The 144,179-nt window shown below is 41.7% G+C and overlaps 3 protein-coding genes and 1 pseudogene across 13 annotated transcripts; 2 read left to right on the top strand and 2 right to left on the bottom strand.

Moving 5' to 3' along the window:
- The first annotated feature begins 25,783 nt into the window (after window positions 1–25,783).
- FAM89A (family with sequence similarity 89 member A) lies at window positions 25,784–34,202 on the top strand. Its single transcript, XM_034765150.1, has 2 exons — window positions 25,784–26,107; window positions 33,044–34,202. The coding sequence occupies exons 1-2, from the start codon at window positions 25,868–25,870 to the stop codon at window positions 33,200–33,202; spliced, it is 399 nt and encodes a 132-aa protein (XP_034621041.1). The 5' UTR covers window positions 25,784–25,867; the 3' UTR covers window positions 33,203–34,202.
- A 16,919-nt stretch (window positions 34,203–51,121) lies between these two features.
- On the bottom strand, window positions 51,122–76,812 carry ARV1 (ARV1 homolog, fatty acid homeostasis modulator). Its single transcript, XM_034765149.1, has 5 exons — window positions 76,611–76,812; window positions 58,794–58,913; window positions 54,801–54,954; window positions 52,697–52,921; window positions 51,122–51,805 (listed from the first exon to the last, which is right to left on the bottom strand). Exons 1-5 carry the CDS (start codon window positions 76,707–76,709, stop codon window positions 51,699–51,701), a joined length of 705 nt encoding a protein of 234 aa, XP_034621040.1. The 5' UTR covers window positions 76,710–76,812; the 3' UTR covers window positions 51,122–51,698.
- Window positions 75,765–75,890, bottom strand: LOC117875672 (annotated as a pseudogene).
- Window positions 76,813–76,949: 137 nt separating the features above from the next.
- Window positions 76,950–141,336, top strand: TTC13 (tetratricopeptide repeat domain 13). Of its 11 annotated transcripts, none has more exons than XM_034765142.1 (23): window positions 76,956–77,216; window positions 81,846–81,940; window positions 84,086–84,161; window positions 88,407–88,477; window positions 90,739–90,804; window positions 93,763–93,855; window positions 100,234–100,350; window positions 102,239–102,349; window positions 107,669–107,766; window positions 109,163–109,304; window positions 110,766–110,940; window positions 111,358–111,514; window positions 112,647–112,777; window positions 113,378–113,510; window positions 119,254–119,346; window positions 124,253–124,336; window positions 126,333–126,417; window positions 127,557–127,666; window positions 130,995–131,130; window positions 132,192–132,271; window positions 132,746–132,824; window positions 137,758–137,837; window positions 140,630–141,335. In XM_034765142.1, the coding sequence occupies exons 1-23, from the start codon at window positions 76,976–76,978 to the stop codon at window positions 140,751–140,753; spliced, it is 2,577 nt and encodes an 858-aa protein (XP_034621033.1). In that variant the 5' UTR covers window positions 76,956–76,975; the 3' UTR covers window positions 140,754–141,335. The 11 variants fall into 11 exon arrangements, 6 of the variants coding, with proteins under 6 accessions (XP_034621037.1, XP_034621033.1, XP_034621034.1 ...); XM_034765143.1 differs by having other exon boundaries at window positions 76,957–77,216; window positions 127,560–127,666; window positions 140,630–141,334; XM_034765145.1 differs by lacking the exon at window positions 107,669–107,766 and adding an exon at window positions 104,441–104,523 and having other exon boundaries at window positions 76,958–77,216; window positions 127,560–127,666; window positions 140,630–141,334.
- Window positions 141,337–144,179: the final 2,843 nt, after the last annotated feature.

The raw sequence follows: 144,179 nt of genomic DNA, 5'->3' as shown, positions 1-144,179 counted from the left end.
TTAATGTAAATGTTTTGCAAATTTATCCTCCATCTCTGATGGGCCACTGTTGGTAAATGTGGGAGGTTCCCTTTGCAGAAATGCCTTTGGTGCTACATCTCCCAAATATCCTGTGAAGAGATGAAAATTTGCACCAGAGTCTATTGTACTCCTAGGTGAACTAGGATTATTCTGCAAAGAAGAATCACACTGAACGGCTGACAAACTTCCAGATGACCAGGGCTGGCTTTAACTTTCTCTGTCTAGCCCAACATTACATCAGCAGTCTGTCCATCTGTGAGCTGCAAGCCCTGTAGAGAAGGGAATTATTATTGCTTAATGGATTCTGCCTCTAAACTTTGAATACCACTCCCTGACAGGATCTGAAGTCCTGTCACAAAGAAATCCCTGAGGAATGTATCTTCATCTGTTTCTTTGGCAAGTGCTTTCTTCCATTTGCATAGTATTTTATGAAAATCAAGTGGAGACTCCAGTGCATGTCAGCTGCACTTTCCGTCTCTCTGAAGAGTTGAGCTCTCGTTACATACACTGGGGTTGTACAGTGTCATTACATGTACTTGTTTATTTTTAGAATTATAAAATGCACCCTATCCAAGTTGCCTCAGAAAGCATGTGCATAATGTAGTAAGAATACATGTACAAATGTATCTCTTATGAAAGACAAAAAGAAAGAAGGACAAGCTCTCAGACCAAATACTTCCCCTTCCCAACCAGTTTACCCAACTTCCCTGAGGCAAATGCCTGAAAAAAGAGATGGGCCTGGAGCTGTGTCCTAACTGTCAAAACCATGGCCGCTGCCTGATCAGCTAAAGTAACAAATTCCAGAGTTCCAGGCTGTCTATTAAGAATACCCTTCCTCTGTCCCTGATATTTAAATGTGGGGGTGGGCTGGAAGGGACCTCAGGATGTCATCTAGTCCAACCCCCTTCTCAAAGCAGGACCAATCCACAACTAATCATCCCAGCCAGGGCTTTGTCAAACCTGACCTGAAAAACCTCTAAGGAAGAAGATTCCACCACCTCCCTAGGTAACCCATTCCAGTGCTTCACCACCCTCCCAGTGAAAAGGTTTTTCCTAATATCCAACCTAAACCTCCCCCACTACAACTTGAGACCATTACTCCTTGTTCTGTCATCTGCTACCACTGAGAACAGTCTAGATCCATCCTCTTTGGAACCCCCTTTCAGGTAGTTGAAAGCAGCTATCAAATCCCCCCTCATTCTTCTCTTCTGCAGACTAAATAATCCCAGTTCCCTCAGCCTTTCCCCATAAATCATGTGCTCCAGCCCCCTAATCAATTTTGTTGCCCTCCGCTGGACTCTTTCCAATTTTTCCACATCCTTCTTGAAGTGTGGGGCCCAAAACTGGACATAGTACTCCAGATGAGGCCTCACCAGTGCTGAATAGAGGGGAATGATTTTATCCCTCGATCTGCTGGCAATGCTCCTACTTATACAACCCAAAATGCCATTAGCCTTCTTGGCAACAAGGGCACACCGTTGACTCATATCCAGCTTCTCATCCACTGTAACCCCTAGGTCCTTTTCTGCAGAACTGCTGCCTAGCCACTCGGTCCCTAGTCTGTAGCAGTGCATGGGATTCTTCCGTCCTAAGTGCAGGACTCTGCACTTGTCCTTGTTGAACCTCATCAGATTTCTTTTGGCCCAATCCTCTAATTTATCTACTTCCCTCTGTATCCTATCCCTACCCTCCAGCATATCTACCACTCCTCCCAGTTTAGTGTCATCTGCAAACTTGCTCAGGGTGCAATCCACGCCATCCTCCAGATCATTAATGAAGATATAGAACAAAACCGGCCCCAGGACCGACCCTTGGGACACTCTGTTTAATACTGACTGCCAACTAGACATTGAGCCATTGATCACTACCCGTTGAGCCCGATGATCTAGCTAGCTTTCTGTCCACCTTATAGTCCATTCATTCAGCCCATACTTCTTTAACTTGCTGGCAAGAATTCTGCGGGAGACAATATCAAAAGCTTTGCTAAAGTCAAGGAATAACATGTCCACTGCTTTCCCCTCATCCACAGAGCCAGTTATCTCATCATAGAAGGCAATTATGTTAGTCAGGCATGACTTGCCTTTGGTGAATCCATGCTTACTGTTCCTGAACACTTTCCTCTCCTCTAAGTGCTTCAAAATTGATTCCTTGAGAACCTGCTCCATGATTTTTCCAGGGACTGAGGTGAGGCTGATTGGCCTGTAGTTTCCTGGATCCTCCTTCTTCCCTTTTTTAAAGATGGACACTACATTAGCCTTTTTCCTGTCATCCAGGACCTCCCTTGATCGCCATGAGTTTTCAAAGATAATGGCCAATGGCTCTGCAATCACATCTGCCAACTCCTTTAGCACCCTTGGATGCAGTGCATCCGGCCCCATGAACTTGTGCTCATCCAGCTTTTCCAAATAGTCCTGAACCACTTCTTTCTCCACAGAGGGAGAATTCATCTCCACTGCCAAGGTGGTTCACAAGGAGAGAGGTGATCTCTGAGTTAGCCAAAAATTAATACTTGAAATACACCCAGAATTAATAGGAAATTACTGCAACTGTTGAAAAGACTGATATAATATACGCCCGTCAACTACCATAACCTAAGAGGCTGGTGTGACATAGCAGGATACAATCCAGACTAATGAGCAGCTGTGTCACCCCTGCAACCTTGGCTGCCTTACAATGCCTTGCTGAAGTAGCTCCCACCAGGCACACTCACAAACAGCCTTCCACCATGCAAGACTCAGGGTGTGACTTGCAACTGCAACCTGCCAGCCACAAATGGGTTATACCGGGGTAGGCAACCCATGGCACGCGTGCCAAAGGCGGCACGCGAGCTGATTTTCAGTGGCACTCACACTGCCTGGGTCCTGGCCACTGGTCCAGGGGCTCTGCATTTTAATTTAATTTTAAATGAAGCTTCTTAAACATTTTCAAAACCTTATTTACTTTACATACAACAAAAGTTTAGTTATATATTATAGACTTATAGAAAGAGACCTTCTAAAAACATTAAAATGTATGACTGGCATGCGAAACCTTAAATCAGAGTGAATAAATGAAGACTCGGCACACCACTTCTGAAAGGTTGCCGACCCCTAGGTTGTACTCTGTCTCTCACCATGCTTGGTTATACTGCAGGGTGACCCCAACACCACTCCCATCCCAGATTTTCACCCAGAAATGGATCTCCTGTATTGCCCAGCCCTCTCCTGGACAGTACAGATTATATTAAGTCTGTTATTTGTTTAAAAAAATAATATGCACACAGTTTGTCACAGAGTTACCCAAACACTTCAACTTATACACACTGGATTAGATAAAACAATAAAACAAGTTTATTGACTAAAAAGAGATAGATTTTAACTGAGTACAGGTAATGAGGCATAAAAGTCAGAAATGGTTACAAGAAAAATATAGACAAAACATTTATTATTACCTAACTTAAACTATATCAGATTCAAGCAAAGTTTCTCACCACTTGCTTTCAGCAGTCTTATTGACCAAACCCTATAGATCAGGACCCATTCTCCCAGAGTCCAACAAATGCTTCCTTTGTTGCTTCAGCTGCCATGAATGTGATGGGCAGGAAGGGGGGAGGGGTACCTTTGGGGTGTTTGTCCCTCCTTTTAATAGTTTCAGTCCCCCTCTTGAAAAACATTTCCAGCTGGGCACCAGGAGACAGAGTCTATGTGGAAGGATGTTCCCTGCTGCTTTTTTCCGACCACCACAGTAAGGTATCGGGGGTGAAATTTAGGAAGACTACAGAGACTGCTGGGAGCAGGTAGGCTCCGGGCAGGGAAAGCGTGGGAGAACCCCAATGGGAAAGGCTAGGAATCCTGAATCAGGAAAAATGGCTCCAGTGAGGGAGGGCTTAGGAAACCCTCCAGTGGAAAGACTGAGGGCATGGACATGAGAGAGATTTGAGAACTTTGTGTGGGGAATGATTTTGTTATTGTAATAAAGTCAGTCCCAAAGACGGGTGTTGCTGAACTAGAGAAGAGTTTGTGTGTAGAGTTATTCTGGAGTCCCAGAAGGGAAACTGAGGAAGGGTGCCAGAGAGCCACCTGTGGCCACAAGGGGGTGCTTGGGAAGTGGCTGGCCCTCTTCTATATTCCCATTCTTCTGTTCCTCTCTTTGTCCCCATAGTCCCCCACCCAGACCCTTTAATCCCCTTAGGCTATTTCCACATCTCTCTCCCAGTCAAAGCCCTGGACCTTTCCTGCTCACCTTTCTTTCTTTCTCCCCACCATAGCACAACACTTGCCGCTCCCCACCAAAGTCCTACTTCTCATTTCTGATCTCTCAAAAGAGGCTCCTCTTGGGGTCTTGTTCTCCTCCCTCCTTTCTCCTATCCCCTCAAAGCTGCCATTATGTTTCTGGTTCCCCCGGAATCCCATAGTTGCAAGTCCCACAAGAATCCTGCAGAGCTCACAAGTCCCATGGAGACCCCTGTAGAGACAATGAAATATGTATGCATAGACTCCAACCACATTTATAATCTCTCAATGGCCTCCTGTGTCAATTAGGAACATCACAGTTCACATGGAATCCTGCAGAGCTTATAAACTTTTCATAGACCCCTGTAGAGAAAATAAGGCCCACAAGGTCTCCCAAAATGGTTTAAATTACATTAAAACTTCACAAGTGTAAAGAGAAATACATTCCATCTTTCAAAGTGTCATGGAGCAATTTGTTTAAAAGGGGTTGAAAGAACCAAAGGAAATTCACAAACACCTTCTTAAGAGGGAAGGGTTGTGAATACATATTAAATGGAGTAAAAGTGACTGTTAAAACCCTTAAAAAGGAATACTATAGTTAAAAAATAATTAGAAAGCTTGGAAATTCTAAGTTAAGTTTACACTTAAAAAAACAAAATGAAAACCCCACACTGGAAAGTATGGGCATTTACAGTGAAGATAGCCCATGCAGTCTTAAATTTGCCCTGTTACCTTGCCATCCCATGTACCCTATTAGATATATGTTTGTCTATAGATATTGTAACACTGTCTTATAGAATCACAGAGATTTATTGGGACACTTCAAGGCACTTCCTGCTAACCCCCCAGGTCAGAGCAGCAACATAGTAACATACAAGAAAACAATTTAACAGTATGATAAAATTATAGCACCATGGAGCTGTCTACACTAATCATTGCAACTTTCCCCCACTCTAGTTAAATAAGAATTTAAACAGTAACTTCTGGGAATATAGGAAGTCTGCCATACACACAGGTGTCCATGTTTGTCTGCCCCCTCGAGTATTATATTCACTCATGGACACATAACTCATAGTTGGATCTAGATTATCAGCGAATGCAGGATTCATGTCCTCTAGGTGAGGCCTATTTGTTGTAGATAGACTGTCTGTTGAAGATGGCACTGTGTTGAGGTCCCAAGAGAACCGTGGCAATTCCTCTTCCATGACTGGTCTCCTACTACGAGCCACAGGAACCTGCTGAGGTACCTCCAAATCCTCTTCAGCATCTCTCTGGGATAGTTGTTGAGCATCATCAATGTTTGCCCTCCCCTTTCATTCAATGAATCTGTGCAGCAGCTCTTGATGCACTACAAAGGGATGAGCTCTTGCTTTCTGTATCGGCCAGAATAAGTTGTTTAGTTTCTTAACCACTGTGTAAGGTCCCCTTCAAAAAGAAGTAAATCTGGATTTTTTTTTCCAGGCTGCTTTTTCCAGTTGTGTAGCTACACCATCTCTCCTTCCTGGATGGGCATACTATTGTCCCTTTTCCTGACATCTTTTCCTGACATGGCTGCTTCCAACTCATCTGTTCCTTTATCTTCTGGAATGCTGTCCTCAGGGCACTGATATTAGATTCCTTCATGTTGCCCATCTTTTTAGGTGCAGGGGGCTTTGCCAATTCTTGCTGCCTGACCATCAAGTCACAGGAAGCATGGGTTTGCAGAGTCTAAAAATAATTTTCATTAGGAGAGTAATGGAGATTTGAGTGTCCGCTGGTGTTATATGCAAAGACGACAAAAGGTGACTCTGTATCTCAATCCAGTTGGTCTTAACTGAGTAAGATTCTAAGCACAGAACCAAAGGTGCGGTTTAGTCTCTCCACTCCCCCATTACTTGCAGGATGGGCAACATTGGTCCTCAGCTTGGTTATCTGGAGCTGTTGACAAACCTTGTGTAATGACAGTCATTCATATTCCTTCCCCTGATCGCTGCAGGTGCAGCTTGGTGGATTGAACTGCAGCTCTACATGTTTCAGTAATGCATCCATAACTGTCTCAGTCCTTCTAACCTTCAGTGGTTGCACCACCACATACAAATATCAATTTCCACCTGGTGTTTGTGATAGTGGGTCTTTCAAGTCAATCTGTATGAACTCCCAGGGCTTACTAGGTTGGGGCATTTCCGTTAAAGGAGTTTTGCTTCTTCTTGCTAGCACTTTCCTTTCTTGACAGGAAAGAACCCAATCTTTAACATCTGCAGCCATGCCCAGCCAAAAAATATGTCAGATACCTGGGTCAGTTTCTTTTCATACCCCCAGGTGGCCTGCTGATTTGTTATCATGAAGACACTCTAGTACTGTTCTTTGTAAGGTTTCTGGAAACTCAGTGTTGTTACCTTCATACCCCAACAAGATGGCATAATAATAAGAATGGGTAATAATTGCTGTACTGTGTCCAGGGGTACTGGAACAATTTGTTATAGCAGGGGTGCTGATGATGAAAACCACGTATTTGGTGTTTGTTATTACCACTTCAAGCCAGAGGGTCTGGCAGCATCCCTAGTACCTCTAGTTCCAGCACCACTGAGTGTTGAACACCCTGTCTGGATCTCCTTCAGTAGATCTGTTGGCACACCAAACACAACTCAAATCATGACACCAGGACCCACCACATGGGCACTACGCAACACCCCAACATCATCAATTTATCAAGACTACCCCTAACCAGAGCTGAATTATCTGTACTCCCCAAGGAACTGAACAATGAACTTCTACCTCACCATAGAACCTGATACCATACTAACGTGTGAAGAACTAAAAGAATTTGTTTGCCAACTCCACTTCAAAGAATTCTTCCATAATAAAGATGACACCACCCACAACTACCATGTTCCCACTAACAGTCATAAGAGAAAAAGAATCATCTGACTGGACACCGCTCCCCCGCCCCCAGCAGACAAAACCACACACTTGACAATTACATCGATTGCTTCCGGGGGACAAAAAATGACTGAAATCCTTAAACTTCACATCCACCCCAATTGCTCCACTGCCAAGAGGATAGCTATACAGTTCCTGAAATCCACACTCATATCACATTAATGAACCCTTTTAAGAGTTCGCTTGTCTGTTAAAAGGTATAAAAAGTGATGTCATTGCCAATTACTGATTTCCTCTAAAAACCAATCTGAGACAATTCACCCTTATTTCCAGGCTTAATCCAAAAAAGATTTACAGCTTCTTCCCAAGGCCTTTCCTTTCTTATCTTCTCCATGGACTCCTTGCTTACCAGCAGAACCATGGGAAGGTTTGAGCTTGTTTCTTTTAAGACAGTTTGTCTTTTTACTGCCACTCTTAACTTTAGTTATTTTGGAACCATACATCCTTCCTACACTACAAGTAATACTACTTATTATTCTCATGGCCTACTTTTACTTGCTGATTGGGGCCTTCTCCCTACTACCCACAAACTATAAAGCAAATATGTTATTTTCTTAACAAAACATAAGCTAACTCTAATTCTTTAATTTTATATTTATCCTACAAATGGGTTAAGGTACTGAGGAAGCCATAATAGAGACATTGCATGAAGCAGTTTGTTCATTCAGTTGCCTTTGCACTGGTCTACTGCAGTGTTTCTCAGTAGGTCGGTCACCATCCCCAAGGTCATGAAAGGCAATCAGGCTGTCATGAGGCATTGAAAATGTTACTACAATATAAAGCAAAGAAAATCTTGCTCCTCCACTCCCTGCACACCCTTACCATTCAAGGTCAAGTATTCTCTGTCAACCTCTCAACATATACACACACACAGAGATAATGTATATAGGCTTATCAGTTACCACTGGTACATATTTTACTCTTACTTTTATAGTAAATGTAAGGGAGATACACAATTTTTCTGGCTTCAAATAAGGGATCGCCAGCCAGGAAACACTGGTCTGGTGCCTCCAACCAGCTGTGCTGAGTCTTACAGCTTTTTTGGTACGTCAATGCACAGAACAACTGGGCTGTACCAGTACCAGAGCATTAAGGGATTCCTGAAGCACCTGTCCCAACGTGTTGCTTGGAGCATGGGCTTTTGAGAGACTGATGTATGTGTAACATTGCATTGTGGGATGAAGTTAGGAAGACTTGCCCAACTAATGCAGTTACTGTGCGTGTGGCTTTTCATTCACCCTGGGGAGAAGCCATGGTAGACCGAACTGTTTTAGCTGGATCTGAGCTAAGGACCTCTTCTAAAAAACTGCAACCAGACAGTACTATCAGTACTTGTAAAGCAGCTGGGACAGCTATTGTGTGAGGATGTAAGGTGCTGTACAGGTATCCCAACCAATAATTTGTTTGCAACACACTTTCAACTAAGGTAAACACTCCCTAACAGCAGGTTACTGAGTTACCAAACTGAGTTAAAGTGAGGGTTACAGCTTTAGTATTTCCATAAGTAAGGGTTAAGAAAGATTGTTTTAATTTGTAACACCAGTCTATTAAAAGAACATTATAAGGTAGTTTTAAGGCAGAAAATATAGGGCACGTGGGTGGGGGTTCACTAAACCAAATAATAATAGAAATGTTTGTATTAAATTATATAAATGTTTAATAAGAAACATTTTGGGAACTAGCCATATCACCATAATTGTAGGGATGGTGAGAGAATAGAGAGGTGGGCAGGGCAATTGACAGGGGTATCGTTTGTGAACCTTACATGCGGTATGCCAAGGCCAGGTCTACACTATCGCTTAAGTAGATGTAAGTTCCGTCGCTCAAGGGTATGAAAAAGTCACCTCCCTGAGTGACACAACTTACGATGACTTAACGTGGTGTCTACACTGTGCTATGTCGGCGGGAGACACTCTCCCGCCAACTTAACTTCCATCTGTTATTGAGGTGGATTAATTACAGCGACGGAAGGGTGTGCTCCCATTGAAATAGCCCATCTTCACCAGATGTGCTAAATCGATGCAGTGGTGCTGATTTAGCAGGCTAGTGAAGACAAGCCCCAAGGGACATGAGTGGATACAAGGGACTGCAGATATAGTTAACAGGGTCATCTTTGTCTGATATACTACGTGACAGCATTACTTATTAAACTCAAGACCCTCAAGAGTTCAGATTTCTTTACTGTAGACCTGCACGATTTTCAGAACACTAACTCTTGCCTACCCAATTGTGCTGCAACTTACCCTCCCTCCATTTTGTGTAAACATTCATTTTTTTTGATTGCGCCAAAGACACATCTTTACCTTTGGAAACCGAACACCTACTTTGGGGCTGATTGTCCCCTTACCTTGAGATGTACCCTTGTAGGCAAGAAGGAGTGCATTTACAGATCCACTGACATTGGCTGTAGCAGAAATGTAGGTCAGCTGGTTTGTAGTCCATTCTAACAGAAGGAAAAGGTTGATAAGTGTTAAGTTTGCCTGCCTCTGGAGGAGTTAGTTCTCCCATCCCTATTGCCCTCAGGCAGCTGCTTTTTATGAGGGAAGACAGCTTGGGCCAACAAAGCCTTGGTTCCCTCAGGCCGCTCTTTTCAGATGGCACTGGAAGTGCAGACTGGCAAAGCCCCACTTGCTTTAGTTGGTCCTCTCAGATGGCAGAGGTAGCATGGCCTAGTAAAGCATTATTCCCCTCAGGCAGTCCCTCTCCTAGTTTGCAGCAGTGTATTAACAGGGTGCTTTAAATATGTGGTAATTTTTCCCAGCAACAATGAAGTGTTTTAGTTCTACTGATTTTGGTGCAAAAATTAAAAATTAAAAATAGAGGGATAAATAAATAATAGAATGCCAAATTAATCCAACAAATCAAACATAAACAAATACAATCTATGTATAAAATAAAAGATAGCGAAAAATAGTGGTATTCTAGCTTTTTCATCTTTTGTTCTTGTCTGACAGGTAGATAATCCTTGATGCAAAGAAAGAATCAGACCTTATTTATTCCTCTTTAGATGTTAGTCTATTAGAAAATGCATGATTATTATAACTGATTAATAAAACTTTAGCAAAAATAGAAGCCTAGAAATCAGAATGAAAATGCTAATGGCCCAAAAACATCACTAATATAACACCACCAAAATCATCACACCAGGGATAAATTTATCTCATTAGATTATGTTGTCCATTCCCCACACAGAAGTGAGTAGGTCTGCAAACAGTGAAAAAATTAAGACTGACTGCTGTAAAGGACCATAAGAGATAATCGGGTATATTTTAAGATGTCTGAGATCTCCTTATTTGCAGGCACAATTCTCACCTGCAAAATTTGCATTTGCAAAATGATTGAAAGCCCGAATTGAGTATTTGTGCTTTAAGTCCCTGATTTAGCAAGGCACTTAAGCACATGTCTAACTTCAAGCATGTGAGCAGTTACATCCCTATTCAGCAAAGCACTTGCTTAACTTTAAGCATGTGCTTAAGTCCAATTGATTTAAATGGGATTACTCACATGGTTAAAATTAAGCACATACTTAAGTATATTACTGCGTCAGGATCTTCACTACTTGATTTGCACCTATATTAGGCAGTTAGAAGCACAAGTACTCAGAGTTATGGCTGCAGTAGGGTGACCAGATGTCCTGATTTTATAGGGACAGTCCCGATTTTGGGGGCTTTTTCTTATATAGGCTCCTATTACCCTCCACTCCCTGTCCCAATTTTTCACACTTGCTGTCTGGTCACTCTAGGCTGCAAAAGTGCAAACTTTGCAGAGACAAGTAGCAGCCTCAAAAAAGATGCCATGCTTTGGTAAAGTAACACAAATAATGTTACTTTGACCATGCAACCTCACTGCCCTCCACCAAAAGTATGAAACAACCATACTCCCACGTCATACACTTTTAACACTGTTGATGAGCCACTATACCCCTCACTACTGGTGGTATAGACTAGGGTTGCCAACTTTTTACTTGCACAAAACCAAACGCCCTTGCCTCCTGCCCCACCCCTTCTCTGAGGCCCCGCCCCGCTCACTCCATCCCCTCTCCCTTTGTCACTCACTCTCCCCACCCTCACTCACTTGTTCATTTTCACTGGGCTGGCTCAAGGGGTTGGGGTGCGGAAGGGGGTGAGGGCACCAGCTCGGGGTGCAGGCTCTGGGGTGAGTCTGGGGATTAGGGGGTTGGGTTGTAGGAGGGTGCTCCAGACTGGGACCAAGGGGTTTGGAGGGTGGGAGGGGGATAAGGGCTGGGGCAGGGGATTGGGGCATGGGAGGGGGTCGGGGTGCAGGCTCCGGGTGGTGCTAACCTCAAGCAGCTTCCGGAAGCAGTGGCATGTCCCCCCTCCAGCTCTTATACAGAGGCGAGGCCAGGCGGCTCTGTGCACTGCCCTGTCTGCAGGGACCACCCCTGCAGCTCCCATGGCTGTGGTTCCCGGCCAATGGGAGCTGCAGAGCCGGTGCTGGGGCAGCATGTGGAGCCCCTTGGGTGCCCCTATGCGTAGGAGCTGGAGGGGGGGACATGCCACTGCTTCCGGGGGCTTCGTGGAGCCACGGCAGGCAGGGAGCCTGCCTTAGCTCTACTGGGCTGCCAAGTCTACTGGACTTTTAATGGCCTAGTCAGCAGTGCTGACCAGAGCCGCCAGAGTTCCTTTTCAACCCGGTGTTCCGGTTGAAAACGAGACACATGGCAACCCTATCCAAGACCCCTAGAGAATTTGCCCGTGCAAAGCCCATTCACTCAGGGCTTGCACAGGTGCAGAGGATTCAGCCTTAGAACAGGCTTTTTGTCACAATTGATGTCAAACTCTGACTTTTAGAGGATTTATAATAAAAAGTTGCATTGTTTTTGTCATCTTTGGCCACCTGCTTCAATCAGTCTGTTTCCTAGTTTCCCCCTTTGGAGGAGTAGAGAAGAGAATGCTGCCTGGCTTGGCAGTTCAACCATGTTTAAAGATGCCACACTGTGGCTGGAGCATGCTGGGGACCACACCCCTCTTCCATTAAATTCAGAACACTGGCCATGCTTCATCTGGGACTTTTTCCCTTTTCAGAGTGGACTGTGACAAATGATAGTGGAACTCATACTAAGAAACACTTCTCTGTATACTTTTACAGCCAGCAGGTAAACAGCCACAAAAGAACATAAAAGACACAAGAGATAAATAAGGATATTAGGTGGGGGAAACAGGACGGTTCCTCCAGCAACCTTGGTAAGTCAACTAAAATGCTCAGCTCAGTGAAAGAGAGAAATTCAGTCTAGTTGAATGTCAGAGGGGTTATTTTCACCTGGGCAGAACTGACTTAAAGTTCTTCTTTTGGGAGGAAAAGGTGGGGAGAGAATTCCAGGGAAAGCAGTTGCAGAAAACAGAAGGGCAATGGCTTAGCCTACAAGGACCTGGAGGCTCAGGTCATGTGTACACGACAAACGTGGGTGGAGGCGAGTTATGTCAGCATAAAGTCACCACAGTTAATATATTGCTTGTGCACGTGCATACTTGGCTCCTTGCATTGACACTGCGCGTATTCACCAGGAGTGCTTGTGTCGATGCACAGTGCACTGCACCATGGATAGGTATACCAGTGTGCAACCCACACAGCTGTTCACACCAGCGCTTGTCGTTGGCAAAACATTTGTCTTTCGGGGGTTAACACCTCTGAATGACAAAAGTTTTGTCATTCAGTTGCCAGTAGACAAAGCCTAAGTGACCATTTTTTTGGGATTGGGAGTAACCTGAATATTGTTGTGAGTTTTGGTGTAAGGGAGCATCTATCACAAAGGCAAGCTTGCCTAGGTGACAAAATAGACCAGAGAACCCCAGGGGACTGTCTGTGACTCCATGATAAGGCTGTTATAAGGCCTGAGGAGTTTACACTTGACACTTGGTTGATGAAATCTAAGTATAGAACTCAGAACCAGTTTGGGGTTTGTGCCTTGCTTCCTAACAGTCTGCCCTGAGTTTGGTACACATACTCTTGAGCCACTGCAAGACAGCTTGACAAGCACCTTTCCAGAAAGTACATCAACAGAAAGGGCTACTTTTTTATGGTTATACAAGCACTGGTGGATCACTGGGGATACTTCACCAACAACAATGTGGGCTGGTCAGTGAAGGTGCTTCAGGAAGACAGGATTGTTCAGAAAGCTACAGTCATGGACTTTCCCGACCAGCAGATTCATTGGCAATGTTGAAATGCCAATAGTGATCCTGGGGTACCCAGCCTACCCCTTCTCCTGGATCATGAAGCTGCACACTGACCATCTTGACAACACCAAGGAAAGATTCAACTACCAGCTCAGCAGGTGCAGAATGACAACTGAACAGGAGTACTTGTGGCACCTTAGAGACTAACAAATTTATTTGAACATAAGCTACAGCCCACTTCATCGGATGCATAGAATGGAACATACAGCAAGAAGATATTTATACATACAGAGAACATGAAAAGGTGGAATTTTGTGCATGCTGGACATTTGTGATTATTATACTGTTTGTCACTGATCCTATGAATTGTGTCACTGTACAGCAGTGGTTCTCAACCCATTTACCATTGTGGGACGCATATGCTGCTCTCTGTGTGTTATTTGGGCTGCATCCACACAATATATATACTACTTGTATGGCCCTGAGGATGTCATATAGGCCACAGCTGTGTGCTCATTGGACCGCAAATGGGCCATGGGTTGAGGACCATTGCTGTACAGTAACAAGTGGGTGCTTTCAGAACTGCTAGGCACTCTGCAGCATATGTTGTGAACCAATAAAGATTAATTATTTTCTAATAATAGAATTGTATTCAGTAACAAAACCAGGGCAAAGAAAAATCTGTGCAATTTAAAAGCAAATACAATAAATTAATAAATTTATAAATAAATTCCATAAATAACGGAACAGAACTTAATGAGGGGAAAGAACATTCACGTCCATGTACAGCAACCGTGGCTCTCACAGGTCAGTGTATGTGAAGCTGTGGTTCTTAATGTCCCCCAGGGTGGCGTAGTAGGGGTGGGGATGCAGACCCTGATACCACATGGAATGTTGGGGGGACATTTAGAGGGAATGTGTAATAGAGTTCTCCACGGACTGCAAAGGTAGGCGAGCCTGTGCTTGTTGAACTTGTAGGTCCACAAGTGTCTGCAGCTGCTGTGTTTGCTGCTGGAGAAGCCCCATGATGTCCTGGTGCATCTGCCTCTCCTTTTCCTGCTGGGACTCCTGACCCTTTCTCTAGTGTTCACCCTCCAGGCCCTTTGCTCATGGTCGGATGCAGCACTGGCATGCAGGATCTTGCTAAACATGTCATCCCGAGACCTCTTCTTTCTCCTCCTTATCTGGCTCAGGTGTCCTGCGGGTGTGGATGGGGAGCCCCTCTAGGACAGCAGCTGCAGATAAAACACACAGAGGTACTATGACAGGTGCTGCTCTGCTCACTGCTCTGCAATGCCTCCTTGTGGCTCATATGGGGAATTAGCTCTGCCAGCTGGTCTGACACCCTTCCTCCAGTTATCCAGTCCATCGTTCGACTCCCTTTACTGTGTGGCCTCTCATGCACCAGAATCTGCACCACTTTCTTCTTCATGGCTTAGCCCTCCAGCTAAATCACATTAAAGTTCTCCCCCCTTCTGGGGTATTATCAAAGTCTGCTTCTAGCAGTCCCCAAATGGGCTATCCTTAGTGTGTCACTCCAGCAGTGACTTATACGTGAACCCAGGCCCACCCTCTACACTTGGTTCCAGTCCAGGGACCCTCAACCCAGCAGCTCTGGGCTTTTACTCTCCCAGCCCTTACTGCTCCTTCCCACTCTGTCCTTACAGCTTCCTGCTCTTCCCCCTTGTATCAGGAAGTATGACTGTAAGTTTTCCCCCTTGCAGCCTACCAACTTCCTCTCTTTATAGACCCCACCCAGCTCCTCCCCCAGCTGAACTTCATCAGCAAGTAGGCCCTAGCACTCTCTAGGTTTCCTCCAGGTGCAGCCTAAGGTTAATTAGCCAAATTTACCCCTTCAGGCCTTGTGTGGGGTGGACACCCCACCACAGATATCATTGCCAACTATAGTTACAATGGAAAGTGAAAGTTAAGATTCAGGAAAGTGCCCTACCACGAAGGAAGAAATAAGGCTTCCATCCCTAGAAACCTTCAGAAACAGATTGCAGAGTACTTCCATGAACATTTCATTGAGATCCCCCAGGAGGATTCAAGGGACTTCCCTGTGTACATAAACAAACTGCTCTGCATGGCCCACTCTGCTTAACTCTTCAGGGGAATGAAAAGCAGATAACAACACTACCTCTCTTTCTTGTACCACTTCCTCTTCTAGTAAGGATAAATTAATAAAAAGTTGATAGCTGTGTCCTGTTAAGTTGGGGTTGCCCCTTAGGACATCATGGTAATGGAAAATACAGTAACACGCGTACTTGAGGTTCCTTCCCCTGCAGCGGGCTCGATTGCTGGGACCGACTGGACTATGGTCGAATCTCAAACAGGTTCTGGCTCGCGGCATAGCTAGATTTCCCAGTCTCATGTCCCCCATACTCCTCTTCTTTTCTACTCCACCTCCTTCTTGTCCTCACTGTTCACACTAAGGGCTTGTGACTCAGGCTTCTTGGACATATTCAATAGCCTGCAGGGTGAGGGTAGGGTCTCCGATAAGTATGGCATGCAGCTCTTTGTAAAAGCGACAAGTCTGCAGATCAGCACCAGATTGACTGCTTGCCTCTCTGGCCTTATGGTGTGCCTGACAGTTCCCTTGCTTTCATGTGGCACATACCCATTCTCCCGCATTCCCCTGTGCAGTCTGGTCATAAATGTCCACATTTCTATGGCTGGTTCGTAGCTGTGCTTGCACAGCCCTTCTCTCCACAGGCCCAGGAGATGCAATATCTCTTGTCTACTTCAAGCCAGAGTGTGTCTGGAACGTGTAGCCGGCATGGTCAGCTGGGCACTTGTGCACAACAATGGAGAACTGCTAGGTGTGCTTGCCAAGCTAGACAATCAGGAAAAGGCGTTTCAAAAATGTGCAGGGCAATAAAGGGGAGGGGGTCACTTCCGGTCTCTATGGCCCTTGGGCACTGGAGTTCACAATTGTGACCAGAGCGGTCATTGTTGGGCATTGTGGGATAGTTGCTGGAGAACAGTCGACATAGGTAACACAGATTTCAGAGTGGTAGCCATGTTAGGTAACACAGTGTCTATTCTCACACTGCATTGACCTCAGTACATTGACCATAGCTCAACGCTGCTTGGGGAGGTGGTGTTATTGTGTTGCTCTAATGGGGTACTCACATCAGTGGGAGACAAATTTAAGTGTACAACTATGTCAACGAAAGGTGGCTTCCATTGACCTAACTTTGTAGCATAGACTAGGCTTAAGAAGGATCTTGTCATGTCTTCCTGACAGAGGAAGAAGACAAAGGAATTTGCATTTTCTTCTCTGACTGAGAGACTATAATTTAAACGGCCTTGGTTATATTTCTGTCTTAGGTTCATTTCAGGTAAGAATCTGATGTTATATGCGCTCATGCCAACACAGTATTTTCAACAATTATGCTTGCTGTATGACACATGTTGAAACTTTAAATATTTGTAATCCTACTATTTTAAAGCTTTGCCTGGTATGTAGACTTGCTTTTGTAAAATAAAAAAAATATGCATAACTTATTTTGAGGGTTGGAGGAGGAAGAGAGAAAAATGATCCCTGTTTTAATAAATTGAATATAATGCTCTGTAGAAGCTGCTGTATATGCTTAAAATATGCTTTATACACATTTCACATAAAATAAATAGAGAATTAATTTTGTTTTAATAAAATCATTTGCTCCCCCTCTGAAATGAATCAAGGCAGAGATCAGATGACTGGAGAATCTGAAACATTGCACATATTGTGAGCACCAATCATCCTCACTTCTCCTGTCTGTTACATTTCGGTAGCACTTCATTTCTGCCATTTAATTTATCTGCAGAGTAAGAACTTTCATAAATTCCACCTCAAATGACCTCAGCACAACCAGGAGAGTATCCCGGTAAGAGCTGACCCCAGCACAGATCTCTCTGAAGAGAAAGGTCTGTTCAGTGTCACAGGGATAATAGGACAAATACCTTTGAAGCCTACAGCTCTGATTTCCCTGGTTATCTGCTTTCAGTAATCAGATTCTGCAAGGCTGCTACTGTAAGTTGAGCCTGCACTGCTAAGAGTCAGAAAATTTGAATTGCAGAGCAGCAGTGCTAACTGCCCCCTTCCTCTGTCATTTTGAAGAGGCAAATGGTTCTCACCCAAGGCTTTATCAGAAACTTATTAGGTGGAAAAAAATTCCATTAGCACTTTGAAGTGCTATTTTCTTTATTTGTGAGGCAGCAAAAAAAGACTAAGTGAAGACTGACAAAGCTACTAAGAACTGGGTGTGTGTGATGACACTTTATTTTAAATCCTCTCACAAAATTATGTCTATTTCTTTCAGGCCCATTAATTTTTGTGTATTACTGAAATTATTCATTCCTACACTGCACACTTTCTCTTAATTGCGTGATTTATTTTTACCAGCTGGCATGCAAGACTGATACAGTTGGGCCTGGTTCATCACTGGTGTAACTGACTACAGTACTGCACCAGTTATGAATTTGGTCTGTTCTGCATGACAGACTCTTTCCCAGAGCTCATGAAATGAGGGAGAATCTGTGGGAAGGGAAGGTGGGGAAACGGGAAGGGCATTATTATATCCTTTTAAATAAGATAAAAAGACAGAGTAGGTGAATTTCAACCTAATATTGCATTGGGCAGTGAGATGCACTACAGGGGAGGTTTATGCTTTTCTCTGAGGTGAACTGCACCTGTCTTTGGTTAATCCAGACATGGGCAAACTAGAGTTTGGCACCAATAACAAAATAAGCAATTGGTCATTGTGATGGGGTGTGGTCTTCAGGGGCTGAGCAAGAATTTTCTTGGATCTACTTCTCCAGGCTGCCCCGAGCTGCTGTGGCACCAGGTTCCAGAAGTGAAAGGACCTTAATCTTTCTGTGTCCTAGGCCATGTCTACACTACAGTGGCACAGCTATGATGCTGCAACTGTGCAGCTGTAGTACAGATGCTTGCTGCATCAGAGGAAGGGGTTTTTCCGTCAATGTAGGTAATCCATCTCTCCAATAGGCGGTAGCTAGGTCAACAGAAGAATTCTAGCTGTACCTACAGCGGGGCTTAGGTCGAGCTATCATAGCTCAGAGCACTAAGTGATGGAGCTAGGTCAACTTAAGTTTTAGGTGTTCCCCAGGTCCTAGTTCCACTGTGTAAAATAGGGCTAATAATGCCATCTTACATCACAGGGGTGTTGTAAAGAGAAATTCAAAAATGTTGTGAACCAGTCAGATACTACAGTGTAGAACATCATACAAAAGCCTGTTAGGAAATCCATACATTAATTCAGTAAAGGGTTCAAATGATATGTAGTAATTAAGGCATCGTGCTACATACTGACTGATGACGATAAAAAGAAATACTGAATGACTACCTGTCAGTGACCACTGTCCATCCCATGCACTGAATAGGGCAGTGTCCTGTGGAAAGAAACAGTATGTGATCATGTAATTAAAGACTGTATCAGAATGCATATGCACAAGGAAGCCAAATTAAGGTTATACAGGCAGCCTCAATTCTGTCATTTCCCAGCTTTTGAAAACTTAATATTTTAATGTATTTTTTCTGTGTATTTTCTATCTAGTATCATTAATTAAAGAAAAGTTAGCAGCAGAAACACCTTTCTCTAGTCTAGTTCTAAAAAACAACAAAGGCTGAGGGCTAGATCCACAAAGGGACGTAAGCGTGGCATACACTACACATGCTTTGCCAGTCTAGCTCTCCTAGGATAGCTGTACTGACAGAGCCCTCTAGTGTAGATGCAGCATATGCTGTCAAGTTTTTCTGCTGGCATAGTACCACCTTCTATAACAGCATTACAGCTATGCTGACAGAAGCACTCTTCTGTCAGCATAGCTGCAGCTACACTGGGTGTTTTGCTGGCACAGCTATGTCAGCTGGAGGCAGGGGTTCACATCCCTGACTAGCATAGCTATGCAGACAAACCTTTTTCAGTGGAGAACCAGCCTTTGGTGTTGCAATGCCTACCTCCTAGCCACTTAGTGGAATCCACAGCCCTGAGTTAGGTCCCCTAAACAATGCATGGGGAGATCTAGGCACCTAAGAATGTGATCCACAGAAGCCAACAGGCTGAGTGGGGAATTGCCCAAACTAGCCAATAGAAAATGCCAATGGGAGGGGTGTGGCCTAAGCTCTGCGCTTCTCAGGCAGTTAGGCACCCAAAATCTGGCCCAGAGGAAGACACCCTATCTTTGCTTGGGATTCTCAGCTTTGAACCCTCTCCTACAGTTGGGTGCTTAACCTGTTTTTTGCAAGAAATGTGGGAGGGAAAAGAGGTTTCCCTTATAACCTTTAGCCCAGTGGTTAGAGCACTCACCCAAGATGTGAGAATCAGTTCCCCCCACTGCCTGATGTGGAGCTGAACATGGCTTCCCTTCCCTACCTTTCAGATGTGTGTTCTAACCACTGGACTATAGACCCACTCACATGTTCTGTGTGGCCCAATGCATATTTAATCACTTATACACAGTAGAACAGCGTTAACACAAGAGACGGAGAGAGCCTCACACCAGACTACATTATAATCTACTCACCTCTCCTGAGATGTAAGTATCCAGATCCTGCTCCACATCAGACAAAGAGGGCAATGGAACCTGGCTCAGTGTAAAGGTTAAAACCCCAACTGTTTTGTGTGGGTTTAGGCATGCTCTGAGAATGCCCAATGGATCGGGTCCCACTGGCAAGGTAGGTGGGGAAACGTCTCGTCTGAGGATCCCACTGGGGCTTGGGCATGAGATGTGCCTGGATGCCTAGACTCAGAGGCGCCGATTTACGGGTTTACCCAGGGGTGCTCAACCCCCACTCTGCCCCCGCCCCGCTTCTTCCCGCCCCCTTCCCAAGCGTGCCCTGCCCTCCCTCTGCCTCTTTCTGCCACCACTCCTCCCCCACCCCCCAGGGTCTCCTGCATGCCACTGAACAGCTGATCGCCAGCAGGCAGGAGATGCTGGTGGGGAGGGGGAGGAGCTGATCGGCTATTTTTTTCCAGTGGTTGCTCCAGTCCAGGAGCGCCCACGGAGTTGGTGACTATGCCTAGACTGAAGCAGCAGTGTACATGCTGACTGGCAGAAATGTAGATGCTTAGGGTAACTTTTACAGTGGAAACTTAGGTGCACGGGCATTTTAGGCACCTTCAGGATTAGGTGGCAGGTGAGTGGAAATTTGAGGACCTCAATAGCACCTAAATGTTGGACTTAAGTGCCTTAAATGGCAGTTGGGCACCTAAGTCCGTTTGTGGATCTAGCCCTGAGTGTGTTATATAATGAAAGGAAGTACATCCATAACAGAGAGGCATAATTGCAGAAGACTCCAGCTTCCATTATTCCCATGTTACAACTGCGTCAGAGTAGATAAACAGCTAATTTAGACTTAAAATAATAGGTTAGAGAAATTAACTTTGCATGAGCAGAGCCATTTAGAGCCTGAAAAGTCAACAGACAAACTTCACAATTGATATGAACCTGTACTGTAAGTCAGTGTAAATATTTTTTGTTAAATAAATAGAAGTAATGATATAAGTGCAGGATGTTGAAGAAGAAGTTGAGCCTCTACATCTCAATAAATTGCAATTGAGATATGATGTATGATCAGACATGTTGAAAAAAATAATTATGCTAAGCTAACTTTGATAAAATGAGACTATTCAGAAGAGGTTCCAAAGTAGTTGATTGAAGTTAGGAGAAGTGATGACCCAGTAGGGGTCCCTATGAGTTATGTGTTTTGTAAAAAATAGTTATAAAAGACTAGATAATAGAGTTTACTTTGGAGCAGTTCTCTAATGCTATCCTGACAGACTGTTTCCTGACACCATACTACCTGGCGGGGAAGCAATCAGCCATCGCTGACCTGCTGCTAATTATTCAATACCATCTCAGATTCTAGGTAACTGTTTGGGATGTTCTAAACCTATAGAGCTTATGCCTGTCTGTGCTCAAATCTAATAAACTGTAGTTTTAGATAAGAGCATGCTTACTTGCATCAATCTGTCATCAGCCATAAGTACTGTGTTCCCATTGGTTTATACCTGACACCGCCTGGAATGAAACAGTTAAGTTATGACTGCTTTGGGTTCTGAAAATCGTGGGTAACATTGTAATCATTGTTTCTATCAATGATTCTCTCTTGCTTCTAGTGGACCCACTATTCTTTCTTAAACATTCTTTTGTTTTATTATAAGTGCTCATAAGTGCTGTGGCGTGGAGTCTTAAAGTAAAAACTGGTAAACTGGGATACACACAGCTCCTTTGGGTGCAGAGGATCTGAGGTTTCTGTGAGTTGCCAGTGGGAGGGACTGGATATCACGGGAACACTTCAAGGGACTTAGGGAATTGGGTGTACCTTCTGTTAACCTCCAAGGCAAAGACAGGGCTGGCATAGCCCAAAGGAGAGTGTTTGAGTGGCTGAAAGGCTGGTGGTGTTAGGGAGCTAACACTCAGTTACCACAGGCAAGACATTCTCTCATTAGAGGCAGGGAGTAACAAGGTGACTCTTGGGTACCCCAAGAATCATCACACACTATTTTATCTTTCACAATTAGTTAGGATTGAAGTTGCATCATGACAGATGGAAAGGATAATTCTTCTTCGCTATGATCTGCATTATAATCCCTTATAACTGATCTCCGAAGAAGCACATAGATACAAAACAGAGGTTGGTAAAAAATTCCATATTAAATTGGTTTAATGAAACTATTGTCAAAGACAGCAATGATATTTAAACCATGTAAAAGCCATATGAGTCAGAAAGAAAGCTGGGTGAAGTTCATGCCACCTTTCATCCGAGGAAAATGGGAAGTCACTTAGAGGCTTAACTCACACACTAAGAAGGATATGATTTGGTCAGTTCTTGAACAGGAAACACTGAAAGACAATTCACGATTGCTACTGTGAGTGATGTTGGTGATTCAGCAGATGGCAACCTTCCTGCTGAACCAATGTCATAGCATGGTATGCAGGGGGGGCCTACTGTAATACTGAAAGTTTGCAAATGAGACATAGGAGCAAGGTCCTAACCATCTGTGTCATTCTAGATCATAAAGTAACTTTTGCAGGTGTAGTAATAATAGCACTGATGTCCTGGACAGATGCCAATTTTGTAAAGTACATTCTGTCTCCTTAAATTTCTCTGCATGTTTACAATGAGCTACCGTGTTATAGAGAATCCACCATACCAGAATCTGGAGTAGGTCCATCAAGTCCAGTATTCTGTCTCTGGCTATAGCCTACCAGACTTGATGCCACAGAAGGTGCAGAGCCCCTTAGTAAAGTACCCAGCCAATTACACAATGCATATTCGGGGAGGAAAGAAATTCCTTGACTCCCTAGCTAATTAGCTTACACCCTGATGCATAAGATATGAAGTGCCCTTAGGATGCAGAACTCAAATGTTATTGGTAACATATTACCCTGCCTGTTCTACACTGTTGTGCAGTGGTATTGTGTGCTCTTAAACAGCTGCAGAGTTCTATAGTATAGGTGGCTGCACTTTAGTGAATGGTGAAGTGGTTCATCCATATGTTTCTTATGTGTCCATCTACATATGTAGTGATTTCATTTCTGTCAATTGGCGGAAAGACATTGAGAGCTGGTGGTGCAATAATCTATTATATAACCTTGCACCAAATGAACAGGTACAAAATAGTACACATGCAGTCCCAATGTCTTCTAAGTGGTTCTGAGGATTGTACCACTAAACTGTACGCTCCCAAGAGTCTGGATCTGCAGTGGCAATATGTTCTGACAACTCCAGTTTTGTACCCTTCCTTGATTTTTATTTTTCAGTCTCTCAGCTCTGTTGCTTAGCTGAACGAGTATCAAAAGAAGAACTTCAAAGTTCTGGCTTTTCTAGGGAGTGACAGTGACCATGGAGATCCAAGATATATAGGGAGTGAGTGAATATGTGTGTGTGCGTGTACAGACTTAAAGAATGAGGAAAAATTATAGTTAGTTCATGTTTTTATTTTGTTGCTGTTTGGAGAAAATAAGAGCCTGTGGTCCTGGTAATAAATCTGATAGATGTCATTAACTTGTCACAATTTGCTACCATCACTAGTTCTCATTCCTGGCATAACAACAGGCAGCAAATTCTGATGAGTAACTCTCACTCCTAAAATTTTGCTACCCAGGATAGAAGTATACAGGTTTAACAGGCTTTTTGTGGTAGCACTTTTTTATGGAGTACCTAAATGATGGATTAAAATCAGTGATGTCTGTGAGAGAGGAATCCACACAAAAACCTCCAAGCTGAAGACTGAGGTAAATAGTGGTCACAATATATGCAACAAATGGGCAAGGATATCCCAGGAAGATATACAGAACAGAGCAGATATACATTCTTTGGCTAGGAAGGTATTAAGTGTTTTGGGTTTTCTCTAGTTTCAATCCCTACAAATAAAACATTGGATAAGAATATCAAATTTTGCCATTGGATATGTTGATATATTTTGTGACATTCCAACTGGAAAAGGGAATTTTCTTTTAAGTGAGATGCATGGCAGCTATACAGACTTACAGATCAGATAAACAAGATAATGCTACGCATTTTCAAAGAGGCAGAACTTGGCCATTCTCTTTCTCAGTTCTTGAGACTTGTATAGCTTTTAATAGTCTCTTGTGTTTGTTGTCACTTCACTTGACCAAGGATGTAAAATATTTGATGATACTAGCCATGCCTGTCCATAATCTATTTTGTTCTTAAGAACAACCCCCAGGCTAGAAAAAAATCCTATTCTCAGGCTGCCTGAGACAACCAAAACCTCATCCAAACCTAAGACCGAAAATATATTGCCTCTATATAAATCCATGGTATGCCTACATATTGAATACTGCATGCAGATGTGGTTGCCCCATCTCAAAAAAGATATATTGGAATTGGTAAAGGTACAGAAAAGGGCAACAAAAATGATTAGGGGTGTGGAACAACTTCTATATGAGGAGAGAGATTAATAAGACTAGGACTTTTCAGCTTGGAAAAGAGATGACTAAGGGGGGAGGTATAATAGAGGTCTATAAAATTTACTGGTGAAAGTAAATAAGGAAGTGTTATTTACTTTCTCTCATAACACAAGAACTAGGGGGTCACCAAATGAAATTAATAGGCAGCAGATCTGAAACAAACAAAAGAAGTATTTCTTCACACAACACAGTCAACCTGTGGAACTCATTTCCAGGGGATGTTATTAAGGCCAAGACTATAACAGCGTTCAAAAAAAGAACTAGAGAAATTCATGGAGGATAGGTCCACCAATGGTTATTAGCCAGGATGGGCAGGGATGGTGTCCCTAGCTTCTGTTTGCCAGAAGCTAGGAATAGGTGACGGGATGGATCGCTTGATGATTACCTATTCTGTTCATTCCCTCTGAAGCACCTGGCATTGGCCACGGCCAGAAGATAGAATACTGGGCTAGATGGTCCTTTGGTCTGACCCAATATGGCTGTTCTTATACAAGCAAAACAGGCAGCTGATTTTCATTTCTACATCCCTTTTGCTGTCTTCACTCTATGCCCCATCTCCCTTATACACACTCAGACTCCCTTCTTCTATCTCACACACTCCGTTCTGCTCTTGTACCCTACACTTCTTCTCACTTACACATACCAAGATCACTTTCTCCCCATTCAAACACACAAATACCCCCAACTATGTATATCTAGATCTTTACAAAGGCTCCATTGCCTTTTTAGCTGAGGTCTCACAAGGATTTAAAAAAAAAAATCACAAAAGCAGTCTTACTATTCTCCCACCTATAGGGGAAACCGTTTGATTAATTTATAGACTTGTGCATGTCTTGTGTGTCAGTATGGGTGTGAATGAAAGAAGAGCCTATTGTAGAAAAGCTAAGTTAAAGAGATGAGTTTTGCATTCAGTCCTAAATACAGTGAGGTGCCAGGTCATTCTTATCATTGCTGGAATAAGGCCCAGAGTAGGGTGACTCAGATAACAAGTGTGAAAAATTAGGACACGTTGTTTTTTCAGGGGGAATGGAGAGGGATAGTTGCACATGTAAGACAATGTCCCTATTGGCTTTGTCCGAATATTATTGGGATGTCTGGTCACTCTAAGCCCAGCTCTCCTGGGGTCTGTCCCTTACCGGTGCACTCTGGGGCCTCCTCATCGCTGGGAAGCTGCACAGTCCCAGTGGAGTAGAGCTGGGTGGGAAGGAATCGCTGTCCAGGGAGAACTGAGCTCTCAGGTAGCCGAGGCTAGGCCCACGGAGGCCTTTCAATGGCAGTGCAGCAAACGCGCGCATTGTGCTGGCATCCTGTGCAGGAAAAGGGAGGGGTGCCCGGCGCTGCTAACTGCCCGGCTGCTGAACTTGCTACCGGGCGGAGCTTCCTCCCATCCCTACTGTCCCCAGCCCCCTTCTCCCTCGGTTCCCCTGATTATCCCCGCCCCCTTTTCCCTCTGGTCACAGGGACCCCGCCCCCTACAACCCCGCCTCTGTCCATCTGACTCTCCGCTCCAGCGCGGAGGCGGAGCCGGGCCGCAGGGGCGGGCTCCAGCGCTGGGACTGGGAGCCGCTCGGAACCGAAGGGGGAGGCGGCTCATTCTCAGCGGCTGGCGCTCTCGACGACTGCAGCAGCAGCATGAGCGGGCCGGAGAGTGGCGGGGGGCCGGGGCTGCCGCCGCTGCCCAAGAGCCTGAGCGGGCTGCTAAACTCCTCCTCGGGCGGCGGCGGCGGGCGCTGGCGGGACCTGGAGCGGCTCTATGCGCAGAAATCACGCATCCAGGACGAGTTGAGCCGGGGGCGGTCGAGCAGCGTCGGCCGAGGCTCTCCCCGGCCGCCCAACCTGGACGCGGCGCTGGCCCTGCTCCGCAAAGAGATGGTGAGTGAGGGGGGCGAGTAAGGGCTGCGGGGGCTTGTCCCCCACCGCAGAGCCGCGGGCGCCCCCGGGGGAGTTGGCAGCGCGGCGCTGCCCCGACACCCAGCGCCCCACGCAGCTGCCGCCCCGGCTGGAGCCGGCCCGCTGGCGAGGAACCCAAGCCCCGCCGGGCTAGAAAGCGCCACACACGGAACTGGGAGTGAGGCGCCCCGCTGGTGTAGCCGCGGCCGTGCTGGGGTGGGGCTGGAGTTTGTTTGCATGAAGGAGGCAGTGGATCGGGCCCCACCGGCGAGGGATGGGGGGCGCCTGGTCAGAGGATCGCACTGGGGGGAAGGTTTGGGCATGAGATTTTGGAGCTGGGACTGTTGCCCTACTCCCGGCTTGAAGTGGTTTCCATCATAGCCGGGGTTTACAGTTTGGTTGGATGGCTCTGAGCACCCCTTCTCCCCCAATACAAGTTCCAGCACCCCTGGCAAGAACAACTGTAGTTGGATCAGACCCTGTGCGTGCTGAGTGGCGGCCACGTCCAGAGTCATCCTCGCGCCCCCCACCCAGATTGTTTTTAAAAAGCCATTGCATGAAAACAGGAATTACAGGGGGGCTGTTCAACAGGCTCCAGGCAGCTTAAGCTTTTAAGGCTTGTGGTGGCTAAAGTACCCGAATCAGTTTTGAAAATGAGAGGTCAGCTCCTAAATCACGGATAGTCTTTTGAAAATATTACCCTGGGTGCTCTCTAACTAGCGTAAATACAGTGTAAATCAAGCAACTTAAGTAGTTTTTACAGAGTCATAATAATACTAAAAAAAGTTATGAACTCCTATAATAGTTACTTTGTGGGATAAATTAAGGCTGTAAATATTTAACATCTCCATCCGTAGGACAGACCAAGGGATTGTGAGGAAAGTATGCTTTTTGTGGTGCATCACAATAAGGATTAATATACTTTTGTCTTAACGAAAATGACCCACCACGCCAGAGAAATTATCAGGCTTTCTTTAGCCACAGCTAAAATACACTTTCAAAATGTACCCTTAGTTTAGTCTTTTTTTTCCAGTTTAGGTCCCTTTCCGTGCCCCTCTCCTTCTTCCTTCTGCTCTATTGAAAATATTTGTTTTTAAAATACCTTTTTTTTTTCCCCTGTGCTTAAAGTTGATTTAGGAAACACTTTTGCTGGAATTTTTTTCTCCTCCAGTCAAGTATTTTTGAAAATGCTTAATAATGATCAAGGCTGCCAAAAAAAAAAAAAAGAGTGTCTGAGTATTCGAATGATAAAAGTTTCTTGTGCTGTTTCAGTAAGAGGAAATCTGTTTATGTAGCAGATAGAGGTGTATTAACTCTGCTCAAGCTGCCTTGCTAACAGTAGCAGCATTGCTGGGGGTGGTATGGGTGACGGCGTAGGCTAGCTGCCTGAGTATGTTCCCTGGAGAGTCTGGGTGGATTTGTACTCAGGTGGCTAGGCTGAGCCCCATTCATGCTACCCTGGCTATGCTGCTATTTTTAGTGTAGTTAGCACACATCTGTCTACTGGAGCTGGGAAGCATGCTCCCAATGCTGAGTAGACATATTCTTAATATGACTTTCTTCTCTGAGAATGGAGTGTTATGGGCTCTTGCTGCTTTGCAAAGGGCTGTAGATAGGGCAAAAATCCATGACTGATCATTGGTTTAAACAGTTGCATCAGTGTTAGAATTATTAATATTTATTGATGGGGGAAATCACCAAACATAAACTTAACCATAAATTCCTTTTATTAAATCCAAAGGCCAAATAGTATTTATATAATTGCTCTAAACATGCCTAAAAAGCCTAACTAATAAGCAATTTACTACATCCAAACAGTAACAAACCACTTATAAGCATTTGATCAAGATACAAATGGGCTAAACCCAGGGGTGCTTAGACCCATATTGGTCAGCTCTAATGTGGTCAGGCAAGAATTGGCAATGAATCCTTTAAGAGTTTATACCTTTTGACAAACAAGTGATGTCATTGCTAAATTACTGACTTCAGCTAAAAACTAATTTGAGACAATTCACCCTTATTTCCTGTCTTAATCCAAAAAAGGTTTACAGCTTCCTTTCTTCCCAAGGCCTTTCCTTTCTTATCGTCTCCCCCCCCCCCCATTCCTTGTTTACCAGCAGAATAGTGGGAGGATTTGAGCTTGTTTCTTTTAAAACAGTTTTTCTTTTAGACTCTTAGGGTTGGAAGGAGGTCATCTAGTCCAACCCCCTGATCAAAGCAGGACCAATCCCCAGACAGATTTTTGCCCCAGGTCCCTAAATGGGCCCCCCCTCAAGGATTGAACTCACAACCCTGGGTTTAGCAGGCCAATTTGTTACTGCAGCTCTTTAGTTATTTTGGAATCATACATCCTTTCTACACTACAAGTAATACTACTTATTATTCTCATGGCCTTCTTTTACTTGCTGATTTGGGCCTTCTCCCTACTAGCCACAGACTATAAAGCAAATATGTTATTTTCTTAACCAAACTTAAGCTAACTCGAATTCTTTAATTTTATACTTATCCTACAATCAGTGATGTTCGTTTTGTCTGATAAGGTGTTGCTGCCAGCCTGTAGAATGCTCCTCCCTCAGTATACTAAGAAGACATTTTAAATGCTAAAATCTTATTCTGTCACAACAAAAGTGTTTCAACAACTAGACAGTTTTATTAGTGTCTTGAATTTCATGTTGGAGATATCAATTTGTATTGACATAGAGCAATCATTTTTAGGTGGTTGTCAGATTCATTGTATCTCCATGGACTGCAAACACTGTTTCAGCAATATTCTAAAGGGCAGCAGGAAAAAATTCGCAGTTTTCATAGTATTTATAATCCCTGATTTCAGAAAGTGTTAGAAATTTGAATGTCTTTGGATGGAAAATCAAGTGAGACATGCACATCAAATGGCTTAAATTAGAATATCTCTTTGTTGCTATAGCTAGAATATCCTTAGTGATAATCTGGTTAATTAAATCTTTTGAGGAGTAAATATTTTACCCACTGGAACATATCTCCAGTTGAGGTGCAGTTGTTGACAAATTCAGGAGTCTCTTTTCAGAGTAGCAGCCGTGATAGTCTGTATCCGTAAAAAGAACAGGAGTACTCGTGGCACGTTAGAGACTAACAAATTTATTAGAGCATAAGCTTTCGTGGACTACAGCCCACTTCTTCGGATGCATACAGAGTGGAATAAATATTGAGGAGATATATATACACACATACAGAGAGCATAAACAGGTGGGAGTTGTCTTACCAACTCTGAGAGGCCAATTAAGTAAGAGAAAAAAAACTTTTGAAGTGATAATCAAGCTAGCCCAGTACAGACAGTTTGATAAGAAGTGTGAGAATACTTACAAGGGGAGATAGATTCAATGTTTGTAATGGCTCAGCCATTCCCAGTCCTTATTCAATCCTGAGTTGATTGTGTTTAGTTTGCGTATCAATTCTAGCTCAGCAGTCTCTCGTTGGAGTCTGTTTTTGAAGTTTTTCTGTTGTAATATAGCCACCCGCAGGTCTGTCATTGAATGACCAGACAGGTTAACATTTTAGTAATAGTCACCTATTTTCTGTGGGATAGGTAATACTATAATATAACTAATAAACTACAAACTTAATTTTTTTACATTATACTAAATTAAAATAATATTGAGCATGTTTTTGATGCTTAGGCAGTAGAAAAGGGCTTGTGGTAAGATTCTAATGTCAACATGGGGAAAAAATATGTACCAGCAATCTTCCCTCCATACTCAAATGAAGTTCTCTGCATGGATTTTGAAGGGGACAATGGTAGATTTAGAAAGGAGTACGTTTTTTTTTTTTTTTTGGGGGGGGGGGGGGACGGGACAGGACCCTCTCTGAAATGTCATTTGAGTAAAGAGTAGGTACAGTGATGACTTGTTCAGTATACACCACAAAAGGCATAGTACACTTTGAGTGAGCAAACTTTTTCACCATACAGGATCAGCATGTGTTAGCAAAAGTCTGAAGAAATGCAGAATCAGTGGTCTCATTAGCAACATGCCAAGAGCCAGAGACTGTGTTTTTATCTTTCTTGATAGATCTGTTTACTTTGTCTGAGATATGGAACAAATACAGAAAAACAAGATATTAACAATTGTTAGTACATATTAGTAAAGACATATTAGCCCTTTGTGTTTAAGAAGTTCTCTCTGTCTATAGTGGTTCTAGAAAATATAGCACAAAATCATGGACTACATCCTGGCCTTGTCTCTGTGCACAGGTTTGACTGAACATGAAAGGTGCTGAGTGTCTAGGTTTGAGCCATAACTTGAAAATAAAATAGTGATTATATCAGATTGTACTACATTAAAATTAAATCTGCCTTTATCTTGTTGAACAAAGGCAGTGAAAAATAATTATTAGAATGTCTATTCTAGTCCATTTCCCAGCTAGTGCAGAATTTGTCTTCACAGAATGTTCCCAAGCCTGTTTAGCTGAAACTCTCATTCCATTGGTAAGAACTCCATTACTTCCAATAAGACATAGACCTGATTGTCTAGAATCTTTTTCTGTTCTCCAGCCTAAAGGTTTTGTTGTTCAACTTCAACTCACTACTTCTAATTATTCTTCCCTGAACAATTCTTAACCTTAATGTTGATGCCCTTCAAATACTTGTAGATACTATTCACCTCTGATGTAAGATTGCCTAACCTTTCCTCTGTGTATGTACATGTAGTAGCCTCAGAACATTCTGCTTGCATTCTTGCTTGGGGTGAGTTATTTGTTTTGATTGCTAGTTGCCATCTTAAGGATGTAGACTTTGCCTGGTCTTCTAAATATACATTAGCCTTGCAAGGTTGAATAAGATCTTATACTGTGATTTGAGCAGAGTAGGGGTTTAATTCAGCCACAGGTATCCCACTCTTCTTTTCTCAGTCATGTTCATTCCCTGGAGGGGAGTTGCATTAGTGCTGCTGCTTTTGCAATATCGTGCTGCTTTGCCAGGGCTGAGAGAAAATGATGTGCTCCTGATCCTGCTTCACTTTTTGATGGGAGAAAAGTTAGGTATATCTCCATTTATTATTATCTCATAGAGCTGGAAGGGACCCTGAAAGGTCATCAAGTCCAGCCCCCTGCCTTCACTAGCAGGACCAAGTACTGATTTTGTCCCAGCTGTCTAGGTAGCCTCCTCAAGGATTGAATTCACAACCCTGGGTTTAGCAGGCCAATGCTCAAACCACTGAGCTATCCCTCCCCTCCGTTTGGTGCTGGGGTAGCAGCACATGGACAACACTGGGGAAAGGAGGGGGGGGGGGGGCAGCAGCCAGAGGAAATAATGAAGATAGGGAAGAAAAACAACAGATGTGAAGGTTATGAGGGAGTTGTGGCAGTGGTCTAGTGACATCTAACTTGAGAACCAATGTCCAGCTTTATTTAATTAGAGGGAAGCTGTTTGTGGGACATTATTTTATCCCTTCCTTCACCTCAGAAATGGAGGACCCCAAACAAAGAGCTAATCGTGTCTTGCTTTTATCTTGTTTACCCATGTGTTGTATCTACCCGTCCTCTCTTCAGGTATTTAAATCGTAAGATCTCTGGGGCAGGCACTGTCTTTTTGTTTAGTGTACAGTACTTAGCATAGTGGGGTCTTGATTTCTGATTTAGGCCTCTATGTACTACCACAATACAAATAATAAAAATAATAAATATCTTTTCCCTTTCTCCAATTATTAGTTATGGTAAATTTCTTCCCTGGGACTAACCCTCATTAGGCACTATGTGTCAACCTAATTTTTGTTTTCAGAAATTGGTAGGTATGGCAGTTCACTTACATTTTAGCTGTGTGGCATTTTTAACATATCGCAAATAAAGGAGATGTTTGGTTTGAGCATTTCCTTTGGTCAGCTGAATACTCTTAAAGGTATATTGGCACTTCAGTGCCAGAGTGAGGAAATTCTTTCATATTAAATGGCAAGCTCTGTTTTTTTTTCCCCTCTGGTCTCTGCCTGGTTTGTACCTGACGGGCATGTGTATGCTTGCCCACACACCGATACATGGTAACTTTAATTCATGTAATTCTGGTGCCCTAGCTACATGGGGAAAGGTCAGCTCCTCCCACTGTTCAAATCTAATCTGTCCAGGTTGTCTAGGGTAAAATTTTCAAAAGTACATAAATCACTTGTTTAAAATGGGACTTCAACTCCTAAACCGCTTAAATGCTTTTGAAAATTTTACCCTTAGTCCTGGACTCTTTCTGAGAAGTTGGCACGTGAGGCAGCTGAATTATGCTGTAGCCCTCTGTCAGGGCAAACAAATCAATGTAACACAGTCCAGCAGGCTACTTGAAGGCAGTTAATAACTACAGTCTCCTGAGCAGGGGGATAAAGGTATACACCATGGCTTCCAGTCCTGCAAATTTCTAGAATGTTTTGATGCGGGCACTCAGTAGCTTGATTTTTATACTCCCTGGGTTATACAGATTTGATAACGGTTTAGTTACACTCTAACCTCATTGGTCCTGAATTTCTGAAACAGAATAGCATCACAGTCTTTGTAAGGAAGATGAGTAAATGGGACAGATGTGGTCACACCTGTAAATCTATCTTGAGCATCACAGGGCGTACAAAGTGTTTGAGTTCTCTTACATTGCAGCACACCTGTCTAGGGTTGCACAGCTTTTTGCCCAGTTAACAGGGCATGGTAACATGACTGAATCACAAGGAATGCTTTGTCACATTTTATACCATGGAACACAGCTTTCTCCACAGCTCTTTCATCTGGCTTGTTCGGTGGGGTGGATATGGCCTTCCTTAGTAAATTCATTAAGCTGCCATATTGCATAATTGTTCAAGGTGACACACAACTCATCCTCTGAACCTGAGTAGTTGTGGGGAAAAGTGTGCAAATGCCACCATATTGCAATCAAATCACATTTGAAATTTCAACATGTCTTTATTTTTTTCCCCCCATCAGGTTGGCCTTCGGCAGCTGGATATGTCATTGCTATGTCAACTGTACTCTCTTTATGAATCAATACAAGAATACAAAGGAGCATGCCAAGCTGTATCTAGTGCAGACTGCACATATGCTTTGGAAAATGGCTTTTTTGATGAAGAGGAGGACTATTTCTAGGAACAACACAGCAGGGACAAAAGTGCATGGATCAGTCTTTCACTCTGTGTAACTCCCATTTCCAAGAAAGATTGGAGGTTGGAATCTATCTAGACATCTCTTCTTGGGGGGTACACCCCCGCTACCTTACCTGTTGTTAAACTCATTTATTTCTGGCAGACTGTCAATACAAGTTACACATGCATAAGCTACTTCTGGAAAGTGATGTGCTACGTGTTTTGAGGAGTCCTCCAACATGTTTGACAGGTGGTATCATTTTTAATTTGCAGGCTGGGTGTTTCCAACCTACTGATTTTTGGCAAGTAACTTACAGCTATAATTTTGATCAAACAAGAGGGTGATAACATCCTGAGTATTCTAATAACTCTTTCATAATTGTGGTGTGAGTAACTATGGATGGTATGCGTTTGTCAACAGTACAGATAAATACTGTTTGAAGAAATGATTTGATACACACATTCCAAGCTGTACTAAGCTAGTCTGCTCTTATCAGCCATGTCACTTAACTCCAGTTCTGCACTGGGTGGATTGTTTACACAATTTCTCAGATATTTATCTTTCACCCTCTCTACATAAAACCATATTTTGCCATGTTCTTTTCTTCCTAGCCCAAAAGCTACATGTATGCTAGTGAATGTTATCAGTACCCTTTTTTTCCTGCTGATCTAATTTACTTTCTTAGTGCTACCAAGGGGCAATAACTTTTACATTTACTTCTAGAGCTGTCTTGCATAAACATAGTTCTGTGACTGCTAACATCTGTTTCAAAATGGTTTACTCAGCTTTTACTGTATTGAATAGTAAAAGCATAGGTTCAGTCAGTCTGTCAGCCACTGTGTGGCTTGTAATAAGCCAAACTCTTACGCAAGTGTTTTCAATCACATGAAGATGAAGTATCAGGAAACCTTTAATACAAGATACTGGGACAAACTGCAATATTTTGTACTGGGTGAACTTTGTTTCTGGAAGGTAACCTTCAACTTAAAAAAAAAAAAAAAAACCACAAATAAGTATATTGGGAGTATAGTTTGCATGTGTTAACACTTTTGATACTACCATATTTGCTTAGAACTAAGCTTGAAGTATATATTTTTTGTTTTGTTTTCAGAGCTTTTTAAAGCATTAAACTAAGTTTATTATGATTTAAAAGTGCAAGTGTGTGTGTGCGCATGTGTGTAATATTGAATGTGTTCAACATGTATCTGGGAGTAACCAGCTCTTTGCACCATTTTTAAGTAAAACGGCAGTTTTCAACATGGCTAATTCCCTTTAAATTTAGAAATTTAAAAACTGCTGTAAAATTCTGACATCAGACTTTGATACAGTCTAATAATTTGGACTGCCTTGAGAAGAAAGGTAGAGAACAACTAATACATCTTGGACAATTTAAGTAGCTTATATATTATAAACTTTCTAGTTTCCATCAGTGAAAGGACTAAGCTGCAGAAATCAGTGGTTTATTAAGGTGTTTACTTGGCTATCTCAAATTACACTTTTAGAGAAGCTGTCCTGAATTTAGGATTTGTAAAATGCTTACCTTGTAATACCACACTTCACTAGCTATGCTGAAGGCTGGTTGTAAAGGAAAATGACATTGTACACTTAGGGCAGTATACAGTGTCTTACAACATCTACAATAATTGCTTTATCTGTGAGCCTTCATAAGACAAATACCCACATTGTAGCTACATTTTTGACCTCTGAACTAAGTCTTGTGTTGCGTCAGTATAGAGATGCCTTAACTCGCTGCAGTTTCTGTTTTAAAAACAGAGTGACCTTAAGGGCTTATTCTTCAAAGGGTGTTTGGTTCATGTGTCTGGCACACATTCAACTTACACCCAGAATCACAGATCCAATTCTGCAGGTAGTTCCCTACTTAACTGTCAGCAAAAGCTAGTATTATATAATGTGTTGCATTGACATAAGTGAAGATAGTTTAGGTTGCTATTTGTGTGTATTCTCCTTTTAAACTGTGATAGTAATGGAATCTAAACTCAACAAAAGTAGAGCTGCTGTATAGGAAAAAGCTATTTCATGTGCAGTAATTTGTATTTTTCTCTTTAAATGTGTACTACAGCGTGCTTACATTTAAAAAGAAAATCATTTCTGACCTAATTCACTCAGTAAGGCATAAGTGAAAAATGAAAGAATGGAGTTCTATAAGTTTCATATAGCAAACTTAGTAATCAAAAAGACAACTTCTGTATTTAGACAATTTTCATGTTTGTGTGTATATTCAGCAATTGTACCCTTTTCACCATGGTTAGTCTTCCAAATGTATTAAATGTAATAATTTGGATACAACTTGCTATATTATTGGCATTAAAAAAGCTTGTCCTATTCTATTTACATCCCCCTCTTCTCCTGACCCATTCCAAAAAATAAAAATGTGTGTGGCATAAAATGTAAAGTTGCATGAATGTTAGTTCATTGTACTAAATTTCAAAAATTCTCAGTTCTAGGAACAATGTTTTCCTCCTATATATTGAAGCATAAGCCATGTTCTGGTCATAATGGAAAGCACATTATATGAAAATAGAATATGTATATTTATTTTAAATAGGAATGCTCCAGTATTCTGGTTCAGTTATTTTCAAATTAAAACAGACAAATTTTTTTTTTTACTTGTCATTTAAGGGTCCAATCCTGCAAACACGTGTAAATCAGTTTACTGATGGATGAAGTCCTAATGACTTCATTGGGACTGTGCGTGTGAGCAAGATCCCTCTGGCGTGTTTTTGCGTTACTTGCCCTAATAGAGCAACTTCCTCCACAGAAGCAATTTGGCTTATGAGCCAATGATGGCTTGATGATGGTTTTTAAATCCCAGATGGTCTCTATACCTTTCAAAGCATAAAAAGTTTTCAGTAGAGCCCTGCAGCGGGACTGGGATCCTGCGGGTACTAGATGGACCCACTGCCATAATAGTGGGAGTGGGATAAAAATTCAAGAAACAGTGTGGGAGCGGGTGCGAATGGGTATTGCGGGGCGAGACAGGAGCAGGATTTTTAAAAATTGTTCCACGTAGGGCTATAGTTTTGAGCACAAACGAATTTTTGGACAGTATTCTTGTCTCTCAATGTTCACTTTAGCAAAAATTTGAAACTATTAGGTCTTATAGCACCTTTAATTCTAAAGGATCCAAAAGCGTTTTACAAATTGGAGTAGTATATAGCTAAACACAACTGAAACACAGTCACAGCTGGAGCAGAAGTCAGTAGCCAGCTAGTCCACTGCACCATAACAGGAAGAGAGGAATTTGGCCATACCTTTTGAAAAGTGCCATGCAATCTCTGATGTCTACCCAGAGCAGCCGGGACCTTGTTTTTAAGGTTCCCCTGGAATGGCACCCACTTTATGATATATTATCTACATTGGAAGGATATTGGACTTTTGAACTTGGAAAGCATGGTCATTTATAGAGATTTCAGAACAGTTGTGGTCCCTGCTCCTAAGGCTTTCTATCTCAAATGCAGAACTGTAAGCTAGACAAGGGAGGGTAGGGAGAAGCAGGTTGAGGGTTAAAACCAAATACTTGTATTTATATAGTGAGCATACAGTGTTCCAGGGATTTCTACACCTGATATATTTAGATCACTAAGCCATACCTCCCTCCCAAGTTATCTGACTAGATAAACTGAACTGGTGCAGTAACTTTGTGTGAGAGATGCTGCCAGCTCAAACCACACAACAAAGCTTTTCCCATTCATCTCTCTATTTCCAACTTTAATTATATATTCCCTTTTAAGGACATTCTTGAGGAAACTCAAATTGTCTGTCTGTCATACCCTCACATATTTGTCAGGCTTTTAGCAGATGGATTTGTTGTAGCCCTCAATTTTTTCTCCCTACATACCAAAAAATAAAGCTGAAATGAACATAGCGGACTTGCAGCTACTTGTAGAATGTCTTCTTATGGCAAAATACTTTAAGGTCACTAGGAGTAGGACTGAGCCCCTGACTTGCAGGGCCAGCAAAACTTAAGCTAGTGGTTAAAAAGAAAAACAGCAGTGACTAGTTGCAGTGAAACAAATATTTACTAGGTCAGTATAGAAATGACCAACTTGTACAGTATCTTTGTGAAATAATAGAGCTTATTACACTCAATCTATTTTACTCTAAAGTAAGGAAATTAAAAGTTAAGACACCTACTACATACTCTCTTCCCCTCCACAAATAATGTAAATCCCTACTAGGTGATAAAACAGAGTGTGGTAGAAAGTCAGCATCCCTGTGGAGCAAACTTAAGACTGGCATATGATATTTGGAATACTTAAGACACAAAGGAGAATTTTTCAGAAACTCATGAATGATGGGGAAAAAAAGGGATTATAGTTGAAACACTTTACAACCTTTCTAACAGTGTTTCCTGCTGAGTGAACACTAAAGTTATAACTATTTGTCCTGCAAGTTCTTTTTACTAATTTATTCTGGCATATGCCTTCTGATGGTACAAGCAGTGAGTTGGATGTTGAGTAAATGATGTAGTCCCTATCATGGCAGTCATCCAGAGCTGTCAAGCACATCCATTCACCATCAAGAGGATAAAAAGGGCAGTCCATAAGCATAACTTGAGCTCCACAGGGGCAGGGTGGGGAGCTCAAGAAGCCTCAGCAATAGTTAACCCCACCCCCGGTGACCACAATAGAGCCTGTTGTAACAAAGAAGGATCTTTTGGTTCATATAGTTGTTCTTCGGGGGCATGTGAGAGCTGAGCCAGTGAGACGAGGGGACTCAGACCTGAGTTGTCTATCTGCCAAGAAATGCACCGCTGATCCAAAATATAACCCTGCACCATCTGTTGCTGCTGTTCTGATGTACTGTCGGAGAGGCTCAACTTTTTCAGAAAAGGAGTGTCTTGACTTTAACTGGGATTTTGATGTGGCTTTGGGATGAAATTATGAAGTAAGCTGTCTTGATAGTTTACCACATATAATAATGTGGCCAGGGCCCTGCCTTCACACCTAGCTGCCAAGGGAGCATGGTAGTCAGGACCAGAAGGTTGGAAATGAGTTGTCCGGGTTGCACCGATGATGATATGAAGGGCAGTGTTGATCACTGAGTCCAGCTTTCCACAATGATGTCTGAATCCCTATGTGGCTGCACGGTATTTGGCAGGTGCAATAATTAGGGCATTGGAAGATGTTTATAAGGTTGCAGCACTTCCGCACCATGAGTTGCCAGAAAGAGGAGTGTGACTCTCGACTGGATTTTAGGGAGTGTCTTCTTTGAAAAGTACTTAGCCAAGATGTCAAGATCAGGTAACAGACGAGACTCCAGTGCCTCAAGCTTCTTCTGGCTCTTGCCAGGTAGATGCTATTAGTGTACACGAACTTAGCTGCCTAGGTGGGCGGCAGGTCAGCTATATATATATTAAAGAGCATCAGCACTAGTCCAGATCCCTCGGGAAGTCTGTTGTTCATACAATATGGGAACCTTGAACTGTCTCCACACTTGATGATCACTGTTCTGTTATAAATGAGCTGCATAATAAAATCTACATTTTTCTTGTCCAGGATGATAAAATATAATTTTAACTTATTAGCAGCTTGTTTTACTAACTGAATAAGGTAAAAGCAATTTATATTTCCAAGACCAAGAAAGGGAAAAAGATAAATGTTTAACCTTACTATCCCAAGGTGGACAGTTTTTCCTGCAATAGTAAAATATCTTGAGGGTAAGATTCCATTGCCAAATCACCACCTTTAAAAGAAAAAAGATCCCCTCCACTAAGCAGTTTTACAGACTCATCAGCTATGAGTTTACACTGGTTAAAAATGAAAAGAGAGTAAGTAAGGCTTCTGTTACTAAGGCCATGTCTGCATTTACAAGCTTACAGCAGCACAGCTGTACCAATAGAGCTGTTCTGCTGTATGGGTGCTCATGTAGTCTTGTTATGCCAACGGGAGAGAGCTCTCCCATCTCCATAAACCCAGCTCAATGAGCGGCGGTAGCTGTGTTGGTGGGAAAGCGTCTCTTGCCTACATAACACTGTGCACACAAGTGTTTATGCCAGCAAGACTTATGTCGTTCACATCCCTGTGCGACAAAAGTTTTGCTGACATAAGTGCTAATATAGACATGGCCTAAGTTACTTTTTGATTTTATGAAGTGTACAAAAATAGCAGTAGAAGCCAGAAATGTCACGTTGGTAAATTACTATTTAGTTGCTTTGAAATGTTCTCCATCTCCAAAAGGAGAAAAAATCTCTTATGGGCATTCTGCTGCTATATCCCCTCCCTCATGAATCAAAGTCAAAGTTCCCAGGAGCCAATGGCTCAACAGGCTGAGGTGGGTAAGGCACAAGGTGTCATACCTAATGGAACAGAAAGGGAGCAATGTAGCCAACATCACATCCAACTGCCTTTGACTGCCCTAACCTGCTGGATCAGGTAGCCAGGTTGGCCTTTCAGTGGGAGATCAAGCAAGACTCAAACCCACACCTTTCAGGATTGTGGTCAAGCACTGTAACAACCCATCTATCTATAAAGAGCCCCTATAAAGAGATGGATGGCTGCAGGGCTTACAGCTATGGTGAATGGGTTTTTAGGACCAGATCCAACTTCTGTTGAAGTCAATGGAAGTTTTACCATGGTTTTTAATGGAGCTGGATCAAACCCTTAGTAAAGGAGTTCAAAACTAAAGCTAAGTCGAGTTAGATTATTTCCAGGACTATGGATGATTAACATGAAATGACATTTCAACACTACCACATAGGAGGTGCTTAGTTAAAACCTTCAGATCCTCACTGTACATACTATTTACTGTGTAACAATGAAATCTGTCTTAAACCATTAAAATGACTCATGAAACATGGTTGCTTAAAAGAAGTAGCTTTCTAACAAAGGTGGAGCAGAATTGTACTCTGTATGTTTGGGATACTTTGGGCCAGTCTCTTAAGACAAGAAGCTGCCTAATAAGGGTGGTGTCTCTTACAAGTTTCATTGTAGACACTGTAAAGTGGAAAGACCAGGTGTCCTAGGACTGTGTCCTTGGATATCTACTGGGAAACAGATGTACAAGGGATCAACACTTGAGCAACAGTGACAGGCACGTCCTTGTCAAGAGTCTAGCCATGCCTTATAGCTGCAGATTACTTTGAACTGCACTTGGTATAGATTACACATCCTACCCCATGCTTAATTTCAAATTAATCAAGATTCAGAATAATGGACACTCAGATTCTTCCACACTTTGGAGGGGAAAAGTCATGTTACGCTGAACAGCAGTGCACGTTTTTGTCTGTCGAGTAAAACAGAACAGATTCAGTCTTTCCTCTATGAAATGGAGAGTCATCTGTTTTCAGTTCACTAGAGCTAATATATTTGTCATTTCATACTTGACAAATTGTTCACGGCCCTGACCTGCTTTCAGTGAACACCTTGGGAGTCTCTTCAGGGACTGTAGTGGGCATTAGATTGGGCTTTTATCAGTATAACAAATAAAAGATAATGCAACTCTGAATTGTAATAGAGAATTACTTAAGATATAATGTTAATTCTGAGGCCATAGAAAAAAGATTAATGCTGATATCTGAATTTAAAGCCATTGAGATTAAAGCTTTCTTTCCAGCCAAACTGTGAGATTTGTTGATGAGAAGAAATTCATACTGAGATTTTGACGTTGCCAAAGCTTTTTGAACAGGTTAATTAGGTGACAGGAATGTTTCAATGCAGAAGAACTGGATAACTTTGATCATGGCCCTGATCCTGCAACTTGTTCCATGTGAGTGCCCCTTGAGCCTGCACAACTCTATATCGACAGGAGTCTGTCCATATGGAAAAAGTTGCAGGATTGAGGACTAGATGGGTAAAATTATTGGTTACTGAATAGTCTTTTAATATGTTGTGTGGCATTGCTTTTTATAAACAACAAAATGTATCTATAAGCAGATGGGTTTTTAATTCCTATTTGCTTTATTCCTGGCTCTGGTTTTTGGTGAATGGATGTTTGTTTGAATTGCTCAAGTTGTTTTTCAGGACTTTTTGTATCATGTTTTTATTTTTATTAAGATAGCCTCCAATGAATTAAGTCTGCAAAATTATAAATAAAATGGAGAAGGAGAGTGAAAGTTCCAAAATCCTTATATAGTAATAGCTCTACCACTTACTGTCCACTTCTTAAATGGGGATCCCTACCCCTTTTCTTTTTGTGTTATTTTTCACTGTGGTTTAAAGACTAGATAACTATACTGGTTGTTATATTAATGAGAAGGTGAGTTACATCCAGTTGTTGCAAGGATGCCAGTTTGCCTAATTGGAACATACCTGCTGTAATTAGGTTGCTACATAGCAAAACCAAAACAATTTAATTTAAAAAATTAGGTAATACTAATGTAGCATCCTCAGCTAACTAATTCCCTCCCCCTGGGGAATTCAGCTAATTGTAAGGTGAGAAACTTGAAACAGGTGGACTAATAGGTACGTGTTATAGTCTCAACTATTTGTCAAAACATAATAATTTTTCATTTAGTGTTGTCTGCAAGCTGTTACCAAATCATTTACATCTAGTTTTTTGGTACCTGCCATTTGAGGTCACATTGAGAAACCTGTTTAAGGCTCATATTCCTTGTCATACCCTGCATGCATTTTCTTAAAGGACAATTAATTTAATTTGAATGCTAGATAATGCAAGACTAAAGAGACTCATTTAGAAGGATTTCATTTGTCAGTTGGCTCTTACAGTAACTTACATAGAAGTAATTTACGAGCCAAACCATTGCCTTACTCACCAGATACTTGGTTTTTTGGCGTGCTTAAATCCCACAAGGCTCCACATAGGGTGGACCCACAAGGACCAACTATTCTGGGACCAGATCGCCTCAAAAAACAGCCATAGCCTACAGTTTGTGGAGGTGCTCAAGCATAGATATAGTAGATTAAACTATGTAGCTAGGCTTGATTTGTGCTCTGTTGGGGTCTATAGCTACCAAGCAAATAAAATTGATCTCAGAGTACTAGGTGTTCTGTGATCTTATTGATTCACGCTGCAAAGGTACAGATTCAATAAGAGCACACTGGACTGAGGTACACAGAAAATACCTTTTGTGAATAAGCTAATAATTTTGGACCAAGTTCTCTGCTGGCGTAGCTCAGTTGACCAGCAGAGAATTTTGCGCTCTGTTTTTTTTAAATGACAAAATTCAATATTTTTGGATGACACTGTCATATCCACAGCAGGAGCCCGTTTCCCCTGCTTCCTTGGCTTCCTGTTGTCCCTGCTAATCAGGAAACTGCACCAGAGAATGTGGAAATAGCAAGCACTGCACAATCTGAAACTGATCTAATTTCAGAGGAATGTGGTTTTAGCAAGAGAATTTGTATTTTATAGATAAAGGTGGTAAGTAATTTAAAGAGATTAATTCATTTATTTCTGAAACATAGCACTATTTCAGTAGTCAACTAAACTTCATTATTACTGTACTATTGTTGAAAATTAATGACTATTGTGTTTAGACTTTAAAAAAACAAAACAAAAAACAACCCTTTTCCTGGACCCCTCCATTTAAAATCAGCACAGGAAGTTTCCCAAAATCCTGGATTACACACACTCTGGAAACATGGCAGCCATTGACTATAGTCTGCTGTTCATTATTGTATTGTGACATAGTGTGGTGATGTTTAGCTGTCAAATTATTGTCTTAAATTCATAATGGCAAAGACTTTTCTTCTTTCTTGCAGCACTCTGTGTGCTCCCCTTTCAGAAACCAGAAACATTTCTCACATGGGTCATAAATCTCTGTTTGTGATTATCTGGGTAGACACATGAGTAATAGTTCTAGAGCCCTGTCACAAATGATAATTATGCCTGTCTGAGTCCTATCAGTTATCGCTTAAACTGTTCTGACTGTCAAACCGCAGAGCCATTTGAATCATTTAAAAAAAAAAAAAAGCCAGTGTGTTAAGGTCATTATTTCTTCTGTAAACGTAGCAGTACAATACATGGTTCTTTTTACAAGATTCCAGGGGGAGGTTGGTATTTTGTTAATTTTCATCTAATCTTGACCCTTTATAGTGCTTTCAACTTAAATGAATCAATATGTCATTTTAACCAAAGCCTCTATCACTAATCATTTAGATTAAAAAAATAACATTCAGATTTTTATTATGAGCAGTTTTGGTATTGGCATGTTTAGAGAGTAAAAATAAAAATGATCCAAAGATTTGAATGAGAAGAAAAAGCTCAGATAAGACCCATTTTAGTAAAAGATGCCAATTATAAGTTGTTCAGCTTTTAACAAGACCACTGTATGTTGTCCATGCGATGGAATGAACCCCATTTTATATACACTACATTATACTGAATATAAACCATTTCTCTGAATCAAAGTGATAACATACTTGTTTGAGCTAAGATGAAGTACTATTCTTATCAGAATCAGCTTGTGATGAAAAATTTACTTCAAATGTGGCAGACAATTATATTTTCTCTCACACAGTTTGAATTTCAAAAACCTCTTTTGTCCTTCAGCTACAGCCATTTTGTCTTTTAACCACAGCACCTCTATATTTCCTTTAAAGGTATGATTTTAAAAGTCCTGGAGTGCTTTCTTTCTTCTGTGTGATATTCACCACAGAGTCTCAGATCTCGTCATATCATAAGGGGTCTTTACCAGTATCTGCAGATTGTCTTTGTTCTTTTCATACATTTAATCACATCTTTCATCTTGGAACAGATTATTTCTTCCTCTTGCAAAGCCATTATAGCATATCATTTACTTGCAGAGAGAAAGAAAATATAATATCGATTCAGCATATTATTATTATTATCATCTCTATATACTTATTAAGGAGAAGAGACATTTATGGGCAAAGGTCTAATGTATTTTGGGAACTGTAATTGGACCAATAAAGGATTAAATTTTAATGATTAACAATTTGGGGTAGAATAGGATAGAGCACAGCTGAGAGGAAAGGTCATCTTCCCCATTTGTTTCCTATATTGCTTCTCTCATACCCTCTTTCATGTCCAATGGGGTTTTCTTTAGATCTATGCTTATCACATATAGATCTAAGATAATAGCAAAATATTGACTCTTGCCTGGCACAAATGCTATTTTATGATTATGCAATTAGACTTTTTCCTCTCATGTCTTGTCGCTAGCCATTCATGCAAAAAGTCCTTTTTATTTATGTTTTACATGCATAGCTTTTCCACAACTTTAAATATTATACATTCCCATGGCTGTACAGCCCTCCTCTGTATCATTCAATTCTTGTGTATATATACATCAACCAATCCTACAGAGGTCAAGGGTATATCACCATTCCTATAGACACACTAATTTGGTAGTGCATTACTCAAAGTAGGCTAAGTGCAACAATATAGGCTGCAAAATATTTCTGTTATAAGCAAAAAAGTGAGATTATGCACAGCTGTGTTTATTATCCTAGAACAGGGATTACAACTAATGTGTCATCCCCATCCACCTTTTCTTCCATTTTAAAATCATTTAAAAAAAAATGTCACTAGCTCTTAGGGTTGCAGTGATCACTTTTTTTTTTTGGTTTGCCATGTATATTCTAGTGCAGGGGTGCCTTCCTGCATCTAAAGACAGCCTGGAATAATGGCTCTAAGAGGTGTGAGCTGCCCTAGTCAAGTGCATATGGACTCTGAAATTCTGCAGGCATGGAATTTGACATTTTTTCCAACATGCCACAGATTGCAGCAGTAGCTGGCAAAGGATTATGGGGTATGAATATGCTCACTAAAAGGAAGGGGCACTGACCAATTTGTAGACCACACCTCTATCTTTACACCAAACACTTCACATTAAAGCTTATACATTTATAAACTCAGCAGACTGTTTAATTAAATGGCAATACTGTAAACATGAGCCCCTCTGACTGTCATATTAAGTGTCACTACACCTAGCCAAAGCTGCCATGCCTCAGAACAGGGGAAACTCTGATTGGGAGCCCATATCTTGGATCATGGGAGTTGCTGCTGCCATCAAGTCAAAACAAAACAATTTGCAGCTGACAAATTCATGATCTAGGTCCAGGTGTTCAGGAACAGCTGTTTAGAAGAGTCCAAGAGAGCCAGTATTTATTAATACAGTACAACTGAATGAAATTACAGCTGTGTCATCATCCACCCACCTTTTATTATTTTCCATGCTGAGTGGGACGGCTCCATACATAAAGACTTCCTTTTTTGCTGTGCTCTGACAGGATGTATTAGAGAAGGGAGAAAAAGAAGTCTTTGAAGCGCTCTACAAATCAGCTCCTGCAGCTGAGTTGGATTGGTATCACTGTGTTGGTATTTGCAATGACGGAGACCAAGCAATGAGAGGAAAGCCTGGTCTACACCCATTTTTGTAAAGTTTATATTAGTACAGTCCCCATGTGGATGCACTTATACCTATGTAAAGATACCTTATACCCGTATAGCTTATTTGCCTTTCTGTGCAGGCCCAGCTATACCGGAATGGGCATCTTTCTATTAATACAGGGGTAGGCAACCTATGGCACACATGCCGAAGGCGGCACGCGAGCTGATTTTCAGTGGCACGCACACTGCCCTGGTCCTGGCCACTGGTCCGGGCGGCTCTGCATTTTAATTTAATTTTAAATGAAGCTTCTTAAACATTTTAAAAACCTTATTTACATTACATACAACAATAGTTTAGTTATTATAGACTTATAGAAAGAGACCTTCTAAAAACATTAAAATGTATTACTGGCACGCGAAACTTTAAATTAGAGTGAATAAATGAAGACTCGGCCCACCACTTCTGAAAGGTTGCTGACCCCCGTATTAATGTAACTATGTCCACACTGCGCGGAAGGGGTTATACAATTTTTGTTGTAGACGAGCCTGAAAATACAGAGGCTACTCGACTAGGATTATATCCCAAGCTATTTGGGCACATTGTTCAATTCACCAGGAAGCTTTCGCAGAAAAGAGGATGCCACTGGAAACGAGAGGTACTTGACAAGGATGTTAAAAATGTGAACTTTAATAGAGCCAAGCCTCTTCCCTATTTTATATGAAGAACTGGGCACCCAACATTGGCAGCTCCTCAGCCACCATGAAGTTTGTTAGTTTTCATACGGTGAAAATTTGAAGCTCTTGCTTGAGTGCAGAGACATACCAAGGGTTTTCTTTACTGAATGTGGCTCTGCCCCTGCTGAATACTTCACTGATCTGCAATGGCTTACGTTGAATGCTTCTCCTGAGGGGCAGAAAGTGAAAGGGGTTTTCAACCTGGGGATTATAAGTCGCCTGCCCTTCCCATATTGTTAAGTGGAAGGGAGGCCCCAGCAGGGAAAAGGTTGAGACCCATTGTCCTAGAAATGATTATATTCATTCTCACACTCTCTAGCCTGAACATCCCCAGACATTTTTCCTAATATAGGTATAGTGTTGGTACTGGGTCCTTGTTATTTTCAATCTCTTCTGTATCTCATTCAACAGTAGTATAAATTTCCACTCTAGTTAGTTGTGATCATTTTATTTTAGCTTAGAATTTTATAATGCTATTTGTATTATTTGAGTACATTCCTGATTTAAAAAATTAGCAAAGGCCATAGTGGGCTTCATGGAGTCTGTTTCCCCTCCAATCCCTCTTTTTAACGAGATAGAAAGCTCTGCCTAGGATAGGATTTTTTTTGTTAGTTTTTTTGGGGAAAGGGGGCCATGGGGAGCCAGGGTTGATTTGACAGGGGAATGGCTGATATTGTGAATGTTTTTCTGGTTATGTAAAAAAGCTTTAGCAAAGCAAGAATGTTGTGCAGAGTTTCCTAAAGATTGGTCAGATTCTGGATTACTCTGCTCTGCGGCAGTTCATTCCACCTGTGATCACCTCAGTTGAGAATGTTTTGCTGTCAGTTTAAATGTGCATGATTCTGGACTTTGTGAATGGTATTGTGCCAGCAGAGCAGGTAATTTGTAGAGAAAAATGCTCTCGCTAACTTAGCTGGGACTTGATCCATTATTTGCTTTGAAGATTAGGACCAATGCCTTAAAGAACAGAGGCTTGATGCATTTATGGCAGCCTAATCTGAGGAGGCAGCAGGTAACTAATAGGCAGGAATAGCACAGGTAGAAATAGCAATATGAAAGTAATAACCATAGTGGCCTATGTGAAATACTTACTCTGGGAAAAGTGCTGAAGGTGATTAGAAGCACTGCTGAGGTGTTTTTCTTTTCTTTTTTTTTTTTTTTTAAATGCAGACTACAGTTTAGATCAGATATTGGATTAATTTGTTATCAGAAGATTGTTTGTTCTCCTTAAGATCTGTTAACTTTCACCCACCATTTCCCAAACTAATTTCACGCTTATTTGGTATAGGGCAACTAGGATAACATCTAAAACTTCACATTAAGGAAAGCAGAGCTTTCTGTATGCATTGTGAAGAGTAAGCAGCTTCCTCTGCTATGGAACAGTATGTTAGGAAGAGTCAAAATCAATGCTTCACTTAACATAACTAAGAAGGATTCTTTAAACGTGCCATCTTGAATAATTTCATATTCTCAGGTTCTTGGCTTGTCCGTTTTAATATCAGAGTTCAGAGTACTTACTGACTTCCAACCTGCAGCTAGGAGAAAAAAACCTCTTATCCTTTTCATCTGCAGACAGACATTAGCCATTTAATCCTCTTATTACTCCTGTAAGGCAGGTATTGTTACCCTCATTTTACAGACAGGGGGACAGCAGTAAACGACTTGGCCAAGGTCACAGAAGACATCAGTCTCAGATCTGGAAGAGAATTCAGAATATCTTGTTTTCAATTCCTTTGCTCAATTAACCAGGCCTCTTGCTCTAGTTTATGCACAACAATCCTATTGCTTAACAATGGTTTCAGAGTTCTATATAAGTTTGATAAGTTTAGACTTAAGAATTTCCGCTAAATCTTACCCCAAAACACAAAACAAACGTCATCCTTTCATGAATAAGGATGAAACCCTTATTGATTCTATCCCTATCATAGCACCCTTTCCCCAAATTTGCTGCTTTTTTATATAGTACCTAAACATGTGCTAGGGCTTTGGAAATGTAAGCCAACAAGTCACGTTTTTGAACTTTTTAGAAAAATGCTACCCTTCTCCGTTCCTCCTCCTAGCCACCCCCAAAAATGAAATATCACTAGAAAAGCAGTACTTTAAAAGCATGAGAGAAAAACACAAGTCACATTAGTGACCTTCTTGCAAAATCCTCATTACCATATCTGGGGCACGATCCTATTCCCAATTAACTCAATGACAAAACTCCCATTGATCTCCCTTGCAAAGGAGCAGCCTCATACAGCTAGCATGTGTAGTCTCATTGAACATAATGAGAAGAACAGGAGTACTTGTGGCACCTTAGAGACTAACAAATTTATTAGAGCATAAGCTTTCGTGGACTACAGCCCACTTCTTCGGATGCATCTAATAAATAATAAATAAATTATTATGCTCTAATAAATTTGTTAGTCTCTAAGGTGCCACAAGTACTCCTGTTCTTCTTTTTGTGGATACAGACTAACACGGCTGTTACTCTGAAACCTGTCATTGAACATAATGGTACTACTTGTGATAATCAGAGTTTGCACTATTTTGTAATCTTAAACAGATGTCCACTGCAAAGTAACTTTCATTAAACAGGTTTCATTGGTGACTGTGTAATATTATGTGCCTTTACTTTTCAAGTAATCACAAAACCAGTTATTTTATGTACTCTATCATGAGCATTATCATCACTTATTTTTAACACTTCTACAAAAGTAGAATAAAACTTTTAATTTAGAAAAAAAATTGAATTTGTAAAGGTTTACATAAAAAATTTAAAGTGTTAAGCCAAAATATTTAGTTTTAACAGAACCGGAATGAAATTTAAAAGGAAAAAAGCATACATCAGCTTCCAAATACACTTTCCTATTGAACAGTTTTGAAAGCAAAACTAAGCCCCTTTCATTTTGGACTCCAGGTGGCACTGTGGGCACTAGTATTGCTTGGTTGGGAGAGCAGAGATGAAGTACTCAAAAAACATACGGCTTTCTCGACAGACAATTGCTTTCTTTTTTGAAAAGAAGCTGGGAAATAACTTTTCAATTGAGATTAGTTATTTTATTCCCTGTTCCAGCCACAGTCTATTAAGACTAGGCTAACAAATTTTAGTATATATGTCTCTAGCTTGGCTAATGGGTTGACAGAATACTAATCCATGAGAAAGGAAAGGAAGGCCTAGCTGATTTCCTTGTGTTTAGTCTGCTAATCAGGACGTCTTCATTACAATACATTCTCAAGGGATGGGACTATCATAGTCCCTAGGGCTATCACTATCACATTCTCAAGGGATGGGCTATCAGTATCACATTCCACAGTTTAGGAGACCTTACCCTCAATGGTATGAAATGTTTCTTGGGCCTGGTCCACACTAACCCCCCACTTCGGACTAAGGTATGCAAATTCAGCTACGATTCGAAGTACCTTAGTCCGAACTTACCATGGATCCAGACTCGGCAGGCAGGCTCCCCCGTCGATGCTGCGTACTCTTCTCGCTGAGCTGGAGTACCGGCGTCGACGGCAAGCACTTCCAGGATCGATCCGGGATCGATTTATTGCGTCTAGACAAGACGTGATAAATCGATCCCAGAAGATTGATCACTTACATCCGGACCAGGAAGTAAGTATAGATGTACCCTTGGAATCTCTTTATACCACGTTGGCCCACTCAAATAATACCGGTTTCTTTAATGTTTGTCCTTTTAATATTTAGAGACACATATGATATCCATATACACAATCATATAATCATTCCTCATAAGGTAACCCCTTCAGACTCCCTCATCCCTCTCTCTTGCTACTGGGCTCGCCGGGCAAGGAGGGGGTAGGCCTTTTTATTATGTATGAGGAAGGCTCTGGCCCAGAAATGTAGCAGCCTGCACGCCTAGTAACATGTCTATAAATCAAAAAAAAAAAAAAAAAAAAAAAAAACAATTAAGTATTAGTACCATGTTACTGAAAATTGTTTGTTTTTAAAGAAAATAGCTTTTGAAAAAAAAAAAAAAAAAAAAAAAGACCCCACATTTTGTTAATGTTGCTGTTGATGGCTAAGTGATCTCATTCCAAGGCAGAAATGTAGCAGCCTGCCTCAGTCAACTCCCCCAGGAGCATAAAACGTGTAAAAGTTTTAAGGCTCCTACCTTGCCAGAGTGATGTAAAGCCCTATAAATGGGAATCAGCTAGGAAAATCTATGTGCTTTTTCACTTTTTTCCTGTGCCAAAGTGGCACAATGGGGTTAGATTACAGCTCAGGATTTATTTTACTTCCCCATTAAAAAACAAAACAAAACGACTTAGAGGGAAAATAAAACATTTACCAAGCAGTCAATAAAACGTAAGGACAATCAGAACCAAGCAATTCCGAAAGTACCCAGCCAGGTACAATGATTAGCAAAACTGTATGACTTTCATGTGTGAAAGTCTGAGCAATTTAAAATGACATTCTACTTTTTTTTTTTTTTTTTTTTGGGCTGTTTAGTGTTCTGTAATGTAATTTAAATGAAAATCCAGGATTATAACTGGAATGCAGGGTATTAGTTACCAAGTGTTTGTAACTTAACTTTCATATTTTTAAGAAATGCTGAATAGTTAGTGAATTTTTTCTGTATTGTAGTTTAAATAACTTACCAAAACAATTGAAAATGTGATTATATTGTATTATTTTGACAAAATTTTCAAAATTTTTTAGATTTTTTGGCGCAGAATCCCCCCTGAAGTAGTTTCTGAAGCACTGTAAAGTATCTTTTCTTAAAGGCATAGGCCAGATATTCAGCATAAACTGGCAGATTTACAACAAGTCAGGATCTCACCTATATTATGTGTTAGACCACTTCAAATCCATTTTACCACAGTTTGGTTTGTTGTTGCTGTCCCTTTGAACACGTCCTTTAAAACACTGTCACAAATATTACATTTTGTAGATTAAAATACAAATAACTCCTTTATTGTTTAGACTTGTTTCGCAAACATCCGAGAATGAAGCTTAGTCTGTCCATTGTAAGTGTACTGTACTACGGAACAGTCGATTCTGGCCCTACTTAGTTCTTTATCTGTTCATGACTCTGAGAAAGTACTGGTTTTGTTTTCCTATTTCAATTTTCTCAATAACTCCTTTTCCCTCCTAAGGAAAATATCTCATCCAACTCCTTCTGAAAAAACATCTGAAGTAGTGATTGGTGGTAGTACTGAAATTTTTAGTCTCCATTTTTCTGTTACAGCTGGATCTATGAAAGCTATTAGGATAGTGGCACACTCATATTTTTGGTGGGAAAGTAAGCAAGTTTAGACTGAAGTTTTCTGGTATAACACACACAATAGCCAGACTACTGAAGTTTCTCATTTTAAATCATAATGGTTTACAGTCAATTATCATGGAAAGTTTTTGTTCAGAAAACTATTTGAGGCTTGCTGTAGGAGGATAATTCTTTGAGAATGTACCATGTTGGTTTTTCTTTAGATTTTCAATGTAATCCAAGATTTAGAAAATGGACACTGGGCTGCCTTTTCAAACATTCCATCCCATTCTCTGGAACAAGTAGACTATACCATTTTCCAACATTAATCCACTCAAGATGGCCAACAAAGTGAGCTTTTGGCTTAAATTCAAGGTAACTGCAAAAGAAAACAGAACAAAATGCTCAGTATGTTCAATAATTGTATTACTGTGGGAGAGATTTAAACAGTTTGGTCAAAACCTGTCTGAAGTCAATGGAAAGTTTGTGTGAGACTTTATATCAATATGTATATTTAAGCAGGTCACACAGAAAAGATTCTATGCACACCTGGGAAAAAAATGCCTCCTTAAAAGCTAACATACAATTTTCAACTTCAGTAAAAATGATGACAATCAAACTAAATATATGTTACATAAATCATGAATTCTATTTTCCTTCTATGTCTGAGTGACCCACATTGAGTTGCCTCAATTTGTAACTGATTTGCACCTACAGAGATAATTATTGTGAGATAAATTTAAGTTTTCCACACACATTTTCTGCTTCATTCACTTTTGATGAAAGGTCTGGTGTTAAAATTTTAGGCTAAAAAACCAACCAACCACCCCTATTTCAACAATACTTCAGATATGAAACAGATTGTTTTTTTAAATCACTGAAAATGTAAGTAGAACAATGTGTAGTGGTAACTTACGTAATAGCAACAGTATCTCTTAGGGTACATCTATACTTACCTCCGGGTCCAGCGGTAAGCAATCGATCTTCTGGGATCGATTTATCGCGTCTTGTCTAGACGCGATAAATTGATCCCGGAAGTGCTCGCTGTCGACGCCGGTACTCCTGCTCCGCGAGAGGAGTACGTGGAGTCGACGGGGGAGCCTGCCTGCCGCGTGTGGACCCGCGGTAAGTTCGAACTAAGATACTTCAACTTCAGCTACGTTATTCGCGTAGCTGAAGTTGAGTATCTTAGTTCGAAGTGGGGGGTTAGTGTGGACCAGGCCCTTCATTTAACAGATATTATACTAATAAAACAGAAGCAGAAAAGTACCTCTAATCGCTTGAGAGTTTGATGTCAGGACAAAGACTTTTATGAGTTTGAGGCACAAAGGCGTATAGTCGTGTTCCCAAATAACAGCTGGAATCAGCAGAAGTTTTCCATAGCTAGACAACAGCAGGGCTTTCAGAAGAAAGATGAAGTCTGACTTTGTTTTCAGGCTCTCAGGTCTTGCTAGCCAAAGGGCAGTAAAGATGCCAACCAAAAATGCAGTTTGTTCTGAGTGGAAAATGGGAGGAAAAACAGCATGACACACCAAATCGAAACCTTTCTTGATTAATCTTAGTGAAACGACAAGTGCCAAATACAATTGAGCTTCTGACTATTTAAAGAAAATTTTATAATCAGTTATGAACAAAACAGCCTCTCATTGTCTCCACACCCACCATATATCTTTATTAACCTAGCCAAGCATGACTCATTCTACCAATAACCCAAATCAGTCCAATCTCCATCAAAAGGATTCAGTCACTTCCATCTATATGACTGCACACATCACAGGAAAATTAATGTGCAAACTTTCCTCTATTTCTACTTTTCCTTCCTAAATACAGTCTGTCTTTTCAGCTAGTCTTTACCCAGTTAGCCAATGTCAACATTACGTATATTCCCTGAAAGGTTAGCAACAAAGAATCTTTTGGCTCAGGGAAGAACACAAAAGCTCAAAGTGTTACTGAATTACTAGGCCTTCCTTACACTAGTAGCATTTGGATTAATTCACCATCAGTGCTGCTCCAGCAATGGTAGCACTGGAGGAAGTGCTAGCAAAGACTGAGCTCAGAGGCACTTTTACCACCCTTTAATAAAAACCTGCTCAGAGCAAGGTTAGATACAGCAATATAAACACCAATCCTCATCTACAGTAGCACTTTTGCTGAGGATGTACACAGGTGATGAATTACAGTTAGTAACTTCAGTCTAGGGGTGTAGCTATGCTACCAAAAACTAAGGATTCTCTCAACTCTGAAGTTTATGGTTCTATTAGATGTGTCTGAATTAGACAGCAGTACCACAAGGATTTAAATATACTTAAAAAAAAAAAAAAAAGTTAAATTTTTATTTTTTCCCCTTCTGTTGTTTCAAATGCACTTTTAGAAGCTTGGAAACAACATCTCTTCCCTACTTACCAGGTTTGTCATTGTTCATTCTGGCAAATGTTTTTAAAAAATTATTTGTTTAAGGTTCAGAAGTCAACATGTTTTTTCCTGGTTACTGTTTATTTTCAAAAGCATCATCGTCAATATCACTTCGACTCTAGGAATAAGCTTTGCAGTGAATCAATATGTAAGGAATTTATGTTTCCAGTTGCTAATTGCCTCTACAGTAAAAGAATTAAAATAACATTTGGCCAGTCAGGAGACGTGGTTTTAGTTCTCTTTTCTTTCTCAATGGCAGGTAAAACAAACTAGCTATAGAGAATCCATACAACATTTCCCAAAGTTTCCTAACATTTTTAGAATAGGACAAACGAGAATCTTCAACTACTAATAGGATGCATTAAACAGGCTATATTTAGAAGCAGTATATTTTGGACTGATCTGGCTTCCACATGTGGAAAGGCAACTGGCATTAAAATGTTATGGTGGGCAACCTAAAGTAAGACACAAAGCATGTGGCAGAACATGTTCGTTAACTGATATTTGAATCAATTAAATCTTACATAAAATGCAGCATGCTGCTAATATCCTAGAATAAGGCATAGCTGTCCATTACCCCTTATAAACAACACCGTGTAAATGGATGCCTATTCAGACCTAGTATTCTGAAATACTGTCATCGTCTGGCACTGATATTTAATGCTGATCACCCCAGACTGCACTGCAATCAGGTGATTGCCATGTACAGTGGCATTAAAGGAAGGCAGGAAACAGAATATGAATATATGAAGTAATTTATGTTGTGCTATTTTTCCCTGAAGGACCACAGAAATGTTTTCGACTGTCTATATATAAATCTAATCTATCAGAGAGATCACTCAGCCACCTCTGGGGTGGAATATGACATGCATTCTGTACTAGCAAATTCTTCAATGTATTCATCTTTAAGATTTAATATAAAAGATCATTTGATAATGATATGAAATAATCATAGTTCTCACCTAAAGAAGCAATTCCAAACATTCTATAAAAATCCCATTCTTTGGCATATCTGATTAAGTCATCAGGGTCTGTGTTTTGGCTTGAATCCTGTAGCTGCAGCCACCTGAGATAAGCTTCACAAAGCAAACAAAATATGCAAAGCTTCCCGTGAATCTGATATGAAAGAATGTTGAAAGCATCAGTATTAAGTATTTTTAATTCAAGGTAATCTCTTAGCATCTCTAGGCACACAAGTGAGGTAGCTTTATTACTTTTGCTCAGGAATAGAAACAAATGACCGTTGTTCAGTTCTACTTGATTAGCACACTTTTTAATAACAATTAGCTGCTTTAACACATTAGCCCAATCAGAGAGTTTGGGCTTGACAAGTCATATGAGCAGCTTAGGGCAGAAGAAAAAATTGTAGTATGTGAGTGTGTTTGGATGTGGAGGGGAAGAAAAGGGGCTCAATGCAAGCATAATTCAGTGTCTCAAACAGAGCTTAAAGTATCACCAGAAAAATGTGACTGTAAAAAAAATGGCACAGGGTGTGTGTGTCCAAAATAAATGTGTATACATATCTAATGTGCCTGGTTTATAAATAAAGTGATCTTCCATCACTAGCAATAGGAAAACTCAATCAGGGATGTGACTATCAGCCTAGTTCAGGGATAATCTATGTTTTGTCAAGTTCCAAATCTCTTGGTCAAAGCATAGTCAAGATCCAGACCTCCATCCAATTCCCCTCCCCTAACCAGCCCGAGATCCCCAATTGCCTGCCAGCTCCCTGCCCACAGTTAGGTGATCTTATTTCCCTAAACTGAAAACAGGATGCACGGGGCTGGCCTGAGCCACCTGGCATTGCTGCTCAGCACCCCAAAAAACATTTCTCCGTGCCCCCAGTTGAGCAAAGTAGCAGAAATGGAGTGGAAGGGAGGGAGAGAAATGGGTATGGGCTGGGATCTGGGCAACCAAGCAGGGTGTGAATGTGTACTTTTTGAGCTTGGAGCCAGGAGGTGAAGCTATTGGACTATGATCCTACTAGTGGTGTGAAGCTCCTTTGGGGATTGGGTAACAGAGGGGCAGGAAGGAGGCTCTGGGTCATGAAAGGGACCAAGGAGACTCCAGATAGTAGCCCTGGGGAGATAGGGGGAGGCCGGGATGTGGCAGAAGCGGGTAACGAGGTGGACTGGGGAGGGAAAGAAGCCAGTTGGGGCAGGGGTTAGAAAGGGCTCCAGGGACTGGCACCGAAGGACAGGGGGTAGGGAAGACATGAGGCCAGGGTGAGGGGCTCCGGGAACTGCTCAGGGGCAGGGGGCATGAGACCGGGGTGAGTGGGCTCCAGTGACTTCTGAGGGCTGCGGGGCACAAGGTCTGGGTGGGCTCCAGGGAGGGAGTACATGAGGCCAGCGGGTGGGCTCCAGAGACTGCTTGGGGGCAGGGAGCACAAGGCCTGTGTGGGGCGGTGGGCACAGTGGTGGAGCATTGGGCTCTGGGGACCGCTGGGAGCACAAAGCATAGCTCTGCATGGCTCCAGCCCCAGCTCCAGCCCACGTGCAGAGGCGACACTTAGCTGTGGCTAGCAGGGGAGAGACAGGGGGAACAGATGAAAGGTTCGTGGGGGTCACATCCCCCCCAATTTCTCAGGATGCCCAGAAACAAGGAAAGCACCCCTATGGCTGCAGCACAGGGAAGGAGGAAGCAGCAGGGCAGCTGGCTGAGCTCCTCCTCCTCCCTACATTGGGCTGATTTGCCTTTCCTGCTGCTGGAATCCCATGCATTGCCTCTGCTTCCACATCTCCCCCCGTCCCCACTCACCTTGGTGGATGGTCTGCAAAGCAGGCAGCAGCGCTGGGATTCCAGCAGCAGGAAAGGCAAAGCAGCCCCATGGGGGGCAGGGAGAAGAGCTCAGTCGGACACCCTGCTACCTCCCCATGCTGCATGGACCATTTGCTGAGCAGTATCGGAATTTGGGGCCTTAGAAGTCTGTTTCCCATTCAGAGCCGAAATCAGTGAGCTAAGAGTCAGATATTTTCTTAGTGTGGTTAGTTTATTTACAAGATATATGTGAATCCTGCTTTCTTGGGCAGAGGTATTCACAGACAAATCCCTCTTAGGCCTAGTCTGCACACAAAGCTGTGCCAGAGTAACTAAAGGTGTGATAAACTGGTGCAACTTTTGTGTGTATTCTCTTATATCAGTTTAAAACTGGTTATATAATTTTACAGGTGCAAGCAAAACTGCTACAAGTCAGGTTTAAGCCATATAAGAGTCCACACAAGAGGTCTATAAAATCATGACTGGTGTAGAGGAAGTAGATACAGAATTGTTGTTTACTACTTTTCATAACAGAAGAACTAGGGGTCACCAAATGAAAATTAATAGGCAGCAGGTTTAAAACAAAAGTATTTCTTCACACAATGCACAGTCAACCTGTGGAACTCTGTGCCAGAGGATGTTGTGAAGGCCAAGACCATAACAGGATTAAAAAAAGAACTAGATAAATTCATGAAGGATAGGTCCATCAATGGCTATTAGCCAGGATGGGCTGGAATGGTATCTCTAGCTTCTGTTTGCCAGAAGTTGGGAGTGAGCGCCATGGGATGGATCACTTGATGATTACCTGTTCTGTTCATTCCCTCTGGGGCACCTGGCATGGGCCACTGTTGGCAGACAGGATACTGGACTGAATGGACCTTTGGTCTGACCCAGTAGGGCCATTCTTATGTTAACTAAACCAATTTCAGTTACATTGGTGCAATTTCTGAATATAGATAAGCCCTTTCAGAAGCCTCAAGTAAGACGTCTCTATCCTGTCTCCAGAAGCAGGTATTTTGCCCCCTCAAGTCTTATTGCTTAAACTCTATGCTCCTTTTCACCCTTCAGCTCCTGCACGTCTCACCTGGGAAATCACTAGTCCACAATTGCTCACCAAGATCACATGGCCTAGAAAGATGACCCTGAGTGACTAACTTTCCTTTTGTGCAGCTGCTCTGCAGCACAAAGGGCTTGTCTACATGGTGTGATAATGCGCACTAGAAAGATATGAATTCTGAAGTGCACCAAAGTGTTGTGCATTAACTGGCTTATGTAAACCCTGCTGGTGTGCATTAAGAGTTTTAGCGGGAACTTTTTGTGTGCACCAGCAGGGTTTACATTGGCCAGTTAGCGTGCAACACTTGAGTGCACTTTAGAATTCACACCCCTCCTGTATGCGTTGTTGCACTGTGTAGACATGCACATAGGAACTTCAGAATTTCAACTGAGACACATGGAAGTGCTTTAACCCACACAATACTCTCAACAGCTCTCTGGATCCTGTCATTGCATGGCAGCTTTAGCTCTTTCTACGGCATTTCACAGTGGGTACTTATGCATCAGCGATTCCTAACATGCAACCATCATCATCTTTTGCCATAATAATTTTTCTAACTGGTTTTACTACAGTAGAGGAAGCCTGTAAAAGGGTAATACTAGTCTTTTCTAGTATACTAATATGTTAGTATTGTACCTTATATTACTGCTGAATTTAAAGAGACGCATTTCTAGTGGTGATTGTAATAAGCAATTTGCAGCAGAAGCAGACCTCTTCCAATGGCTCTGGTCAGAAAATGACTACTGAAATATGGCCTCTTCTTGTTCAACAGCTCTGCTCCTTGTGTGTATTCCAAATCACGTGTGCTCACTCTTCTGACAAAAATAAGTTTTTAACTCTTGTAAGCAATATCTTTAATATGACAGCTGTGTTTGCTAACTCTACCTAGATGGTAGCTCTCCCAGCAGCAGCTACAGAGTTTGGTATTCCACATGCTTTGTTTATAGCATTTGACCCTTAATTTGGGCAGAGAACAAAATAGTAGTTAAACTTCTTAGGACTTGTGGAGGGGCAGGAGAAAGAAAAAACTCTTAGGACAGCTACTAAAGCTTGTTTTCACTGTGATTCTTATTCACTTGTCATCAGAGTCTCATACATCTTGTACAAAGCCAAAGGGAGAAAAAACGCAACAACTTACATTTATCTGTGTATTGAAAAGAATATGCCTGTAAGCCTGTGTTTTGCATAAGATGGCATTAATCAAGATGATAACAGGATCATACTCAATGTACTTGTCCACCGGTTTCTGGCAGGATTTCTGAAATTAACAAAGTAACAAGAAGTAAGAACAAGCATGAGTTTATTGAAAAACCTGCTGTTCTTATTTGTTTACAGCAACACTATAGAGGCATCAAAGTATTTCTTTAAGTTATGTCAGGATTTCTGTGGTGAAGCCCCTATTTGCAATGGATTTTAATTCAGGCAAAAAAGTTCATTTTTTTATCCTGGCATTCAAGCTTTCAATTGGTTTTCCCACCCCAACAAAATAAAAGATATCAGCTATTTTTATATGTTCTAAAATTAAGTTCTGATTTATATAGAACAATAAATTACACCTGGGTATGCTACATGGTATTTTGTGACATCTCAGGCCTTGTCTACACTACGAGAGTAGTTCGATTTTACTTAAATCGAATTTTTGGAATCGATATTGCAAAGTCGAACGTGTGTGTCCACACTAAGGACAGTAATTCGACTTTGTGAGTCCACACTAACGGGGAAAGCGTCGACATTGGAAGCGGTGCACTGAGGGCAGCTATCCCACAGTTCCTGGAGTCCCCGCCGCCCATTGGAATTCTGGGTGGAGCCGCAAATGCCTTCTGGGTAAAAAAAAAAGGGGCCAGGGTGCTTTTGGGTAACTGTCGTCATCCGTCCATCACTCCCGCCCTCCCTCCCTCCCTGAAAGCGCCGGCGGGAAATCATTTCGCGCACTTTTCCAGTCATTGACAGCGCGGACACCACAGCACTGTGAGCATGGAGCCCGCTGCAACCATCGCTGCAGTTGTGGCCGCTCTCAACGCCTCGCAGCTTATCATACAGGTTGCCCTGAGGCAGATGCAGAAAAGTCAGGCGAGGAGGCTACGTCAACGCGGTGATGACCTGAAGTCTGAGAGTAGCACAGACCTCTCAGAAAGCAGGGGACCCAGCGCCGAGGACATCACGGTGGCAATGGGTCATGTTGATGCTGTGAAACGGCGATTCTGGGCACGGGAAACAAGCACTGAGTGGTGGGACCGCATAGTGCTGCAGGTCTGGGATGAATCACAGTGGCTGCGAAACTTCCGCATGCGGAAGGGAACTTTCCTTGAACTTTGTGAGTTGCTGTCCCCTGCCCTGAAGCGCAATGACACCCGGATGCGACCAGCCCTGACTGTCCAGAAGCGAGTGGCCATAGCCCTCTGGAAGCTTGCAACGCCTGACAGCTACCGGTCAGTCGCGAGCCAGTTTGGGGTGGGCAAATCTACCGTGGGGGTTGTTGTGATGCAAGTAGCCAAGGCAATCGTTGATGTACTGCTGCCAAAGGTAGTGACCCTGGGAAACTTGGAGGCGATCATAGATGGCTTCGCAGCGATGGGATTCCCAAACTGCGGTGGGGCCATAGATGGAACTCACATCCCTATCCAGGCACCGGACCACCAGGCCAGCCAGTACATTAACAGAAAGGGCTACTTTTCCATGGTGCTGCAAGCACTGGTGGACCACAGGGGACGTTTTACCAACATCAATGTCGGATGGCCGGGCAAGGTTCATGACGCTCGTGTTTTCAGGAACGCTGGTCTGTTTAGACGGCTGCAGCAAGGTATTTACTTCCCGGACCACAAAATAACTGTTGGGGATGTGGAGATGCCTATAGTCATCCTCGGGGACCCAGCCTACCCGCTAATGCCCTGGCTCATGAAGCCCTATACAGGTGCCCTGGACACTGAAAAAGAACTCTTCAACTACCGGCTGAGCAAGTGCAGAATGGTGGTGGAGTGTGCTTTTGGACGTCTCAAGGGGAGATGGAGAAGCTTGCTGACTCGCTGTGATCTCAGCGAAACCAATATCCCCATTGTTATAGCAGCTTGCTGTGTGCTCCACAATCTCTGTGAGAGCAAGGGGGAGACCTTTATGGCGGGGTGGGAGGTTGAGGAAAATAGCCTGGCTGCTGATTACTCACAGCCAGACAGCCGGGCGATTAGAAGAGACCAGCGGGAAGCGCTGTGCATCCGGGAGGCTTTGAAAGCAAAGTTCCTGAGTGAGCAGGGTAACCTGTGACTTTCTAATTTTGTGTACAGAGAAGCCTTCACCCCACTTCCAACACACGTTTCAAAATAAAAATAGTTCTACTTTGTTAAAGCACACCGTTTTCTTTAATACTGTTTTCGCGGGAATTTTTTAAAACTGGGACGCAGACTGTGGTGCGGAGCGGGTGTAGTGTAGTCGCGCGAATGCAGCTTCTAAACTCAAGGACTGACAGGCTCCGCTGCGGTGGGATGGTTCTTTCAACGGAGCCTGTCACCCCTCCTGATACGGACTGTGTGTATGGGGGGTCTATGTGAGTTTGTGGCAGGGGTGGGACGGTTACAGATCCCCTGCTGTGTGGCTCTGTGATCCTGCCTAAGGACCGCCGCTTAAGATCTCTAACTGCCCTCCCCTGACACAAAGTCACAGAGCAACCCACCCCCCACCACATAACATGAAAAGAACCTCCCAGACTAACCAGGGTAAGTAGTCACTGCATCACTGCACTATGTATGTGCCCTGCTGCTGTGCCTGCCCCCTACTATGTACCCTGCCAAAGGTGACTGTCCTGTCCAATTACCAACCCCCTTTCCCCCCCCTCCTCCAAAAGAACATGATGGAAACAGTAGTTAACAGAAACATATTTTTTATTATCAACTACACATGGGACTGGGAAGTGAAACTTGGACGGGGGCTTGTGTCAGGCGGGAAGGAAAGAACTTGTCAAACTTTGGGGAATGAGAGCCTTCTGCTGCTCGAGCTCTCTGCAGGGGTGGAGTGAGAGTTAGCAGGGACTCTGCCGCCTCTCCTTCTGTGCACTTTGGGTGAGGGGAGTATGGGACTTGGTGGCGGGGGAGGGCGGTTAGAGATGGACTGCAGCGGGGCTCTGTCCTCCTGCCTCCGTTCCTGCAGAACATCCACAAGGCGCCGGAGCGTGTCCGTTTGCTCCCTCAGTAGTCCAAGCAGGGTTTGAGTCGCCTGCTAGTCTTCCTGACGCCACCTCTCCTCCCGATCCATGTTGGCTTGGTGCATTCGGGTCAAGTTCTCCCGCCACTGGGTCTGCTGTGCTGCCTGGGCTCTGGAGCAGGCTATAAGCTCTGAGAACATGTCCTCCTGTGTCCTCTTCTTCTTATGCCTAATCCTCCCTAGCCTCTGGGAGTGTGATGACAGGCTAGGTTGTGAGACAGTCGCAGATGGGGCTGTGGGAATGGGAAAAAGGGAGTGAATTCCTCAGAAAGATAAATGTAGTTGTGAACAAAGAACATAGTCTTTCTCTGTGAACAGGACCATGCACAGCACCTATCACATGCGCACTCAGCACAAGGTCGAATTCTCGGCCTTCGCATTCAGTGTCTGGGGTTTTGCAGAGCACATTTGAGAACCGTGTCAGGACAACGGAATTGCTCTTGCACGCAGACATGGTAAGCCGTAGATTCGTGGCAGCTTAAAACTTTAATATTAGCAATGGCCTCATTTCACATTGAAATCAATGTCGGTCCCTGCTGCCAGCAATCCGGCAAGCAGGAAGTCTGCTCCTGTCCCACACCCTCGCGGCTGTCCCCGGGAACGATCCCTTTCGGCTGACCCTCTCCCGCCTCCACCGCGTGGCTGCAAACCAGCGGTTACAGTTCTGTAAAGGAACGGTAAAGCAGTCCCAACACTAACATTCCCCTACCTCATTCAAAGCAGGTCATCATGAGCGACATCACCCTCATGAGGATCTCTGAGAGCGACAGACAGAGAATGCTCCGGGAAAGCCTTCAAAGACCAGGGCCGTATGCCGCCATGCTGTGCCAGCAATGATTCCGGAGTACTTGCTAGTCTCGTGGCGCGGCAACGTGTCCTACTACGGAGGACCCAATAAGGCCGCTCTCCCCAAGAACCTAATGCAGCGGATTTCAAATTACCTGCAGGAGAGCTTCCTTGAGATGTCCCAGGAGGATTTCTGCTCCATCCCCGGACATATAGACCGCATCTTACTGTAGCTGCAGTAGCAGGGACTAAACAGTAGAGCGGCTTGGGCAGGACAATCATGCAAAACCGGACATTGCTAGATTTTTTTCAAATAGTTGCACTGCCCATGACTGAACCGTTAAGTTAATCAAACTAATCATGAGAAACCCATTTTTTAAATTGTTAATAATCATGTTCTGTTACAAATAAATGTTTAGATGTTTACAACACTTACTGGATGATCCTTCACCAGATTCTGTGTCTGGGGTAACGGCTGGGGAGGGTTGGTAGGGGATCTCTGTAAGGGTGATGAAGAGATCCTGGCTGTCGGGGAAATCAGCGTTGTGAGCGCTGTCGACTGCCTCGTCCTCCTCATCTCCTTCCTCATCTTCCCCGTCCGCTAACATGTCCGAGGATCCGGCCGTGGACACTATCCCATCCTCAGAGTCCACAGTCAGTGGTGGGGTAGTGGTGGCGGCCGCACCGAGGATGGAATGCAGTGCCTCGTAGAAACGGGATGTCTGGGGATGGGATCCGGAGCGTCCGTTTGCCTCTTTGGTCTTCTGGTAGCCTTGCCTCAGCTCCTTGATTTTCACGCGGCACTGCGTTACATCCCGGCTGTATCCTCTCTCTGCCATGTCTTTAGAGATCTTCTCATAGATCTTTGCATTCCGTCTTTTGGATCGCAGCTCGGAAAGCACGGACTCATCGCCCCACACAGCGATGAGATCCAAGACTTCCCGATCAGTCCATGCTGGGGCCCTCTTTCTATTCTGAGATTGCACTGCCATCAGTGCTGGAGAGCTCTGCATCGTTGCCAGTGCTGCTGAGCTCGCCACGATGTCCAGACAGGAAATGAGATTCAAACTGGCCAGACAGGAAAAGGAATTCAAATTCAAATTTTCCCGGGGCTTTTCCTGTGTGGCAGTTCAGAACATCCGAGCTCTTACTGCTGTCCAGAGCGTCAACAGAGTGGTGCACTGTGGGATAGCTCCTGGAGCTATTAGCGTCGATTTCCATCCACACCTAGCCTAATTCGACATGGCCATGTCGAATTTAGCGCTACTCCCCTCGTCGGGGAGGAGTACAGAAGTCGAATTAAAGAGACCTCTATGTCGAACTAAATACCTTCGCGGTGTGGACGGGTGCAGGGTTAATTCGATGTAACGGCGCTAACTTCGACATAAACGCCTAGTGTAGACCAGGCCTCAGTCAGACACAACTGAGTGCCTTTAAACATCTAAGGAATTCACCAGCAGCCTGCTAAGGCTTGTTATTTGAGCATGGCTGATTTATATTTTCATTTTTAAAAAAACCTAACCTTATATTGCAATAATTTCTGTAACGTAAAGAAAGATAGTTCAGAGTAGAAAGCTAAGAGACAATGTTGGGGGAAAAGAACCCTTTTCCTTGCTGTGCAGCCCTTTCACAATACAGTAAATGCTGTGTTATCTGGCCCTGTACCAACCAGAAAGCTCTATAAACCAGCATTTCTAATCTTCATAGAAAGTCTGGTTTATCGTCCAGTTGGCGTGGGACCAGTAGGCTCCCCGAAGCGGCGACATGTCCATGCTTCTCCTAGGCGGAGGAACGGCCACGAGGGGTTCGGAGTGTGTGGGGGGAGGAGGGATGCGGGGCTAGGGTGCGGGGCATGGGCTCTGTGAGGAGTTTGGGTGCAGGGCAAGGAATTGGGGCATGGGAGGGGGTGCAGGATGCTGTATCCCAGGGGCGCTCACCTCAGGCGGCTCCCTGCAAGCGGCAGCCAGTCCCTGCAGCCCCTAGGCAGAGGCGTGGCAGGCAACTCTGCACGCTGCCTCCACCTCTGCCCCGCCCTGAGCGCTGGCTCCGCAGCTCCCATTGGCCGGGAACCTCCATTTTTGATCCTGTTATTGTTGGAGAGTTTAAGAATCCAAAAACAGTTAATGAAATTTACCAAAAATTTGACATCATCAGTAGTGAAGCCACCATCAGGAGCATTGAGTCACAAGGCTTTGTGATAGAGCAGGAGCGGGCAAACTTTTTGGCCTGAGGGCCGCATCGGGTTTCAGAAATTGTATGGAGGGCTGGTTATGGAGGGCTCTGCCTCCCCAAACAGGCAGGCATGGCCTGACCCCTACTCCCTATTCCCCCCCACACTCCCTGTCCCCTGACCGCCCCCGGAACCCCCACCCCTGACTGCCCCCTGCCGCCCCAACCAATCCCTCCTCTCATTCCTGACTGCCCCCCTGGAACTCCTGCCCCATCCATCCACCCACCCCTTCTCCCTAACTGCCCCCGGAACCCCTGCCCAACTGCCCCCTGCTGCCCCATCCAGCCCCCACTCCTTCCTGACTGCCCCCTGGGATCCCTGCACCCATTCAACTCCCCCGTTCCCCGCCCTCTGACCGCCCGACCCCTATCCACACCCCCACCCCTGACCACCACCCCAAACTCTCCTGCCCTCTATCCAACACCATCTCATAGACTCATAGACTTTAAGGTCAGAAGGGACCACTATGATCATCTGGTCTGACCCCCTGCATGCCGCAGGCCACAAAACCCTTCCCTGGACTCTGCCGTTGAAGTCCCCAATCCTGTGTTTTAGTGACCTCAATCGGCAGAGACCCTCCTGCTAGAGATCCCTGCCCCATGCTGCGGAGGAAGGCGAAAAACCTCCAGAGGCTCAGCCAATCTACCCTGGAGGAAAATTCCTTCCCGACCCCAAATACGGCGATCAGTAAGACCCCGAGCATGTAGGCAAGAGTCTCTAGCCTGACCCCTGTTGGCCATTATACTATTTACGTACCATTGCTTGGTTTTCCTTGGCTACTATGTTTTACCATTAAACCATTCCCTCCATAAACTTATCTAACTTAATCTTAAAACCAGACAGGTCCGTCGCCCCCACCGTTTCCCTCGGAAGGCCGTTCCAATATTTCACCCCTCTGACGGTCAGAAACCTTCGTCTAATTTCAAGCCTGAACTTCCCCACGGCCCTGCTCCCTGCCTCCTTACCGCGCTGGCTGGAGCATCAGTGGCTGGTGGCGCTACAGGCTGCAGCTCTGCAGCTATGCTGCCTGGCCACCGAGAGCATTGCACCAGCGGTGCGGCGCGCTGAGGCTGCAGGGGAGGGGGAACAGCAGGGGAGGGGCCGGGGGGGGCTGGATGTTGCCCACCTCTGTGCTAGAGGTATGGTGTCCCCCCCAAACCAGTATAGTTTGGCCAGGTTCTAAGGGAACCACATTTTGGATCAGAGAAGAAAATGTTACATAGGATTATGTAGCAGGACAGAGTTAGAGGTACTGGATTCAAAAATTGACTTAATTAACCAGCAGTTTGATAGGCTTGAAATTAAAGTCAGAGAGATGGAAGAAAGGATACAATTAATTGACGAATGTAACGACCATTTAATAGTGTGTGAAATCTACCATGGAACAGATTACAGCTCTAATTAAAGGCAATGTCTCACTTCATTTTTTTTCCCCTAAAGAAGAATCATGAAAGAACATTCTGAAAAGGCAGTAATTTACACAGGCTTCAGGCTGGTGTAGCACAAGAAACTTTTAAGGAACTGTTTGGGGTTGTGTTCACAGAAATTCTGAACAGTCAGAAGCAAAACGAACTCACCTTTGAGCACAAGGGAATAGCGTAGGTGCTTGATGGAGACAGATGCAAGGTGCCCCCATGTTCACATTAAAAGCACAAAACTTTAAAGCATGGATGCATAAGTGCAACTCTAGGAGACACTTCCCTATTTGGAGCCAACAAAGAAGAAAAGGATGACAGAGCCAAAGTAAGGGAACATGCAGAAAGACTACACTGAAGGTCAACTAAGCAAATGCCTGTGTCAAGGATACAGGCAGCATACTATTAGTGAATGATTTGCATGCAGTTTAGAAATACCAGACCATCCCACTCTACCCAGACTATGAACAAAAATCCCTACAGGGATTCCTGTGAGGAGGCTGCTGTGAACACGCACATATAAATAGCAATTTTGATGACAACTGTGGGTTTTCTACTTTGCAGCTTCTGGAAACCATATACACACAAAACATATGAAACAGACAATGTAGCATCATGAATAGGAGTTCTAGTCTGTCACCACCAACACATGCTATACATAGAACACAACAGAAAGAGGATTAGTAGGAATGAAAGCTTGTCACATCACAAATGGCTGGGCGTTTTGACAAATTAAATAGTCTGCAATAACTGCTGAAGTATGTAAATTGATAATCCTTCTTCAGCCATCTTGCAGAGATAAGATGCATTGAGAAAAAGGTAATTGCATATTATTATTAAATTAGACCATTTAAGTCTTAGATTGTATTGAAGTTAAATCCTCTGTCTTTATTCTGCCAGTGGCCTGATTTGCATGAACTCCCTCAGACTAATAGTAGGGAAACACTTCTACTACCACATAATTCTGCTGAATTATATATATATACATATATATATATATGTATATATAAGAATGATAACACGTATTTTATTTTCAGTGTTGCTTTTGGACTCCTGACAGCTTCTTTGCCCCAGCTCCACCACATGAATACTTAGCCCTCATCCCTGCTTTTTCTCTCTCCTCCTTGCTGCTAAAAAAAAAAAAAAGGGGGCTTTTCAATTAAATTTTAACTGCATAAACGCTAACTGCAGATCGTGTGCATATTGCTCAATTAATCCAGCTGTTTTATTGTAAAGTTTGAGGGAGAGACTGGTTGAATTACATAAAAGTGCCTTGAATTGCTTATGGGGTGTCACCTAGGATTATGAATTTTACCTCACTGAAGCCTTCCTTTTAAATGCTAGATGTTTCCCTACCTTCTCTTTCCTTCCTTCTATCAATGAGGTTTGTTTACAAAAACTGAAATTTTCTCTCAATTTTTGGGCATTGTCAAACCTTGATAACTTCCCTTCACTTTCTTTGCAGCGTGTCTCCAGGATGGGACGCTGGATCACCCTTTAACTATGGCCACCCAAGATAAAGGAAATCATATATCCTCTATCTTCCCAGGGGCACTGAGGCATGGAGAAGACTTCTACTGAAAAATGGCAATTGATAACCAATATGTAGAATTTGGTGAATTTATGTATGGATGTCCACATGGCCATCTAGTAGATCTCATTAGTGGAGACATGACTTTTGTCCTCAGACTGTGCTCTTACCGCGTGAACTATGATGCTTGACAGAAGGAATACTATTTCTTGAATTTACTTTGTGACTCAATGTTATGACAGTTGTGAGGACTACCTATCTGAACAACAATAGAATAGTGGGTCTCATCCAAGAAGGCTCCCAACTTCAAAAGCTCATTTGATTAGAGATAATAATTACACTGCTCTACCGCCAAAATGCTTCTGAAATAAATGTAGTCAAACTTTACTAATTCTGGGTCACTGAGAACGAAAATGATGCTTAAAATTGTTGATTGGCTCTAGTTTTCAAGATATGCTATTGGGCAGGATATACGACCCTTGACTTGGGAATGGCGGAGGATAAGTGAGTTATAAAGGGAAGGGATCTCAATTTAAACCAGAAATGACTAAAATACATCTTTTATTTCATGGATTCTATGAATAAATCTATGACTGGGTTTGGACAGTACTTGCTTTTTAGGCAAAACAATGAATGATGCAATCTGAAGCTGGTATTGCATCATACATGATCTGAATTGCATCATGTTATTCCTAGAAGTCATGGATGATGCAATCATAATGAAGCTTACAACACTCTGCTGAACAAATTGCCCTATATCAGCTCTAGAAATCATACAGTGGCGTGCTCTCTTATTTGTCAGTGTTTGATTTTGCAAAGTGACATTTCTGTTTAGCCAAAGTGAGCAGAGATGCCTCGTATTTGTGTGAACAGTGCAGATAACTTCTGCTATGTTTGTGGTGAAGTGACTTTTGCATCACAATAGCGCAGTATAACCACTATGGTTAAGAAAGCCTATCACCTTTATTTTGGCTGAAAAATTGGAGATCAGGACAAGAGGTGGGTCCCACACATATGCTGCAACATTTGTGAAACAAATCTTTGCCAGTGGTTGAACAGGAAAAGGAAAGCTATGCCTGTATCCCGATCTGTGTTTGTTTCAGCTTTTTCTCTGCACACAGCCCTGATCAGAATTTTCCAGGAAGAGATAGGCATGAATTTCCTTCTTCCTTAACCAATATTAATACTACCATGATCCTGAAAGAGACCCTGGAACCACTCATCACACTGTAATGATCGGAGTTGAAGAAAAAAATACCATTCATATGCAAAGTGGAGAATTGTCCATCAAATGATAAAATGGGAATGTGAAGATAAATATCTAAAGAAATTCCTTAATGAAGCTTCTTATGGAGCCTTGGGCTATTTATTCCTGATAACCTGAGGCTAGAAATAGTATAGGGAACAGCTCTTGAGGGGACGTAGGTTATATTATTCTGAAGTTGATGATGTAGGTTTCATTAATGTACTGACATTTCCCTGGGTGCTGGAGCTGCATGGACATCACTAATAAGGCAAAACTGTTCCTGTGATTCTTGCACAGCCCTACAGAGTACCTCCTTCTGAGAATATCTAGTGACCTCATTTTGAGTAAAGGTAATAGGTACCCCTTCCCTCCACCCCCCAATATGAAAGAAAATCTGGCACTATGTCGGGGGTCAAAGTCCAGACAGGGCTGCTTGAGAGTTATGCAGATTACTCGAAGGCACTTCACCTCACATCAGCACCCGAGACTTGTTCCAGCTACCATTTGCAAAGTGGTATTCTCTCTTGTACTTCAGGGATTGCTTCAACTTGCAATGTGACCTGCATTCCATTCTATAGTGTTGGTAGGAACCAAGATTTTCCAATGACTTTGTAAATAGCCTCAGCTTTCTAACGATCTCCCTAAGAGAACGGTGGGAACTGATATGCCTGGGCACTGGACCTCAATGATCAAGGCCCCATATATTTGCAAAAACCAGTGTTTCTCTACTCCCCCCCCCCCCCCCCCCGGGAGAGGATATTGGTCTATTTAACTTTTAGGTTGAAAGGGAGTATACTTGCAATACTGACCACCCATTGTAGCATTGGTTGTGAAATCAGGTGGAGGGAGTCAAAAGACATTTCATACTTTATTTTTGTTATTGGTCTGCTGCAGCTAGTTTTCATGCCCAGGGGAGAGAAAGGAAGAGATGTCTTCCTGGACTTGGCTGTCTCTAAAAGACCAGTATAGCAAGACCACCATTTTTTCCAGGTAAAAAAAAAATCTCCCCCACACAATAAACACTGGATACCCTTGACCATCAGGGAAGATAGCCACATTTACCTTTGGTGGTGACACCAGGTTGAATTTGGATTGATATCCATTGAAGAACCTTGTGTCCTTATAAAATAGAGGTCATAAGGAGTAGAAAGAAGGAAGCCAAGAAGTCCCTTAGAGCCTGTTTGTTCTTTTGTATGTGGGTTGGGAGAGGAGGCAGAGGCGGTACACTATGGCAACCTGTAGCAGCAACTGGGAACAATAATCTGGACATTAAGGTGTGGTGAACCCCCCAGTGGCAGAAGCATGATAGTTCAGAATAAACGAAGAATATCATATACAATTAAAATCACATGGGGAATTTTAAGTAGACAAACTGTAAATGGGACTTGACACTAGCATTAACACCCCCAACTTGTGCAAAAAGCAACTTTGATTTTTTAATAACCACAAGTGGCCCAGACTTCTATTTTGCATCTAATCTGGACCATGCCCCTCCAGAATCACAGAACCCCTTAATACCAGTTTGTTAAATACTGAACCAGAGGAAAGAGTGCCACTTACTGGACATCAACAAGGCTCCTGAGTTTTCTCTGGAAGTTACCTCCTCCAAATACTCACCATGACTGATCCACATTAGTTTATGAGATGTGATAAATCTGATGTGCTATGGCTTGAGGTGTAAATATTGCACTTGTTTTACGGCATAGTATTTGAAGTGCCTTTGATTTCCATATTTGCACTGTTGTAGTTGTGCAGGTCCCAAGATATTAGAGAGACAAGGTAGGTGAGAATATTTTTTATTGAACAACTTCTGTTGGTGGAAGAGACAAGCTTTCAACGTCTGTTAGTGTAAGCTCAAAATCTTGTCTCTTTCACTAATGGAAATTGGTCCAAGAAAAGATATTACCTCGCCCATCTTGTTTCTCTTGATTTCCCTTTAACAGATTTAAAATTTTTATTAAACCTCATATTAAGAAGTTATAATACTCTTTCTTAATGTGTGTATCTGTTCGTCTGGGTATAGTACTTAGATTATCCACAACTACAAAGTTTGTTTTTAAAAGTCATAAGATACATATAGTGCATAATTAGCAATAACCCAAATTTAGGTGAATAAATTTAACAATACAGTTTAGATATTAGCATCCAAGTATTCAGGTACATCACTCATGAAAAGTTATACAATTAGTTGTGGAAAGCAAATATAGCAATGAGTGAGGATTGTCCCTCAGTAATTGAGAATTTAGGGTAGGTTGTCCATTTAGACGATACTTTCCCAACTGTGCTTATCATCAGCACTGCAGCTCATCCCTCCTGGTATTGCCGATGCCCCTCGAGCACCTGATGGCGTCCGCCACCATGAGTTGCCGCTACCATTAAACAGTTCCAGAATAGTGTTTATATTCCTACTGTACACTAGAATGATACACCATTGCAAAGATCTTTTAATTTGCATCTTATCAATGATTTACATAGTTTGTAGCATAGATCCATTACTAACATGATACATTACACTAAAACCAGGGGGGGGGGGGGTAGGAGGGAAGGGAAAAGTCAATCTTTCATTGCAATGTGCATTTAAGACCTGCAGAAATCTCCATTATAATGCCTTGTCTTTGCCCTGAGAGATCTACTGAACTGTGCACATTTCTAATGAGTCTGCAGAGATTTTGAGCATGCTTGCAGCTGTTTGATCATTAATTGATTGCTCTAGTGGGAGAGGAAGAGGATGAGAATGTCAACTTTCTCCATCATAATAAATAATTTATCTCTGCCTCGTATTCAGCCTCTTCTGGGTCAAGGAAGACACTCTCTCTGTTCTATCTCAACTTATGCTAACCACTACTTTTTAAAAACCAAAATTAATCAAAGACCTTCACAAACCAGGTGTTTACTGTATATGCTGTTTACTATTAATATCAGAAATGTTCAAGCATAAAACTGAAGTGACAGAACACTTAAAGTTATTGTACATTTTGTCCAAATTCCCTGCTCAACTATTTCGTGTTGTGTGCCCATCATCTGGAGTTTAGTTACAAATTTAGGGCTTGGCAGGTGGCAAGATATTGCATTATTTCTTCTCAAGCTAAGAGCCCAAATATCATGCAAAAAATATATGAAGTATACACTGGATAATAACAATGACATTCCAAATGATACAAGGGTAATTTTTTAGCATAAACATTTTTCTACGAATTGTGCCACAAGCAAATTTTTCTGATTTGCAAGGAATAAACAAGTTCAGGGGTTGTACTGGGACATAACATGAACATGAATGGAAACCAACGGGTAATTGAGGCACACTTCCAGGTACTTTCATTTCAATACCAAAAATCAAAATCAAAGTCTTTCATACAATTCTGTAAGTGACCCTATTTTTCACCCACTACTAGAAATAAACAAGCCATTGGCAACAAAAACACAGGTAAGTACTACCAAAAATTGAAAGCTATAAATAAGGAAAGGTCTAAAACAGAAAGGAGATTTCAACCTTAACTATGAAGTCAGTAAGAACATTTGGGAGAGGAAAACAGAAGTAAGCCTTTTCAAGCAGAATCGAAACGCACTGGACAAAGTGAAGTGTTTTGGAGGCAAATTGTCAAGAAAAAAGATTAAATATCCATAATAAAAAAGGAAATGCTCCTCAAATAGGTACTGCTTGGTATGTACAGCCTCTAATGGAGGCATTAAAGACTGGGATATGAAGGAGTAATTATAATAGTTCTCAGATGCACATAAAAGTGACCACCATTCTAACCCTGGTGTTGAGGCAGGCTGCCTCCCAATCTCATTCAAGGCATTACAGAGTAACCTTCAGGTTTGGGTTTTGAAACACATGAAACCCAGAAGTGAGGGATGGGCCCTCTTCGCAAGATAGTACTGACTTTAGTATGAGACTGTGAGGTCTGGTGGCATGAGAATACCCTGAACTAGGCACAGCTAGCCAGCAATTAGGATACAATCTACCAGAACCTGCTCATTGAAAATATTTGTTACTAAGACTGACTGACCACCAAATTGAAGGAAAGAGGAAATATCCATTCCAAACATATGGCCTGACTAGTGGCGGTGGGAGGGGGAAGGAGGGAGGTTTGCAGGAGGATGAGTAAGTAGACAGAAAACAAAACAAAATTTAGACTGAAGGGATTTGGTGAGTTCAGTGTTTTCCCCAGGAATTGAAATGGGGGTAATGGTGGTCTAATTTACGAGGGGGGTGTCAGGGCCAATGAGGGGTGAGACTGAGGGTTAAGGTGGGCTGTATAGCACCATATTAAAAACTGAAAAAATGTTTCATGACCATTTTATTAGATTTAACTCATGTTTTTAAAATCATCACACAAATTAAAGTTGGCTACTCAAGTCTTCTATGAAGCACTATATCTACATCCTTCTTGGTTTCTTGTTATAATTTTGCACAACTTGGTTAATGAACTTCTTGAATGCAATAAGTTCATCTTTGGTGGCTTCTCGTGTGTCCGGTACTTCCATTCCTTCAATTGATATGCTCATTAGTTCATTCACATGATCAGGCAGAAAGCGACTTCTTTCAGAACACAAAATTCTATTCAATAAGAACGCTCAACTGTAGCTGTTGTGACTGGGAGTACAAGAGGTTAATTCCTATTTCTTTCATCCCAAGAAACAGCATAAAGATCGGGTTAAGCCACTAGTGATGATAAAAAAAAGTTGAAATCAAATCTTCATTCATTGTATGATATTCCACTCTACGTTCAAATTCTCTTTTCTGTCCTGAGTACATGGCAGCCCCATTGCTGGTAGTGTCTCACTCCACTCAACTGTTGGTGTTTTATAGGACACGTTGTAGATTTTTAAGAATAAAGTCTGTGTACTTTTTCAGTTGTCTTAAACACTTTTTGTCCTCTTCACTTAAGGATTCAATATAAATGCCTTCATTAATCAACTTCTGAAGTCTTTGCTTCTCCCAGTACTTTTTCAATGGATAGCTCACTGATTGATCCAAATGTAGCTTCTATTGCTGGACAAAGATCTACTACTGTTGTAGAAGATGCCTGATGGCATTGTTTAATGATCCAAGTGGTTTCAACAGTAGACTTACAAGAAAGAGAATGGCAATAGTCTTCTCTGAACATAGTAGCAAAAGTAATCCATGAGCCTCACTACTTAGATCCATCCCATCTTGGTAGATACTTTTCAAAGCCAGAAATAACGTCTGGAGTAATTTTAAGACAACACCCAAAGATCGCTCATGAAAAAGCCAGAGGGTTTTCCCAGGTTGGACTAATTTGAACTTCAGTCCCAGTGTATCTTCTATATTTTCCAAGATATTCGGTCTTGTTGGACTCTTGCTGAAAAATAATATAATGAAGACATTAAATGTATAGCTTTTTAAATGTATTTTGAAAAGTCTGCAGCTCGTACTAGCACTAGTTGGAGTAGATGGCCTCTGCAGTATGTATAGGAGAGATTAGATTTGCACTTTTATCTGAGCAAAGCTTATACTGAACCACATCTTCCAGAGAAATTTGCAGCTCCACCAAATGCACAAGCGGCCATCTGTTTGGGGTCCACTTGACAAGAATAACTCTTCTAAGCTGTGGGTTGTCACAGATGCAGCCGATGTGTCTTCTATAACTTGAAGATCTAGAAATGCATCAACTGGCCTATCACTGACATCAAGATAATGTACACAATGACTTAATAACTTGATGCCCATTTGCACTGGTGCATTCATCAGCCATATATGCAATTTTTTTGAATGTGGTGAGAAAGTTCTTCACTTTTTCACCACATGTTTCTAGCCAGTCAATTGAGTTTCTTGCAGAAAGATAGTTAGCATTTGCTGGTCTTGTTCGGAACCAGTGTTCAACTTCAGGATGAACAAGTGACAATGCACTTAACATTGGCCTCCAGTTTGTAGTGTGCGGTATAGCTTACTTAAATAGAAAGTTTGATGCCACAGCCATGTTTGTTCGCATGAACTGTCTTGTGTCTCCAGCATTCTTAACAGCCTCATTAACACTCACCAGTGTTGTCCTTGGTCGGCGGAGACTCAGAGGTGTTTTCACATGAGTTCACCTCCCAGGTGGGGGGCAAGAAGGCACCTTGCTCGTTCCCCCAGCTGCTCACTGTTTGCTCTGGCCACTGTTGTTCGTTGTGCCACCGTTCATGCCATTGTTCTGCTGCCAATGGCCCTGTGCCATCACCTTCTGCTCCCACCTGCCACTGTGGCCTCTGGGAGTTGCTCTCTTGAGGTTCCACCCAGCTCTATGATTTCAGCTGAGCTCTCAGTGGGGGAACCTCACTGCTAGTGCAGACTGGGCCATCTCTTCCACAGAAACACTGTCCCACAGCAGGTCTAAGCACTTAGACCTGATTACTATAGCTGAAATCACTGATAGTCACTTAACAAAACAAAAGACTATCTATGGAGCCTAATCAGCTGTGTCTTTAAAAACAGTGGCGGGGGCAAGTCAAATAGTACTTGTGACTCAGGCAGACCATCAAGCAAAACACCTGTCCCCACCCCCTCTTGATAGCCTGTGCTAATTGAGGGTAAGTTCATTTCATTACCCCCTCTTCTCTCCCTCCCTCCACATTCAAGTGATTTGTAACCCAACCCCAGCCAAAATCTAATCACTCCGGCAACACAGCTCTGTTTGCTGGATACCTAGGTAGATTAGGTGTGAATGTAAATACAGTCTGGTCCTGAAGCCTTTCCCCCCCCGGCTCATCACTAGCTGTCAGGGAAAACTCATTTAGACTTTGCTTACAAATCATCATTTGAAATTTTCAATTAGCAATAATCGTGCCTCGGATTAACCTCATTGGCTACCATACTGCCTCTGCGCAAAGCTAATATTAGGTTGGCCAACATCACCAAAATGAATGCACTTACATTGTCATAAAAAACAACAGCTGTATAAGGGAGCTAGTCTATGTTCATACTTTTCAAATCTATTATACTTTTTCAGATATGTGCATTTTATCATACACTTTATATGCTTTAAAAGTGTGTATTAATGTTTCAATTTCAATTAAAGTTTCCAAACAATCACTAAATTGGCAACACTGCATGTAACTAGTTCACAAAATTGGGGGGGGGGGGCAAGAGAGGGTGTTGGGAAATCCCTGGGTGGGTTTGTGGGAATGAGAGATTAAAGAGATGCGGGACCAAAAATAATCACACCGCACAACGTCCTGGAGCAACCTGTAGGATTGAGCCGTTGCGGGGGGAGGGAACGGGACAGACCCCAGGTTTTTGATTCCCGGTCTCGGGTTAGCCAGCCCGGGGTAATCCCTGCCGCAGCGCCGCTCGCACGGGGGCTGCCACCCGGGGAGCTGCACCCGGGACGGCTTGAAGGTTGCTCGGGCTGCGGACACGACGTAAGTGCGCGTGTGTATGTACAATGCCGAAAGCAAAGGGGCCGGTGTGACTAAAACACCCGCCCACAGGAGCGCTCAGGAGACCGGGCACCTGCCCCCAAACCAGGACGGACAGGGCCTGAGCTCGGGGACCCCACCCGCTTCAGACACCCTCACTCCAGAGCCCCCACCCCACGGCCCGGCCCACTCACGCAGATGGCGATGCGCAGCACCCCGCGCTGATAGTCCCTGTAAAGCTCAGGAGCTTCCCGGTTGCACTCGACACACCTGTAGCCGCCGGGCTCCCCCATCCTTGGCGAGTGGCCGTTACCAGAGGAACCCCCCCTCCCGGCCGCTTTAAATTGCCTCGCTTCCCGGTTCAGGGCAATGAGGAGGCGAGACGCCGCGCGGTGCATCATGGGAGTTGTAGTTTCCAGACTATGCTCGTTCAGGGGATGCAACGGCCGGAAACTACAAGTCCCATGAGGGAGCGAGGCCGCAGCTTCCCCCGACCTGTCGCTGTGGGGGGCGCGGCAGAAAGGAACCACCTTGAACATGCAAAGGGGGAGGCGCACGCATGCGCGCTGAGAAGATGGCATCTGCCACCGGGACCTGCTGCCGCTGTTGCTGGGGCGCCGTTGCGCTGGGACTGCTCGAGCTGCTGCTGCTGGGGGCGGCCCGGGCGGCGCTGGCCCTGACCGAGCAGTACCCGGCCCTGTCGTTGCTCAAGCAGGAGCTGCACCGGCAGCCGCGGCAGGGCCAGGCTGGGGGCTGCCCCCAGGCGCCGGACTGGGGGGAACAATACTCGGCCGAGTGCGGTAAGTCGGGTCGGGCAGCGCCACGTCCTGCCCCGCTGCCTGCTGGGGGAGCCGCCGGGCAAGGGCCAGTGGAGGCGGCGGCAAGAAGTGGTGCATAGAAGAGGTTCCCCCTTGTCCTGGGACCCCTCTATGTAGGGGCGGCGTGTCACCGGGCGTGAGTGCGCGTGGGAGGCGCGCGGCGTGTTACCGGGCGTGGCGGTGGGAGGCGCGCGCGCGGCGTGTCCTGGGGCATGAGTGCGCGTAGGGTGCGCGCGGAGTGTTCTTCCTTGTCCGTGGCTCTCGGGAGGTGGTGGCCACCAATCATTCCTTGCTGCCCTCCGCCGCGGGGTCCTTTCTCCCAGCCCCGTGATGGGTCCCATAGCTACTTACCCTACGAGCAGTGGGCTTGCCCTGTTTTGCTTGGCCAGCCTTGGTCTCTCTGTCATCCCCCTGTCTCCGCGGTGCCATGAGCCTGGCAAGCCTCTGAGGTGAGGTGAATGGTCAATACCTTCGTTAGGTACCTGTCACCTGAAGGCAGTGGGATGATGTGGACTTCTTCCCTCCTTTGACTGTATCTTGGAGAAGGAAGGGGTGTGAGTGATAGAGGCATTTCTAGTGAAATTCACTTCTTTTCTGTGCTTTGTGGGGCTGGGATGACCCTGGAGGTGACTGAAAGTAAAACAGGAAAAACAAAGCACAGAGTGATCTCGTCATAGGGACACTGATCAATTTCAGATAGACGAGAGAATTTTGGCTCAGGTCCTCTCGGCTGCTTTGCATGGGCAAACATCGCAGGGCTTAATTTGGGCACAAGTCCATGAACATGAAGCAATTTGTAGGCTCTGGTCCTTTAATTATAAGAAATGCTGGTGATATAGCCCTGTTTTTTGGATAACTTAGCTTCAGATAATCAAGATTTAAATGTTCAACGTAACTTATTGTTACAGCATCTTTTGTATAAACCGTATTCCCGACAAACACTTTAGAGTTGTAGAGTACATTAAAAATTATCAATGATGGTACCAAATCATGACTTTGGCTGTTGCAATAAGCTAACATGAAGAAAAAAGTTTTCAGTTTTCAAAAGGCCAACAGAAAGTGTGAGTCCTCTTGACTGATGTCGTTGGTTCTAATCCAAAATGAATGAAAAGAGAACTGGCAGGTTTGCAAAGTGCAAATACAGAGCCTGTGCAAGCCTGAATTGTGTATTTGGTGGTATGGAGACTTGCCAGCTCCTTATTTGTTAGTGTGTTGAATAGGGTTCAGTTTAAAAAAAAAAAAAAAAGTTGTCTTGCTGGTAAAGTTAATGTTTCACTAGTACTGTTTGTTTTGTTTGTTAATAAAGAATCTGCCTAATCTTGCAAAGGTTTAAGCATGTGCATAACTTTACTCACATGAGAAGCCATCAGTGGGACTAAAGTTCTGCATACACTTAAGTCTTTGTAGGACATTCAGTATAACATTTGATCATAAGCATGTATTTGTTCATCCTTTGTGACTTAGATATAATGCACATCACTTACAGGCAATACATGTGAACAAAACCAAATGAATATAGAAATATGAAAAATAGAAAAAAAAATCCAATGTAATAAAGAAACTGCCAGAGTTATTTATGTAACTCTAGCTTGTGACTTCCATAGTTTCCAGTGTTGTTGTTGTTTTGTGCTGTGTGTATTGGCATATCCTACTAAGGTTATTTAGAGAAGTTTAAAACAAGTTTAGCAAAGACTTGTGAAAAAATATTTTTGTCTTTATGTGCAAATATATATATTTGGATATGGAAATATATTTGGCTCTGCTCTTAAGACTGCTGCCCTTTAAATTGTTTATGTAAAGCATCCACCTTATAGCAAATGGAAATGATTAGTTCAGGGGTCAGCAACCTTTCAGAAGTGGTGGGCCAAGTCTTCATTTATTCACTCTAATTTATGGTTTCGTGTGCCAGTAATACATTTTAACTTTTTTAGAAGGTCTCTTTCTATAAGTCTATAATATATAACTAAACTATTGTTGTATGTAAAGTTAATAAGGTTTCAAAATGTTTAAGAAGCTTCATTTAAAATTAAATTAAAATGCAGAGCCCCCCAGACCGGTGGCCAGGACCCGGGCAATGTGAGAGCCACTGAAAATCAGCTTGCATGCTGCCTTTGGCACAGGTGCCATAGGTTGCCTACCCCTGGGTTAGTTGTTTGTATTACTGTAGCACCTAGGAGCCTTAGTCAGGGACCACGTCCCCATTTTGCTAGGTGCTGTAAAAACACAATACAAAATTGGTCCCCACTTCAAGGAGTATAAAACACAAAATTCTTAGCACTGTTTGTTTGTTCCATGTAGCTTGCAGGCAAAGCAAGTCTGGTACTTTTATATGTTTACAGGTTGCATCCTAATAAATATAACATAGCTTATCCATTCCAGTGACCTGCTGTTTCTTATGTTCATAATGAAATAGGTACTTGTATGACAGGCTGAGTTAGGATTCTCCAATGGAGAGATGGTTGAAAGATGTAAATTTCGATGTACTGGTTGGGCTACAGCTTGTATGAAAGATGCTATGCAAAATAAAACATGTAAAATGGTAGTTCATGATTAGTTGAACTAATAATAGCAGGTACATTAACATTAAGTTGAAAGTTTTCCTTCCTTATGACTGCATTGATCATACAGCGACTCCTTATTGATTTAACTATGAACAATATCTGTGCTAGTTTTAAAACCAGTGGCACACCAATCCATTCTCAGCTGTTTACAAATCTTTCAGTTCTGGTTAAATGAATCAATAATTGGAAAAACTCTCCTTTTGGCTAAGAGGATTTGGTTTTCTCAAACTTCCCTACTGCTGTCATGCTCAGTCAGTTCCTGTCTATATTGTAGATCCAGTATGGCTTCTCCTTTGGTTGGATTCTCTACTTTGTGGTTCATAAAGTTGTCTTCTGCGTAACCTAGGAAACAATTTGATGCAAGTTTGACAGTATTTATTAACCTAAAGATTTATGGGTAGTGAAATCCCTCCATAAATAGATTTAATCTTAAGAGTTTTGAGAATCTTGTAAATTGGTCCAGGATATCTTTTTAAATGTCCTCTCTATCCTGTGATTTGTAACAGATAGTCCACTCTAATTTTTTCCTTGTATCCTTACGCAAAGAACTTAATCATTAAACACCTAGTAGTTGAATTGTAGCTCACTGGCATAGTAAATACTTCTAATGTAATGGCACGGCACTCCACCCCTTCACCTTGATTCTTTATGCAGATTAGGCACATTGCAGGAATTACTGGATGAAAATTTATATCCTGCATTAGGCAGAAGGTCACACTAGGTGATCATTGTAGTCCCTTCTGGTCTTAAAATCTGTGAATCTTGGGCTCCTCAAACAGTATAATTCCTGTTATGAGAATCCTCCCCCCAAGTTTCGTTTATGGTTCATTTAGAACTATAACTTCATTTTCTACTTGCAGTGACTAATTTTTAGTTGCTGTTCCAACTTGTATTTTATAAATAGACTGTGTTGCTTTTTGTTCTGTTGATCTCTCTCTCTCTCTGAATTACCTGGTTATACCATTTTTGTTTGGGTTTTATAATCAGGACACACAAGTAAGATGTTTCCTACAATAGTAAAGAGGAGGAGCAACAGCTTAACAAAATTGAAACAAGAAGGCTCTTACAGAGTTTTTTGCCTTTCCACTGATAAATGTTTGTTGAAACTTTGCTATTTGCAGTAGATAAGCAAAGGGTTAATATTGTTTCTTGCACATGTGGTAGAAGTCTTTTGCCTTCTTCAATATTTCAAACTGGTGAAGATTATTTTTATTTTAGTTTCTTGTATCTGTCAGTCCAGTTAACTGTAGTCATTAAACTCTGTAATGCCTCAGATTCTATTTTGATTTCTACAATTACGCAATGTATTATTTTTTTTCTTCCCTTTGCTCTTCCCCACTTCCCCACCCCATTTACATACTCTTTCTGGGTGGATTCCATATTTGGATTTTTATTCATGTTAAACTTTCTATAGTGCCTTTCACTGTAATATCTTAACTGCTACTTTTTCATGTGTTTGTGTCCCATCCCTTATTTTTACCATTCTTTCTACTCTTGTTTCCTTAATCTTTCTCATCTATCCCTTTCCAGTCTTTACCCCACTGTTTGCTGGCCAGCATACCAGACACCTTTCCTCCATCTGAAGGCTGGACATAGACCCATCCAGTGATTCTCCCTAGGACCTGAATGTGCTGGCTCAAAGAATGAGGGACCAAATAGTCTCAAACTGACATGCACTGCTTTTCCCAATCACTTTCACACTTCTTCCTCCTCACATTCCCCCCCCCTCCTCATCTCCTGGTTTTCTCCCCATCCAGCTTCTCTGTGCTACTACTCTTGCACACAAATTTTGGTCTGCTCCATAGGCAGAAATAGTATAACAAGGTTCATGTCAGCTACTGCACTTCTTGCCATCACTCCTGGAACAAACATGATGTATGGAACATATGAACAATCCTACTCTATGGGACTGCTCTGTAGTGGAATTTTTAAAAGGTGGGGTTGGCATGAGGAAACATGTCATTTGCATGATCTGATACATTTATACCCTGTTTAAGTATAACAGTTCAAGTAGACTATCCAGAGATAATTCAAATTTTTGTTTTTGCAGATTCACCACTTTTGCACTTCCATGAATCAGACTGTGAACTAAGAGGGTCTTCATCCTGTGAATCTCTGCTTTCTCTCAATACTGAAAAAATTCTGGTATGCTGTATACTGTTTTATTATGTACAATAAGAATGCTAATTGGTTGTAGATGTGAGAGAAATGGGTTTGTGTATCAATTTACTAGATGTCGGAATTATTATTAATATTAGAAATTATTAATATTATGGGAGAGACCATAAGACACTAATTTTACCAAAAATTCATGTTTTTAAGTCCAAAGGCCAAATGGCATTTTCTAGCATTGCTCTGAACATGCCTAGCAGTTTAAAAATAAGCAGTCAGTTCACCCAATACAGTAACAAAGTATTCATAAGCATATGATCAGTATACTTACTAAATAGACTTGACCAAGGGAAAACCATCTCATTGTGGTGTGCTCCAACATGATCAAATAGGGTCTAGCAAAGAAACCTTAGATTCATAATGTGATGTCATTCCATATTCTTTATGAAAATATGCTTATCATATGAAAATGACATAACTGAGATATACTTTATGCCAGATGGCTCATGTGAGATATCATTGGAAAGGTTATGATTTACTGAATGCGATTATCCAATTTGTATGCCTGTATCATTTCTGTATCTGAAGTTAGGAATATTGACTATGTATCTGTATTCCTACTATCCTACTTTGGGTGACGCCCACTGCTAATACTTCAGGTGTAACAATGGAAAAGACAAACGGGGCGGATGGCCCATCAGCAAGGACAATGAGCTGTGAAAAGCCTGGCCTTCCTGTGGATGCTCCATACTGCCACTGACTCATGGAGGCTGTGATACTACAGAGTCAGGTGGTCTTGTCACTTGATACTAAACATTACCTGGGATTTATGGTAACTTTCCACTGTAAGGGAAGAAGGCAGGGGTCAAGTTTGGGAAACAAAGGATTCCTGCCTTATGTAAATCCTATGTAAGGGTGGGGAGTAAGGCAGACAGGACTCCTCTCCCTGGCCTGTCTGCCCAAGAAGAAAGACTGCAAAAGGGAAAGCAAGATGGGGAGTCCAGACTGAGACTGGGGTCCAGTCTAAAAAGGAATATAACTGGAACTCTGAACCACAGAAACTTTGCAAACTGCCTGCAACAATATCTAGGCTGAGAAATACTATCTGTAACCAATTCCTTTACTGAAATTAGCTTAGTTTGCATGTTTGATTTTATTTACTTAGTAATTTGCTTTGTTCTGTTTGTTTCTCCTTTTACCACTTAAAATCCTGCCTTTTAAATAGTTAATACAATTTATTTTGTTTATTATTAAACCTAGTTTCTGTAATTTCTAACTGGGGTGGGGAGAAGTGTGCGTACTTCTCTCCACATTGCGGGTGTGGGGGCAGCAATTTCATAATATCTCTTTGGGTCCGCACTCCAAGGAAGGTGGACATCTGAGTGCTGGAGCAAGTCTCTTAAGCTGAATCTTCCCAGAGCCGATCTGCAGCTGGGTGTAGCCCTGCCTGTGTGTGTGTTAGAGGAGGTTTTGAGAGCCTGGCTCAGCAAGACAGGTTAAAGGGGACCCATGCTGGCAGAACAGGTAGACTCAGTGGTATCTCAGCACATCAGGTGGCTTCCCAAGGGGTCCAACCCGTCACACATAACTCTTTTTATACCCCTTAACAAACAAATGATGTCATTGTTTTTTAGAGGAAGTCAATAATTGGCAATTTGAGACAATTCACCCTTCATTCCAGTCTTACTCCAAATAAGATTTTCTTCCCAAGGCCTTTCCTCTCCTCCTCCTTGCTGACCAACATTTTTTCCATTGCAGCTGGGTCCACATATGCTTTACTTTTAAGAAAAAAGAACAAGGAGTACTTGTGGCACCTTAGACACTAACAAGAAAGCTTATGCTCAAATAAATTTGTTAGTCTCTAAGGTGCCACAAGTACTCCTCGTTCTTTTTGCGGATACAGACTAACACGACGGCTACTCTGAAACCTTTACTTTTAACAGGTTTCAGAGTAGCAGCCGTGTTAGTCTGTATCCGTAAAAAGAACAGGAGTACTTGTGGCACCTTACAGACTAACAAATTTATTAGAGCATAAGCTTTCGTGGACTACAGCCCACTTCTTCGGATGTTCTTTTAAGGATTTAAGCCTTAAATTGTCCAATGCTAAATTCTGATTTTGTAGGAATTTTTTTTTTTTTGCTATTGTCAGCTAAACGTTAAAACCATAATGTTTTACAGAGCCAAGCAAAGTCACTTGCAGAACAAAAGCGATTCCCATTTGCCACTGATAATGACAACACAAATGAAGATTTGGGTAAGATAATTATATAAGGTTTATGGGGGTGGTTCTAGATGCCACTCAGAGGCACAATGTTTTGATACTGTAAAATTATAGTTGGTAATTCTGATGGATGCTTTAGGATCACTTTTATCACTCCTGCGCAATAAAATTTCAGCCTTTTGTTTTTAATTATGTGGAAAGAACATCATGTACCTTTTTTCCTCATAGTACTTCTTTCTACTCTGCACAGTAGGAAATTTCACCATTCATTTGGTCATGCAAATGTGAAGAAAATATTTTCCCAAACCCTGTTAAACACTCATGAACTCTTTCTACTTCTCTTTCCTGTCATGGTTGATAACTGAAGATTTTCTGGATGTTTGAGAGAAGCTTTCTCTCAAGCGAACTTGCTGCTCCATGGAGCTTGGAACTGCTGTTTTTCCTACCTTTTCTAAGTCTGATAAGCTGGTGGGAGGTTCTTGTGGATTTCTTTCTCTATGCAGTCTACTTGTTGGCACCCTCTAGAAGTGCACCTGGTGAACTGCTGTGACGTTGCTCTACAGCCTTCTGCTTCTGTGCTGAGAGGCAGATGTCTTGTAAACAGGTATCTGAGGGAAACCTGTGCTGCTGAGGGTTTTTTTATGTTTTTGTTTTTTTGAATTGTTTGCCATTTTCTCTGTCTCTTGCTTCAGCTTGGTCTCTGTCTGGTAGGGGGAAAGTTCTCGGGAGAATTTTGAGGAAGGTTGGAGACTTCCTTAGTCTAGCAGTACATTTTCAGCCCCTCCAGTGGTTCAGCATTTGCCACATGGGAGCCCAGGCAGCAATGTCAAAGGAACCCCATTCCCATGTTTGGCTCCATGGCCTGTCATCCGACCTGCCCTACTCCTCCTTTAGGTAGATCTTTTCGGGAGTGTCTTCTTAGGAGTTTCCTAGCTGTCTGGCATTTTTCTGAGCCTAGGTCCTCCTATTTGTGCTTCTCCTGCTCTAGTAAACCTTAGGGGAAGAAATGTGAATTGTGTGGGGACTCCTCAAAGCGTGCACTGCTCATATCGCCTACAACATTCTAGGCAGTGTCTTTTCACTGTTTTGCTCCTTTCCCCAATCCTTCTCTTTCCCACAAAACTAGTGTATTCAGTTATCAGTCTGCCTTTATGTGACAATAGTTTATTATCTTGGGAATGATTGTGATACCATATGAATGATGGCTAATGAAGTAGATTTAAGAATTTGGCAGAGAAGAAGGACAAATGAAGAAAATCCAAGGAGCCTTTCTAGTTGCCATTGGGTCCCTTTCACTCCTCATACTGCAGCAATACTGTGTGCAGCCTCACCTCCTAACTGATTCTCATGTGGTGTATGCATAGTGACGATTTTTGTATATATACAAAGGCATATCCCTATACAGGATAAACAAACACTTCACCCTGCCCAGTGCACACATGTTAATAATGGTGCAGGTTGGGCTGGCCCTCTCCTAAACCAATTCCCAGGACAAAATTAAGAAATGTCTCCGCACAATGACAGCACTGTCCACCTGTATCTGTATTTTTTTCTTTCCTTTACATCAGCAATGGCGTGCAACAATGCCACCTGAATGTGTTTGCTTTGCAAAAGCCAGGTTCTTCATGACAGAAAAACATCGAGATTGCTGTTAATTAGCACCTTTGTTGGCAATCTCAGCTGAGATGCCAAGGGTTGAATAGGCTGAAGAATGGTTCTCTTGTCCCTAGAAATTATCCCTCCAAGTCGGTTGGGAACTTTTGGCATGGGAAAATCTGTACTCAATCTCTACCTGTTTTGTGGATAAATGGGTCATTGTTCCCTAGGGATATATATCCAGCACCTTTCACAAACACTAAACTCACTGAAAAATATACTACATATTCTAGGTATTTATGTCATGGTGATAGATGAACATGTTAGAAAAATGAGTTTAACAAAACTGTTGCTTTCATCTTGCTTAATAAAGGGTTGTTTAGAAATTGAGAAGTAGCCTGAATTCCTACTGCCTTTTTCTGACTCCTCCTCTGACAAACTTAGCTGGGCTGTCACCAAAAACAAATATTTTACTGAAAGCCTATGTCTGCCATACCTCTCCACCAAGTACTGCATCCTAAAATAAACTTAATATGTTGAGTTTCTACTAATAACTTTTCTGATGCTTGAAAAATAAAGCCTTGGTAACTCCTTTTAGCAATACAGCTGTCAAGGTAAACTAACACATACACAAAAAAGTTTCTGATAACTTTAGCTGTCTCAATCTCTGCAGTTATAAGATGTTCTGAACAAACAAACAAACTTGTATCTTAAGTTACTACAGCCAAATTTTGCAATTTGATGGGCACATGCAGTTCCCATTATCTTCAGTAGAAGTTGCATCTGTGTATCCAAGAGCAGGTTTTGGCTCTTAAACTTTATTGAAGAGCTTGCTGCCAGACCTATTTAGAAGACCTACAAAAAGTGTTTTATCATAAATGTGTAAAATTTCATCCCTGACACTTGCAACATAAATACTGCCATAAGTTCAGACTTTTTCTCCAATATAACTATAAAAAGTAAGTTATCTAAACCATTCTAAGAAGTTTTGCAATCTTCTCCAAGAAACATGACATACCACTGTTGAGTAAACAAGTGGAAAAAACACAGTAGCCTCTCATGTGAAGTATTTTTTTAGTTAAGTATTTGCAGTTGAAATGGTGTGGACTATTCTTTATACCAGACCGTAAGCTGTGGAGGGCAGGTATTGATCTTCAAAAAGAAAAATAACATTGTCCAAATGGCCCAACATTATATAAGTGCAGAAGACAGGATTAGGAAAAGCCACAACAAAAGCCCTCTACTTTCTAACCTATCATCATCATTTATGTCTCCCAATGTGGACCTATCTTGTGTATCTTCTAGACTCCAAGCTCCGTAGCACAGGGTCTGTCTTTGTGTCTTATTCTATACTGACCATATCATCACTTAATAATAAGCAAAAATTCAACTAATCCATGTGTAATAATGTCTACCATCTGAGGATTTCAAACTGTTCTATGATCACTAATAAATTTAGCCTCACAATATCTTTTATGATATGGAGAAAATTTTACACATAAGGAAACTGAAATAGGAAGGCTAGGTGCCTGATTTTCAGATGTTCTGAGTACCCACGTCTAAATTTGTGGAGCAGACACCCTGAACCTTTCAAAAATAATCCCTAAGTGACTTCCTATTATACATAATAAACCTGTGTCAGAGGCGGAATAGAACCCAAGGCTACTGACTCCCTATACTGTGCTTTAATCACAATACCATCCTCTTATTTATATTACTCACTCACTTGCTGGAATGTTAAGGTTTCAAAGTCAAGCTCTCTAAAGTTAGGAAATGACAGAATTAAGGTTATATCAGTCCTAGTCTCCTAGCTCCTTGTCCCAGACTTTCCCTAACCCCAGGGCAATCAATTATTTTTTGTCAAGGTATAGTCAAGGTCCAGACTCCAGAGAAAATACAAAAATAATAACAAAGATAATAAGAAGTAAAAACAAAAACAAACAAACAAACAAAAAAATTTCACAGTCTATTCAAAAGCATCTGGCGGTCCTGATTTGGCCCCCATTCTGCCTAGTGCATACCCTTGCCCTAACCAGTCCCAGTTCTCCTTCTGCACCCCAGTTCACTGTCAGCTCATCTCCCATTCCCCTGATGCTGGTTCCTAGTCCCAGTCTTTGTCCAGCCAGTCCCAGTCTCTTCTGGCTCCTCATCTGATCTGTATTTCGCCCTCCCTGTTTCCCTCAACGGCTCCCATCCTCCTTGTCCAGTCAGTACCAGCCTCCCCTCCGTCTTACACTCCAGCTATCATTGCTCAGCCAGTCCTAGTTTCTCTTCTCTGCCCCCAACCTAGGGTTGCCAACCATCCCGGATTGGCCAGGAGTCTACCAGAATCTGCATTGATCTCCCGGTGGCTGTTGAAAGCAATCCGGGAGATTTTAATAGACTGCTAGAAGTCCAGTGGCAGCGGAGCGGGGCTAAGGCAGGCTCCCTACATGCCCTGGCTCCGTGTAGCTCCCGGAAGCAACCGGCATGTCCCTCTGGCTTCTAGGCAACTAGCCCTGCCTATAACTATGATAGCATCTAGTGGCTATATTTGGGATTGGGATCCCCTTGTGCTAAGTGATTTACAGTAAGATACTTAGTTTACATTTTGTTAAATGTGACCAAATTTTTGAATATTTGAAAATTTGACATGTTATCTATGTTGCTTTTATTTTAATGTTTGTAATCTTGCTTTGCCAGCAATTGCCTACGTGTTGATTGGCAGCGGCCTATATGATGAAGCAATAAGACATTTTTCAACAATGCTACAGGTAACTGTTTGCTTGTTCTAGTTTTGTAATTTTAAACTTAAAGATGATGAACCTTGAAATTAATCACTGAGGAAATTGGTTTGTATAAAATACAGATTGTTATAAAATTCTATCTTAGAACCATTATAACATTTGTGGCTGACAAAGCAGATAAAATACTTAACTCTTAATAAATCCCAGGACTTAAATTGGAGAGATTCTGTTATCAGATGTGAAAATGAATACAATGGATAAATGTGGTTTTAAAAAAATCTCATTACCTCAGTCTCCTAATAAACTAGTAAAAAGTAAGCCAATTTACTTAACTGTTTTAGAAGGAATAGCTACAAAAGAACAAAAAACATACTTTATTTTGCACAGTTCAGTTTCCTAAAAGTTCACTTGATTAGGACTTCTTAGTGTATTAGATTGAGATTTTTTTTTTTTTTTTTTTTTACTACATTCTTGGTTATAATTAACATATTGCCAGTAACTTACTGGCAGAATAACCTCATATGTGGCACTGGCATTATGGGAGCTCCATGTTGTTATAAACCAGACTCCATCCCAGGTTAATACTGGGTTCTCAGTTAAAAACTTGGCTGCTGTAATATTTAAGCAAAATGTTATTTATTCTCTAGCATAAATTCTTTTTCTGATTGGATGGAGTGGAGTCCATATTATTTTATCAGATTGTTTAATGGCAGGCTGACAATTTTTTAAAAAGGGTATCATAGCTTAGTCATACTTGATTTATAAATATGTATACTTATAGATAAGATGGTCTAATTGACTGAAGCATAGGCCTGCTTTTTAAGCCAATACATCTATAAAATACATCCGGGGTAGGCTATAAAATGCCATTAAAAAGTTTGGCATTGTAATGTAATAGCATCCTGCTATGTGGTGTGGTTTTTTTTTTTTTTTTTTTTAACTCTTTCTAATGGCATATGTGTTTATACGTACACTGGGGGTATGTTTGCACTACAGCTGCTACAGTGACACAGCTGTGGCACTGCAGCTATGCCTCTGTCGTGTAGACAGTTTCCACATCAGCAGAAGGGTTTTCATCTATGTAGGTAATGCGCCTCTCTGAGAGATGGTGGCTGAAGTCCTTTTGTCAGCTGGGAGTTAGGTTGACCTAGCTATGGTGCTCGGGGTGCAAAATTTTTCACACCCCTGAGTGACGTAGCTAGATCAACCTAAGTTTTAAGTGTGGATCAGGCCACCCGGGGGAGGGGGCAGCTCCCACCCAGGGCAGTAGCAGGACCTGGCTGGCTCCTTTCCTGGAGGAACCCATGGCATGGATCAGCCCAGGGCTCCTTGCCTGCCTCCCTCTCCCTGCCCAGAGCCTCTTGCTCCTGCAGGCTCTAGAACAGAGGTTCTCAAACTGGGTATTGGGACCCCTGAGGGGGTCATGAGGTTATTACGTGGGGGGTCGTGAGCTGTCAGCCTCCATCCCAAATCCCGCTTTGCCTCCAGCATTTATAATGGTGTTAAATATATACAAAAGTGTTTTTAATTTATATGGGGGGTCACACTCAGAGGCTTGCTATATGAAAGGTGTCATCAGTATAAAAGTTTGAGAATCACTGCTCTAGAAGATCTAAAATATAGAAGGCTGCAGCTGGCTAGGTATCCAGGGCAGTAGCAGGGAGAGCATGCAGGGAGTCCCCAGCGATCAGGGAGAGGAGGAGGGGAAGAGCATCAGGGTGGGGCTGTGCTTCTTCCCCGCCCCTGCAACCACTGGGGACTCCGTGCACACTCTCCTCTCTGTTGCCCTGCCTTGGCCTAGGCACCTGGCTGGCCACAGCCCCGTACGTCCTATGGTGTGGGACTCTCTGAAAATGAGCACAAAAGTTACCTATGTGTTGATTTGCTGATGACTGCCCATGCCGCATTTTAATATCGGGTATTTTTGCTATAGCTTTCATGTAAAAAAAACTGTGTGGTTAGAATTATTTTTACCATGGGAAAAGGGATTTCTCCTCACTAACTCTACTCAGATTTGGTGAAGACATTTTGCTCATTTTCCAAGTAATTCCCCTGCAGGCAGACATGAAACATGGACATTTTCAGCTTATAAATTGTAAGTTATGAGCTTGTGATGATGATGGATTATAATAATCTCTTTTGTGTTTTTACCTGGAGACCATGACTAAGGCCTGCTAATTTTAAACACTGAGCATTAAGTAAAAGTAGGCAGCTGAAGAAAGACACCTTCGATTCACTTAGTCTAATTTTTTTTAAAGATTGTTTTACTTGTGTTCTGCTCTGAATAGGAAGATCCAGAGCTGGTTAGTGCTATTTATGGACGAGGGATAGCATATGGGAAAAAAGGACTACATGTGAGTATTTAATAATTTAAATGATTGTCAGAAGTACTTGCCTACAAACTGTAAGAGATTACAGGAGCTAGATCAACTAGAATTTATTAAACATATATACAGTTCCAAAGGCTTTCAGTATGTATAGTCATGCTATTAATGTTTTCTCTGAAACATCCTCTTCCTCTTATCTGAAGATGCTATATGACTGGGGACCATACTTGTCAGGCATCAAAATCTTGTGTGTGTGCATAACCTCATGGAGATCCCTGAAGAATGGTAAGAAGTGGTAGAGGGGGACCAGCTACTTTGTTTAGCAAACATAGAGTGAGATGCTCCTGATGGCATTACTGTTTGGGCTGTTTCAAGCAGCTTCTATTTTGTATTCTTTGAATTGTCTTATTTATGTTCTGTAGTGTCTGTTGCTCCCCTTCCTCCTGGGGGTCATCCCTAAATACATATCCCATTCTTGGATTCAAGTCCTCAGTGGCACTAACATGAATAATTTGTTTTTTTTTATTTTATTTTTTTTGTTAAATAATAAGTATCTGAAATGTACAGAGCTTTTCTTGTTTAACACAATAGCACCTAATTGAGCCATTTTCAAAGCAGTTTGTAATATAAAGATCAATAGGTAAAGACCAACACAATGATCCAGAGTTTGAAGAGTTGGCTATTAATGATTGAAAAAAATTAGTAAGGAAAAATAGATTTTAAAAAATAGCCCTTTGTCAGAGGGGTGAAATATTGGAACGGCCTTCCGAGGGAAACGGTGGGGGCGACGGACCTGTCTGGTTTTAAGATTAAGTTAGATAAATTTATGGAGGGAATGGTTTAATGGTATAACATAGTAGTCAAGGAAAACCAAGAAATGGTAGGTAAATTGTATAATGGCTGACGGGGTCAGGCTGGAGACTCTTGCCTATATGCTCGGGGTCTTACTGATCGCCATATTTGGGGTCGGGAAGGAATTTTCCTCCAGGGCAGATTGGCTGAGCCTCTGGAGGTTTTTCGCCTTCCTCCGCAGCATAGGGCAGGGATCTCTAGCAGGAGGGTTTCTGCCGATTGAAGTCACCTAAAACAGGATTGGGATTCAACAGCAGAGTCCAGGGAAGGGGTAGGGACGGTTTTATGGCCTGCAGCATGCAGGGGGTCAGACCAGATGATCATAATGGTCCCTTCTGACCTTAAAGTCTATGAGTCTATGAGTCTATGAGTTTTATGTAGTATAATTAACGTATCCAGATCCTGTCAGGAAGCTGAAATTGGCTTTTAGAATTCTGACTTCCTCCAGTCCAGATTAATTGGATGACTCAGTGGAAAATCCCATTGTGCAAAACCACTGTGTGCTAGAGAAGGTTGACAGGTACTCACTTTCTGTGATCTTCACATTTCTGTCTCAGCAAAAAGTTCTCTGGTTTTGGCAGCTGATTATAAAAAAAAGTCCACTCCACAAAAGATGGCTTCTGTGAGAAATATTTTGAAGTTTTTTTTTCCTGACTTGATTCTAAACATGGGCAAAAGGTTCAGGCAAAAGCTCCAAATCACTCAAAATTCCTTCCCTTTCCCAAAAACTCAAACAAATGAACCAACCAATCAAAACAAAACAAAACAAAACCCTTATCTCGAGTAGAGTTTTTCTAGCCCAAAACAACAGAAGAGTTAAAAGCTATAAAGTCTAATGTGGACTTTGCCAATCTATTTTATGTGTAAGTTACTCTGGTACTAGGATAATGCGTGGCAGTACTGCAAAACCTTTAGATAGGTAGGGGAAGTACTGGGAATGCCACCATATTTTCTAACCCAGATAATCAAAAGGTCTAGATGACATTGGTTTAAAGCATTAGTGGTTCCACACAGTTCCCATCATTGTTGCAGGTGAATCAGTAGTGATAATGGTGGTAAACTTTAGGGAAAAGTTTAGTATAGACAAGGCCTAAGGAAATATTTTCTCCAGAGACTTGTGGGATAAAAAGAGGAGGCCTTATGAACCAGATATAATATTATCTGTGTAGACTTTGCAGCTAGTTTTGTCATGGTTCAGCTAGGTTATTGGAGATAAGGATGTCTTTCAGTTAACTTGATTTTTGAAAGTCCTTAACTATGAAACACAGCATTGGCCTTTCTGGCCGATGCAGCTAATGAATTGCTAATTTGTTCTTCCAGATAAAGCTTTGCTCTTTCTTGGGAAATAGTGTCAGGAGGAGCTTGTTATATCACAGAAGGGAAGGAACTCCAGTCACATTTATCTGGCTGTAGCTGTTTCTGCTGGGACTGCTTTACTCAGCAAGAAAAAAAATAGTGTAAACTGAATCAGACAAAACCGTTTTATGGCACACGTTGTAGATCTTCATATTTTTTGGTTACAAGGGAGTGTGACGATGGCTTTATATTAGCTGACAAAATGCACTTCGTAGTACCACGATTCTTGTGAAGAGATTTTGAGCACTAAAACGTAATGCTTATTGTATAAAGAATATTTGCGGTGCAACCCCAGTAAGTGAAGATGAAACACTGGGGGGTCTGTTTGCAAAATATTGCAGATGATGCATATGGATAAAAGTTTTAGTTGTTAAGTTTTAGTATACAAACCCAGCTTGTTCAGTTAATACACCTCTACCCCGATATAACGCGACCTGATATAACACGAATTCGGATATAACGCGGTAAAGCAGTGCTCCAGGGAGGTGGGGCTGCGTACTCCAGTGGATCAAAGCAAGTTTGATATAACGCGGTTTCACCTATAGCGCGGTAAGATTTTTTGGCTCCCGAGGACAGCGTTATATCGAGGTAGAGGTGTACTTGCAATATAGAGTATCTTATCCCTATTAGAAATGACATTGAAGTACTTTGATGGCTGGAGGTTACTGTTTATTGATTGTCTTTTGATCTTTGTCCTTAAAAATTATTAGTGTAACTCTAAGATCACTTAATAAAGTATGCACTGGCTGTTCATATAGTTTAATTTCTCTTTTTAAGGACATAAACAATGCTGAGCTTGCCCTGTATGAGCTGAGCAGAGTAATTAGTCTGGAACCAGATCGCCCTGAAGTATTTGAACAGCGAGCAGAGGTGAGATTTTTCTTTCTCAGACTTTCCAATTGCAACTCTTTTTCAAATATTTAAAAGTATTTCTTCTGGCTTCATTCACCTTTTTAATTGTTAAAACTCTTGCTTTCTCCACTAGATATATCTCCCTGTTTAAATGCTTTTAAAGTATACATATTTGCTACAAGAAAAGTACATATTTCATGGTATTTGAAAACTTGTATAGAATGTGTAGTGACGAAAGCCACATAGATTGGCAGGTAATTGACATAAACAAGTGTTTAGCTTTGTATATATTGAATAATGCAGAATCATACTTTTCTTTGTAACTTGTTGTAATGAATTAAATAGTACATAAAAACCCTGTTCAGTTATGGTTATTCTACTACAAAAAATTCCTAAGTTCAATCCTATTGCATTATGGCTGCCAGTTAAAACATCCAGCATTCAAAGTATGTGTTAATGTAGCACTTTGTGTTCAGAAACATAAACGAGATTAATCAAGAATGCCGTAACTTTTAACTGAAGATAATGTTCAATGTGGTCAATTACAAAAATGTGCACAATTTCTGCAGCCCAGCATCTCCCACAATTCTCAGTGTCTGGGCTCCTTCTCTCCTCTCTGCAGTTATTGAAGGTGGATCAAAGTCCTGGTGCCTCGTGCTCGGGCCACTCTCCCGTTCTCCCACTTGCCACCAGATTCTCTGTCTCCATGGCAGCATGTGGACAGTAGTTCTGTCTCTCCTGCCTATTTTCTTCGGTGAGCTTTCTGGTAATTTTGGGGATGGAGAGCAGTGTTCTCCCTTTCCTCCTCTCTGGTTTGGTTTACAGAGGGTGACTTAACCCACCCTGCTCCTCTGCTACAGTGTCTTCCCTGCTGGCTCCTCTGCACCTCTCAGGCATGACAGAGCAGCCCAAAAAGCACCAAACAAAATCTAAATGGTTCTCCATTTGTGAGACCGCCTTCCTGGGCTTAGCAGATAGTGAGTTGTGCCCAGGCTGTACCCAGTTTTCTGTCTGTAGCTCAGTTAGGTCCTGAGGCTATGATCTCTCCTGGCTGAAAGATCTCAGGGTCATAAAGAGTAGAGATCACCCTGACTTTGGCTCTATTTTAAATAGTTTCCCTGGCAACAGCATTCATGGATGAGGCCTCAAGGGGTGCAATGAGGTTCTCAGCCACAGCCATGGTTTCCAGCTCAGTAACCAGGAATCAGCTACCACTCCATCCCTGGAAGATGGATACCCACTCAAAGCACGTTCTGTGTTCTGCCAGGTTTACAGACTCCCTTCTTTTCAGGGAAAAGCTAGACAGGGCAGTGGCGGACCATGTGGAAAAATCAAATCAGTCTTTCCTGGTGCTACTTACTGCTTTCAGTAGAGAGTACAGACCGGCCTTCAGACAGAGAGGCTCCTTTTGGCCTTCATCCTCTCAGATACACTAGAGAAGGCAGAGCAGATTCTTCAAAGGAGAGCTGTGGAACTGGGCTTTGGGGGAAAGCCCAAAGGGAGCACCACCCTTTCCAAAGCCTCTTTATGACAAAGACCACATAGGTCTCTGCCCAGAGCTGAAGCTAGAGGGCAGGCAGAATTTCCTGTTTCCTGGAGGAGTGGGTTGCATTGACTACAGACAGGTGGGTAAGGGAGATAGTGAGCCAGGGATATTCCCTCGAGCAACGGGCTCCCCCCATCCATTATTCATCCATTCCCCCATCTCCCACAACCCTATAAAGTGCAATCTGATTCAGAATGAGATGTCTTGTCTCTTAGATATGGAAGCAATTGAAAGTATTCCCTCAGAAGCACATGGTGGGAATCTGAGCCATTCTTGTCCTTAAAAGGTTCAACAAGTGGATGAAGAAAACAAAGTTTCGGATGGAGACCCTGGCATCTATAGTGTCATCCCTGCCTTGGGGAATCTTCTGGCTTCAGTGGACCTGGCAGATACATGCTTCCATATTTCTATCACATTGTGGCACTGCAGATTTCTAAGGTTTGCTTATGGCAGGAAGCATTATCAATACTGGATGTTCCCATTTCGCCTGCTCTTAGCCCCCAATGTCTTTGCAAAGAAGTTGTTGGCAATCAGCCAGACTCACATTGCAGGATATCCTCTGGTATCCCTTCCTGGAGTCCTGGATGACATCTTGATCAGAGCTCCATCTCAGTCATTAACACACACAGCCGTGTCCTTGACACTTAATCTCCTGCAGGTACACTTCTTTGTTACCAATGTCAAGAAAAGCCTCTTGACTCCATCCACCAAAAATACCTTACTTAGGAATGGACATAGATATCTTCATAGCAAAGATCTGCCCATCCCTAGAAAGGTTCCAGAAGATTCAGGACCTTCTTCCATTATTCTGGAGCCACAAGAGGCCTACCAAAGCACTGAGCCTTCTACTTTAGGCCTCCTAGTGTTGTGCACAGGGATCAATCCATGGGTGCAATCACACATCAGGTGCCTTCAAGGCTCCATTTTAAATGTGTGGGACCACTCCCCAGAACACATTAAGTATCACTAAAGGTCTTGATGCAGGTGCTCATCTTCTTAAAATGGTGGTCAGCCCAGGGCAATGTCCATGAAGATATGCCCCTATGTCTTCCAGATTCTCTGGTTCTCACAACCCAATGCCAGCCTGGAGGACTGGAAAGCACACCTGGGGATGCGAGCAGCTCAAGGCATCTGAAGTCTGGAGGAAATGGCTCATAGCATAAACCACCTAGTACTAATAGCAGTCAAGCTGGCACTATGATGGTTCCAATCCAGTATAGTGGGGAACTACATCCTAATTCATGATCGCATATGTGAACAAACCAGGGGGAGCAAAGAGCCCAGTGCTACACGTGAAAGAATGGAAATTATGTGGTGGGTGGAGCACTTTCTCCTATCTCTCAGAGCGATTTATGTAAAAGGGAGACCTGAACCAAAGGTGGATAGCTCGACTCTGAATGGTCCCTGAATCATGAGGTCTTTGAGTTAATCAGCCAACCTTCCCTCAGCTGACTTCATTAGAGAATTGTATGAATATGAAGAAACCAAAATACTCCACCAGGGTGGTAGATCCCAGTTCCATGTGGACCGATGCCCTATGCACAGATGACTGCAGAGTTTCCTCTAGGCATTTCCACCTTTCCCATTACTAGGGAAATTGGTCCAAATATAAAGCGAGAGCAGGTGTCAGTAATACTGATAACCCCACATTGGCTGAGGAGACCCTGGTTTTCAGACCTGATAGAGCTGAAAATAGGACCTCCGCCACCACTTCCAAAGAGACAAGACATTCTCTTGCAACGTCCTCTTCATCATCTGAACCTGAACTGGCTGCAGCTAAGAGCCTGCTATTGAAAAGGAAGTGCTAGTATCACTGGGTCTGTCGTCCAAAGTCATCAAGACACTACTTACATCTAGAAAAATATCCCCACTAAAAGTGTATTCCTCTGTCTGGTCCAGGGTCTGTGGCTAGTGCCAGGAACATGAGGCATATCTCAGGAATTTTGGTCATTTTTAACTTTCTCCAAGAAGGCTTGGACAAAGGTCCCTAACTGAACATTCTAGCATGTCAGGTGTTTGTCCTTAGTAGCGTGGGGTTTGCAGGATCCACAGGTTTGCTGGTGTGACAACGTGGGAATTTTCTGTAATATTTTTATGAAGCCTGGGCATGCCTCAGTTTCCTTCTATACTTTGCATTGCTATCCAATAGGTACAAAAGGGTTAATTCTGCTCTTGGAGCAGAGCAGGAGATATCAGGTGGTTGGGTCACGTAGCTGTCTGGGGTGGAATGGATCAGTGACGAATCTGGAAGGACAACAGAATTCCCAACAACTGAACAATTAACATCTAACAGCAGGAAATTCCAGCAGGTAGGCATGTGAATTCAGCATGTCTCTGACTGAGGATAAAGAACCAAAAGGTGTCAGGTGGCTGAAATAAGGGCTACCTTTGCTGGCAAGACCGAGCACTCACTTTGGACTGACAGAGACCAAGGAAAAGAGCCATAATGGACCCCAGGGGTGCTTGGCGGTGGAATGCTGGCTTGGCCAGAATGGAGACTGTCTTAACCTTTATTTCTGCGTGCTAACCTAAGGACTTCCCAATGCTGTGTTCTAGTTGACTAATAAACCCTACTCTGTTTTGAAAAGACAGCCTGGGTCACAGCAAACGCTTGCTGAGGTGCTTTGATCCCTGAAGAATGTAAAAAGTCTCTGACCAGGAGTCTTTTAGTTAAACTCCATGGGCAGAGCTCATGGTGTCAAACAGGACTGTTGGAACTCAGAGGCTCAGTCTCAGAGGAATTGAGGTTGCATGGCCTACTCCTAAGAAGGAATGGGGCTCCTTGGGGGTCTGCCACACAGAAGAGGTTCCTCCAAGTGACTGTTTGTAGCACAGATCCTGTGGTCTGGTAGAGAACCCACAGGTAGGCAGATTTCTTAGAGCAATCCGATTAGCCAAATCAGTGGTCAGACTGCTTTTTCAAAGAACCTGTTGCTTGTGCTGAGAGCCCTGACAAGTCATCTCTTCGAACCACTAACACCAGCATCAGCATTCTGTTTGTCTATCCTTACGTGCTTTCTGATAGCCATCACGTCTGCCACATGAGTGTCGGAGCTGGTGGCCTTATCTATGCAGGAACCTTACTGCTTGTTCCATGAGGACACGGTGGTGCTCAGAACTCTGGAATCGTTTATTCCATGCTTCCCAAGAGGAGGTTATTCCTTCATTCTATCTGAGGTCACAACATCCTACAGAGAAGAGATGGTGCACCTTTGATGTCAGAAGAGCCTGAAAATCTACTTCAAACATACAGAATCCTTGAGAAGGTTGGGTGCCCTATTCATGTCTTTCCACCCAAAATGCAAAGGACCCAGAGCTTCCAAGCCTCCATTGCTAGATGGATTAGTCTGTGCATTATGGAGGCATACAAGGCATCAGAAAGTCCAATCCTGGAAAGGTTCAGGGCACGCTCCCAGCAATCCCTGGCTAACTCCTAGGCAGAACGAGCAAATGGCACACAAGCAATTGGCAAGGCAGCCACCTGGTCAACAGCTGCTACCTTTATCAAGCACTATAAGGTGGCCTTCCTGTCATCTGCAGAAGCTCCCTTTGGCAGGAAGGTGCTGGAGATAATAGCCCAGATATAAATCTTTTAAATGGGGAGGGATACCTTCGCCCCCCCCATCTTCTTTCTGACCTTTTCTACAACCCTCCCTACATCTATTCACCTCTTGCTACTTCCCAGACATCCAGACTTGTGGAAAACGCTGGACTGTAGAACCGAAAATTTCTTACCGACAGTTTCCTTTCAGCTGGTAGAGGCTCCCACAATTTTACCCACCCCAAATGGTTTTTGTAAGCCAAAAAGTCAGATACTGGCATGGGGTTTTTACCATGTGAACATTTTATGGTTAACTGTACATAGTTGGTCTAAAGTGACCAGAGTCCTGTGGCACCTTATAGACTAACAGATGTATTGGAGCATAAGCTTTCATTGGTGAATACTCACTTTGTCAGATGCATGTCATGCATAGTTGGTCTAGTTACCTCTGGAGTGTTTGTTACTAATATTGTTTATAGAAGTTTTTATGGCTTTGGAATAACTCATCTGATAGTAAGTGGGATCAAAGGGGGAATGGCCCAGAGCACATAGCTCTGAGACTTTGATTTGCATTGGTGAGCTGCAGAAAGAAGGGGAGCTGCTCAGACATCCAAATATGTGGGAGACACTCCTAGCAGAAAGGAAATGATGAGTAAGAAATGTTCAGTTCTTTTTGCATTCCAAATATCAAGAAAATAAACATCTGTCAAAGCACAACATAATTGTGTGTACATTTTTTTCTAATAAAAAGTTCTGATTCACAGTTTTCATGCTATTTTAGGTATGGTGGTTTTGCAATACTCTCTTAATTTATATCTAAGGGTGTATATACTAGAGTTGGTCAAAAACATTTCAGTGGAACAGTTTTCTGTTGGAAAATACTATTTTGTTTGAAATCAAAAAGTTGATTGTGTCAACTTCAACTATTTTGACAGAAGTTTCAAAGTGAATTAAAATCAGAATAGACTATTTCAACTCATTTTGTTCTGATGTAGTATATTGTATTGACATTATCAAAATTCAAGTATATTTCCAAATATTTTGTTCTGTGAGATATTTTGAGATTTTGACTTTGTCCTGAATCAGGAGAAAAACAAATGTCAGAATTTTCAGTGAGATGAAAATTCTGTTTTCTGACCAGCTCTAGTAAATACACAAAATAAACTATGTGTATACTTGAGAACAAGATTAATTGTACAGGCATGAAAGTAAAAACCTATTGCAAGATAAAACAGTTCTAAGATTGCTCAGCATACTCTAGGACAACTCTGTACTCTTTCTAGGTTAATTGCTTACTTTGGATTTATAGATATTGTCTCCCCTGGGCCGAATTAGTGAGGCATTGGCTGATCTCACCAAAGCTATTCAGCTGCAGCCATCGGCACGACTTTACAGGCACAGAGGTACTCTTTACTTCATATCTGAGGTTAGTTTTTTGCCATTAGATGCTACTTTCATGAAAGAATAAGGATTTTGCCCCTCCCCATTGAAAACTGATCTTCAAATAGTTGTGATTGACCAGTAGTTTACTTGCCTTTTTAGAGAATTGTGATCAGAGGAGGCTTTAAAGTATTTTGTTTTCATGAATTACTTAGTGGAGAGGAGCAAAATGGAGATATGATGTATAAAAATGAATGCAGACAATCTATAATCTCATAACTATTTTTGTGCCTTCTGGGGTTAGTGGGGGTGCACAGAGAAACTTGCTTTGATAGTGAAGATCATAATTGCCCATGGGGATTATTGTTGGATACTCATTTTTAAAAAGGAAAAATATACAGAAGTGTGTGTGAGAGAGAGTGGGAGAGAGAGAGAACACCCCAGACCAACAATATAAAACAATCTGTTATCCTTGCAAAATGCTGAAATCCTATCTTCTTGCTATGAAAATAATTATTACAGTACAAGCTGTTTTATCCGGCACTTCCCCAACCAGAAAGCTCTACAGGGGAGTCGCATCTTATGCAGGGGTTAGGTTCTGAAGTCTGCGCATAAGGCAAAAATCGCATGTAGTCAAACGCTCATTGAGTGGAATGGCGGGCGGAATTGCCCGCACTACAGGTACAGTATTTAAATTGTTGTTTTTCTCTTTTTTGTTTTGTTTTGCCGAGCGCGTTTAGTTCAAATTGCGTAAGTTAAATGCGCCTATGATGCGACTCCACTTTATTTCTATTTCTGATCTTCATTTAAATACCGGTTTATAGTATGGTTGGTGCGAAGCCGGCAGGGGATTGGGGCACGGGAAGGAGGTAGAGCGTGAGCTCTGGGAGGGAATTTGGGTGCGGGGGGGGGGGTGCGGGGCTGGGGATTGGGGCGTACATGAGGTTGGGATGCGGGGTGCCAGATCTGGGGGGCACTCATCTTAGGCGGCTCCCCGCAAATGGCGACCTGTCCCAGCTGCTCCTGGGTGGAGGTGCGATAGGCAGCTCTGTGCGCTGCCTCTGCCTTTAAGTGCTGCCCCCGCAGCTCCCATTGGCCGTGGTTCTCAGCCAATGGGAGCTGCGGAGCTAGTGCTTGGGGCGGGGTGGGAGCAGCACGCAGAGCTGCCTGCTGCGCCTCCAACTAAGAGCAGCCAGGACAGGTCACTTGCGGGGAGCCGCCCAAGGTGAATGCCCCCCGGATCCGGTACCCCGCACCACCTCCCTCTTAATCACCACCCCAACCCTCTGGCCTGAGCCTCCTCCCGCACCCAAACTCCCTCCCTCTTAGTTAATCAGCATTTTTCACTTACCGGCACCCCATCTTCCCCCAACATGCCGGATAAAACAACTTTTACTGTATTATTATTTTGGCATTTTTAAGGACATGGCTTCAGGTTAGTTTAGATACTGTTGCCTCAAAAATGGTATGCACATTGAATAGCTGATATCCCAAGGGAATGATGTAAAATCAATTTATTCAGTTGACTTCACTCAGCCTATTTGCAACCCGTTTCTCCATTCACTTCATCCCATTTTTTTCTCGCAGCAGTTGCTATGAGAGGAAAGATGGAAATAAATTGTGCTGTACATTCCTTTTAGTTAGCCAAATGTCAGTCAAAATGGCAATCTCTGCTGCTTTAAATGGTACTGGAGCTGAATGCCTTCTATTTTCCTTCTTAAGGATATTTGCTTTCTTTGTTCCTTCTAAAGAAGAGGCATTTTATATTAGCACTGTTGAGATTGAGTCAGCATATTAGTATAAACCTAGAACTCGAGATCACTCCGTTGGAGCAAATTGCATACATGTAACCATAAGAGGGTTTGTTTGTATTCCTCTTTATCAGCTAGATCTAGCAATTTCTATGTCATCTGAAAGCTATTTTTGTCCAACAGGACTATGCAACAGCCCATGAAGACTTTCAGCGCTCCTTGGAACTGAACAAAAACCAGCCTATAGCTATGCTATACAAAGGCTTAACCTTTTTCCATAGAGGACTTCTGAAGGTAAATTTATTTTTAAATATCCACTTACAGAACAATGCCTTTAATATTATTTTATTCCTATAAAATATTCTAGCTGTTGTAGATATTCTGTCGGTGTCCTTGTTTTTTCTCATGACTGAGATAAATCATTATACCAAACCTTTTTAGACTCTGTTAAATCCAGTGGCACTTCTTGGTTCACTGAAAATATATCTGATGCATTATGTAGATATGTGCCGTGTAGATATCAGATATTCTCACTGGTATGCGTGTGACTGATGGAATATCTGATGTCAAATAGGGACAGATTTTCAAAAGTGCTTGACACCCAGGGTCTGACACTGAAAATATGTCCAGTTAAGTCCAAAATTTCTTTCTATCAAATGAAAAAGAATGCCTAGGAATATTGACAAGGAAGGGGGCTGGAGAGGAAAACACTGGTAGCTTCCTTACCGCATGAATCAGGAGAGGGTAAGGAGAGTCCCCTCCAGGCAGTCAATGGGGATCTTTACATATGCATTTAATGCATGCCAAACCTGAAACTCTCATGCATACATTATGGAAGGGAAAAGCCATGTGCCTCCAAAGACTTGAAACAGAAGGCAAATAACTCTTCTCACAAAATGGATTTTCTAAAAATCACATAATTTTTGAACGTCTGACTCAGATTTTTGAATGTTTGAGGTTGGCAATACCGGTTCTGTTCCTAACTTACTGGAGTGGGAGGAGCTGCTGGTGCTTTTTTCTCAGGGTTCCTCCCTCCCAATCCATCTCCCAGCTGCTGCTTGTTTTCCCCTATACTTTTTCCATTCCTGGACTTTCAATCAAAAATCAGGAAAGAGCAGGTTAAGGACCTTAAATTGTCAGGCTGTCTATTGTAAATCTTATCTGAAAGTAGCACAGTGGCCCTTGGTAATGAACTAGATCCCCGGTGTAGTGCTGACTTGAGAGAAATGTGCTACCTACTGAATCACCGCCACCACTTCCTATGGCACCCTGGGTTATCATTGGTGTACTTCTATCTAAATTGTGATCTAAACCCACCCTGATTAATTTGAGACTTGATGAGATTAGATCCTGGAGTAGATGTTTGATTGTAATTAGTGCAGTAACTGAATTCTTAACACACTCAAACTAGAATTGAAATACTGTAATTTGCCAGTTCCGTCATTTACCTGTTCTCTAAATCAGAACACGTCTATTCATTTGTTTAAATCCCATCTTTGCCTAAAGGCTTAGTGGGCCTTAAATTCTTCTACTGAATGAAGTCCTACCTGTGTTGTTTGTCATTTAGTAAAGCATTAAACTAAGAAGTATCAAGAGAATTAATTTGAGTCCTAGTTAATGAGCTATGACTCTGAGGTTTAGGTTAATGAAGTCTGGACCATATAAAGTAATTTGAACTCCAACTGACATGGCTCTGCCAGCAAAAATCCTACTGTAGATGCAGTTATACCAGCAAAAAAATATTTTGCTAATGTAACTTATTCCATTTGGGCAATTAGTTTAAACTATACCAGCAGAAGAACTCTTTTTTGCCAGTATAAGCTGTATCTCCATGAGGGCAATATACTGGTATATCTATCCTGGCAGACCACTTTTAAGTATAGACAAGGAATTAATTCCCTCTGTGGGGCTTTGAGCACGAATCTGTAGCCACTTGAATACATCAGAACAATAAGGGGCAGGGCTGTGAAGTGAGTCTGTGTGTAAAAGTTAAAAGGGGTGTTGTGAGTGAGGCGGGGATCTGGAGGAAGAAAGGATGGCCTTGTAGTTAAGACATTGGACTGAATCTCAGCAGAAGAGAGTTCTGTCCCTCGCTCCATGTGGTATTGGGAGAGTTGCTTACTTCATAGCTTATTATAGCCATAAAAAGGATTATAGCATTTTTTTATTGTGTGATTTGAAGCACAAACTACTGTAATATTTTACTTGTACACTTTTGGATTTTGTAATGTATAACGCCTTGGTCAAACTTTCCACAGGTCTTACATAACAGCACAAAATCCTTAGTAATTACTGAATTACTTTAAATTTAAAGTTATTGAATTTAACTTTAGACAGGGATAATTAATAACAGCTAATCATGATGCCTACTTGTGTTTTATGTAGGAAGCTATTGAATCATTCAAAGAAGCCCTGAAGCAGAAAGCTGATTTCATAGATGCATATAAGAGTCTGGGACAGGCCTATAGGTAAGCACATTCAGAAATAGCTTTTTAATACCACTGGCTTAAAGCCTCTACCACACTTTCAGCACTACATATCAATAAAAATAACACAAGAGTCTTTAATCACAGATTTGTTTCTCTATATTTTGATGCGTTATTGTTGATAGTTATCGATAGCATGGTTGATAACACTTCAGGGTTGAGCTCAATATAAATGGAACAAAGGCAAAGAGGTTTTAGTATAAATCCAAAGTAAACAGGTCTCTTAGTGTATATCTACACTGCAGTCAGAGGTGTGATTGCAGCTTGGGTAGGCATACCCCTGCTAGCTTTAATCTAGCTAGCACTGCTAAAAATAGCAGTGAAGATGTGGTGTTGGGGGGGGCCCCGGCATGAGCTGGCAATACAAACATGTACCCAGGAGAGCTTGAACAGTCCATGCCGCCACGTCTTCACTGCTATTTTAGCCTTGCTAGCTATATTAAAGCTAACACGAGTATATCTACCCGAGCTGCAATCATACTTCCAACTGCCATGTAGACATACCCCTTAGGCCCTCATTTACCTGATTTTTGGCTTCTATCAGGACCATAGTTGAAACATATCCCCAAGTGATATTGTATAAAGTAGGGTAAACATTATGAACCACAGTTGAATATTTTATTCTCATAATGAGAACTTGCTAGATGGTTTCTGAAATCATCATAATATTTAGACAGCAATGAGTGGTTTTTGCATGTTTAAGTTTTGACTTAATTATATAGCGCCACAAGTGTGATAGATATTATATAAATTAATATAAACACAGGGTCTCTGCCCTTAAGTGTTTGCAATCTAAATACTTACACTAAAACTGGGAAGTAATTATTTTTAAAAACCAACCTGTTGTTTTTTGCTTTAAGTATCAGCAAAATAAATACATTAGGTTTTTCAAAAGGAATTTAAATTGCACTCTTATTCAGGAGTTAGGTAATGGGTCATTCTTTAGTTTTGCTTTTAATAATGATATGGAAATGATGAGAAGAGAACTTCACTTTGTTTATTAAGGCTTTGAATTTATATGCCTTTAAAAAGGTGATCTACAGATAATAACTAGGTAGAAAAGCAGTTGTGGATAGGTTATATATTTAAAAAAATTAATAATACATAAACCAGTCATTATCCTGACTACTATGCCTGTATATTGTATTTCCTCTCTTCCCCACAACCTTCTGTACTTCGTCAGTTTTTTCTTTTATATTTTGGACTATTATGTTTGGAAAACACCTACATTGTGTGATTTGGTGCTACTGCAATATAAATTGTTGCCTGTGTAATCTTAATTTGGCCCCCTGGCAATACACTTTATAATATAGTCTTGAATTCCATGATCACCTACTATTTTTTCCTACAGGACCCCTGCCTCATTTTGTGCACAGGATGCACTGTGCACCTATTCACAAGTTTTTATCCTTATCATTCAGTGTGTTATTTGCCTATGTCTTATTTACCACAGCATCTAAACCTTGCACTGATTATTAATTATTTGCAATTATTAATTCCTCATGGGTTTTCTGTGACACTCATCACTGTAGTATTGATGCTTCACAGACATGAATTCATTGATCTTCACAACAACCCTTTTATTCCTGTTCTATACATGGAAAATGGAAGCAAAAATTGTCAAATGTCTCCTATGTTTGGGTGCCCAGTTAAAGGATCCTAGGGCTTGACTTTTTCAGGTAATTCAGTATTGCCAACCCCAAAGGTTCAAAAATCATGAGTCAACCCCCCCAAAATCATGTGATTATTTTTTAAAAGATTATGTTGTGATTTTGATCTGTTGTTTTTTAACACTCTGCCCAATGTGTGGGTGTGGCAGTTAGCATTGCCAGCTCTCCCTGATTTGAGTAAGGTGATTTTGGCCACCACAACAGGAGCTTTTACTGTGTCCCTGATGGTGCAGAGCTTCCAGCATCTCTCTAATCCCAAAATTCTAATTAATTGTCCCTCCATCTGACCAGCTCCCTCGCCCCCAAGCCCAGCAATTCATTATACAACCCTCTCAGCCCTCGCATCAGTTCTGTCCTCTCCCATCTCCCACATCTACTGCTCCTGTAGGTTCATGAGTCTTCGCTGCCTGTAGTGGGGGCAGGTCCAGGGGCTCTTTCCCTTCCCAGTCCTTGTGTTGCAGGGATAGAGAGGGGAAGGGGGAGGAGCAGAGGGAAGATTGATCCATCTTTCACAGCAGGGAGAAGGAAGCGGAGCATCCTTGCACTGCTGGGCTTTGTGTTCCTCCTGTGAGAATGGTGTCGACTGCTCCCTCTCCCTTCTCTCTGCTCATGTGAGTGGAGCAGAGAGAGATCTGCCTGCTCCTATAGCTGTTTCCCAGGAGATAGGTAGCCAATAGCAGGGTGTGGGGCCCTTGCACCAGGCAGGGTTGAAATTCAAGAGAGGGATGGAGCTTCTTGCATCATTGTGAGTCTGGTTCAACCCCCAGCCAAAATTGTGTTACTTGTGAGGAAATTGCAAGAGTTGGTGACACTGGAATATTAAACATTTTATTGCCCTTTAAATGTTCATAACACAGATCCCATTGACTTCATTTACATTTATTAACGCTTAGCACTGCTACAAATCAGACCCCAGCACCTCAAGCTGGGAACCCAGAAAATGAGGAACACACAATTAGTGACCATCTCTGAAAAGCCTGGTTTAAGTGATTTCTTCAGAGTCATATAGGAACTCTATGGTAGAGTAGGGATAGAATCCAGTTCTCCAGGATGGCCTTCAACTGTCTTCACCATGAGACGCTTCTTTCTCTTCCTACAGTCCCCTGCCTCATTCATTACACATCTTCCAACTTCTGTAACAAATATGGCTAGGATTCTACAGAAAAAAGCCTCCTTCATTGTGCACTCTTGTTTCATTCCCTGAGCGCCATTCATCCTGTCCACTGAATAAAAAAGGCAGAGATCCTGCAGGGGGAAAAAGTATGGTTATCATGCAGTTAAAGACTATGCACAAGGGGGCAGAATTAACAATTGCACAAGCAACCTTATAATAGAATATTTAAAAAAAATAGCCTATTAAGGTTATGTAGTGGATGTCTCAAAATAGACATGGTAGAGTAGTATTTCAGCACATTAAGTTCAAACTTACCTCCTTTTGTCTTTTTTGCCAAGCACAGACCCAATGCAATCACCAGTGCCTTGGTGCACATCTAATCATGCACTTTCCTGGTAACATCATACCCACCATGGCTGAGTGCTGGAGCCTGCCTGTAAGGCAAGTCCTGTTTTATTTTCCCCAATAGTGAATGTGTAAATCTGTATCCATTAAGATACACGATATTAACTTCTTGAAAAGTAACCTCTTTATTCTTTAGGAGGTTTTTCAGCACAACTATTGCTTTCTTTTCTAATATAGTCAAGCTCCGTCAGTGGGGGTTTTGGCAACTGTTAGCAAAATGGGTGTTGGGATATGCAACTGAACAGGAGCTGGCAGTCATGGGTATGCAGGAGTGTTGTTTCATTTCTTATTCCGGTCTGCTAATTTAAAGTTTAGCAAATATTAAAAACATGCCAAAATGTCTCTCTCAAGTCATTTGGAAAACAAAGTTTTATTTGCCAACATTTTTCAAACATTATTTGTAGATCACCTTTTAAGCTAACGATAAGATCATAAATTCATAGAATTTTTTTTAAGGACAGAAGGGGTTCATTGTGATGATCTATTCTGACTGCCTACATAACACAAATCTTAAAATATCACCCAGTAACTCCTGCATCAAATTCAATAACTTGTTGAAATAGAATGTATCTTTTTTCAGATCATCTGCTTTTGAAAAGGCTTTTGAATATGAACATTAATCAGTTAATGAACCAGCTTCAAAAATATAAATTAGTTCTTCTGCTTGGTAACTGCATGTGCTTTGATTCTTTATTTTTAATGCTGCTATCTTAAATGTGTGTGGTTGATTGGAACTCATTTAATATATTAAAATTGGATACTGTAAACTGAATTCAGAATCTTTGGTTTTACATTCCAGTTTTATCAAAAGGATATTAATTTAATTTAATTTTTAAAACTAGATCATGTTCTATTGGCTGTATCTACTTCTGAAATTAAATAATTCTAAATGTAATGATCAGTTTGGCCACTAACTGAAAACTGGCACATGTTTTTTCAAATGGCAGCTTCTGAAAAACATAAAATTTACTTACACTTCTGAATCCTATAAATAGCTTGGGGGTGGGGCTATTAGCTGGACGTCTTCAATTGTATCTTATTCAAGGGTGCTCATTGTAGGAGGCTTTCATTCTTGTCAATTCTGAGGAAGAACTGTCCAGGAAATGCATAAAGTTTCATAGTCAATAGTTAATGCCCACAGAGAATTGTGTGAATCCAGGGTCTAGTGGGATTCTGTATCCAAGAGTAGATCCTTTAGGTGAAGAATTGTGAACAACAGTTTGGTTGTCACTGCTGAAGAAGTTGCAGAACTCTTACCTTACTCAAAGAAATTGTCCCTAATGTGATTTAAAAAAAATCAGCCATAGCTAGATCATATCTTTTCTTAATATCTTCATTTGGATTGCGTTAAAATTATTTGGTAAAAAAGTAGGTTTGTAAGTTCACCATTGCTTTTTATGTTCCTCACTTATGACTTTATGGAATTACCTAGGGAACTTGGTAACTTTGATGCTGCCACGGAGAGCTTCCAGAAGGCTTTGTTGCTAAATCAAAATCACGTTCAGACGTTACAGCTCAGGGGAATGATGCTTTACCATCATGGTAGCCTAGATGAGGCACTGAAGAATTTTAAGGTAAGCACAGGTAGACCTTAGAGATGTGTACTAAATTAAGGATTGATATTTTTTAATTAGACCTAATACTTATCAAATTACAATTAAAATGAAATACAATAATGTTATGTTCCACATTCTGAATATGAATGAAAATTTGTATTGCAAGTAAAATACAATTCTGTATACAATCTGTTTTGTAAGCATGATTTGTAGTCTTACAATTAGTGAATGATGAATCAGTTCAGGCATGGGAGGGAACTGAGACATTTTCCCCCAGACTTACCAATTGTTAATACTAGACTCTTAAATGGTATTTTATAAGGTTTTGAAATGCTCAGATTGGTTTTATTCAGTAATTTGGTCAGAAGCGGTACCCAAAGTTTTGAAATTCCATAAGGGGTTGGAGGGCTGTTCTCATAAAACAAGTAGCCAATTTTGTAATCTCAAGGTTCAGATAAGCATCTGAACTTTTGGATCTGAATCTTTTGAGTTTTCTCCATCATGAACAATAAAAGCTAACACTTTTGTGCAGAGTGATCCATCTGAAATTGTAAAAACACGTGCCTGTCCATGAGGTAGATAAATTATATTCTAATTTTGCAGATCCAGAAACTAAGGCACAGATGTTAAATGACTTGCCCAAAGTCTCACAGTGAGTCATCGGCAGAGCAAGGAACAGAGCCAAGTCTAAGAATCCCTACTTCCCTGTCTTAACAAGCACACTTTCCTTTTTGTTTATTTAGAACATTGTATATCTTTATGTAAATTACCATGTGTCCCTGCTTTGTGACTCAATTTGTAGATCTTGTTGTATTTTAAAAAACAGTTTAAATAGCAAATGCTGTTTGAAGAGATGCAGATAACTCCTGAGTGTTTAATACATCCATGTGGTCAGAGAATTTTGTTTTGGGGTACCAAATTCTAAAGTATCCTATTGTCTAGCATTATGCTAAAACTATCATGATGTAGTACAGAATTGACTGTCAGGTAATGGTAGTGCAGTGCGTGAATTTCAGAGCTATGATGCTTGGTGGAAGAGAAGAACTGATGGTGGATACATTGTATAAAGTTGCATCTTAAGAAAAATGTCTCCTATTTTTAGGGTCAGTTTGCACTAGGAAATGACATGTTATGCCTCTCATCTGGTGCTGAAAACTGTTTAGCTGCGAGTGTAGCTTCAACAAAATCACTTGGTTACCGAAAGTGTGATCAAGATCAAGTTTCACCAACACTGTTACATTTTATGTAATGGTGATGAAAATATTTTCTTCATCTTAGCTAGCAATTAATTAAATTGTTTTTAACATCAGTTGAAGAAAAGTCATTGGGAAAACAGTTGCTGACAACTTTTGAAAGTAAAAGACCATTCCCTGGTGTTGGCCTTGTGACTAAAGAGCTTAGTAATGTATATTAGACAGTTCCAAGATACCCAGGTTAATTTTTTTATTTATTTATTGACTTGTTTCTTTAATCTTCTAGAGATGTCTTCAGCTAGAGCCATATAATGAAGTATGCCAGTATATGAAAGGTCTCAGTCATGTTGCAATGGGGCAGTTTTATGAGGGCATAAAAGCTCAGACCAAGGTTATGTTAAATGATCCACTACCAGGCCAGAAGGCTAGCCCAGAGTACCTAAAAGTGAAATACCTCCGAGGTAAGTTACGGTTGGGGGGGGAATGTCCTTTGACATAGGACTAAAATTGCCTAAGTGTAAGAGTCACTTATGGAAAACTATTTTAAGTAAGATGTATTTATTCACCTGAGTGCTGTGTTGAGTGAGCTGTCTTCATAGGTGTCTTGGCGCTTGTTTGTTCAGAGTTAAAAGCCATGACCAGAAATCAAACTTGGGTCTTGGTTTAGTAGTAAAAGTAACTATGGTACCACTTAACTGGCCTAGACTTTTAACTGTTTAGCTAGGATCAAGTTTAACATTGATTAATTTAGTAAGGTATTTATCTTAAATATCTTAACAAATATATACTCCTGTTTTAAATTCTTCTTTGGGGGAAAGTAACTGTTGGACGAGAACAAAAATAACACTTACTTGTATTGTTTTTCTTTACCTTCGCAGAATATTCTCGATATTTGCATGCCCATCTTGATACCCCTCTTACGGAATATAATGTAGATACAGATCTTCCTGGAAACTTTAAGGACCATTGGGCCAAAAACCTTCCCTTTTTAATAGAAGACTATGAAGAACAGCCAGGATTGCAGCCACATATAAAGTGAGTGGTTTTTAGACAGACCATTTAGAGCATTCCTGGTAGGATTTTTTCAAAAAATGGCATCTGAGGATTAATTTGTCACAAATGTTTAACACTGCCTGAAGCCCACAGAAAATGTTGGGCACTTTTCAAATTCAGAGGGGCTGCAAATGCTTGATTTAGCTCAGTAAAAAAGAGGTGGAATCAGAACTTGGTCAAAATGATCTTCTCTAGTTCCATGTAATTCAGTAAAGATAATTCAGGTTATACAGCCATGTTAACTGTTTTGTTGTTTATTTTGTCTTGGAACTGGATTAGTAATTAGATTATAGAACACTTTAGTACTAGAGAAACTCAGGATAGACTTCCATCTGGACATCCATCCTTAGTGTAGAAACCTCAATTTGGAGTTTTCTTACTGTTAAGTATTTAAGATTTTTTTTAAGGGTATAATTTCTCAGTTACTCAGACATTAGATATATTAATTGTAACTCTGACTGAATGAAATTGTGTCTTACGCTCCACCTCTAGAGTGGTGGTAATCAGTCACCAAAGCAAAGGCTTTATCAGATTAGGATTTAAAAGTTTAACTATCAGGGAAGTGGACCTTTTCCCTACATGAGATTTTCTCTCTCTCTGAAAACTAGCCTTCAGTTTTATGGTCATTTCACACAACATGGCTTAGAAACTTGTCATTTTGTAGGTATGGGCTCAAACCTGCATTTCTTATGCATGCAAAACGTCTACTGACTTCAGTTGGCATTTTCGAGAAGGAATTACAGAATCAGACCCCTAGTCTGTGTTACTCCTCATGTTTTCTTATGCCATACCTGTGATCCCTATGAAATTCAGAATTAATATACACTGAGGAGGTGACTCACTATAAAGGCTTTTGCAATAATTAAGTCTGATGGTGAAATACTGTTCCTGTTGAGATGAATGAGTTTTGCTATTGACTTCACTGGGGTCAGAATTTCACCTCGTTTGGTTTGTGTGTGTGTATCTACAACACGTGTGTTTTTTGGTACTGCTTTTAATTCTTTTCTGGGCTTGTGTTACTGATCACCACAAATAGATTGTTTTTAAGCTGTTTTCAGGAGCCATCATGGCAGATGGTGGTTGATATTTACTTTGTGACATTTTTTTCTTCAAGGGATGTGCTATTTCAGAATTTTGAAAGCTATAAACCTGAAGTGCAAGAACTTGTATGTGTGGCTGATCGTCTGGGTTCACTGATGCAATATGAGACACCAGGATTCCTTCCAAATAAGAGAATACACAGAGGTATGTGGGGGGACTTTCCACCTGGGAATGGAAACTAAAAATGTCGATGCTTGCTTTGATAGCACTTTGATAAACTTAAGGTTGTTTTACACTGGGTACTTATTGGCATAATGACGTCTCAGGGATGTGCAAAATCCACATCCCTGAAGGACGCAGCTTTGCCAACTGACTCCTGATGTAGACAGCACTAGGTCGATGAAGAATTCTTCCGTAGACCTAGCTACCAGTTATACGGGAGGTGCATTACCTACAGTGATGCAGCTGCAGTGGTTTAAGTAAAAATATACTCTTAAAGTGATATGCAGTTGTAAAACCTTTTTCTTTACATTTCCATTCATCTGAAATGTATTCTATAAAAATGTGTAGATGTAAAATTTACAGATAACCACACTTCGTATCTTAATAGGTACATATTTTCTGAGGCATCATGGTCTAGCTCTGGACTGGAAGCCATGAGCTACTAGGTCTTAATACCAGCATTAACACTAGCTACTTCTGTTCCCTTGAACAGGTCTGTTAACTTGGCTGCTTCAGTTCCCCCCTATACAATGGAAAGGCTCTGAGTGGACTAATTGGTTCTATATATTCTTTGTTGTTCAGCAATGGGGCTGGCTGCTTTGGAAGTAATGCAAGCTGTGCAGCGGACATGGGCAAACTCAAAAGTTCGAATGAATGGGAAAACCAGATTGATGCAGTGGAGAGATATGTTTGACATTGCTGTGAAATGGCGAAGGTAATGCTTAAGAGAAGAGAGCTACTAAGCCTTATCTTGTGATGTTGATGTAAGTTCCAGTTAGTGGAATTTAAGACAGACTGAACAACTGCAGGCTTTGTACTAGATGTGGAGGCAGATCTCTTTGGAATCTTAGCCCCTACTGTTTTAACTGCATCCTCACTTACGGGCTGGTCCACTGTGCAGTGTTTGCAGGGATTTTCATAAAGGGATGTTTAACAACTCTTCATCCAAAGGAGGAATACTCTTGCAGGTTGAGGTCTCCTTGGTCTGCGCTTGGCAGAGATTAGAGGCACTGCACTTTTTCACAAGATGAATTTGAAAAACTAAAATAAATAAGTGTTTTAAAGGAGACGGGGTAGTGGGATACGAATTCAGCTAGCAGAATAGAGGTTAGTTATTGTAAAGTAGTTTAGACTTTCTTCACACGCAAAGGACTCTTGCATTGTATTTTTTTCCATCAGTTAATCCATTTGGGGAGGGAAGTCCATTAAATAGTATGACCACTACTGAGTTAACTGTAGGAATCAAAAAGATTTGGTATGCAGAGCATGCTTTAAAGTTCCTTTTTATAAAGAAATTTCTGGGCTTTTTTTCCTGAACTTTGCAAGGAAGAATAAAAACAAGTTGATCTCTTGTGATGACATGCATTGTTTTTAAATGGGAGCCTGAATCTAACCATCTTTCTAGCCTCTGCTTTCAATTTTACTTGTTCTCAATAAGGTAAAAATAACTTGAATAGTAAGACTATTTTTGTTGTAAAAATTGTTAACAAAATTTATACACTACATCTATTGAGTTATTTACAAAAATCTTACATTTGTTTTTCACCGCTTCCTCCAACATACTGCCCCTTCCTGGGAGTTGCAATTCAGTTTGAAGAACTTTGTTCTAGATTACTGTTTCAAATGCAGTCCAACTGATGTCCATTTCTCAGAAACTTTTGGTCAAGGCACAATAATTAGCACCCGTAGTGACAGTCTCAGCAGAGATATAAATGAGAATCAACATTTCATTCTTTTTTGAGTGATTGGCCCATGGATGTCACTCTTGGCACGTGTGTGTGTGTGATTGGATTCTTTTAAAAAGAACAGGAGTACTTGTGGCACCTTAGAGACTAACAAATTTATTAGAGCATAAGCTTTCGTGAACTACAGCCCACTTCTTCAGATGCATATAGAGTGGAATATATATTGAGGAGATCTATATACACACACATACAGAGAGCCTGAACAGGGGGGAGTTGTCTTACCAACTCTGAGAGGCCAATTAAGTAAGAGGAAAAAAACCTTTTGAAGTGATAATCAAGATAGCCCAGTACAGACAGTTTGATAAGAAGTGTGATAATACCTACAAGGGGAGATAGATTCAATGTTTGTAATGGCTCAGCCATTCCCAGTCCTTATTCAATCCTAAGTTGATTGTATCTAGTTTGCATATCAATTACAGCTCAGCAGTCTGTCGTTGGAGTCTGTTTTTGAAGTTTTTCTGTTGTAAGATAGCCACCCGCAGATCTGTCATTGAATGGCCAGACAGGTTAAAGTGTTCTCCCACTGGGTTTTGAGTATTATGATTCCTGATGTCAGATTTGTGTCCATTAATTCTTTTGCATAGAGACTGTCCGGTTTGGCCAATGTACATGGCAGAGGGGCATTGCTGGCACGTGATGGCATATATCACATTGGTAGATGTGCAGGTGAATGAGCTCCTGATGGTATGGCTGATGAAAAAATTTTCAATAATTTCCATCCCACGAAAGCTTATGCTCTAATAAATTGGTTAGTCTCTAAGGTGCCACAAGTACTCCTGTTCTTTTTGCGGATACAGACTAACACGGCTGCTACTCTGAAACCTGGATTCTTTTAGTTCTTAGTGTCTGTTAGGGCCATGCCTGTGCTGTAGATGGCGGTAAGCTGCCCACCCCACCCCCCACACACACCTGAGGGCCCAACTGTCCCTCAGTTCCTTCTTACTGCCTGTGACGGCGAAATGAAACTCTTGTAATGTCCACTCTTTGCTCTGTGCGTTGCTAGTGTGAATTGGGATTATAGTTGGTAAAATGCATGTTGATTTAAAAAAAATTGCTTTGTTAGGTAGTCCAGATAGACTGGACACCCCAACCCCCAATAAAGGGTTGCTAGCAACACGGCAGAAACTAAATCACCAGAATTCATTGCTTATCCCTTGTGTGTTGCTTTGATGTCTATGAATCATGAGTGCCTCTGCCCAGGGCCGGCACCAGTGCAGCAAGCAGGTGCTTGGGGTGGCCAACGGAGAGGGGCGGCACGTCTGGCTCTTCAGCGGCAATTCGGCAGCGGGTCCCTCAGTCCCTCTCGGAGGGAAGGACCTGCCACCAAATTGCCGCCGAAGAATGAAGCAGCGGCGGTAGAAGTGCTGATCGCGCCTCTTCTCCCTGCCCCCCGCACCCCTTTGCTGCTTGGGGCAGCAAAAACATTGGAGACGGCCCTGACTCTGCCTAGGAGAGGGACCCATCCCTGGGTGATGTTCTGTATGTTGCTCCTTCTGTGCATGCACTTAGAGCTACAGCAGCCTGCTGGAAGCAGTTCCTCCTTCAGAAATTGATACAAGCCTCCTCTGACTCATAGAGGAAAGCTACTGCCCAGCCTCTGACATCTGTAAGTCTTGCTCCATTAGTGCCCTGATGAGCTGAGATTTCAGTCTGAGTTTTTAGGCCACATCTACTCAAAGGCCCCATTTGTCTGCCATTATTCTGGCATTGACGTCCTCTGGTGGGCAGGAAAGAACATGGTTTTAGGGATGAGCAAAGCACAGGTCACCATCTCTGGTGCCTAGTAAGTTGAGGCACAAGAGTCATCATGCTTCTGATTTGTGTTGCACTCCATCTAAGAGCCAGAAGCCTGTTAAGGCCCCTTCTGCTTCCCAGGTACTGACCACTAAGCGAGCAGAAGTGGTACCTACTAAATATGTGGACTGCACTTCTCTTGGTACCAACCTTACCACTGAGCACCTTAGAACACAGAGTCTTGGCACCAAATGCATCAGAACTAGAAGCCTGGTACCTTCCGCCTCAGTCTTGGTTGCCTTGAAACAGTGTCCAGCAGTACCTGCTACCTTGCTACCAGCTATCTTGGTACTAAAGCATACATGGTGCCAAATGGATTTGGTGCTGGAGTCACCTTTCCTTAAGAGCGTGACAGTGGTGATGTCCAAACCACCAGCTTCAGAGTTACCAGAATATCAGGCTAAGGAGGTATTCCTGGTACTGACCTCTCCTTCAGAGGCAGGGCAGTCCCAGTAGAATGGCCCCTTCCCTTGGAGGAAGTATATTACTCCTCCTCCTCCTCCACCTCTGAACATGGTAGGGACTCATCTCCCACTCATTGCTCTCAACTCCCTGGATAGCACAGTGGGAATTGGGAAGACATTCTAAAGAAGATTCCTTGAGAGTAGCAGAAAGAGACCCGGGAGTCATAGGGAACATCCCTCCTGGAACCCCTCCATGTGCTGTTCACACCGCAGTGCATACTATGGCTAATGCAATAGCAATGAGAAAAGTCATCATAGCTTCACTACCTGGGGAATCCCAGGGAGTTCTAGACAACAAGCAAGGACTTACCATTTGAGGGCAACAAACTTTGGCCCTCCACTCCTTTAAAGACCTACGGGTAACTCTGTACTCTCTGTGCCTCTTTTTTCTGCCCCAAAAAGAAAATAAAAAGGTCAGAACCCTTATTCAGACAGCACTTCTCTGTCCAATATTGTCATAAGCCACAGAGGACTTCAGAGCTACAGAGGAAGAGAGAGAGAGTCCACTGGAGATGGCCCTCTGTCTGGTCTTCTGCTGCCCCTCAATCTGAGGCTTCCACCAGTCAATTTCAAAAGCTTGGTAGAACCATCAGAGGATACTTTAGACCCCTCCCTGCCCTTTCCACATCAACATGGCAACTGCCTCTTTTATTTCCAGGAAGGTTGGGCTAGAATCATTTTGGACCAGTGGGTCCTACAACTGGAAGCAGTGGAGGAAATGCCCTTAGAATTTAGGGGCAGACATTTTTATTCCCGTTACTTTCTCATTCCAAAGTATCATTAGTTGGTGACCCATCCTGGATTTTCAACATGCCAACAACTTCATTTGCTGTTTCAAATTCTGGATGTTCATTTGGTCTCCATAATTTTCTTGTTAGATCCTCAAGGCTGGTTTGCAGCTCTCGACATGCAAAATGCCAGTTTCCATACATCCATTCATCCAGCCCGCTAGATATACCTCAGATTCCTGATAGAAACATCTCACTAAATGACCACTGTGGCCCCCTCATCGCTGTAGTGTCTGAACATGTCAGTCTTTAATGTATTTATTCTCACAACACGCACATGAGGTAGGGAAGTGCTATTATATCCATTTTACAGACAACGAACCAAGACACAGAGAGACTAATTGGCTTGCCCAAGATCACACAGGTAATCTGGCAGAGCAAGGAGTTAAATTTCGGGCCTCTAATTCCTAGGCTACTGCCCTAAACACTGGACCATCTATCAGTGAGTCCATCACTACCAGTACAGAGTTCTGCTTTTTAGTTTTCTATAGCACTGAGGATGCTCATCAAGTACTACTACAGACTCTGGCTAAAGAACTGAGAGACAATGCGGAGGGACGCATTAGGGCATTGACATGACCCCAATCGATATTAATGGCCAGAAGAATCCAGTCTCATGCACATGCTCACCAAAAGCTGGAAGTCATGTGGACAATACATCCTGAAGAACCATGTATGTAGAGTCCTTAACCAAGTCAGGACCCCATTGTGCTAGACTCTGTACAGACATGAAGTAAAAAGACAGTATCTATCCAAGAGAAGTTAGTCTAAAAGACAAGATATATAACATGGATGAAACAAGTGGGAGAGGGGGGGATGTAGTAACAATAATATGAAAAGGTTTTTATCCTAGACTGGCAGTGTGCACAATTATTAGGGGTAATGAGCTAATAAGTAGCAGTAATCTGTTACTGTTCTTAAATGTAAATCTACCCCCAAATAATATTTGAAGCATACCTGTCGGGCAATATTTGGGAAGCTTGACCTCCCACCACTTGTGCTCCACCTGTTCTTTGGATAAATGGAGGACTTTGCTCTTGAGCTAGTGCCCCCGTTTTAGCAGCCCTACATGAGAAAAGATAGGGAAGTGAAGTTACTGCCCTCTTTTTCTTATGGGAAGTGGTTCTCGGATACCAGAGGAGGATACAAGTTGCTAGGTTAAAGCATGTGTTAAAATGAACCCACAGAAATTTTTATTCCTGAAAATATTCTTGTTTTCCCTTTTGTATTAGGTAGTTAAAAAAGAGCTATGAAAGATTGCAGGATACTTTGCAGCGATTTACTCTGCTAGCAAAGAGTTAACTATTTCAAACTGTCTAGCTGCATTAGTGAGAATTTTATGAACTGCTTTTCAAACTGTCTAGCTGCATTAGTGAGAATTTTATGAACTGCTTTCTTCCTGTTATAGAAGCTGATACACATTTCAGGAAAAAAAAAAAAATCAGCACCTTGTTTTATGATCTCTGAATTCAAGCTTTGCTTAAAGGCATTGATGCATGAACCAGCTTCTCAGAGCCATAGGTTACATCAGATGGCAGCACAGGTTGGCAGTTATGTTTAAGATGGAACTTTAGAAATTTTCATAACTGATATTTTCTTGATTTAAAATATGACCTGTAATAAGACTTCTTTAGGTGCACAAATTTTAACAGGGTATTTCTTTGTAGGATAGCTGATCCAGACCAGCCCGTGCTTTGGTTAGACCAAATGCCAGCTCGAAGTCTTAGTAGAGGCTTTAATAACCACATCAATCTAATCAGGTATGAAGTTTTTGCCTAATCTTGTTTGCATTAGGAATTGTGCTAAAATATGTAGGCTGTTCGTGAACTATTATAGCTGACCGTGTTCAGTGTGTACATACTATGTAATGTCTAACGTTTTGACTGTTTTGTTTTTAATTCTAGTAGCGCTTTTGTTTATTTTTCCACTCATTAAAAAACAAATTATCATCTCTCATGATTTTTTTTCACCCCCTTCTTTTTTCTAAATCTAATGTTTTACATTATCTTTATTTTGGCGAGAGATAAATAGGTCCCAAAAGATAACTTTTCATTCTAGTTTTTAATTCCCAAATTAAAATACCTACTTCATATACCTAAGATTAAACCCATTGTCATTGATGTATTTTCCACAAATGCTACTCCCAGAAGGCAATACTGCCAGCTGTAATTGCACAGTACTAGGCAATCTGTGTTTCCTACTTTGTAACCATCATCCATTAGTAGTATTTAGAGGAAATGTTTCAGCATGGAAAGGTTAAAGACACAGGTGTCAAAATACCTAAGAAGCTGAAAGGTAACGGCAGTTTCAGAAAAAGGTTCAAACTTGAAAAATTCAAATCATTGTTGTACGTTCCTCCTTCTTCATACCATAAAACAAGATTCTGTATCGCAAGCATTACAGCTCCACCTACCACGAAACAATGGAGAAAGGAGAGACATGTGGCAAAATCACTGTCAGTCATGGATGGAGAGTGTGTGTACACTCGCACATATGTAGCCATACTCCCATCTTCCTTTATGGGAAGCAGAATCCTTGTTCAGTCCTGCTACTTTTATTTCTAACCCTGTTTTTCAGTGTTACTCAAAAAGAAAAAAATTAGAAAAAGAACTTTCTACAAATATTTTACAGAAAGAATTACTGACGTTTAAAGCTCTCAGTGCACAGGATGATAGTGTTCTTTCTCTCTCTCTCGGCAACTCCTACCATTTCCCATTCCACAGAATGGAGCCCAGCATTCTGACGTTTTCTCTGGGGTATGCAGGTACAGGTTTGGCTGAAACTCTGATGTAGCTCAGTAACTGCCTTGTAGGGCCAGATACATTAGCTATTTCCAGCTCTTCAGGGCCAATGTTGTGCTCAGACTTCTGTGTTCTTCCTCTCAAATTAAATTCTGCTTCCTGGGCCCCAGTCTTCTCTTGACTTCTGCTTTATCCTCCTCTCTCTCCCATTAAAGATGTAGCAGAATCCAAACACTCTTCATTCTTAAAGGGTGGAGGGCAACCCCTACCTCAGGCCATAACTCATTACCTGTGTTTTTTCCTCAATATGGGAGATAGCGGGAGAAGCGGAGCTTGAACCTCCAGCTTTGGCTTGCATCGTCAGCAGAAAAAAGAGAACTCGAAGGAATGCCCTACTCTTGCTAGTGTTATTAATAGTGAGGAAAGAGTGCCTACTTTGCAAAGGCATTTCTCTGTCCCTGACCTTCAGTTCAGTAACCCTGCTTGTCTCTCAGTAGTCTAAATATTTTTTATGCCTTTCTCTCATCAGATAACACTAGCAGTCCTATAGTTTGATGTTCCAACAAGTCTAGTGAGTCCCTGTGAGATGTCTAGGCTATACTTGTACTGAAATGGGTTACTGTCTCTTCATAAGGTGCAGGACCAGACTGAATCAATTTCTCACCTTTTCTTTTGGCCTGACCTGTGCTCTTTGGGTCTGTACCATGGCTTGAATAATACTATAGTGCTTTCTTGACAGAAAGATTGTAATCCAGGTAGGGATATTAATCAGTTTGCAGGGGCCTAAATCTTCCCAGACTAGTGAACCTTCACGCTTCCCCATCACAAATTTTGACTGCATCCTTTCTGAGTCCAAGAGCCCACTTTCTCCTTTGCACACTACTGAATTCCTTTGAGAATAACCATTTAATCTGGGATTGAATGAGGCAGCTGGAGAGAGTAGTAGGTAGTGGTAGCTCTGCCTTCCATCCACTCATGACATCAAAATGAGATATCACTTGCAATAGATTGTGCAAATCTGCACAAATAGGATAATCCCTTCTTGTGTGCTTTAATCAGCCATGAAATAGTTTTGAAATACTGCTAATTCGTATATCATAACTAGGCTTCAGAATGAAAACCTTGTTGAGATGAATGGGATCATTTCACACCTCTGGGCTGTTGTTTCAGGCACACTTAAGCATTGGTTTCTGTTCAGTTTATATATTGAAGGTTATTTTCACAACCATAAAGGCTAGAGTCTTACTCTTTATCAAGCTTGGATTCTTGAGCACAAGACAGCAGGCTCAAAAAAGTAGTACTAATTTGCAGAGCTGCATGAACTAGCCCAATTTGATTTCTGTATATGGTAGTTAGATGAACAAAAAAATTGTGTAGGTTGTTTCAATGAGTACCAAGAGCAGTAAGTGGAGGGAGGGGATAGCTCAGTGGTTTGAGCATTGGCCTGCTAAACTCAGGGTTGTGAGTTCAATCCTTGAGGGGGCCACTTAGGGATCTGGGGCAAAATCAGTACTTGGTCCTGCTAGTGAAGGCAGGGGGTGGACTCGATGACCTTTCAAGGTCCTTTCCAGTTCTAGGAGATAGGATATCTCCATTAATTTATAAGTTTGATTGCTTGCAGTAGAGCCCATAGTAGACTGCTGGGAAGCTGGAGGTGAACCAAAATTACCTCTTTTTTCACACTTTGATTTGCAGGATAAAGTACGTGTTCTCCTGGGAATGGGGAAAAGGGTTTGGAAACTTGTTACCTCCACTCACTTGATTCTCTTGCATAGTTATAAAAGATCAGGTCAGACGGTGCACAGCCTAGTCTCATAGGATCCCTTTGTCCCATACAGTCACCTATTGTTTCTGTACATAATAGTCCTTTTGTTAGGTCCATGCTAACGATACCTTCTTTGCAGGGACTCCTTTATGCAAGGTCCAATTCCATTCAACAGTTCTTACTACTTGAGTCTGTCATCTTGGAGGATGATAAATGATGGTTTCTGCATTAGATTTTTTTCCTTGTAGAGGTTTAACGTCTGGAAAGTACCAGAAAACTTTCCACCGTAGTCTTTTAGTCACTCTAATTTGGAACATTTCTGTTGGGTGGTCCTTTGGGAACACCTGACAAGTGTTTACAAAGTCTTTTTACTTGATCTTCTTAGGGTTCTGTAAGGGTGTAGGGCTTAGCATTCTTAAGGTGCAGATATTAAGCTGTCGTTTCTGCTCTTCTGAGTCAGTATAAGAGTGCCTTTGGCTCACTTCGATCCCGTTATAAGGTTATAAGTTATCAGATCTTACTTTGCCTTTTTGAAAGTCTAAACTTTTGTTTTCATGGGCAAAACGAGGATTTGAGACCTGTTCTGACTGATGAAAGCTGACAGTATTCTTCCAAATATATGTTGAGACACCCACTACTACTATCTGTTCTTGGGAATTCTGAAGAGGTGGCAATGCCTATCAAGTAGAGGGAGTTGAGGAACAACAAACAACTCTTGAGTCACTACCTGATGTCTTTCCTTATTCATTACCACTCCTCACTGACTAGATCCAACATCCTTTTAGGCTGACTTTGATATCTGAGTTCTCCAAGCTACCATTCAAGGAAATCCTGTTTTCTTATTTTTACTCCTTCATACTTCTGCCTGTTGTACAGAAAGCTTTTGGGTAGGATGGAATAAGATGGGACGTACAACAAGGGCAAATCGTATCAGTAACTGTTTATCATCTATTCTCTTTCCCTTTCTTTTCTAACATACACACTTGAATATTCTAATTCTGATCAGTGTTTATTCCCATTGAGGTAAATTAAAATCAGTGGGACTGTGTGAGTAGTAAGGTGTGCAGCACAAAATGAGTTAAGGTGCTAGAATCAAGCTCTGAATAATTATAGAAAGAGGATAGAGACTATAAATATATCTCCTATGATTGACAGTGGTTTTAGCCTCCTGGTATATGTAGCTGTAACATTTGCTGTATAAAATCTTATTTTGTAGACTGGAGAACATGAAGGATTCCTACAAATGCAATAATGGTACGTAATGTTCCCGTTGAAGGCATTATGTATGGCTACAATCCTGACAGGACTCTTTTGAGAGTTTACAGGCTCATACCTAATGTTCAAGGAAGAAGGCACCAAGTCAGCTGTTTGTTTGCTTGTGAACTGCTGATTACATATTTAATTTCCTGGAAGAGCAGTAGAGTGCAGTATTTAGATAGCAACTAGAAATGAAAATGTTCTTGAAAATGTCCTGGAGTTTGAAACATCTGGTGTCTTTCTAAAACACGTTTCCATATAAAGTTATTGCACTCCACTCATTCTCCCCCACCCTTTAAAAAAAAAAAAAAAAGTGAATACTTGATATTTTGCAGTGTCCTTAAGATATTCCCCCTGCTCTGAATCAGGGTTCAGTGAATCATCCCAGAAAACTTTGATTTAAAAAAAAAAAATTACAATTTTATGTGTGGGATTTAGGGACAGTTAATACAAACACATCCATGAGAAGAGGATACTTAAGTTGTTTAGAACAGACATCACAATCACATACCAGTGCTCAAAGTAAACCAGTTACAGTTAGGATTATCAGTCCCTGCATTTATCTTCACATATAAACACACACCGCTTTCTACCAGGGTAAATAGTTGTATACAAAAAATATTTGCAAATCCAAATTGGTCACCAGAACACTGGTGGTAGTGGGGGAGCACCCATGAAAAGTAGCTTGTTGAAAAGCAGCAAGAGATTCTACAAGTCCCCTGTTGAAAATAAATGGCTTGCTTATTTATTCAGACAAACCTCTGATTAAGCTTTCACTACTCTTCCATACACTGCTGTATAGAAATCACATATCATGCTTTTATGAACGCATACATGTTAGTTATGAAGTGGATTGTCCTAGTAAACATTTAAAAAGTATTTTTATTTATCTTCTATCTACAGGGGACAAGTCATTAACATGAGATACCTGGAATATTTTGAAAAAATACTTCATTTTATCAAAGACAGGATCCTTGTTTATCATGGGTAAATGGTTTATTTAATATTTTTTCCTTCCTCCTTCAATATCAGTTCAAATTTGTATTATATTCATAGGCCATACAGAAAGTCTGGGGAAATATTTTCTTAAAGTTCCAGTACCAGTCATAACTGTGCCCTCTTACCAATGGGAGAAGCTCACTAATTGCCATATGAAAGAAAGCAAAGTAATCTTCTCTTTTACATGTGAATGATAATAGTAATTCAAGTAATTAACATTTAAGAGTACCTGTACCCACCCTGCTGGCCTTTATCAGGCATGGGTGGATCTTAGCCCTGTCTTACAAGGGAGGGTGTGTTTTGTTCAAGGTGGTCATGGAAAATGTTGATTCATACTCCAGGTTACGGGAGTATGAATTAATTAACTTTTCGGACCAATATTGGTGGTTGATGTGTGAAGCCTATGGCAGGGTGGGAGATGTGGGTATGGCTTTGTATGGATTATCTGTGGAGGGTAATATATAGGAAATTGTGATCTTTGACAGGTATTACGAAGGCTGGGAGTCAGTGTTTTCAGCCCTTATAAGTGAGTGTGATCTGTAGTTTAAAAAGCCACCCTAAAGGCTTTTCTCTGGAATAGTGAGGTTTGGAGAAAGTTAAATGGAAGGTGATTAAGGAGAAAAGGAAGATACTTAACATTGCTGTTGGACTATAGAGGATATTTTCAGACTTCCTGACAAGTGAATTAGCCTCTGGGAGATAGAGCCCGATTCCGGGAGACTCACGGTGAAACTGGGAGGGTTGGCAACCCTAATTCAGTCATAGAAAGAAAATCATTGGGTAAAAAATGTCTTATTCTATTGTTTAATTTTCACCCCCTGACCAAATGGGAAGAGCGGGGAAATTTGCCAAGGGAAATGCAGTAGAATATAATGTAGTAGTTCACTCCATTGACCATCAGAAATGGTTGGTTACATTGAAACTAGACCAGGGATCGGCAGCCTTTCAGAAGTGGTGTGCCAAGTCTTCACTTATGCACTTTAACTTAAGGTTTTGCGTGTCGGTAATACATTTTAACGTTTTTAGAAGGTCTCTCTTTATAAGTCTATATTATATAACTAAACTATTGTTGTATGTAAAGTAAACAAGGTTTTCAAAATGTTTAAGAAGCTTAATTTAAAATTAAATTAAAATGCTGATCTTACGCCACTGGCCCACTCAGCCCGCTGCTGGCCTGGGGTTCCATTCACCTAGTTCGGCAGCGGGCTGAGCGGGTCCTGCAGGACCCCGGCTGGTAAGGGGCCGACAGCCGGAACCCCAGACTGGGGGTGCAGGTGGGAATGTGAGAGGTGGGTGCAGGAGCTCCCATTTGGTGCTCAGGGTGGGGATGTGGAGGGGTGCAAGAGTCAGAATGGGGCCTGGAGGTATATGAGGGGTGCAGGGGTCAGGGCAGAGGGCTGGGTGTGTGTGGGGGCGTTTAGGGGTCAGGGCAGAGGGCTGGGTGTATGTGTGAGGGAGGTGCAGGGGTCAGGGCAGAGGGCTGGGGTGCTCGGCTCCTGGGGAGGGGTTAACGGCAGGGGGCTGGAGGGGATATGCCCTGTCCCCACCTCTTCCCCCAGGGCCCTGTCCCCACCTCTTCTCTGCTTCCTCCCCAGAGCAGCGAGCATGCTGCAGCTCGGCTCGGCTTGGCTCCACTCCCCCTCCCCCTCACAAGGGCGATCAGCTAATCGGTGGCAGGGAGAGGAAGTGGGAGGGGCAGGAAAGCACCACGCTGGGGGAAGAAGCGGGGGAGGAGGGAGCTTGGGTGCCGGCATGACCAAGCTTCTGCCTCCTGCCCCCGCAGGAGAAATCGGTGGGCAGGGGGGCTGAGTGTGGCCAGGATCCCGGCAGGCAGCAGCGTGCCATCAAAAATCGGCTCGCGTGCCGTCTTTGGCATGCGTGCCGCAGGTTGCCGACCCCTGAACTAGATGGATGTTCTGAAAAATGCTAATTTGTTTGACCATTGTGTTGCTGTATGTTAAAATTGTTGCATGTTTTATTTTAGTGCTAATAATCCTAAAGGTCTGCTAGAAGTTAGAGAAGCACTGGAAAATGTACATAAAGTAGAAGACCTTCTTCCCATAATGAAGGTAAGTTTTGCAACAACCTTCAGCTCATGTGGATAACAATTTAAATGGACAGTTGTATGTCTAATTGAAAATGAACAACTATAGGAACTGTCCTGTACAACACATTATGATATTGGAAATCATAATGTAAGGCCCTCAAGCAAAATGGATGCCACTTTTTGCAGAAGTGCTTGACAGAGGGAAATGTTATCAGCTGATTCTAAAACACAGATTAGTACAGAGAGATGACAAAAATGTATAACTATTTAAGGGACTATGAATGATTTAGCTAGAAATAAATATCTCTTCCTAAGAACTGGCAGCAAATATTCCCGGTCTTCAAAAAACTGATTTTGATCTGGTTTGGATTGCATGTATACCATTCTCAATTGTACATGTCACATTGGAATGCTGTTTCTCAATAAAAGCTTTTAATTTTTTTTAAAAATGAAATCCCATTGGCCAAAACATAATTCCATGGATCATACTATTATATTTAAAAATACATGGTTGCAAAAACCATTCACTCAACAATGGAAATGGAGCAGTTGTCTTTAATGCTGCATGGATAAATTGAGAGAGCCGGTTAGTATTTAAGTGGTCTGGTTGTTCAAATAGGTGGGTAACTTTGAATAGAACTTGTCTCTTAGTTTTATTTGAATAAAGTTATTGTGGTTTATAATTGACATATTAGTTATGGCCTTTGGCTTCTATTTTAAATTTAAATCACTATTTTTTGGCTTTGCAAAATTTGAAAATGTGTTTTGTTTTGTGTTTTTTCCTTCTGGTGAGGAGAAAAATATGCAAAGGATGTTGAATGAGATTGGCTAACAGTTAAAAATTGTGAGCTATGTTCTGGAATGCAATTTAGAGTAATTCATGTACTTACAAAGTATAAACCTAAAATACAGACTCTACAACTTGTATTACTGTTTTCACATTAATATGCCAAATGGTGAATATCCTATTGGGGCTTGGGAAAAACATTTGTCTGTATAGTTCTAGCTTAGTCTTTTTTTATTTAAATTTTTTATTTAGGAGACCATAGCTGCACTAGATCTCTTGTTAAAACTGTCCTCTAGAAATCTGTGTTACAGAACAGTGGCTAGAAAGCTTGTCCTTCTATATTTATTCTAATATATTTCCTTTTTTTCTGAAAGCAGTTTAACAGTAAAACAAGAGATGGGTTTACTGTAAACACAAAAGTCCCTAGCCTCAAAGATCAAGGGAAAGAGTATGATGGATTCACAATTACAATAACGGGAGACAAGTACGTTTGCTTTAAAAATTCATATTTTTAATCTAATCTTTAAGGAAATGACAATGAAGAAATGTTGAAGTATTATAAATCATCAATAGCAATTAATTTCTTGTTCTAATGGCATTTTGTACTTGTGTGATTGGGCCCTTTGTGTAGATGACTTAGTTTCTCTGAGTCTGGAAGTGGTTCTCAAGTGTGCAGTGTCTCAGCCGACAGTGACCCTATTATTCAACTCATGCTGTTGAATGCACATTGAAAAGTTTTATCCTTCATAATAGTATCCACAAAATTCTGATCAGCAGAACTGTATGGCTGACAGCTTGGTGAATCAGAGCTGTCTCCGCTCAGATAGAGTTAAATGTTTTCTGCTCTGAGAACTTTTCAGTCTACTTCATAGACCATAAAAACAGATCTGAATGCTCTGAATCAGAATGGATTGGAAACCACCATCATAGTGAATCCATTCTAAAAGTGGGGATGGACAGAACAGGGGTTTTTGGCCTCACTTTACTGAGATTTTTGAGTGTTTTGTGATGCTTCAGGCAATACTCTACAAGTTAGACTCATGTAATTCCTAGTTGGTAAAGTGTAGTGAGGAGGCATTGGGTCCATTACTGGTTGAGATAGTAAATACCCCCTTTGAGAGGCAAGAAGCTAGCACTCCTAAAGAGTGATTTTTAAGCCCATGTTCTCTACGGTCCCACTACAACAGTATGGAATTGATAATTTTCTTAGACATTCTTTCCATTCAGATTACTTAGGGAATCTAAATTCTACACCATCATTTAAAGTGTTCTACAACTTACTGCGGACATCTTTAGTGTGGAAGGTAGACATTTTACTGCATCCCAGTGGATTTTTCCCTTTTGAATTTTAATCTCTAGACCTTCTGCACATTCGTAATGGGATGATGCACAAGATAGTTTCATTATATTGGGAAAATATTTATCTGTGTGAAACTGTCACATCGATGAAATTTCAATCACAAGTGTAAAATTTTGGTAAGAATCTGAATAGTTCCACATGCAGACCAAACAGTACAATTTTGTAGTAATTAGCACTAATTAGGAAACAATTCCATTTCTGGAGTTTCAAAGTTAACAAAACAAACATGCTGTGGATTCTAAACAAATAAAACAGACTGAAATAGAAAAGTACCATGAGAGAACATAAGAATGGCCATATTGGGTCAGACCAAAGGTCTATGTAGCCCAGTATCCTGTCTTCTGACAGTGGCCAATGCCAGGTGCCCCAGAGGGAATGAACAGGACAGGTATTCATCAAGTGATACATCCCCTGTCGCCCATTCCCAGCTTCTGGCAAACAGAGGCTAGGAACACTATCCCTGCCCATCCTGGCTAATAGCCATTGATGAACCTATCCTCCATGAATTTATCTAGTTCTTTTTTGAACCCTGTTATAGTCTTGGCCTTCAACATCCTCTGGCAAGAAGTTCCACAGGTTGACTGTGCATTGTGTGGAAAAATACTTTTTTGTTTGTTTTTAAACCTGCTGCCTATTAATTTCATTTGGTTGCCCCTAGTTCTTGTGTTATTTACCTTCTCCACACCAGTCATGATTTTATAGACCTCTATCATATCCTCCCCCTTAGTTGTCTCTTTTCCAAGCTGAAAAATCCTAGTTTTAGTAATATCTCCTCATTAATCTCGCCATTCCATACCCCTAATCGTTTTTGTTGCCCTTTTCTGAACCTTTTCCAAGTCCAATATATCTTTTTTGAGATGGGACAACCACATCTGCATGCAGTATTCAAGATGTGGGTGTACCATGGATTTATAGAGGCAATATGATATTTTCTATCTTATTATCTATCCCTTTCTTAATGATTTCCCACATTCTGTTAGTTTTTTTTGATTGCTGGTGCACATTGAGTGGATGTTTTCAGAGAACTATTCACAATTACTCCAAGTTCTCTTTCTTGAGTGGTAACAGCGAATTTAGAATCCATCATTTTATATGTAAAGTTGGGATTATGTTTTCCAATGTGCATTACTTTGCATTTATCAACATTGAATTTCATCTGCCATTTTGTTGCCCAGTCACCCAGTTTTGAGAGATCTTTTGTAGCTCTTCGCAGTCTGCCTGGGACTTAACTATCTTGAGTAGTTTTGTATCATCTGCAGATTTTGCCACCTCACTGTTTAGCCCTTTTTCCAGATCATTTTAAATTTCTTGTTTCATATTGTGTGGATAAAAGATTTTTTTCTGAGTAACACCTCTGAAAAGTTACAAAGACAGACAACTTGGCAAAAATAGTAGGTCAAGTAGGGCTCAAATTTAGTTATGGTAAAACAAATATCCTTTAAACTCAGACATTAAGCAGTAACGTCCTATTAGAAGGCAAAAATATTGAGAGTAGAACAGTTCATATACCTGTGCAGCACTATGTTAGCCAACAGAGACCTTAAGAAGGAAGTGATATCAGGGATAGAAAAAAACAAGGCATCTATTGCATTTACTAAACTCAACAGCATATGGAAATCAAAGATGTACGGCACCAAAACACAACTAAGAATTTTCAATTCAAACCTAATCTCATTGCTAACATACAGCGGAGAGAGCTGGAGATCTACTAAAATGTCAAACCGAAAACTAGACACGTTTGAAAATAAATGCCTATGAAAGAGTCTGGGCATTGGTTGGAAAGACTTATTCACCAATGAAGAGACTTGAGAAATCACCAACTGGCAACTCATTTCTACCAGAAGCAGAAAGAAAGCGTTGGATGTGTTTGAGGCATCTACTCGTGGTGCCAGCACACAGACTCCCTCAGGAAGCTGTTAAGTGGAAACCAACTGGTATGAGGAAATGAGGGCACCCAAGAGAAACCTTAAGAAGAGCCCTTAGGAGAAAGGGCAGGCTAGTCTATCTCAATACCACAGAGCAAATTGAAGGAGCAGCAAATTATGGTGGTTAATGGGGGAGACTGATTTCCACCCTGTGTGCCAATATTGGTGCGGGAAGGGTGTAAATGTAAAAATAAAACTTTAATGCTCTGTCTAAAAAAAAAAAAACAAAAGCCTCTAGACTTCCTTCCATCAAAATATTAGCAGTTATTTGCAATAAAAAATTGCAGATAACACCTACCACTTTGTCAGTAGAATATTAAAATATATTCTCTGATGTTTCTATTTCAACCTCAGTGCTTCTCATTTGAGTGGGCAGCAGATTTGTTTTCTTGCTTTAAGTAGGGGTGATATGGGAGAAGGTTTTGAGGGAGGGAAGAAATATTAGTCTGAACTATCCTGCATTTTTGCACCTCTTTCAAGTATTTGATTAGTGTCTTGAAATTTATTCAAATAATCTTTTGTATTAGAGTTGGGAACATATTATTTTCAGTGGAAACTCAGACAACGGAAGAAAGAACACAACTGTATCATGCAGAAATAGATGCCCTATATAAGGATCTAACAGCCAAAGGAAAAGTACTAATTCTATCTGCAGAACTTGGGGTAAGGTTTTTATGGAAACAATTAATTCATGCTAGCTTCAACTTCAAATTTTGTCCAGATGTAATGTGGGTAATTAACCGTTGGAATACTTACCAAGGGTTGTCATGGATTTTCCATCACTGGCAATTTTAAAATCAAATTGTTTTTTGCTGTTTTTTCTAAAAGATATTCTCTGGTTCAAACAGGAATTAATTAGGGAAGTTCTGTGGCCTGTATTATGCTTAAAGTCAGATTGGATGATAGCAGTGGTCTCTTCTGGCCTTGTAATCCATGAATCCTTTATATAATTAATTTTTAATATCTATACTATCATTTTTTATTTTTGTCAAAATACAATCCAGTTTACTGTGCATTGCTCTAATATTCAGATTTTTTGGCACCGTTCCTAAACAAGTAATAAAATTCACCTCATACAGAAATGCTACTAGTAAGATGAAATTAAGTGAAAGGTTTCCATTGTTTAAGGGTAATCTATTAAGTTGCTCTGCTTTGCTAAAGTAATAGTTTAATTCCAAACACACCGCATGAAATGTTCCATAATAAAAATGCCATTATTTTTTTTATCCTGGCTTGCAATCACTGCATATTATTACCATGATGAGCACTATTTAATGTTATTCATAGACTGGTTCCTGACGGCCAGTTTTAAATTGAGAATTGACATAAATACATGACAAAACAATAGAATAGTTTTCAGGTTGATTGCATTCTACCTGAGAAGCTGGCTGTACTTTAGATTTATCAGGATCTTTGACATAGCATAATGCCTTAGTGCTGGGTGAAATACAATGCTAGTTTGTTGTTCAAGCTAATTCCTTAGCTTGACCTTTTTGAGTTACTTGATCTTCCAACGTTCACAATAGGGATGGTTCAATTTTATTGAAACTTATGATATATTTTTCTTTATTTAAAAAAAAACCCCACACCTTAGGGTTGAATATATTGTATCATTACTTAATGGAGGGTATTACAAAGTGCACTAACATTCTTATGTTTCTTCATCTCATATCTGTACACTAAAGTATTTTTTGAGCCCCTGCTTGCATTTTTTTTTAATCTAGGAGGCAGATGCTGTGTGCAATCTAATCCTGTCTTTAGTTTATTACTTCTATAACTTAATGCCACTCTCAAGAGGATCCAGGTTAGTGACTGATCTTGTGCATTATCTCTCCATCTGCTATTCTATTTTAGTGTATGTGGGATTGTTTATCTTCTCAGTGGATTTGTTAATAAAGGGACTTGTGATAAATTGCAGTTGTTTCTAATGTGTTTCTAGGGTCTCTTATTCTGATGATACTGATAACATTCCTGATGCTGTAGCCCTCAGGAGACTGAACCTTTATTGACCACTATGGTCTGAGGCTAATCAATATTAACTAATTAATCAATCAGTAAACAATCCATCAATAAGGCTACAGAACTACAGTTCCTCAGTACCTGAATCCCTGATTTTTACGGAGGTGTCAGATGTCTGTTTTTATCTCTAATAAAAAAAAATATCATGAAGTGCTTTTTTAATTTTTAACTGAGGAGTAAGAAGTTGAATTTGTATAATGTAAAATAATTCCAATTGAAAAATGTTACGGAAAGAGACTTGTTGCTCTTTATTTTTTAGTGTGATAGCTTATTCGGTGATCATGGGAGCACTGATGGCAAGTGGGAAGGAAGTAGCAGGAAAAATACCAAAAGGAAAGGCAAGTTCTACATAAAAATACACTGGCTCAACCTAGATAACAGAAGTGATACTTCTAAGTATGGAGAAGCAGCTGAAGGAATAAGCAAGGACTCAGAGTGTGTGTATCAAGTGTTTGTCCATGCTTTACCATGGTGGCTTTCAATTTTATAGTGTTTTTTAGGATTCATTGCTTTTTGTGTTTTTGTGGATTCTCAGATGACAACTGTGTGATATATAGTATATTTCAGCATCTATTGTTAGCCCTGAGGCTGCAGCTGTTCCCCTCCGATGTGGACCTTTTCTAGTAATCCATGCCTTTTATAACCTTGAGGCCAGATCCCAGTGGTGACCTCCTACTTGTGGTTCCCCTTGAAGAAGTCTCTGAAGATTCAGCTTGAGCAGAATGCAAATCTTATCTCTGGAGTGCAGTGGGCTCTTAAGGGCATGCAATAGTAGTGTTTCCTCTTTGCTTTCAGATGAAGTTCAATGTTGTTGCAATTTACAGAATTCTGAAACACATTTATATGAAAGAGCATCTCACCCCATCTTCTGCCACAGGAGTTATGTATGATCTGCTGAATTACCTTTGCTGTTGGTTCTGGAATTTAAAGTGAAGTTCTGGTCTGAAAAGTGACTATGTAAAAATGATACCACCTCATTCATCAGATATGTTCCTTTTGTGTAGTTAGTCATAGCTGCTGACTTTACTGACAAAAATAAGCTGCTTTGAGAAGTATCTCTAGGGGGTCACACTTCAGGTGCACATGCACCTCTCGAGACTGGGACCTCAATCTGGTTCTCAATTACAGTAGAACCTCACAGTTATGAACACGTCAGAAATGGAGGTTGTTCGTAACTCTGAAATGTTTGTAACGCTGAACAAAACCTTATGGTTGTTCTTTCAAAAGTTTACAACTGAACATTTACTTAATACAGCTTTGAAATATTACTATGCAGAAGAAAAATGCTGCTTTTAACCATCTTAATTTAAATGAAACAAGCACAGAAACAGTTTCCTTACCTTGTCAAATCTTTTTTTTAACTTTCCCTTTTTTTTAGTAGTTTACATTTAACACAGTACTGTACTTGCTTTTTGGGGAGTGTGGAGGGGGGGTCTCTGCTGCTGCCTGATTGCATACTTCTGGTTCCAAATGAGGCGTGTGGTTGACTGGTCAGTTCATAACCCTGAGATTCTGTTGTACCTTATGAAACATCCATTTGAACCTATGGCAGCCTGTTCTCTGTTCCATTTATCTATGAAGATGGCCTTTTTAGTAGCCATCATGTTGGCCTGTAGAGTTGGGGAGATTGGTGTCTTGATAGCAGATCCTCCCTTTACAGTATTCTTCAAGGATAAGGTTTCTTTACATACACATCCTAAATTCTTACCTAAGGTTCTCTTGGAGGTTCCTTCTTTCCCAATATGTTCATTTTACCAGTGTTTTTCCCAAAGCCACATAACTCTCTGCAGGGGCCTCTTTTAATACCCTGGGTGTTAGGCTGTGGCCTCCTACTTGGATAGGACAAAGCAATTTTGAAGGTTACCCAGGCTGTTCATCTTTACAAATAGATCCAAGGGATCCACAATTTCTGCTCAAACACTATCAGGATGGATATCTGGATGTATCACTTGTTATGAGACTGCAGGCTTTCATCCTCTTCAAAGGATGATAGCACATTCTACCAGGTCACAAGCAACATCCACTGCTTTGCTTAAGAACATATTAGTGTCTGAGATGTGTAGGGCTGCTGCCTGGGTTTTTGTACGTACATTTTTGAAGCTCTACTCTTTAATCCATGCCATCAGATCCAATGCAGCTCTCACTGCTGCAGTACTAGCTTCAGTTCTGGACTCAGTTCCAAAGCTCGCTCCTCCCTTTGGAAAAACTGCTCAGAAGTCACCTGAAGTGGAGCACTCAGAGACACTACTCGAAGGAGAGGAAGAGGTTACTCACCATGTGCCGTAACTGCAATTTTTTGAGATATATATCTCTATGAGTACTCAACTACCTGCCCTTCCTTCACCTCTGCTTAGGATTGTTCTATGTGGACACATTTGTGTGGAGAAGGAACTGAGGGTGGTTTGCCTGCGCATCCCTACATTGCCTCCGTGTCCAGCACGAGGAGGCTTTTAGGGCGTGTGCACAGGCTGAAAGGGCACTGCTAGAGTATGAATCTCTCATCAAGGACTTGAGAGGTGCATGTGCAATGGAAGTTGAGCATTTATAGGGGGACACAACTTGGACAAACTGCAGTTACTGCACAAGGTGAGTAACCCCTCTTTTTGCTGTTAACACTGCAGAACCAATTCAGCTAAGGGAGAATGACCTGGATTCTATTCCTCTGAAACCATTGAAGAAAATTATATTATACAGGTGTAACTGATAACCAAGTTTGGCTTGCAATACCTTTTACTGGGGATGAGGCATGAAAAAGGAAGTACAGAACCTAGCTTCTCTGTTCACTATTGATGAGTTTAGAGGGCTGATAGCTAGCAAGAAAAAATTGAGCTCATTCAGTATTGAAAATTGACAATAAGCAGAGAACAAATAAGAATGGCCATGCTGTGTCAGACCAGTGGTCAATCTAGCCCAGTATCCTTTCTTCTTACTGTGGCCAGTGCCAGATGCTTCGGAGGGAGTGAACAGAACAGGGCAATTTTGAGCAATCCATATCTTTTCATCCAGTCCCAGCTTTTTGCAGTTTGCAGTTTTGAGACATCTGGTGCAAGGGGTTGCATCCGTGACCATCTTTTGAACCCCCAATTATACTTGTGGCCTTCATAATGTGCCATGGCAACGAGTTCCACAGGTTGATTTTGTGTTGTGTGAAGAAGTACATTCTTATGTTGTTTTAAACCTACTGCCTGTTAATTTCACTGGGTGATCCCTAATTCTTGTGTGTATGTGAATGGGTAAATAACACTTTCTCCACACCACTCATGTTTTTATAGACCTGTCATATCCCCTCTTAGTTGTCTCTTTCCCAAGCTGAAAGGTCCCAGTCTTTTTAATCTCTCCTCATATGGAAGCTGTTCCATACCCCTTCTCTGTACTTTTTCCAATTCTAATATATCCTTTTTGAGATGGGTAAACAGAATTGCACACAGTATTTAAGGTGTGGGCGTACCATGGGTTTATATATTGGCATTATGATATTTTCTGTTATCTGTCAGTTTCCTAATGGTTCATAACATTGTTAGCTTTTTTGATTGCTGCCTCACACTGAGCAGATGTTGTCAGAAAATTATCCACAATGACTCCAAGATCTCTTTCTGGAGTGATAACAGCTAAATTAGACCCCATCATTTTGTATGTATAGTTGGGATTAGGTTTTCAAGTGTACATTTCTTTACACTTACCAATGCTGAATTTCATCTGCCATTTTGTCGCCCAGTCACCCAGTTTACTGAGATCCCTTTGTAACTTTCGCAGTCAGCTGTGGACTTAACTATCTCAAGTCACTTTGTATTGTCTTTAGATTTTGCCACCTCACTGCTCATCCCCTTTTCCAGATCATTTATGAATATATTGAACAGGTAGGTTCCCAGTACAGATTCTTGGGGGACCTTGCTATTTACCTATCTCCACTGTGAAAAAGGAAACAAAGAATAAATGATCCGATCTTTTACTTATCCATGAGAGGACCCTCCCTCTTATCCCTGACTGCTTAGTTTGCTAAAGAGCCTTTGGTGAGGGACCTTGTCAAAGGCTTTCTAATAATCCAAGTACACTGTATCAGCTGGATCACTTTTCTCCACATGCTTGACACCCTCAGAGAATTCTAATAGCACCTCACTGCCACTTCTAGTCACTTCAAAGTGAAATGCACTTTGAACTTTCCATGTCCAGCAGCAAGTCTTTCTCAGTGGAGGGCCAATTACTAATCTGTTCTCTTCAGCAATCCACCAGAGCAAGAATTTGGTAAGCTTCAGGGCAGAATGCAAAATGTATTTTTCTGACTAGCTTTTTGATTCTTCTTTATGAGAAGAAATAGGGCAGTGGTGGACAACCTGGGGCCCGTGGGCCGCACGCAACCTATCCGGGTAATCTGCTGGTGGCCGTGAGACAGTTTGTTTACATTGACCGTCCACAGGCACAGCCACCCGCAGCTTCCAGTGGCTGCGGTTCGCCGTTGCCAGCCAATAGGAGCTGCGGGAAGCGGCATGGCTGGGCCACAGGGACGTGCTGGCCGCCACTTCCTTCAGCTCCCATTGGCCAGGAACGGAGAACTGCGGTCACTGGGAGCTGTGGGCGGCCGTGCCTGCGGATGGTCAATGTAAACAAACTGTCTTGCGGCCTGCCAGCGGATTACCCTGGTGGGCTGCGTGAGGCCCACAGGTTGCCCACCACTGAAATAGGGTATTGCACTTTGACTGGCCTTTGTTGATGTGAAGCTGCCCAGGTATCTTGGCTGTGTTTAGTAGTATACATGTCAAAATTACAAAAAAAAAAAAAAAAAAAACCCTTAAATCATAGTTGTTACTAATGCTAAACTGGAGTTCAGAAATATGTAATGGGAAGAATTAGATTAATGTAAAATGCTAGAAGAGCCCAATATTATCCCAGATTTCTGGCATTACTGAATTTTTTCAGTAGGCCATCAACTAATACTACAGAACAAACATCCAGCCTTCCAATTTGTATTTATTAATGGGGAATATAATCTATTGTTTTAAAACCACCCTTGATTTTATAATTTTATGGCATTTAATCACTAGTGTCCATTAATTCTGATTAAGACATAAGATATGCTAGATTCCACTGCAAAAGGATGAAAACGTTGGTGACAACCCAGGTACTTATCTAATTCCACGGGTTTAGTTTTTCTTAATAGATTAGGAAAGGCATTGTCCCTTCCCATGGATGTGCTAACAGTAAGTTAGCGTTTTTCAAAATGCTATATTTTCTTACTCCTTTGTAATTATTTGTTGATGATATGTTTTGTTTCAGTTGGTTGATTTTGAAGCCATGACAGCACCTGGTTCTGAGGCTTTTAGCAAAATAGCCAGAAGCTGGATGAATCTCCAAAGGTAAACGTTTTGTCAAAGAAAAAAAATTCAAAACTATTCTATGCAGACTTAAACAAAATGTGTATGTGTATGTAAAACAAATATGACCTGTGATAGTCCTTAGTAAACCATAAATGTTAAGATGATCATGCTTCCTGTGAGCCAGTTTATTGTACTTCAGCCTGTCATGATAAAATTCACTCTAGTGCAGAGGGCATGCACAAGGCTATATGTACCAATGAAAATCCACTTAATGCCTATGCTACAGGTTAATGTGGTACATATAGTCTTGCATAGACCCTCTGTACTGCGGTGAATTTCACCATTGGTCCCCAGCAGGATACTAGAATTCAGTCTGTGTTAAATTGTTTAAACTGTAACTTAATACAGATTTTTTAAAAAAAAATTGCCACCAACTAAATACCCTGTAGCACCTGCGCATAGTAAAATTAGTGACTTTCAATATTAAGTTTAAATAATAAGTCATGGGCCTGCCCAGCAATCTAGGAGTAGTACAGCAACTCCTCACTTAACGTTGTAGTTATGTTCCTGAAAAATGCGACTTTAAGTGAAACAATGTTAAGCAAATCCAATTTCCCCATAAGAATGAATGTAAATGGGGGCGGGGGGTTAGATTCCAGGGAAATTTCTTTTTGCCGTACAGTACAGTACTATAGTTGGGAGATGCCCCTGCCTTACCCCACACAGGCACAGCCCACTGGCACTGGAGACCATGAAGCAGGCAAGGAGGCTGAAGTTGCTGTAGGCTGGGAGAAGTACATTGTGCAGCAGCAGCGGTAGCTTCCCCCACTCTGCAAGCACCAGGGGTGGGGGGGCTCAACCCTAGGCCCGCCCACTCCACCCCTTCCCCCAACCCTCCCCCCTTTACTCCGCACGCCGCATCCTTGCTCCTCCTTCCTCCCTCCCCTGCCTCCTGCCCACGGCAATCAGCTGGCTTGTGGCGTTCAGGAGGTAGGGGGAAGGAGTGAGGACACAGCGCGCAGGCTCCCCCTCCCTTCCCTGCCTCCTGAACGCCACAAGCCAGCTGATTGCCGCCGACAGGAGGCAGGGGAGGGATGGGGGAGACGTGCTGCGTCCTCACTCCTCCCCACTCCCTCCTGCCCTTGGCAATCAGCTGGCTTGCGACGTTCAGGGGGCAGGAGGGAGAGGGAAGGAACGAGGACTCGGTGCACAGCCTCCCCCCTCCCTCCCCTGCCTCCTGCCCATGGCAATCAGCTGGTTTGCAGCATTCGGGAGGCAGGGCGGGGGGGGGAAGAGCCTGCACGCCGAGTCCTCGCTCCTCCCCACTCTCTCCTGAACACTGCAAGCCAGCTGATTGCCGTGGGCAGGAGGCCGGGGGAGGTGAGGGAAGGCACTGATCGGTGGGGTCTGCCGGCGAGTGGGTGGTGGGGGAGCATAGGGGAGCTGATGGGGGGCTGCCAGCTGTGGACAAAGCAGGCAGCCAAACGACGTTATAGCAAAGCATTGCACGACTTTAAATGGAGCATGTTCTGTAATTGAGCAGGGACGTAAGATCGAAACAACGTTAAGCGAGAGGGAGTTACTGTACAAGGTGTTGAAGCACACAGGGATAAGGATTTGGGTTTGGTAGCACCAGGGGGAAAAGTGAGTCACTATTGATCCATCCTACTTTGGCTAATTCACGTGGCGCTGCAGGGATCCACATCTAGCTCATTTCCTGGAGGGTCTCAGCAATACCAGGCCTCTGTGGGCATTTATGGAGGAGAAATTAAAAGGGGTTAAAAATGTGAATGTTTTTAGTGCAGAATGAAATCTAGTATTTTAAAACTACCCTTTTGTTACATAAATATATTCTAGTGTGTGTGTATCCAGACATATTTACAATGGAGTACACACGTTCATTCCTTGTAAACAGGTGCTCATATCCCAAACTTGACACTAATTGTCCCCTTTGTGGTCATTCTCAGTACAAAAGCAAAATTTTGAATGGGCTGGAGACTGAAATAGGTTCCTAAACATTCCTAAAGGTGATCCCTCTAGGTCAGGATTTAGGCACTTTGTGGGGTAGCTTACAGAGATCCTGCACTGCTGCTCTGTGCTGTACCTCTTCTGTTGATAGTTTAACTTAATTATCTATGGTTGTCAGTCTGCTAACTTTCACTAGAACTATATTCTATTTAAATGAAGGAAAGCATAAACATTCAGGTACATTAATTTGAATCTGAGATCAACGGCACTTTCAGATAATAAATTACTTGTAAGTCAAACAAATTAAATTTCCTTATATGAAGGAAAGGAACACATTAAATATACTCCACTGATGCAACATTGAAGCAGACCATTTTTTTTAATTGAATCCACACAAACTTTGACTTTATTATCTTAATACTCATGATGTGCAAACTGTAAATGTTCATTTTGCAATTTTTACTCTCACAGTTTTCATTAATGTATTATTAAAGTATTAAAACAAGTGTTGACACCACCTTCACTATGAAGAGTACTGAAATGATGTATCTGAATGAAATCAACTTCTCCCAATTTGTGGTTAGCAGTTTGGAGTGGTTATTTTACAAAATGAATAATGGTTGTTAGAGAAGTAAATCTTAGTTCATCCTAATTATTGCCATCCCAGAAGGCGCCTTTATATAGTGATTGCCTCATTCTCCATGCTGAGGCTACTTGCTGAGATGTGAGTCATGGTGAGCAAAAGATTTGAGCAACAAACTCCTGACCAAGATTGGGCTCTAAATCAGGACAGACTGAAACTTTGTCCTTGAAGTAAATTTTAAAATTCTATCGCAGTTTGTTAATTTTGTTCTCTTTTTCAGTATTTCTCCTTCTTACAAGAGTCTCCCATCAGTATCAGAGACTTTTCCAACATTAAGAACAATGACTGAGGTGCTAAATGCAGATTCTTCTCGTTGTCTTAAAAAAACTATAGTTGCTGTATAATTTATACAAATAAAGGGCCAAGACGTCTTGTTTTGTAAATTATTTTTGAAAAGGAAAAATTATGAAGAAACTGGGTCCTTTGTTACTTTTTATACAATTTTTGATAAATGTAATGTTTGAACCATTTTCTTTACCTTAGGGCTCTCAACAAATGGGAAAATCTTTGGATGAATGTTTCCATGCATAATTTAATGACACTGCTATCCTAATAGCAAATTTATTTCAGTGACCAATCCTAAGGGTGATATGATATAATTGAATGGGAACTATTTCAAACCTGCTGCAGATATGGATTTTGTTCTTAAAGAATGTTTTCCTTAATGCACTTTGAAAATCCCATATCTCCTCTGTCTTTCAGTCATATGTCTTCAGGTTCTTCAAAACAAAAAATTTAACTGTGAAAACTTTATGAACCATACTAAGTGTGTAATGCATAAATACACACTTTACATAATGTCCTATGAAGAAGTGTTTCAAATACCTGTTTGACAAATAATGTCAGGAACACTTGTAAAGAAATTGGTTTCAGGTGAACAAACTTTGGAAATAAAAATAAACAAATGATATGCTTAAAATGAGCCTTTTCTGGTGAGCAAATGACAGACTTATACTGATGGGCGTTGTTACTTGCAAGTGAGGCTGGCATGCTGCTTTTGGGTTTCTTGATGTGGAGGGCACCAATAGGTTGTGAATGTACTGGGAGAGTCATCTGGAATGCTACTTAGGCTGGTTTGTCAGATGGTGGTAGGGAGGGACACATCCTGCAGAAACTCAGAGCTAGTAGGGTAGCCCATCAGGCTGGCCAGGCTCAACTCAGGCAGTGAGGGTGACACCACACACTGTATTTCATAGAAAGAGGTGGATTTTCTTTCAGGCAGCAACAAAAGTGACCACCATGATTTGCAGGGAGTCCCAGTACATTGTGGCTTATCTTCAGAATCAGAGGGAGCTATGTAACCTATGTAGATTCTGTCTCCTGAGTTATCTTGGCAGCTTTTGTGGAGTAGGTGGCTTCAGCCACAAAATCTCCAGTAGACTAGGGTGGGTTAGATGGTTTATTTCCTCAATGTGGCCATTTTCTCAGTTACTTAATCTGGGCTAGTTTTTGGTCTTTAATGTTCTCCTGCACCTCAAAAACAGTAAACAAAAGAAAAAAAACCACGTCTGTTTCTAGGATCATGACTTTCAGAAGTCTTTTTTTACAATATCACTTTACAAAATTCACTCTTTGTTGTCACAAGCACTTTGTGGGCACAGTATTCCCTCTGCTAGTCTCCATTAACTATGTTCTTTGTTTTATGTAATCTGAATTTTCCAGAGCTCAGGGTTATGTGGGCAACTGCAAGGCTGTCCCCTAATCAGAGAGAGTGTGAAAAATATCTGAGGGAGCAACTTCTTTGCAAGGGGTGTAAAATTGACATACCTGCCGCCGTTTGGAGCTTGAATGTGATAGGTGCAGAGAGATCATTTAGCAGCAGAGGGCAGGCAATCCCCAACACCCTGATTATCAGACACTGCCCAGAAGAAAATAGCTACACATCTTTACGTAACCCTTCCTCCTCCAGGCAGTGAGTGCTGCAGCTCCCTGATGAACTCTAACAACTCAAGATACACACAGCTTCCCCTCTCTAACACCCTACTGCCACAAGAGGTGGCTTTTTGAATGTTTGAGGATGTACATGAGGAATAAATAATGTCCCCCTAAAGAAAGTGGCAAAGAACTGAGAATGCCCATGTCTGTGACTGAAAGAAAGGGCCTCTGAGAATAGAATTGGTGGTGCAGTGGAGTTAGGGTAGGGAGGGGGTTTAAAAAATGCACCCCTGAAGAGGAATTAAGTATTAAAAAACAATACTGTGCTGTCACCAGTAGACTATATTACAGAGTGATTGCCATCACTCCATGCTTAAGATTGCATGTGAGTTTCCATTATAAGCTCAGTGTTCCCCTGTCCCTAAAATTCAGTCACACTGGTCTCAAATCAGTAGGTTAGATCTGGGGCTGTGACAGAATCTTTCATCAAAGTTTGAAGTTACCTGAACCAGGAGGGCTTCCTAATTTGACATCCTAAAGATAGTGTATGGGAGAGTTTAGTTTTCTAAAAAAGTCACTATAGAAAAGAACAGAAAACGAGAGAAATCAAAACTTAGTTTATGGGGCTCCCCAAGCAGATCTAGAGCAGAGGTTTTCAACCAGGGGTATGTGTACTTCTGGGGGTACCAGAGGTCTTCCAGGGGGTATTCAATTCATCTAGATCAGTGTTTCTCAACCTGGGGGTTGTGACACTCGGGGGTCATGGGATGAGTTTAGGGGTGGCAAGCATGGCAATTGCCCAGGGCACCATACCACAAGGGGCCCTGTGAAGCTACATTACATGCTTCTGCTCTGGGAGGTGGGGCTTGGGCTTCAGACAAGGCTCACAAGTGAAAAACAGGCTCAAATAGCACACTGAAATGTAAGTACAATATTTATATTCCAATTGATGTATTTTATAATTATATGGTAAAAATGAGAAAGGAAGCAATTTTTCAGTAATAGTGTGCTGACACACTTTTTGGTATTTTTATGTCTGATTTTGTAAGCAAGTAGTATTTAAATTAGGTGAAACTTGGGGTACACAAGACAAATCCGATTCCTGAAAGGGATACAGTAGTCTGGAAAGATTGAGAACCACTGATCTAGAGACTACACTACACTAAAATGTTTGTGGATTTACAACCCAATTTCAGTAGTTAACTAGGATCATTGCCACCTTAAAAAAGAACATCACTTGATAGCTGGAGACATAAACTTTCACTTGTATAAAAAGCATCTCTTGCCCATTTCTTTGCGGGGGGAGAGACCTCAATGTAATCTCAAAAAATGGGTGTGGTTGGAGCCCCTGTTCGCTTTGAACATTATAGTTCATAGTGCACACCAAAGTTACATGAGAAGGGTAGTGAAAACATCCATTTCCTTCCACTTATCTCTTACTCCTCCCATACATTACTGAAACAAATCATACTTTGTTCCACATTAGCTACCCCCCAGTGTAATGCAAGTGAGGTTCAAATACTTTTTTTCCATTGTGCATTTGTAACTCCCACTTAATGCTAATGGAGCTGCAAGTGCAGCAAGAGTGGTTCTTTGGAGAGAAGAGATAATTTAAGATAGGATTAGATTTTAAAGATGATTGAATCTTGGTACATTATTGGTATACATGCACTCACCAGACAACCTGTTTAATATCTGTTGGGCGGCTAGATCCAGACAGCGCTTGAAGACTTCATATGCAAGCAGACCCAGGGCTGCAAGCATAGTCAGTCACATTTGACTGGAAAGTGCTGTGACTTCCCCCAGTCAAGAGTTATACCAGTAACAGTGGTTCAGCAGGAAGTATACGGATATTAGGAAACACTATTTCAGTAGGAGGGTGGTGAAGCACTGGA

This window comes from Trachemys scripta, chromosome 3 (assembly GCF_013100865.1).
Source record: "Trachemys scripta elegans isolate TJP31775 chromosome 3, CAS_Tse_1.0, whole genome shotgun sequence".
In the NCBI taxonomy this organism is placed as follows: domain Eukaryota; kingdom Metazoa; phylum Chordata; order Testudines; family Emydidae; genus Trachemys; species Trachemys scripta.
Note: the sequence above shows the minus strand (reverse complement) of the source record. Positions and strands in the feature narration are given on the sequence as shown.

Excerpts from the sequence above, each read along its gene's own strand:
- FAM89A (XM_034765150.1), top strand. The coding sequence starts at position 25,868 with ATGAGCGGGCCGGAGAGTGGCGGGGGGCCGGGGCTGCCGCCGCTGCCC. Across the intron at positions 26,108-33,043 it reads CCCTGCTCCGCAAAGAGATG|GTTGGCCTTCGGCAGCTGGA; the intron begins GTGAGTGAGGGG and ends TCCCCCCATCAG.
- ARV1 (XM_034765149.1), bottom strand. The coding sequence starts at position 76,709 with ATGGGGGAGCCCGGCGGCTACAGGTGTGTCGAGTGCAACCGGGAAGCT. Across the intron at positions 54,955-58,793 it reads TTTTCAATACACAGATAAAT|ATTCACGGGAAGCTTTGCAT; the intron begins GTAAGTTGTTGC and ends CTTTCATATCAG. Across the intron at positions 52,922-54,800 it reads GTTTGGAATTGCTTCTTTAG|AACAAACTGCATTTTTGGTT; the intron begins GTGAGAACTATG and ends TTTTCCACTCAG.
- TTC13 (XM_034765142.1), top strand. The coding sequence starts at position 76,976 with ATGCGCGCTGAGAAGATGGCATCTGCCACCGGGACCTGCTGCCGCTGT. Across the intron at positions 132,272-132,745 it reads CCACTCTCAAGAGGATCCAG|TGTGATAGCTTATTCGGTGA; the intron begins GTTAGTGACTGA and ends TTTATTTTTTAG. Across the intron at positions 137,838-140,629 it reads AGCTGGATGAATCTCCAAAG|TATTTCTCCTTCTTACAAGA; the intron begins GTAAACGTTTTG and ends TCTCTTTTTCAG.